Source organism: Esox lucius, chromosome 13, assembly GCF_011004845.1.
Source record: "Esox lucius isolate fEsoLuc1 chromosome 13, fEsoLuc1.pri, whole genome shotgun sequence".
In the NCBI taxonomy this organism is placed as follows: Eukaryota; Metazoa; Chordata; class Actinopteri; order Esociformes; family Esocidae; genus Esox; species Esox lucius.
Genome location: NC_047581.1, coordinates 29,929,506 through 30,063,023, shown reverse-complemented (window position 1 = coordinate 30,063,023; position 133,518 = coordinate 29,929,506). Strand labels below are relative to the sequence as shown.

General features: G+C 44.3%; 4 protein-coding genes across 9 annotated transcripts; 3 read left to right on the top strand and 1 right to left on the bottom strand.

The window, feature by feature from the left end:
• Positions 1-64,438: 64,438 nt before the first annotated feature.
• sub1b (SUB1 regulator of transcription b) lies at positions 64,439-69,467 on the bottom strand. Its single transcript, NM_001303686.1, is given in 5 exon segments — positions 64,439-65,103; positions 66,801-66,909; positions 67,282-67,413; positions 67,772-67,841; positions 69,417-69,467. Coding segments are annotated over 4 exon segments (390 nt in total). The 5' UTR covers position 67,841; positions 69,417-69,467; the 3' UTR covers positions 64,439-65,023.
• Positions 69,468-72,092: 2,625 nt separating this feature from the next.
• zfr (zinc finger RNA binding protein) lies at positions 72,093-99,450 on the top strand. 6 transcript variants are annotated; one of them, XM_029124548.2, is made up of 21 exons: positions 72,093-72,183; positions 72,417-72,498; positions 80,972-81,254; positions 82,016-82,199; positions 82,666-82,971; positions 83,278-83,435; positions 83,546-83,632; positions 83,817-84,020; positions 84,719-84,998; positions 85,700-85,884; positions 86,556-86,675; positions 87,310-87,470; positions 89,702-89,876; positions 90,032-90,276; positions 90,410-90,560; positions 90,666-90,825; positions 93,740-93,837; positions 94,791-94,886; positions 95,221-95,332; positions 95,445-95,542; positions 97,785-99,450. In XM_029124548.2, the coding sequence occupies exons 1-21, from the start codon at positions 72,114-72,116 to the stop codon at positions 97,968-97,970; spliced, it is 3,441 nt and encodes a 1,146-aa protein (XP_028980381.2). In that variant the 5' UTR covers positions 72,093-72,113; the 3' UTR covers positions 97,971-99,450. The 6 variants fall into 6 exon arrangements, with proteins under 6 accessions (XP_028980381.2, XP_028980384.2, XP_028980383.2 ...); XM_029124551.2 differs by having other exon boundaries at positions 82,654-82,872; positions 87,310-87,455; XM_029124550.2 differs by having other exon boundaries at positions 82,654-82,872.
• Positions 99,451-101,571: 2,121 nt separating this feature from the next.
• On the top strand, positions 101,572-117,568 carry mtmr12 (myotubularin related protein 12). Its single transcript, XM_010876959.5, has 17 exons — positions 101,572-101,693; positions 105,684-105,741; positions 105,839-105,978; positions 106,639-106,711; positions 106,867-107,003; positions 107,104-107,194; positions 108,140-108,263; positions 109,106-109,181; positions 109,429-109,526; positions 109,890-110,014; positions 110,174-110,252; positions 110,353-110,423; positions 111,533-111,705; positions 111,850-112,026; positions 113,946-114,104; positions 114,316-114,575; positions 114,881-117,568. Exons 1-17 carry the CDS (start codon positions 101,622-101,624, stop codon positions 115,236-115,238), a joined length of 2,271 nt encoding a protein of 756 aa, XP_010875261.4. The 5' UTR covers positions 101,572-101,621; the 3' UTR covers positions 115,239-117,568.
• Positions 117,569-118,859: 1,291 nt separating this feature from the next.
• On the top strand, positions 118,860-132,404 carry golph3 (golgi phosphoprotein 3). Its single transcript, XM_010876961.5, has 4 exons — positions 118,860-119,394; positions 125,834-125,965; positions 127,061-127,175; positions 129,794-132,404. The coding sequence occupies exons 1-4, from the start codon at positions 119,182-119,184 to the stop codon at positions 130,216-130,218; spliced, it is 885 nt and encodes a 294-aa protein (XP_010875263.1). The 5' UTR covers positions 118,860-119,181; the 3' UTR covers positions 130,219-132,404.
• The last annotated feature ends 1,114 nt before the right edge of the window (positions 132,405-133,518 follow it).

Below are 133,518 nucleotides of genomic sequence, written 5' to 3'. Positions count from 1 at the left end.
TGGACTCAGTGAGTAAACAGTGAGTAAACAGGCCAGCACAGAGAGGTTGCTTTGATTGAGTGAGTGTGTGCGTGTGTGACTTCGCATGTGTTTGTGAGATACATAATTATGGGCCCCAGATGTCCCCACCAAGATATAAAAAACAGATGAATACGTCCCCAAAATGTTATTTGGCAGGTCCCCACTTGGAAAAATGTGATTCCAGCTTAGGAGCTGAGAGAAAAATTTACACTTTGGCATAGTGTTGGAGTTGGGTTTACCTTCAGGTTTAGGCATTGTCAGGGTTAGGTCTCAGGTCCCCACACGGTTAGAAAAATGTGAATGTGTGTGAATGTGTGTGTGTGTGTGTGTGTGTGTGGGTAAACATGCTGAGACAGAGAGGTTATCGTGTGAGCATCCTGCCAAACTGACACTGACTCACCCGGGCTGGACCCTACAAGGCCGTAAGGCCAAGGATGGAAACACGGCTTAACTGTCACTCATGAGTAGAAGTAACAACAACATGAGACAGTTATGTGACAGTCCCCCAGCAAAATACACTAGCAAAGACCTACCTGGGGACGGCATCCAGCCTGGTGGTTAGAGCCAGAGGGTTGCTATTGTGAATACTTAGCCGGCAAGGTGAAGGCAGTTGACCTTAACTGCTCCCAATGTCGTTGCTGTAAATCAGCATTTGTTTACTTAACTGGTCAAATAAAACAAGATGTCTACTGTTGTCAGGTTTTGAACAGGAGTTATGGGTAAATGTAAATGCTATACATTTAAATTCCTTTCAAGCAAACCAAACCACACAATTCTATTTCTTTCATTTACTGACAGACTAGAGCAATAAAAGCTCAGACATCCTGCCAAATTTTACCATGAAGCTATTGGTAATGCAGCCGAATGAGAGGACCTGGGCATAAAAACACATTAAAATGATAAGTGCATGAAGTGGAGTATTTTATGATCAGAAAATAAAATTCTTTCGTTTTTTTCTTAGAAACATGCTGTTATTTTTTCTCCTAGAAATGAAAAGAAAAAATAATTGACATGCCAGACAATATGCAACTGTGCAGTTAGGGCAACCATTTAGATGTTTACATCAACTGGAGTTATGATCAACCAGGAAGAAGAATCAACTGCAATTTCCCACACATTTAAACTCAACACGTTTGTCTCACTTGTCTCAAGAGTGTTGGGCGCCCAAGACTTACCAGTGCACGAGGGGAAAGACGGCTGTCCCGTCTGGTCAGAACTGAGAGGTCTACTGTGGTACAAGTCACCGAAAATGTGGATGGTTACAGGAGGAATGTGTCACAACAGTGTTGCACGCTGCTATGTATGGGGCTGTGTAGCCGTAGACCAGTCAGAGTGCCCATGATGACCCCTGTACCTGCAATTGGCACGCGAGGTCGGAACTGGACCTTGGAGCAGTGAAAGAATGTGATGAGTCCAGTTTTAATTGACATCATGTGGATGGGCATGTACGTGGAAGGCTGTGTTTGTGCACATCATTTACCTGGGGAAGGGATGGTACCAGGATACAGTGTGGGAAGATGACAAGCTGTTGGAGGGAGTGTGATGCTCTGGGCAATGTTCTCCTGTTAAACCCTGGGTCTGGGCATTCAGGTGGACGTCAATTTGACACCTGCCACCTACCTAAACAGACCAGGTACACCCCTTCATGGCAACAGTATTCCCTGATGGCAGTGGCCTCTTTCAGCAGGATAATGCACACTGCCACACCAGACACATTGTTCGGGAATGGTTTGAAGAACTTGATGAGGAGTTCAAGGTGTTGCCCTGGCTTCAAAGTTTTCCCAGATCTCAATCTGATTAAGCATCTGTGGGATGTGCTGGGCCAACAAGTCTGATCCGGCGGCTCCACCTCACAACTTACAGGACTTGATGGATCTGCTGCTAATGTCTTGGTGCCAGATACCACAGGACACCTTCAGGGGTTTTGGCAGCACCTGGAAGACTAACAGCAATTCAGGCAGGTGGTCATAAAGTTTTGGCTCAAAAGTGTATGTTACTTATTGTACAGGAAAATCTGTTGCAAAATAACATTTCTGATGTACATAATGTGAAGGGCCAGAGAACAGTCATCTATATTTAACATCTGTTGGAATGTTCCCACCTCCACAGCATACATGAAACATTGCAGAGGACTTTAGGGGCTCAATTGCAAAGTAAGAAAATAAGCTGAAAATTAACTGTGCTTCTATCTACATAAAGAACCACAAGTCTTGTTTTCAGTCACAACAATTCGGCAAATTCTTATCATTGTGTCTTTTCTTCAAATGCTGCCTGTGGCCTCGCACACCAATATGAGTATTAAATACTCCCTGTGACTTCAAACAGCAATATGAGTACTCAAAACTCACTGTTACTTCAGACAACTATGTGAGTATTAAAAACATACTAAGACTTCAGACAGCAATATGATTATTAAAAACTCACTAAGACTTCAGACAGCAATATGAGTATTAAATACTCACTGTGACTTCAGACAACAACATGAGTATAAATACTCACTGTGACTTCAGACAGCAATATGATTATTAAAAACTCACTAAGACTTCAGACAGCAATATGAGTATTAAATACTCACTGTGACTTCAGACAACAACATGAGTATGAATACTCACTGTGACTTCAGACAGAAATATGAGTACTAAAAACTCACTGTTACTTCAGACAGCAATATGAGTATTAAATACTCACTGTGACTTCAGACAACAACATGAGTATAAATACTCACTGTGACTTCAGACAGCAATATGATTATTAAAAACTCACTAAGACTTCAGACAGCAATATGAGTATTAAATACTCACTGTTACTTCAGACAACAACATGAGTATTAAAAACTCACTGTTACTTCAGACAGCAACATGAGTATTAAAAACTCACTGAGACTTTGCAAACACATTTGAGTAATAAATACTCAGTGTGACTTCAGACAACAGTATCAAATCAAACGTTATTTATATAGCACATTTCTTACAAAATGCACTTGTGCTTTAACGGTTAAAGTTCAGAATAAAAAATAGTTATTAAATAATGCTTTAATAAAATGTCTGAATTACAGTAAAGATATAAATGAAATAAAATGAAAAAATTGACAACATAAAATGTATATTAAGACAAGTTGAAGGTAAAAACACACCGCAGCCATCAGAGAATGGAGCTGATTGTTTCTGCATGTAATTATAACTGTTCTGAAAATTAGAGCGTAAGTGTTAGCTGTTTTCCTGCCCTTACTTACCAACATTTTGCAATACTTTCCATTAAGTTCCTACATTTTTTAACAATTGCCTTTTTATAGCATGGAGTGAGATAACTTCTTCAGGGAGTACACCCCACTGTATTTAGTAAACCCACTAAACTCAGGTACTATGTAGTTACTGAAGTTCTATGCTACAACACTGACAGTATTTCTTTTCAGGTTTAATAGCTTACTTCATATAGACAGTTACTGTGATAATTCGATTGGATTCACAACTTACACCAGATGTGCATGTTTTAAATTACAGTAACATATCTGCTCTGTGTTTATTTACAGTAAACCATATTAAAGACATCCAGTTCCTATTGTTTCATCTACCTTTACTGTTCACTGAATCAAACCTGGACAGGATGACAATCCAACGAGACACTTAGAAATGACTGTGTTCTCTCCATAAATCTCTATGTTTTTTCCTGTAATTAGGGACTTTGTTACTTTATTATATGTAGTTGGGGCAGACATTGGAGGAGGGAGTCTTAACGTTTCAGTCCCCTAGGGGCCCCTCTGTTCTGAAGCACCAAAAATGTTTTACAAGAACATTTTGCATCATGGAAAATGTAGAAGATTACTGTTGAATTACCAGGCTGCTCTTTGCATAATTACATTTTAAGGAACGTATTTGTTATTCTCTTTTATTGGTTGAAGAGTGTGAAGGCAAATACGCGTGTTTTAAAAATACACAGTGTCATTCCCAAATTACAGTGGCACGCGGACGTAGCTTTATGTTAATATTAAATTCCAAATTAAACAGAAAATCTAGATTTTTTTATTGTTTTTGGCATTTTACTGTGTTTTTGCATATTGCTCAAGTCTAGGGACTGTGGTAAGCACATCAATTTAGGAATAAACAGCAGTATAAGAGACAACAGGTGTGAACCAAACCACACACCAACACAGTAGAATGTACACTCATCTCTAATGCATTTATGATGTGTTATTGGACAGAGTCAACAAAATGTTTAACCTCAATTATGAGAAGTGTTTGGCTGAACCAGATTTCCATAGCTAACAGTCCATTTACATCTGTTGTGACCCAGCCAGCAGGTGAACAAATAAGTATCTAAAATAAAAAATACAGATTAAACACAAAACAAGGATACCAAGTCATGTTACCAAGTGGAAAACTACCAAAAGCACGCACTACATGTTTTCTGAATAATCCACAGGATCAAATCTATTGTCATTGTTCCAAACCAGTCATTATTCCATAATATAGCAGGTTAGTCGTGGCTTGGGTGATACAGCCTTTGGTGTATCAAGCCTGGGTTGTGCGACATCCTGCAACCTTCTACATCAGACAATCATATTCCTGGGACATCAGCCAAACTTATCTTCTGTGGATCTCTCTTATCTGAAGAGTTCATGGAAACATCCCTAGACACTCATTGGGGCTAGATCTTACCCCCCAAGAGCTTTCCTGATACCCTTCGGAAAATAAACGCAGGGCTGAAATTGCTGGGCATGCAGGACATGTTAGTTAAACAAACGGAGGCCCACCGAGGGCTAAAACAACCCACACCACAGTGTGGTTGTCTCTCAGGAATCCATCAAAATCACATCAGCCCATCAGCTCAGACACAACTGGTGTTGCGGTTCAGGACTCTGTTATGTTATTCAACGTAACATTCTTTCTTAGTTGACTGTTCAGGACTATTCTGACAGCCATTGACTGTTTAGACAATTAAGCCAGCCGACAATTCTGTCCAGGGATATTTATGCCAGTGGATCCCAATCTGGAGACGCCTCAGAGTCCTTTTTAAACCCACAGAGGTCGATATTCTCCCCCAAGAGACATAGGATTTTTTATGTTTCCATCATGGCTGTTGTGAATCCACTTCTTATGTCATTCATGTATTATACTGAGTTGGGTTTTTGGAATGCAGTGTCTCTTCCGAGAAAATATTTCTGCAAAAGACCACTGTCACACAAATGTCTTTAGTACACCGAGCATACATAGTCTAGTTAACACACTCATCAGATTTTGGCTTTCACATCCATTAAGGGCTTGATCCAAATCAGTTCATGAACTCATTTAGTACATCAAAAGCCAAAGCCAGGACCAAACTCTCAGATTTCAGAAATGCACTTTAAAACTAACTTTCTAATGATTTATTATATGACTTTCGGTTTCTACGTCCTGTAACACAGCAGTAAGCAAAAATGTCACTGTCATTTATTTCCTTTTTTGCCTCTCTGTCTCTCTGCCTCTGTCCCTCTCTGTTTGTCTGTCTCTCTGCCTCTGTCCCTCTCTATTTGTCTGTCTCTCTGCCTCTGTCCCTCTCTATTTGTCTGTCTCTCTGCCTCTGTCCCTCTCTATTTGTCTGTCTCTCTGCCTCTGTCCCTCTCTATTTGTCTGTCTCTCTGCCTCTGTCCCTTTCTTTGTCTGTCTCTCTGCCTTTGTCCCTCTCTGTCTGTCTGGCTGCCTCTCTGCATTCCTGTCTCTGCCTCCTTTCCTTACAGGGCCAGTTCTGCATGGGTATATGTGAGAGACCCCCTCCCTGCTCTTGCTGGAGCTCCAGAGGACTGAGTATTTACTGTCACCATGTACTGAATGGATTGGAAAGAGTTTTTTTCTATTCAGGCTCATTACTAATGACAGAACGAATGGTGTGCCTGGTCCTAGCTACCTGTTTAACTACATGTCAAGTGGCATTTGTCGTCCTACAGGTGACTGCAACACACTCCAAACGTTCGGAGAACTCAGTAGGCTCTTCAGATCCACGGTTCGTCCGGCATTCTGCAGCTCAATGGGATTTCCTTCCGAAGCCTGTAAAACCCAGAGCCGATTTAAAGTCACCCCTTTTCATTTCACATCTGGCAATGGTAACCAACCTTGGTGGAAAAATTCCTCGGATTCTTTTTAATCAAAGGATTGCAAACTATGAGGCTGAACTTGTTAGCTGTGTTCAGCCTCCAATCGGCTACGCTTCAGGGCCAAAGGGAGCAGTGCACGCTGGCCTGGCCGAATGGTGACCTGCACATTATGACAGTATGACTTCCTCAGCCCCCAAACCACAGAGTGCGTCTTTAATGTGGACATTCCTGACCTTGTGGTGTACTGTTTTACGACGTTTAGACTGAGTGAAGGCATCTAGAGAAAACACCATTTTAAAGAATCTACAGTGGTTGGGTGGATTCATGGAACACAATGTAAGCCAATCACAACGCCTTGTTGGTTCATGTTGTGAACAGTACATGCTTTAATCCACCTGGGAAAAGGAAGCAGTGTGATTCTTTGTCCATTCATTGTGATTATATTCCATTTTAGTCTGACCTCCCTTGAACGCACACAGAAATTCCACACGCTCTCCCATGCTTTTTTTGTTATTAAAACAGTGAAGAGCATAGTGAGGTGGTGTTAACGCTCCATGTGAGGAAATAGACCTTCATCTGATTGCGTTGTGTCACCACGGGACAGCTCACTCGCCGAAAATTCCATCTTGTGTGTTGCTAATCGTTATCTTTGTGTTGCATTCCCCCGAAAGCTAACAATGGGGTATGTTTCTTCGTTCCTTTGTCCGTCTCTGAAAAATAAATAGCGGAGAAGGAATTTCAAGCAGAATGTTGCTCTGGTATTCCTGCAGCACTGTACTGATGACAAACAGTAACTTTAAATGTTCTAATGTACCTGCTAGAAAGATATCCCTTAGTCCAATATTCCTCAGTGAACCATTTTCTGAGCATTCATTTTATGGAGAACACACGATCTACAACCTTGCAAACAACTAAAGGGAACCTAAGTCGTTCAGCACATTGTAATTCTGCTGTTGATATTGGAAGAGAATAGCTTTTTCCCCGCTATTGAGAAGGCGAGAGGGATTCAACAAATGTTTACACCACTGACTGGAAAGGGTCTGGCGACTGACTACAACCCTACATCACCACGTCCTCACTGGTAGATCCGTGTGGGCTACAATATCCTAATGCACTGACAGTCACTCTGCAGATATCCTAATACAGACTGTGTGCTTTTTTCAGTCTCTAGACGGACAGAGATATGGAAACGGTCACAGAGAGATTCCTGATGGACTTCTTTACTGTCTTTCCGATCCAGTAATGGGAGCACCTCGCAGCCGCCGCAGGTGGGTGTGTGGTGCTGGAGGAGTCAGGACCGCGGAGAGCGCGTCGGGAGCTGAACGGAATGTGTCCAGACCGTGGAGCCAGGGGCAGTCAGCGGAGGTGGGATGCAGAACCTTCAGGAGGCAGCCTGGTGGGGGAGCGCCACCTGCATACCGGCGCCACCTGCATACCGGCGCCACCTGCATACCGGCGCCACCTGCATACCGGCGCCACCTGCATACCGGCGCCACCTGCCCGCTTGAGGGGTGGTTCGGGTGGCCACATATAAAGCCGCCCAAGAAGGAATGATCCGTTTCTTTTGATGTTCATTTTTTCTGTTGAGGACTGGGGGCCTCTACTGGGGGGCTCTACCAATTCGTCCTCGTGGGGCATGAACTGGGAGATTTCGTTAAGCCCCCAGAAGTCTTGGGAGCCATCCTGCATCTTCACCACCTCCTCCTGAACTGTTTGGCTAGGGGCTTCCGGGATCTGGGCCAAAGTGGTAATATTCACCTTTTTTTTTTTTCTTGTGGTGACAATAAAAATCTTTCCAGAGCCATAGTGTGACCTCTATTGCCCCAAGCAAACTTACTGAGATAAGAATTTTGTGAAGCACCTGGGAGTGCTCACATCTGCAGAGCAGAGTTGTTTATATCATTTGTCAACTGGGCAATGAAAAAAACACACTTTAGAACTAGTTAGTTCGGATTCACATGTTGCAAGTGACAGATCCGTCCTTTCAGATTTAGTATTACACGCCAAGCAAGGCCCTGAGATTGTTCCTCTGCCAAATATGACACTGGTTATGGCCTAAGTGGATTTTCTAGGAAATCTATCTCCATGCATGTGATTTATGCATGACTGGGTTTTACCGTGTAGTGTGTCATATTTAAACAAGAATTATTAGGTGTTATACTGCTCTTTGGAAGCAAAGCGCTGGTTGGAATAGTAAAGGCGAACATTGCTCAAAAACACAAAAGCAACTGCTTTAAACTGTATAGCAGAACACCTGGATAATGAATCATAATAAATACTAAATCCCATGAAAACAAAGCATACAAATAGTGAAGGAGTGAGTGTGATGTGGTCCACATACTCCTCGCTTGGATTCCATATAATTATCTGGGGAGTTATCACTCTCACCCATGAAGCATTATCTGGAGAGTTATCACCCTCACCCATGAAGCATTATCTGGGGAGTTATCGCCCTCACCCATGAAGCATTATCTGGGGAGTTATCGCCCTCACCCATAAAGCACTAAAGGTACACCTGCTATCTGTTTCTCATTCTCCAAACAGACCTTAAACTACTGAAAAATGTAGGGAAATTCTTTCCAAATCTCCAGACAAACCCCTAAGCCCCAGCTGTCCAATGCAGGGTTACTGTAGGTCAGGTTTGTTGGGCCGTATCTGAAATGGACCCCATCCCTGAGGTGCACTTTATAAGGGAGTGTAACAATTGAATGCCTTAGACATCCAGCTAATGCTGTCAAAGGCCAGAGGCATGCCCGGAATTTACACACACCTGCAACCAGTTTATCTAGCAGCTGCATTTACATACACCTGGTACTTGTCTCACTGGCATGAATTTCCATATACTTGGTACCCGTCTCCCAGGTAAATTAAATTACATGAACATGTTACCTGTCTCACTGGTAAATGAATTACATTCACCAGGTACCTGTCTCACTGGCAGCTAGTCACAGTTTTACATGTAGTGTTACTGTGTCCTTCATCAAGGCTGATAGCCTGATGTGGTTCTAATCTCCCCTAGCTGATGGTTACTCATCACAGGTTTCAAAGCATTTCTCAGCGCCAATCTGGGCTCATTCCAGACAGCACCCAATTCTCTATCTAGGGCATTTCTTTTAAATCAGCCCTTTTGGTCAAAGGAAGTGCATAAGGATCAGCATGCTGGAGGGCTGTAGAGGGTCTTTGATGGTGAAGGTATGAGCGGTATTTGAGAGCCCAGTGACAGCTGATGGTCAGTCAGGATATGCTGAAGGCGATGTAGGTGTGTCCTGTAGAGGTGAGTGAGAATGTAGAATGCCCCCCAGGCCAGATTAGAGGCAACACATCAATTCTTCCCACAGAGCAGCCGGACATGTTACAAAGGCCTGTTCTGTTTCAAATATGTTTCATCGCAAGCAACAGAACAAGTAAACAACCACAAAAATGGGCCTGACGGCACACTATTTGATATGAGCAATGTAAATGGCCGTGGTCCCAAATTACTCCCTATTCCCTTGTTTTGGTCCAAACTAAATGGGCCCTGGTGAGAAGTAGCACACTAGGTAGGGAATGGAGTGCCATTTGAAACAAAGACATTAACTTGGTTCAAATAAAAATTTCATAAGGATCAGCAGTGTGGTTGTGTCTTTATGCTATTCAGTGGTGTGGCTAGGAAGACCAGAGAGGAACTCAGAACGATGTTATGCAATTGCATGTGATGTGTGGTAAACAGTGCTGTCCAAGCGGGGAAGTTGTTTTGAGTGATGTCTACTTTCAGTGTGCTCTGAGGTCTGATTGGCATCAGTGTTTCTTCCAAACATTGTAGGAACGCAGCGCAAATCAGCATTAGTCTCAACAAAGGTCCACAGACATTTTGGCCATTTCCCCAGGACAGCACTGTCTTAGGTTGGCCATTTCCCCAGGACAGCACTGTCTTAGGTTGGCCATTTACCCAGGACAGCACTGTCTTAGGTTGGCCATTTACCCAGGACAGCACGGTCTTTTGTTGGCCATTTACCCAGGACAGCACAGTCTTAGGTTGGCCATTTACCCAGGACAGCACGGTCTTTTGTTGGCCATTTACCCAGGACAGCACTGTAGTAGCTTAGTCATTAACTCAAGACAGCACTGTCTTAGTTTAGCCATTTACCCAGGACACCAATGTCTTAGTTTAGCCATTTTTCCAGGACAGTGCTGTCTTATTTTAGCCATTTACACAGGACAGCAATGTCTTAGTTTAGCCATTTACCCAGGACAGCACTGTCTTAGTTTAGCCATTTACCCAGGACAGTGCTCTCTCAGTTTAGCCATTTACCCAGGACAGCACTCTCTTAGTTTAGCCATTAACCCAGGACAGCACTGTCTTAGTTTAGCTATTTACCCAGGACAGTGCTGTCTTAGTTTAGCCATTTTTCCTGGACAGCACTGCCTTAGTTTAGCCATTTTTCCAGGACAGTGCTGTCGACTGATAAGCAACCTGTGTGGCCTTGGTCGATCATCTCTATGACGTCAGAGATCCCTTATCATTTATTGTTGTTCCCCATACCCTCTCCCTGCCTCCCTTACACTCCTCACGCCTCACACCTTTTCCGTCCTCCCTCCCTCCCTTTCTGTCTCTATCTCCTTCTGTCTCCCTCCCTCTCAAAACCATCAGGGAGCCTATTGATCTAGGATTTCAATACAAAAAATGCTAAAATACAGATGCATTTAAAATGGTACAATCAGATTCCAAACACAGCGACTTGCAACGCGTCAACTCTCTTACTTGGGTAGGGGGCATTGATAGTTTTTTCACACACTGTTAATTCTTGGAGACACATTTATTTTCTTGTGTGGTTGTTTCTGCGCTCTTTCAAGCTTGACAGTGTGTCAGTATCAACACGGAGCAGTAGATTCGGTTGCCCAGCGAGCTTCTGTCATTGATTGCACCCGCTGATGGTGGTGCCAGCAGGCCTTCTACCGAATAGCACTGACTGGGACGCACCTATGTCACCGTCAAAACAATGCACGTGAAACAGCGGGGAGACATTTGCTTCTGGCAGAGATCGATCCACACAAGCCAACAGGTCCACTTAAAGCATGGCTATTATTCCATTCCTGTTAGAGCCTCAGCCAAATGAACACACGTTTCAGCAAAAAAATATATCCGGTGTGATTTACCAACTTGCCTCAAGTGGTGGAGTTTAAGTATCTAGGGGTCTTGTTCACGGGTGAGGGACAAGATCCCGGATACAGGCGGCCAAAATAAGCTTTCTCCGCAGGGTGGCTGGGCGATCCCTTAGAGATAGGGTGAGAAGCTCGGTCACCCGGGAGGAGCTCAGAGTAGAGCCGCTGCTCCTCCACATCGAGAGGGGTCAGCTGAGGTGGCTTGGGCATCTGTTCCGGATGCCTCCTGAACACCTTCCCGGGAAGGTGTTCCGGGCCCGTCCCACCAGGAGGAGACCCCGGGGAAGACCTAGGACTATGTCTCCCGGCTGGCTTGGGAACGCCTCGGTGTCCCCCCGGAAGAGCTGGAGGAAGTGTCTAGGGAGAGGGAAGTCTGGGCATCTCTGCTTAGACTGCTGCCCCTGCGACCCTGCCCCAGATAAGCGGAAGAAGATGGATGGATGGATTTACCAACAGTGTCATTTACCCAGTGCCATTTACCCAGTGTCATTTACCCAGTATAATTTATCAAGTACCATTTACCCAGTGTCATTTATCAAGTCCCATTTACCCAGTATAATTTACCAAGTACCATTTACCCAGTGTCATTTATCAAGTGTCATTTTATTATATTGTGCTGCCTCGGAGCAGCACCATATATATAGCTAAGTGAAGTTTCGACACAGAATATATAAATATATCAATATTACTTTTTACACCACTTGGACAGACACATTCTCACGTCGGAACCCAACTCGGCTGAATATGAAAAATGTAAAAAGTGGCCTTGGGTCGACTACCAAAAGAAACAGTTGTACTTAAATCTGGCCGTGAGCCAGTGGGACTGAGAGGATCTGGACGGCGGTCAAACCACAGAGGTTCTCAGCTGTGTTTCCCATTCCCTCTAGGTACTCCTGGACGGACTAACCAGAGAGGCTTTGAGAAATACAGGCCACTCGAGACACTTCTGTAGTTTTAAGAATTAGCCTTCTGAAGCTGGTGGGGAAGGGAAAGCAGAGCTGTTGGACCACAAGATATCTTGACTGCTGCAGTCTTCCTATGGTGCCATGTGCAACACAACACGACTAGTAACCGATGTAGCTGAGATTTAAAAAGGAGATTTTCTCTACAGGTTAACTTAGGGCAATAAAAGGAATTAAGTTTAAACTCTGTCTCAATTTTGGAAACGGACTGCAGGCGTGCCTCTTGTGGTTTGTGGATGACGGTGATGACACTCGCCTGATACTGTTATGGTCTCCAGAGGGTTACTCTGGCTCCGATGTCAAGCCCTCCTTCAGTGTTTCACAGAATAATCTATTGGACGGAAGCTGCAGAAATGGTACATCTGTTAAATACCTTATGAATTACTGCTTTTTCACAAGCATTAAATGATGATAGGATGGAATACTGATGAGTTGTCATTTATCATTATATAGATTAGATTAAACTTTATTGTCATTGAACAGTATGAGTGCAGTACAGTGAAATGAAGTTAGCATCTAACCAGAAGTGCAAATAGAAGAGGGCAAGTATTAGGTAGTGTGTGTTACAAGTGGAATGTATCGATGTGCAATGAGGGCAAATACAGTACAAATGGCAATTATAAATGAGCAATGAAGGCAAATACGGGAGGCCAGAAAATTTACCAGTTTTGATTATATATATATATACAAGCAGGAAATGAATGGTGGTGCGGTGAGACAAATGCAAGTACCAATGGCAATTCTGACTGTGCAAAGAAAATTCAAGTACAATGGTAATTCTAAATGCAGTGCAGGCAAATTGTAGGTGTAAGGTAGCATGTGCAACTGAAATGCGGGGATTGCAGCAATGAGGTTCCCGAGGTAGACATGAATAATGAATAATGTCCTCACCAGACTTTGTAAAGCAGTGTCAGAGTCCAGTAGTAGAATGGAGTAGTGCAACAAGGTCCCTGAGATGCAGTACTAAGTGGTGGACAGGTGGGTATGGTTACTGATGGGTCAGGTGGGTCAGTGGTTGGCAGGTGGGTATGGTTGGTGATGGGTCAGGCGGGTCAGTGGTGGGCAGGTGGGTGTGGTTAGTGATGGGTCAGGTGGATCAGTGGTGGACAGGTGGGTATGGTTACTGATGGGTCAGGCGTGTCAGCGGTGGGCAGGTGGTTGTGGTTAGTGATGGGTCAGGCGGGTCAGTGGTGGGCAGGTGGGTGTGGTTAGTGATGGGTCAGGTGGATCAGTGGTGGGCAGGTGGTTGTGGTTAGTGATGGGTCAGGCGGGTCAGTGGTGGGCAGGTGGGTGTGGTTAGTAATGGGTCAGGTGGGTCAGGGGTGGGCAGGTGGGTGTGGTTAGTAATGGGTCAGGTGGGTCAGGGGTGGGCAGGTGGGTAAGGTTAGTGATGGGTCACAGTGTTCAGTAGGGTTACAGTAGCCGGGAAGAGACTGTTCCGAGGCCTGCTGGTGCGAGAATGAAGAGACCTGTTGAGCTGGGCGCCAGTGATGCGCTGGGCCTTCCGGTCAGCCACGGAGCATCCGCCAAACCACACTGTGGCACAGTTAGTCAGGAAGCTCTCAGTTGTGCAGCAGTGGAAGTTCACAAGGATCTGGGAAGACAGGCGGGCCTCCTCAAGAATTACAGGCGCTGCTGGGCCTTCTTGTCCAGGGATGAGGTGTTGAGGGTCCAGGAGAGCTCCTCAGAGATGTGGACACCCAGGAATTTGAAGCTGGACACACGCTCCAACTCAGCGCCATCGATGAGACCTGGGGCGAAACTGCAGCCTTTAGACTTCCTGTAATCCACGATGAGCTCCTTTCTTCACACTGAGGGCCAGGATGTTGTCAGCGCACCACACCACCGTGATGCTCCACCTCCTCCTTTAGGCTGGCTCATCATCGTCACTGATCAGGCCTACCACCGTGGTGTTGTCATTCATTATCAATATTGTTTAAAAAATGTTTTTTTACCAATGCCTGTCATTAAGTGAAAACAACAACAATGCACAGAGAAGGACCGGTGGTTAATATCTGTTGATCTAAGTGATCATAACTCTCGCACATAAATGGTTTAAAGATGTTGTTTTACCCTGATGGATGATGTCTTTACCAACAGATCAAGCAGACCAAGTTCTTCAGATTGACAATCTCAATAACATTTCAATGCTGCGTGGCAATGACTTCCAGCTTAAGAATCATCCAGATACTTAGAGGTTGGATCCCCTCTAACTCTGCAAAATGGACAGTACCTCCATACAGTCCAGTCCAAATGCTTAAAAACTCACCAAAACATTATAAAATGCATCTTAACTTGTACATTAAACAGTTTCATAGGTCCGTCTTGCTAGTTTCCACAAAAGATACTAAGAATAACAGACCGAAAAAAAAGGATTTTTTTTTTACTCTGCTACAATAACTATCATATGCAATTAATTTGCAGATAGCATCACTATTTTGATTTCATATATGTAACGTGGTCACAGTAATTGTTTGTTTTACCCAAAGAGATGAAAATATTAAAGCATTATATTCATCCTAATCTGATTTGATTTGTGCACGAAGGTTCAGAGCAAAGGAGAGACATGCAATTCGTGTCTGAGTGCTCTCAACTGTGGCTGCTTTTGAACTTTGAAATATTCCCTTAAAATATGATCTTCATTCTGTAGTCTCTGGCTAGTCATGCCATCAGACATCTCCTGGGTACAGCTACGCCCATGTCAAACTCTATTCCTCTCAGATCTTTTGAAGCCGAAAGTTTTTTTGTTCGAGGAGAGGGCTAAAGGAGTGCTTGCCCGAGGGGGAATAGACCTCATTTTAACATCTAAAGCAAATAACGTGTGACTTTAAAACCGTGCTACGGGACGTAAATCTACAAAAGCACTCAGGCTGTAAGAATGTGTCTGATCCGCCCTGTTATATTACATGGTAGTTCTGGACAGATTGGACCAGTGAAGGGGAGAACTGACTGAAAAGGTTCACCTGGTGAATTCTGTTCAGGACTTCGTCAGGTCATTATTTAACTACATGGGACAGACAGAGAGCACCAGACACGTTTCAATTCAACCACCCCACCCCTCTTTGTTCAATTATGAATATTTATAGGAGGATAGCATGTTAGCACAGCGTTGGCTTGCTCCTGATCGCCTGCTAACCCAGCAGAACGCCCTTCAGGGCTTTTCAGTGGCTCCCCGTTTCAGTTCCACTCACGAGTCCTTGATTTATTTCTTTTCAGATCAGCTAATACACATTCATTTTGGTTTACAGTCTCACTTATTCTGCCTATACTCATATCCTTTAGAACTCATTTTCCTCTCCTAGTCCTCTCCCTCATTATATCCAGTTTGAAATACGTCTTGGCCCTTGTTAAGATAAAATACGACCTCATAGTTTCTTTCTTCCTGAAAATGAATTCTCTGTCCTGTTATTCCTTCCAGTGACATGAGGTTTAGTTATGACTGTCATTAACTTTAATCATCAGGTTTTATTTTGTCTCAGCTCTCTATCTTTGTGATGACTATGTAATGAATAGTTATATTTCATTTACAATATATTATGTTATGAGTAAAGTTTCATGTTATTTACAATAAAAAATAAGAAAGCTATGAATACAGCTGTACTGCATATCATTTTCGAAGCCAACTCATGTTGCAAACAGTCACAGCAATGGAACTAAACAGTCTCTAATCACTGGATTAGTTCATCCTATATCTCTACAAAGAATGAACATTTAATTTAGTAAGATATAGCCAGAGGAAGACCCCTGAGGCAAAATCTATTCTACCATATATATATGACACAAAAAGCTGAAGCCTCAAGTAGCCAAAGGGTCATGCACATGTAACAGGTCACAGGTAAGCTAACCTGGTTTGTTTGGTTTAATGTTGGATCAGTTTCTAGGTGACCTTTAGAAGTAAATGTATTGATAGCGACAGAAGCAGTGGGTTCTCTGTAAAACACTATGTAAAATGCATCCAGTCAGGGGACATTCTTCAGCACAATGAGAACAGAGGGCACTGTATCTCCACTGTTAGCGATGGCTGGAAGCCTATGACTCTGTTTCTAGCCCCCTGGACAATTTGCATTGCCATAACGACAGATCAAGAATGTCAGAAGTCAGTAGATAAAGATAGCAAAAGAAAACAAAAGACTGGTATACTGATGGACAATAACAGTCAAAAGAATTTACCAGTAAACAAATACAAAACAGTGTGTGTGGGTGTGTGTGTGTGTGTCTGCTCACTGTCCATTTTGTCCCATGAAATGTTTCATTATTTAAAAGGAATGTAGGGTTTGAACGTTGATGTACTCTACAAATCTTTTAAATCAAAAATGTATTTGCTCTCTGGAATTGTGGACATTTTGGAGGTGTTAACCATGATGGAGAGGCCCGTAAGTGGAGAGGCATTCCCCAATTGGAAGAGCACCTCTGTCTTGTTGAGGTTGAGCTTGAGGTGGTGGGCCGACATCCAAGCAGGCAATGTCTGCTAGGCACACAGATATGAATGTCACCACCTGTGCAGTGAGGATTGAGCAGACAACTACTTTAATGTGTTTTCTGTACAGCAATGACAGGAGAGGTTCTATTAAGATTTGACGGAGCAAAGCTACTTGGTGTATAGAAATACCAGGTGTCGGGCTCAAACTGAGACCTAGAGAACACCAGTAGTGAAAGAGACAGCGGGACAAAAACTGATCCTCTCCAGATCACCTGGCAGGAGCAGCCTGCCAACATTCAAGTGAAAACCACTGCCAGGTACACAGAGCCAGCCCTAGGAGGGGGTAGAGAATGGTTTGATGGTTTGCAGTGTCGATAGGTTTAGGAGGATAAGAACAGAGGAAAGAGAGTAATCTTGGGCAGTGCAAAGAACTTCTGTGACAGGGAAGACAGGGGTCTCAAATGATTGATCAGCCTTAAGCCTTAGAGAGATGACAGGAGATTCAATCAGAGAACAACAAAAGACAGAAAGGATACCTGGTTGCAAGATTTCCTCTGGAGAGAGCCGGGAAAAAGAGGTTCATGTGTGTATGAATTCCGAGCGTGACCGACCATTGGACCAACACTCTTCCAAAACATTCTTCATGATGAAGGGGCTGGAGGGAGGGATTGAGGAGAGAGAAGGTGGAAATTGCTTCCTGGTGTCAGAAGATGGTGCTTGAGATGTGATAGCAAGTGTTTTTAGTAGCAGATTGAGCAAACTTATTGAGGAGGAAGTGAGAGGACGATATGTCATCTGGAAGTTTACCTTTTCCTCCATTTTAGCAAAGCCGGCCGCAACCCAGCTCTATGAATAGGCAGTGGGTCACAGTCAGTGCACCAGTCACCTATTAGCAGAGCAACAGTCCTCCAGATTCAGATTTTCTCTGGGTTGTGCCACCAGGTTGCGATCACTGTGAACTCGTGACCTAGCCTTTGGACTTCGCCAAGGCATATTAGTAAACAATGTGATGAATGGAGGTGGATGATGTGGTAGCATGTTGTAGACAAACCTTACGATTCAAAGTATGTTTTTTCAAGACTCTACAGCCCTTTACTGGGATCGGTATGGAAGTAATTTCCCTCCTACAATAATCCCGGCTCACACAATAGCAAAGATCTGAGTCACTGACAGCAATGGCTGTCGGTCAAAATAATATTTGGTAGGATAGTTATTTTCCATAAGCATCAGAATACCCTGTCTGTGTTGTACACTTAGATACCAGACAGAGATCCCTGTGGGATATTAAATAATTCATTCAGGTGGTTCCAATAACATTGTACCCAATATTAAATGTTCTCAGCCCAACGTGGAATGTTGATGGGGCGATGTGCAATGTGAACAAGTTGCAGAATTATTCATTGCATTACAATTTCAAAATTGTAACGGGGGGAACAATGGAACTATAAAGCCTAAAACATATGGCCATCAGTGTTTTTTAAACTCACGGAGGGTACGACATTCTCATCCACATAAATCGCAAGGAACTCATCCTTGATTACTATGCATTTAGAAATGGCAAGATTAGACGTTTTGTTGCTTTAGAATGAGGAACAAATTATAAAGCTTAGTTTGTCTGTTTGTCTGTTTCCTGTATAAAGGACTTTGTTATAGTTGTCAGAACTTATTTTTAGAGAAGGTACAGTGTAATTTACAATTTGCACGATAACGTCATGAATAGACTTCATATTTATTTGTAATTTTGTGTCTTGTTGAAAATGTGTTGTCATGAAGCTTACTAATCTCAGTAAATAATTTCTTAAACCAAAATTATCTCATTTACGTTTACAGCCCAACGACATATAGTTGTTGTAGCATGACAAGTCGACTATATTTGATTACTGACCCTCAACCTCAAGCGATGCTGGCCAATTACACCACCCTCCATGGGACACATGATTCTAGATGTCAAGGAGCTATGCAGGTCTAGCATGAACTGGCATGATACAGCAAATCTACTGTTTCTGACAGGTAGAGGACAGAGATGGATATACCAGATCTACTGTTCTTGACCTGTAGAGAGAGTTTGCTGGTCTTTCCTGTCCACTTTCTACAATGATTACTTGTGCTGCCTATCACAAACAGCTGGCAGTTCTGGTTTTGCCGCTTGATGTTTTTACCTGGGCACTTGAAGCACAAGATGATTGTTCAGTGAAAAAACAATTGTGTGTCATCTCTGTTTATCCTTGAGAACACTGTGTAAAGTCTTTGAAGGACTATCATTTACATTTGGATGTTTTAGACTTGATTTAATTTTGAACGGATCAGCCCCTATTTATTCCAATCCAGATAATAACTCACTTCTCCTTTTCGACTTTCCTGCTGTGGGAAACGGGCTCAAATTAGGATTCAGTGCCCTGAGGGAGCAGCAACCTGTACTGTTACACTCCCACATTTAGCACGTGACTCACATCAGGCTTAACTGTGACCAGCAACCGGCTAGAAGGAAGAAAAACAACGAAACAAACTGGAAGGTAAACAGGACACCAATGTTTATCTCCTCACCCAAGTGGGGACATCCTGCGGGGGTGAAGTGGATACGTAGCTGTGGAAATGGTGAACCCTGTCTGTTGATTGGTTCTGTTTTACAGTTTCTGGGACAGGTAGAGTTTTCCTCAGCTACAGAAATGAATGACTGGACCGTTTTCCAATCATTCCTTACAACCTTTCAACAACCTGATGTCTCAGAGCTTTTTAAACCAAACACATTCTCCGACATCCCTTCAGTCAAGCGTTTGTCATTGGCGGCCAGAAAGCGCTTGTAGCAATGTGTCACTGGACAGTTTTCAGTAATTGTATGCCAAAGGGAGGTTCCCCTGTCGTGAGACCCCAGCCCTTTGCTGAGAGCCAGAATGGTTTGTGATCTGATCTGAGCTTTAGCAGGTGCTAGCTAACTGCACGACAGGTTACACAACTGAAGTCTTTTAAGTTTAGGGGCCCATAATGTGAATGTTCAGTGTGTGTGTGTGTGTGTGTGTGTGAGAGAGAGAGGTATTCTGTGTAGCCAATGTGGTTTTAATTCCAACACTGGACTGCTACACAGAGTGGAATAGAGACATAGATTTCACGGTGAGGGAGAGAGAAAGAGAGATAGAGAGGGGGAGTAAGATATTTAGATATAAAGGGTGAAAACTCAAACAAATCAACATTATCCGAAATGCCCACACCAGTTATTGGAAACATTCAGTTGTACTGAATCACAAATGTGAATGCCACTAAATTCTGAATAGAAAGTGAGACAATAGAGGATAGCAAAAACTAGGCATGCTATGGAGAGAACGCCAGAAAACACATAACCACACAGACGACTTTGCAAAACAATGTAAACAATGTGAGTCCGGTGAAGTTGAAAATGTATATTTCACACTACACTGCTCTAAAAAAGTACATAAACAGTGCCTTTGGAAAGTATAACTTTCTTCAGACTTTGTTATACAGTATCTCACAAAAGTGAGTACACCCCTCACATTTTTGTAAATATTTGAGTATAACTTTGAAGAAATGACACTTTGCTACAATGTAAAGTAGTGAGTGTACAGCTTGTATGACAGTGTACATTTTCATGTCCCCTCAAAATAACACAACGCACAGCCTTAATGTCTAAACCGCTGACAACAAAAGTGAGTACACCCCTAAGTGAAAATGTCCAAATTGGGCCCAAAGTGTCAATATTTTGTGTGGCCTCCAGTATTTTCCAGCACTGCCTTAACCCTCTTGGGCATGGAGTTCACCAGAGCTTCACAGGTTGCCACTGGAGTCCTCTTCCACTCCTCCATGACAACATCACAGAGCTGGTGGATGTTAGAGACCTTGCGCTCCTCCACGTTCCGTTTGAGGATGCCCCACAGATGATCAATAGGGTTTAGGTCTGGAGACATGCTTGGCCAGTCCATCACCTTTACCCGCAGCTTCTTTAGCAAGGCAGTGGTTGTCTTGGAGGTGTGTTTGGGGTCGTTATCATGTTGGAATACTGCCCTGTGGCCCAGTCTCCGAAGGGAGGGGATCATGCTCTGCTTCAGTATGTCACTATACATGTTGGCATTCATGGTTCCCAGAATGAACTGTAAGCTCCCCAGTGCCGGCAGCACTCATGCAGCCCCAGACCATGACACTCCCACCACCATGCTTGACTGTAGGCAAGACACACTTGTCTTTGTACTCCTCAACTGGTTGCCGCCACACACGCTTGACACCATCTGAACCAAATAAGTTTATCTTGGTCTCATCAGACCACAGGACATGGTTCCAGTAATCCATTTCCTGAGTCTGCTTGTCTTCAGCAAACTGTTTGCAGGCTTCCTTGTGCATCGTCTTTAGAAGAGGCTTCCTTCTGGGAGACGACAGCCATGCAGACCAATTTGATGCAGTGTGCGGCATATGGTCTGAGCACTGACAGGCTGACCCCCCCACCCCTTCAACCTCTGCAGCAATGCTGGCAGCACTCATACATCTTTTTCCCAAGGACAACCTGTGGATATGACGCTGAGCACGTGCACTCAACTTCTTTGGTTGACCATGGCGAGAACTATTCTGAGTGGAACCTGTCCTGTTAAACCGCTGTGTGGTCTTGGCCAGTGGCCACTGTGCTGCAGCTCAGTTTCAGGGTTTTGGCAATCTTCTTTTAGCCTAGGCCATTTTTATATAGAGCAACAACAATTTTTCTCAGATCCTCAGAAGGTTCTTTGCCATGAGGTGCCATGTTGAACATCCAGTGACCAGTATGAGGGAGTTTGGGAGAGATAACACCAAATTTAACACACCCATTCACACCTGAGACCTTGTTACACAAACGAGTCAAATGACACCAAGGAGGGAAAATGGCTAATTGGGCCCAATTTGGACATTTTCACTTAGGGATGTACTCACTTTTGTTTTTAGTGGTTTAGACATTAATGGCTGTGTGTTGAGTTATTTTGAGGGGACAGAACATTTACACTGTTAGACAAGCTGTACACTCACTACTTTACATTGTAGCAAAGTGTCATTTTTCAGTGCTGTCACATGAAAAGATATAATCAAAATGTGAGGGGTGTACTCACTTTTGTGAGATACTGTATATACTTCATGCACACAATACCTGGTAATCACGATTTGAAAACCTGTTTAAAGAAATATGCATCAATTTATTGAAAATGAAAAAGTTTAATATCTTATTTACAGAAGAATTTGGAGCCTTTATTCATTACTTTATAATTTGAACTTTTGTAAGAACGTGTTTTCGATTAGCATTTTTGGTTATTGGTTATTATGTGTAGATTGGCAAAACATATAGTTATAATGAATTATACAGTATAGACATGTATAGATAAATACGGACACAAATGTGTACATACAGATACATGTAGAAAGGTGTAGATATAGACCAGTATATACCGATAGACATTAATGCAGTGAAGGGATGTTTTCTTTTGAAATGTAACACAACTATCAACCCCAGATTCTGAAAACCGGTAATGAAGAGATTTTCCCATGGCTTGTCAGCATTACAGCTTAAACTACACAGTTCAGGTTGTTGCTTAGCACCTTTCCCAGGCCTTCACTGGTGAGGCAAGCGGGCTAAATAAACAACACGTGGCTTTTAACAGTCAGGAAGTTGGCTTCATCTACAGTAGTGGCAGTACACAAACACACTCACAAAAACATACACACACTATTTCACACACACAAACACCTACAGACACAGTCAAACTCTCAAACAGCAGTAGCAGTAGATAATTCACTGAAACAAGAAAGCTCTACTACTAGTTGAAGCAGTATACTGAAGACAGTGTTAAAGATCTCTTCATGAACTCAAAGGTATTAGTTTCTGTGAAAGGAGAATTCATTGATATTGCTAATTAATATTTGTAAACAAACTGCAAAGGATGTTGCACAAGAACGTTTTTTAACATTCCGCTCTAACCAACAGAGGGAACCTATTTTAAGGGTTTGTTCTAGGCGGGATCAAACATTCACCTGTATATGCAGAACAGCGTTCCTCACCAAAGAAAACATTTTGCTAATTTAATTCACCTCTAAATGCAAATGATCTCATCCATAATGCCAAAAATTCAACTGACATCTATTTTACCCACACCAGCGTTTTCACGTCCTGTTTGCTCATTCAGTTGCCCAAACACTCCAGGAGTCGGGCAGATTACGTTTTTAGAGTGTGTGGGGAGTTGAGGCAATGCATCCTTCATTAGCATTGCCCCAACTCCCCCAAACAAAGCAGGCTTCTTCTGGAACCTTTTGGAAGCATCCAGCAGGGCCGGTCACGCCCCGACTCAGCTGCCTCCTACTGTGATCATGTCAAGGGAGACATTTTAGGAGGTGGCTCTCTCGAGCCAAAAAGGACCCTGAAAATGGTTTATTATGTCATGTATGTGTCGTTTTTTTACAAGGAAAATAGGGTCCACACACTTATATGCCGCACCACATTAAAAATGAGCGGACAACAGTTCTGGGATCTTGGTCAGATTTTTGCATACCATGTCTTCAATACCATTAGTTTCCAAACTGGGAATTTCATGGCTTACTGAGTTTTGATAGCGATTCTAAGCTATATGATGCACACATTACAGATCACATATTACACATCCGGCCCAAAATGGACGGTTACATTTTTTTTTGTCAATCGCAAAAAGTCCAAGACTGCATCTTAAAGCTTTATATTGCTTCTGTATAGTTAATGTGTGAACTTCAACTCACCGTTCTACTGCTGCTTGTTGTGAGTTGACCCAACATGTATAAATGCCCTGGGCAATTAAAGTGAATTCATTTCAGGTACTGAGGAATGCTTTGTGAGTGAGGATGGAAGAGAGCAGGTGCATTGCTCTGTTGGTCATCTCAGTTCCACTCTGATGTGTGCTCCAGATGTTTCCTGTCTGTTCATTATGATATGCACGCAACACTCAAATCCCCCGTCGTATCAACTGGGATCTCAGAATTTGGGGGGCCACTTGGTCGACCAGTCGGCCAGCAAACACCATACCGCCCAACTGCCTCGGTCGACCAGTCGGCCTGCAAACACCATACCGCCCAACTGCCTCGGTCGACCAGTCAGCCGGCAAACACCATACCGCCCAGCTGCCTCGGTGAACTAGTCGGCCAGCAAACACCATACCGCCCAACTGCCTCTGTGAACCAGTCGGCCAGCAAACACCATACCACCCAGTTGCCTCAGTCGACCAGTCGGCCAGCAAACGACCAGTCAACCAGCAAGCACCATACCACCTAACTGCTTCTGTCGACCTGTCGACCAGCAGATACCTTATAACCCAACTGCCTCGGTCAACCAGTCGGCCAGCAGACATTAGTTGGCACACCTCCCTTGCCTGTAAGTACCACTCCTGCCCCCTTTGGCACGTGTCTGGGCTTGCAGGGTCGGGACCTGCACATGGCCCGCGGATCTGCTGGCCTGGGGCCTAGTCTGCTTTCAAGAATTATGTGGGGAAAATCCTCCTCCTGTTTCCAATACAGAAACAATAGGGTTTGTTACTTGTAGTATTGTGTTCACAAGGGGAGGTCGGTATGAATTCCTATGGAGATATTTCCAAGGTACACACAATAGTCCGTTCTGGGCCAGTTGTATTTCTTAGTCTGTTTCATGTTAATGGTATAAGAAAGACCAAAAGAGACAAAGAGAGAGGAAGAGAAAGAGAGACAGACAGAAATATAAAAAAAATTAAAAAGGGGATGAAGATTGGAAAAATAATGGTGGTTTGAGTAGGTGAGAAAGAGAGCATTCTGTTGTGTTTGTGATGGTCAGATTTGTTAAGATTCAGAAACTATGGCTGCTGAAGGATTTATCTCAGTGTGTTCTGGAGTTTAACACTCCTTTCAGGACTGATGTCGACACCTGAGAAAGAGTCAGGGCATTAGGTCATGGTGGCTAAGGTGAGGTTTCTGTGGCATTCCTCCTCCAGTCCACACAGGTGTGGATTCAACTTTCCAAACCCAGAAAACATAGACACATGACTGACAGGTTCATGAATGCCAAACAAAAGGTGCCTAACCGGCAGCTATTCCGTTTCACGATTATGGAATGGAAATATCTTCAGATGAATAACAAAAAACCAAAATATACATTATTTGTGGCTTTTCCTACAGCTACCGTATTAATGACTGACAGTAAAACTTGCCGGCTGTGTTAAACCCACTCTTAAACCGCTCTTAATCCACTCTTAAACCGCTCTTAAAACCCGACCACTACACCGACTTATTGCCCAGTTACTACCGTCACTTTGGTGGATGCTTCAAAGCTCTCACTTTGGCAAAGAGTCCGAAACAAGGTTAATCATTTTCTTGCTGGATATTGACATGAGAGAGAGGGTAGCATCTTGAAAGGATCAGACTGCCCTTTCTCCTGTGTGGTCCGAAGGAAACCTGCCCCCCAGAAAATGCAAAACAGGAATATTGTATTCAGTACATACCAAACTAGTAGCTGGGTTGACCAAATTCATAGCTGTTGGGTTGTATTAAGACAATGTCACCACTCATCAGTGAAGCCGTTCAAGCGTTTGACCCCACGTGCCACAACACCCAGTGACTACACAGTATGGCAGCGTTGAGAGGAGTTATATCATTGGCGGGCGCAAAGTCAAAGTCTCACCTTCGCTGGGAAATAAATAAAACGTGATTGCAGGAGTAGAAATTAGCAGTGAAATTCCGCTAGACGAGATGGAGGGTCTTTTTACACGGAAACGCTTTGTGTACCCCTCGTCTGCCCTCGACCACAAATTGCGCAAATGGATCCGCATATCTTCTGCACCACACTGACCTCCTTCCAGCAGTGAGGTATTTACCCAGACCGGGCAGAACTCACACATCGAATGGGAAACTGTGACAAACCACCTCCTCTGCAGGCTCCCGTGGGCCTCCCGTCTTATGGAATACCTCTATACTGATAGAAAGAAGGAAAGAAAGAAAGACAGAGAGAAAGATCGATTCGAAATTGGCTCGACTCTCATTGGAACCCACGTTCATCACGTTTGGGTTTTCCTTCCTCGTCCTTCTATTTTAACTTCAATTTCAATTTCTACTTCAACTCTCGTCATATTTTAGGCGGCCAGTCTCTTTCCCCGACTGTGCTGGTGAGGCATCTCCCTCTGTGGTTGTGTCTGTTTGCTGATGAAGGGGACATTGTGTCTGTTTTGGGGAAACATTCTCCAGTGTGGGTGCACTGTCCTTAGTGGTGGTGCATGTGTGAAAGGAGGACAATTTTCAATACAGGATGTTACTGGCACTTTTAAAACCACTGAGTGTATTGTTATAATATTACTATGAGTTCTTCTCTAAGGAATGGTTTTAGAAAATAATGTAATACACACTAATTAGTTAAAAATTGAAACTTAATCTTAATGTGTTGTTTTAAAAGTTGACTTCTGATTGTGGTATTTTCCTCCTGGTCCTCAATGCTAAATAAAAAATCTGAACTTTGTCACTGGAGTTCTACAGTATAATCAGATTAACCATTAAAGGAAATGTTTCTTTCCAAAATAATAATCTCAGTAAATGTTGCTTTCCCAGTCTTTGCCTGATGTGACTGACATTGTATTCACGAAGGCAGCTAATTTTAAGTAAAGACTTCCAACTAGTTTAAATCCATGACAAATGATTGGCAGTTTCAACCAGCACCACATGGGCTTCTAAATTGATTGAGGAAGTATTGGAACAGAATCTCATTGGCCGCACTCTGAAAGGAATGCAAATATCTGCAGTGAACAATTAGAGCAGACATTTCTCCCCACTTGCAGTTACGTTACACCTACTCAATGGTCTGTTAGCACAAATGCTGTTACACAATGGACAGTACAAATGCCTGCAATAAGCTCCTATATTTATCGCAGTGGTTACAGTGTTTTTGTGAATAAGGGCTGCTGTTGTGTTTTAAGTGCCGTTATTGTCTTATGGTGTATTATTGTTTTATTGTGTCATTGTGTGTTGTCTTGTTGGGTTTTGTGATATTATGTGATGTCATATAATGTGTTGTGTTATTGTGTTTTGTCGTATTGTGTGTTGTGATATAAAGTGTTTTTCGGTTTGTGATGGTGTTCGTTGAAAATTTTTATGTTGTGTGCTGTCATTTTGTGTTGTGATATTAATGTGTTTTAATATTGTGTGTTGTAATATTGTGTGTTTTGGGTTGTGATGCTGAGTTATATTTTGTGTTGTGATAAGGTTGGGGGTTAGGGTTAGGAGTTAGGATTAGGATAAGGTTAGGGTTATGGGGTTAGTAGGGTAAGGGTAGGGTTAGTGGTTAGGTTTAGGGGTTAGTGATTAGGGGTTAGTGGTTAGGGTAAGGGTAGGGTTAGTGGTTAGTGGTTAGTGGTTAGGTTTAGGGGTTAGTGATTAGGGGTTAGTGGTTAGGGTTAGGGTAAGATTAGGGATTAGTGGTTAGGGTTGGGATAAGTTTAGGGGTTAGTGGTAAGGGTTAGGGTAAATACACAGCCAGTAAAATCCACGACTCCAGGCTTGCTTTCCATGGTTTGGGTGTGTATGTGGGTGTGTATGTGAGTTTGTATACAGGTGTGTATGTGAGTTTGTATACAGGTGTGTATATGGGTGTGTGTGTGTGTATGTGGGTGTGTTTACGGGTGTGTGTGTGAGTGTGGGTGTGTATACAGGTGTGTGTGGGTGTGTATGGGGGTGTGTATGTGGGTGTGAATGTGAGTGTGTGTATGGGTCTGTATGTGGGTGTGTATATGGGCGTGTATGTGGGTGTGTATGTGGGTGTGAATGTGGGTGTGTGTATGGGTCTGTATGTGGGTGTGTATATGGGCGTGTATGTGGGTGTGTATGTGGGTGTGTATGGGTGTGTATATGGGCGTGTATGTGGGTGTGTATGGGTGTGTGTGTGGGTGTGTATGTGGGTGTGTATACGCGTGTGTATGTGGGTGTGTATATAGGTCTGTGTGTGGGTGTGTATGTGGGTGTGTATGTGAGTGCGTACGTGAGTCTGTACGTGGGTGTGTATGTGGTTCTGTATGTGAGTGTGTATGTGGGTGTGTATGTGTATGTGGGTGTGTATGTGAGTCTGTATGTGGGTGTGTATATAGGTCTGTGTGTGGGTGTGTATGTGAGTCTGTATGTGGGTGTGTATATAGGTCTGTGTGTGGGTGTGTATGTGGGTCTGTATGTGAGTGTGGGTGTGTATGTGGGTGTGTATGTGTATGTGGGTGTGTATGTGGGTGTGTATGTGGGTGTGTATGTGAGTCTGTATGTGGGTGTGTATGTGTATGTGGGTGTGTATGTGGGTGTGTATGTAGTTGTGTGTGTTTGTGGGTGTGTATGTGGGTGTGTATGTGAGTGTGAGTGTGTAGGTGTATGTGGGTGTGTATGTGGGTGTGTATGTGGGTCTGTATGTGAGTGTGAGTGTGTAGGTGTATGTGGGTGTGTATGTGGGTCTGTATGTGGGTGTGTATGTGTTTGTGTATATGGGTGTGTATGTGTATATGGGTGTGTATCTAAAATGCCACAGTAACTACAGTGTTGGAAAACTTGTCATGTGATTTTATTGAGAATCATTAATCAATGGGAAATATAGGGAATCTGACAAAAGAATCATGTAACAAAAAGAGCAAGGAGGACTAAGTCAGTTTTCGTGAAATTAAAATACAATCTGTAATTAGTGACATCATGTAATTTGTATGTTTTCTGTCCTTGTCCACTCTGAACATCTGAGGCATTTAATTTCATCAATCACCTCCCCATCAACGTTTCCTTGTTTTTCAGCTCGTAAAGCCGCGAGTGAAACGTCATGGAAACATCAGCTGAGTACACTGTGGACATTAGCCGTTTATAGGTGCCTTGTCCCCTTGTTGACGTCAAACGATCCGGGTCAGCGCCGGGAGGGAGATCAGATGTGAAAACGAATGGGGAGTGGTTGGACACTCGGTCGGGCTCCTTTGAAAAGCACTTGGATGCACCTGCGTTGGCCAGACACATTTCCGGCCCCAGACGTGACGTTTGCACAGATGTGGAGGGAGGCCGCGTACAGGGACAGAGATGTAAGAAGACGCATGGAATTCCTGCCCTTTTTATGCCATACAACAATGGGGCAGGTTCCCAAACGCACGCCCAATTCCTGGAGTAGTGCACTACATTTGACCGGTGTCCACAGGCGAAAGAGTGGTATTAAAGGGAATAGGGCACCATTTGCGCTAGTAGCAATCTGTCGGCTTTGCCTTGGCCAGACACTGACATGAAAGGATGTTTCCATGAGGACCGGCAGGGACGATGGAATGTGTATTCCTCTATGTACCATCATTTCTTCGTGGTTTGTTTTCACGTCTACCACAGCAGCATCACCCGATGACATAGAAGACGTCACAGGAATATCTGTCTCTCACGCAACAGTCCCGTCCGGCTGTGATGCACACTCGATTGCACATAAATGTTGGTTGAATTTAGCCTAGTCTGTTCCTTTTTTGTGGGTTATGTCATTAATGATGTCCATTTACGTGACATAATAGACAACAATTCTGGGTATGTGTAAATGCACACAGCAAATATTGGCAATTCTTGTTTGAATGTTAAAATCTTTCTTCTTATTGAAATGCATCAGTAATCCACACAGGATAGTTAAGCGCTATGGTATTAGATACGCTTGAGTCCAGCATTTCATAACATGTTTCTGCTGTCTGAAATTAGTGTTTCTTTGTCGCTTTAGTCTGTTTCATGCCTCCCATCATATCTCTGTAATCAGCAGTCTCTGCAGTCTGCAACATTGCCTCACATTTTTTGGGCCTCTCACAATATTTTTTGCATTTTTCCAAAACAGCTGAAAGTTTTTTCCCAAAATCATCCTCAGGGCTACTTTTCTCAGAAATCGCAGGAACATTGGTTATGAGCTAACTTCCAGGTCAGATGGCGGATTATTTTTAGTCCATTGGGTTCTTTAGGTTTTGGAGTGGACTGGAAAAAGCAATAAGGCCCACTCTGGGGATAGTCCACGGGGCTTGTCTCAAGACACTATCACACCATTTAATCAGAGCGACTGACATCAAAATCAATCAATAACCTTGAATACAGGCAGCCCACTAATTTAACCAAGGCTTTAACCAAGGCCGACCCTGTCTATTCACCAATCAGAAGCATTTAACACAGCCTGACCCCTGGTTCCTACTCAGCTTCTGGCCCAGACAACCCTTACTCCTCTGTCTGTGTGTCTCTTTTATCCGCTGCCAAAAAATCAAGTGAAGCATTTGACAATTAGCATCTGGATTCCCCCAGGACACAGATTGTAATGGAGCTTACATTTCCACCCTATCGCAGCTCCGACCGCCGCTCTGCAGCCTTGAAGGATAAACCATCTTGTAAAGATTAGGTTTTATAATCATGTAACATGATAAGACCAGGACGGCGCTTGACAAATCTGAATCCTCCGTCTTTAAAGATTTCTCTCTTTTAACTTAGTTCCAGAGAAATGTTAATGTCTTGTTTTTATCTTTGTCTTGTTGTTAATTGGAGGAATGTTGTGTTTTGAATATAACTGTTTATCTGACTGTGTAAGAATAGGGGAAAACCATTATATCTATTATACAACTTTTATGAAAGTGTACTCAGGACTCTTTATCATATTGTTTGCACACAATTTAGTTACTTTTTTTCTTAATAATATTTTGTCCCGGGTCAGCAGAATTCTACTCCAAAATGTGTAAAGTGTTACTATAATATTGCCAGAAGAGTTGTTAATCAGGACAATTCTGGACAATTCTGCAACTATTACCTAAAAAAATGGCATTGTTAACACAGCCGTACTTTGGCATGCTGTCAGATGGTGTGATGATGGGCTTTCCTTGCGTTGATGGACGGCCACAGAGTTTCCAGTGCTAGTCTTCAAGTCAACAGGGCTGAAAGGGACACAGAGAGAGTTCCCACATGTTCTGTTAGGTATCCTCAGCATCATAATGTCAACAGGGGCCAAGAGCAGCTCATTTCCCTGCACTTAACATGTCAACGAGCGGGAGGGGGTGGAGGCAGGAACTACTGCCACTTTCCCAGCCTCATCAGAGATTGCTTCCTGATTGGACCAGGCAGTAAACAAACACACGTCTGTTAGCCAATCGGACGAGTGCTAGGGGTGGTTACTGTTGTTACGGAAAGAACACGACCGAGTGACTCGTTGGAAACTTCATCTTCAACCTGCCACTCGTTTCCTTTCATCAGTCATCCGTCCATCAGTTCTGCTTCCTCCTGACTTCCTGGACCAACATCTGTCATTAAGTGTGTTGTTCTTATTATCCCTGGCCATGTCACCGGCCCTGTTGCTAAGACAACCTTCCTGTAAGGGATAAATCTTTGAAAAGTGAGAATTTCAGAGACGTTTTACAATTGTGACCACTGGGGTCAATAAAAGGAGGTATGGTGCACCAAGCCAAAATCTCACCATTACACCAAAATGAACCATCTCAGCATTAGACCAAGACACAACATCTCACCATTAGACCATGACAAGCCATCTCACCATTAGACCTAGACAAACCATCTCACCATTAGACCTTAATGTAAACCTTTATCAAAATGATATGAAGGCATAAGTTTGGATAAAGAAAGGAGCAGGAGATGACCCACCCTGGGTGATGTGGCATGGTGGAGGTAATGATGACCCACCCTGGATGATGTGGCATGGTGGAGGTAATGATGACCCACCCTGGATGATGTGGCATGGTGGAGGTAATGATGACCCACCCTGGGTGATGTGGCATGGTGGCGGTAATGATGACCCACCCTGGGTCATGTGGCATGGTGGAGGTAATGATGACCCACCCTGGGTGATGTGGCATGGTGGAGGTAATGATGACCCACCCTGGGTCATGTGGCATGGTGGAGGTAATGATGACCCACCCTGGGTGATGTGGCATGGTGGAGGTAATGATGACCCACCCTGGGTCATGTGGCATGGTGGAGGTAATGATGACCCACCCTGGGTGATGTGGCATGGTGGAGGTAATGATGACCCACCCTGAGTCATGTGGCATGGTGGAGGTAATGATGACCCACCCTGGGTCATGTGGCATGGTGGAGGTAATGATGACCCACCCTGGGTTATGTGGCATGGTGGAGGTAATGATGACCCACCCTGGGTGATGTGGCATGGTGGAGGTAATGATGACCCACCCTGGGATATGTGGCATGGTGGAGGTAATGTCCATCCTGTGTAAATAGTCACACTGCAGACATTAGGCTTTATATGATGTTTGGTAAAAACATCTTCTGCATCATATTGAGTTTCACTGAAAGACATTGAGATACTGAGTTATTTCTACCTAGAGAGAGAGACTGAGAGACATCCAAACAAAGACAGAGAATGAATGATATCTTCCCAACAGGGGCCAGACTGAGTCATATCTAACCAAAGAGAGACACTGAGTGATATCTAACCAAAGACATAGACTGAATGATGTCTACATGAAGAGGGACAAACTGAGTGATATCTAACCATAGACAGAGACTGAATGATGACTACATAAAGAGGGACAGACTGAGTGATATCTAACCAAAGAGAGAGAGTGAATGATTTCTATATAAAGAAGGACAGACTGAGTGATAACTAACCAAAGAGAGACACTGAGTGATACCTAACCAAAGACAGAGACTGAATGATGTCTGCATAAAGAGGGACAGACTGAGTCATATCTAACCAAAGAGAGACACGGAGTGATACCTAACCAAAGACAGAGACTGAATGATGTCTATATAAAGAGGGACAGACTGAGTGATAACTAACCAAAGAGAGAGAGTGTGGTATCTACCCAGAGAGAGAGAGAGAGAGACTGTGTGGTATTTAACCAGGTAGAAAGAGAGACTGGGTGACATCTACCTAGAAAAAGAGAGAGACTGAGTGATATCTACCCAGAGAGTGAGAGGCTGAGTGATATCTATCCAGAGAGAGGGTGATATCTGCACATAGAAACTGAGGGATATCTACGCAGAGAGACTGAGTGATATCTACCCAGAGAGAGAATTAATGATATCTACCCATAGCGAGACTGAGTGATATCTACCCAGAGAGAGTGTGTGATATCTACACAAAGAGAGTAAGTGGTTTCACTATACAGAGAGAGAATTAATGATATCTACCCATAGAGAGACTGAGTGATATCTACCCAGAGAGAGAGTGTGACATCTACACAGAGAAAGTAAGTGGTATCACTATACAGGGCTCATAGGGCTTCAACATTTCTCCCACTACTCACACTGTGTTTGGAGCCCGTTCTACAGGATGTTCACTGGGTATTTTTAAGGTCGGCAAGTCATACTTTATGTGAACCTTATTAGGTTTTACACTGAACGTGTGAGGAAAGACATTCTGACTTTTACTTTACATTTTGAGTTAATAAAAAAGATAGAAAATAGTAGCACACACAATATTTTAATAGTCATATGAATGATACCAAGAAATACATTGTCCTCCACAATTATTAGCATCGTAGTTTGCCAAAAACAATACAATGAAAAGTTGTTTAAGTTGTTTATCAGCTTTATCTCACAGTGACAGAAAATAGAAATATATCCTTTGATTAAGGCAGCTGGTTCAAATGAACAAAAAACAAATGAAGACATTTAAAAATATTCTCAAAAACATGTGGTCACAAATATTGGTCCGCCTGGAAATTCCTAGGTACCAAATATGTTGGAAGTATCTTCATAAGTTTGCACTCCTGTGAGTTGCAGACCTGAGGTACTGGCACCGAACCTCATCCATGCCCGGTGGCATTACATAACAGCACCAATGTCTGTTAGTACCCAATCATCCAAAGTATAAACCTCAGGCGTGAGATTAGGCAATGCCAAAACCTAGGACCCTGTGGATCATCGTCAGCCGAGGCCCGGTTGCACTGAGGTGGGGGGGGGGGCTGCTGGTCTCTCATGGAATAACAAGTTAAGCGTTGAAACAGGAGCAATCCTGACGGAGCTTTGACTGCGTCGCACGCACAGTCGTGCTCATGTTTCATTTACAACTGTAGCCATTTAGGTTTTTTCTCTCCCTCTCTCTTTCTTTCCCTATCGCTCTCCTTTTTTCCCTCTCTCCCTCTCTCCGTCTCTCTCTCTCCGTCTCTCTCTCACTCTCCCTCTGTCGAGCTCCAAGAGCTGCTCTTTCGTTCCAGGAAAAAGGTAGAGGTGGTGAATGAAACTGTATCCTCTTAAATCTTGCTGTGTTATTTACAAAGCCTCAGAGCCTACTAAATCTCAGCAATCACTAATGTTTTTATAGATATAAAAGATGACAGACTTATTGCCCAGTTGAAAAAATCTGGACCGACTTTTCCTAGGGATAAGAAATACCACAGCCCCTCAGGAGCTCCTTCAGGGTGTATTGAGAATCCATGCTAATGAATTGTTCAACATACTTTAAATGAGCCATCCCCTAACCAAAGGTCCAACAGTCTACCCATTAATTCATTCAGCCATAGATGTCTCTTTGCGAAGAAGAGGGAATAAAAACATTTACTTAACCCAAATTACATTCAAGTGAAAAACGTGTATGAAGGGTACTGATCAAAGGGATATTGTTCACAGTATTTTAATATGATTATAATTGAAGCCAGGCACATTAAATCTCAATAAGGCAGACAACATTTTGGCACATGGTTTCCCAGCTGCATCATTTACCAGTCACATATTTCTTGGCAATAAATGCTAGGTAAGACATGTCTTACCACTCTACATAAGGATACAGAGGATTTGTAACTTCCATTAAGAGGGGTTAGTACCCAGGATGACTACATGTTGCCCGAAGTATTGTAGGAAAATTACAGGATGCTCTGCCGATAAAGAATCATGTTCAATTGAAACAAGGCGTGGGTTACTATGAGTAACCTGGCTGGAGGCTTGAAGACTGGGCTGTGGAAGCTAATGCCTAGGCTTTAGCTCACCAACATTATACAGCATCCCCAATCGCACAATTACAAACCATCGTGATTGTGGTTTGTGTGCGACACATTCAGGGAACCAGTGCAGTTAATTAATTTGTACCTCTTAACTTGTTATTCCACCTGAAGCATCATTTCCAGTCCCCACACGCCTTCATATCAGAAACCATCCAAGGTTAAGGTCCCAATCATAATAGACCTCATAAAGTCTGGCAGGTGTTGTACTTGGCCGCTACTTTAGCCATGATGTTGTATATGATGGATTGCATTTTTAGCGTTTTTGGACAACCAGAGGTGTTATTCTCCCATGTAAACACTGCGGAGAATTCCCAAAATTTCTGACTCATTGCAGCCAACATCCCATGTTCACAGAGCCACACTATAATCCTTATTTCAAAGTTCACGGATGAGGAACAGAACAGAAATCGCTAGTTCACCGGGGCGAGGTAGCAGCGGCCCACAGGAAATGGGTCCCGTTAAGGGTTCTCATCAGGGAATAGTCCTCATTAGTTCCAGGTAGAATATTTTGGTTCCAGTTTAGACCTTTTGGTTCCTAGGCAAAACCTTGGAACCCAAAACAACTACTTGGTTTAGTGTTGGACTGTGTCCCAAATTGCACCTGTTTCTCTATGTAGTACACTAGTTTACAGTACTGTACAGGCTGCTGGATACAAGCACCGTTGTGTCAGTATGCAAGTAAATGAGCACCTTTGGATTACTGCCTCTCTGCCAGTCAACCATTGTCAGCACTCCAGTATGGTGACATACCGACGGCGTGTTGACTTGTTAGTTACTAAGACAACATGGCTAACACTCCATCGTCGGCTAAGCAGTACAGAAGTTAAGAGGGTGAGAACTAGTGTTCATTCCTTCAGGCTGTTCACCTCCAATAAACGAACGGAGAGGCCGCCGACGCCGTGAGTGAAAACACCGGTAGTAAATCAAAACACGTCCTTGAAACGGAACTGTCTTTCCCTACAATGTCTCTCAGTGCCTCAAGCCCGTCGGTGTCTACACGGCTACATATAGACTCCATTGTAAACACTTCAGGTGCCATTTGAGCCTGCTGACTCTGTGGAAGTGTCCATCTTTAACAGAAAACTAGCCTGGTTCTTTACAGAGACAACCCAGGGGAGAGTGGGGAAGGAGAATACCGTTGGATGCGCTCAAATGTGTCCTTCCCTCTCGCCTCTGCCTCCCCGAAGAGTTGCCGGAAAAGAGCCTTGAAGGTCATGGGTTCAAAACGTATTTTTTTTCTCACCTCTTGACCTGTCCCTCTCAGATTCTTAACAGTGTGGCTGTAAAGCATCTTATGTGTCCCCGAATTCCAGTGTCATTGAAAAAAATACAGTTTAAGTGTCAGCTTTGACCTCTGTGGGGGAGGAGGGTGACCTGTGGTGGGGTCTCTGGTTACTCTTTATCACTTAACAACACAAATGTCTGTTCTGCTGTCCCGTGTTTGGCGCTGTGTCTGATTCTCCCATGTACACTTAACCAGAGGACACACACACATATGATAATGCAGCGTCCTAAACTTGAACACGTGTTTGAGTGCGTGTGTGTGTGTGTGTGTGTGTGCCTTCATTTGGTAAACCTTTCCCCATGAAACCACAGGGGGGACTCGCCTTAGAGAACTGCTGAGTTCTACACAGCAAGATGAGTGGGGTCTGTCAAGAGGGGAAAAAAACAGAGACCTCAACCCCCTGCTCTGAGTCTGTGTGACTTCAGTTGGATGTGACGTTGCTGATGTTCCTCTGTCGGAGGCCTGGTTCTGGTTCCTGGACCCGGTTAGTTTGTCAGAAGACAGGTGGATACAGGATGCCTCAGAACAGGAGGACTGACTCACCGGCAGTGGCTGATCTGTTCCAGCAGCATTTCAAATGGGCTCCAGACTCTGTCTTTATCATCTGATTACCTCCACGTGGGAGAAATTTGTACCTACAATGATTAGTTAGAAACAATGGCTGGTAGTCAAGGGCTAATGTCCTGTCGAGTCATTGGGCTGGGTTGCTATGACGATGGGCTAGTTTATGGAGCGATCTCTGTTGAACCTTCAATGAAGCTTTCAAAACATTTCTCAGACGATCAATATAATTCTGGCTCTGGCAAAATCGTGATTTGACAAGAATCCCAGAACAAATTCCTTTGTAACTTCTTTCTTTTCAGTGGTCTTGTTGTTTTGTTTGAAAAGGCATGATGAACCCCACACACATTTACTCAGTCCATCCCATAATAGGTGTCCTTCAAGACACAACACCAAGGTCCACAGAGGGTGCTGGACAGCCTTTTGGTGTGAAATGTGGGGATGCTTTCCTCATTGCCAGTTTTGTTTGTTCTGCAGCAATGGGCATTTCACTGCAATTGTGATTCTCAAAGTTTCACATTAGCTCCGTAGCCAGACACGCCAGAGGCTGGCCCACAACAGCCTTTCTTTACCCCACCCCTTGAGGTCAAAGATGTGTGAGAAACGCCGCTCTTGGTTTTTTCTTCTTGAACTTCCCCTTTCGAACCATCGTGGACCATCGGTTGCAGCTATAACGACATGTTGTAATCCCCAGTGTTGTTTATAGTGGAAACAGGCTAAGAAACCCAACAGGCACTCAGCACACCTCCACCCACTCTCCCCTATCACCACTATTAAAAGCTGTTTACACACTTGCCTGCTCTGTATTAACTTCACATCTGGTAGTACCTTCAAGACATCCTCCGCAGAGAAAGAGATGAAGGAGGCACAAGACGGCTGTGGACGATCATTGTAAGAGACAGGGAGTGGTTATCTGGTCGAATACCCGGCCCTGCCTAACGTATGCAAACACAAGGAATTCTTTCTGCCGTCCCATGAGGGCAGCAGGGGGGTGGTTGCTGGTGGTTGGGGCAGGGAATTATGTTTCTAGGTGGAGTGGTGAAGTGGAGCTCCGACTGTACTGTCTGGTATGGCACTGGAGCGATATGCAGCAACAACACAGGTGCAGAATGGCATCAAAAAAGAGCAACGACTCTGCGGGAAAAAACGCAATAGAAAACAAACAGGGCCCCGTGGATGAGAGTAAGCGGGATGTGCCCATTCTTCTGAATTCTCTTGAGAGGCTCTATGCGAAAGGGAAAAAAAATAACAAAAACCATAAACAGCATGAGATGTTCCCTGCCCTGTCAACTGAATTTTGGTCCAATGAAATGTAGTGATGTTTGGGATAGATGTTGCCGAGACTTGTGGCTGTATATTTCTGATTCAGGTTAGTTGGATTTTGTAGCTGTTGTTCAAAGTCATGGAGCCAACCGGTGGTGTGGTCCTGTGGTGTTGATTGGGGCCTATTTATATGGGTCCAGGCAGGTCTTCTCTCACGGGACCCCTACAGCTCCGACCCACTTGATAACCTTCCTTTCCCAGAAGCCTTCCCACTGCTTCTCCTGAATGCACTAATTGCATTTTAAAAGCGGAGGGGATTGTTCTCTCTAGTTAACAACATTAATGGAATCCATGAAGAGGAACATTAAAATCCTGGAGCGCCTGCAGCTGCTTTGTCCTGGGGCCGTGTTGGACTGGACGGGGGGACAGTTTAATGAATGCCGGGGAGCTGCTGGATCCAGGTCTGGGCACACACAGCCCAGCCAACTGAGCACTCCTCTGATTATTAGAGGTTTTAAGAGATGCAACATCCTCTTAACCGGCATCCCACTGGGACTCAGAGTTAGAATATTAGTCCTAACTCAAGTGGGGAATTTCAGGAATGAAGTGGAGGCACCCAACAGGGAGTAAAATCTCCAAATGACAAAGGGAAGCATCTCCCCGGAGGATCTTACATTTTTATGGATGTTGAGAAAGGTGCACACCAATGTGGAGGACAGGCAATGGTTGACAGAATGGCTGACATTGTCAACAATGAAGAACGAAATGGTGATCACAAAAAGATAACTGGTTAAAAGTTTACTACCCCCTTGTAAACAGGGGTAAATTGTCATGGAAAGCACATTTTGATTAATAAGGAAAAAACACTAATAGGGTATGTTATTATGTAACAGTGGCCCCCAAGTGACATTTCACTGGTGTCTTTTAAGTGTTGCTGACATTGGCCGTGTGTCTGATTCGCTTCGATGGAATCTGCCTTTACTATAGAAACTCCTGCTACTCATCCCTCAACATGTCCTGACTCTTCTCCTCCCGGCACCATGAAGGGGGTTGCTAGCTAAATGTTAGAGCCGCGATAAACACCTCGCCTATCAGCTCCAACCGGCTCTCCCTCTCCAGCCCCCCGCACCCCCCCCCCTTTTCCACCGTCCCTCCTCAGCCACTCACAGACCTTCAGCAGAAAGGCAATGTCCATTAGCCCGAGCAAAAACATTTCTGAATGTTCCCTGAACAATGAGAGCTGCCCGGGATGTTCACATGTTCCCATTAACCCAGCTTAATGTTGTTTGAGTAAATGTTTAGGAATATTGAAAACACTAGTTTAGGAAAGTAAATGTTTAGGAATATAGAATACATTAGCGGAGGAAAAACATCATTAGCTGTTCTGAAGAAATGCTCTGCTGTTGTGTTGATTCCACCCTGATCTGGGGAGGGATAATTTCATGATGCCATCCCAAATTGAGATTGCGTTAAGATGTAATGTCTCTTTTTTTCATACTTCCAGTTTAATCGCATTTCAAAACCCGATCAGAATAATTACCACACGCTATCTTAGTTCCTCCATCCAGAGGTTTTTTGTCTGTCTGTTTACTAGCAACAAAGCATTTAATAATCATTATAAAGGAGCCACGGGGTTAACTCTAGCATTGCGAGTCATCGCTGTTTGATGCTAAGCACGGTAAGTAACAGCACTTGGCCGCGTCACAGGAATCATGCCACAACTTGAAAATATTTGCAACCTTCCTGGACGCCAATCTAAGCAGAGCTGTGAACACAAACACGACACAGCTGCAGCCGAGCCACAAAATAACATATTTCATGACCCAAGGACAACTTGGCTCGATCACGCCGCGTTTCAATTTAGCCAGCTCCTAATTTCTGACATTAAAGTGGCAGAGTAAACCCGCGTGAAGAGCGGCCAGCCGGTCAAAGGGAACGGTTTGTAAAACATATTTACTATGCAGCGTGTGGCTACCCAGGTTTGGCCCAGGCACAACAGAAGCACCAGAGGCCACATTCTAATAAGCAGCACTTGTATGACTGTGAAACTCAGATGGTTTGATGGATGTGTGACAAAAAATTCAACTAGATTCCTGGATTCATAACCTCAAGTACTTGACATGCAACTGAGCAGCATTTGGTGATGGACAAGGCGTCTGCAGCCCTCCCAGGAGTCAGGACCATAGAGATGGACAAGGCTTCTGAATCCCTCCCAGGAGTCAGGACCATAGAGATGGACAAGGCTTCTGCATCCCTCCCAGGAGTCAGGACCATAGAGATGGATAAGGCTTCTGAATCCCTCCCAGGAGTCAGGACCATAGAGATGGACAAGGCTTCTGAATCCCTCCCAGGAGTCAGGACCATAGAGATGGACAAGGCTTCTGCATCCCTCCCAGGAGTCAGGACCATAGAGATGGACAAGGCTTCTGCATCCCACCCATGAGTCAGGACCATTAAGATGGACAGACAGCTCCAGTACACAGCGTCATTGAGGATATTCACTGTTTTGGAACGTGTCACAGGGTGGGACTTCTTCTGTATGTTAAGTGGGTTTCCCGTAATTCCATCTGGGTCATCAAGAGGAATCTATTACACTTCTGAGCCAGCATGTCAGAACCATCAGTAAAATGTTCAATGGTCCAAACAGCACAATCAGTGTGGTATTATGTAGAATGCCATTCCAGTTCAAGACACAGGTGTTGGGCCTGCTGCTACAATTGGATTCCAATAACCTCCAATCTCCCCTCGTTCTCCAGGAGGAGTGCACGCACAAAGAATCTCCCATGTTCACACACCTGTCCAGGTGATAAACTCTCTTCTATTGGATCTCCAAATACACACTGTGTTGATCGGAATCCTTTGACGGCCATTTGGATTGTTATCATTAGCCAATAAGCAACTATTATTAGCCAATAAGCAACAATTATTAGCTAATAGGCAACTATTATAAGCCAAAAGAGGAGTTGTACATAAATAATAATGCACATTAATGATTTGCAAAAATGAGCACAACTTTCTCACTAGGAAATGTAGGATTGAACCTGCTCTCCGTCACCCCAACTACCCAGAGGAGTGAACACATGAACAGCAACCGCATTTTTCCCCTTTTCTCAACTTTCTCTCCAGTCCAAACGTGGAAAGGGATTATTGGAACCGCTCTGATGATCTAATCGCGAGTACATACAAGTATCAACTGACAAACAGTTACAATTATGGATACAAGGATGACGAGTCGGGCACACATTAAGAATAGCCCTTTATCAATCTCTATTTTCAGGAACCACTTTAAAAATCCCAATTCATCTGTTTCCATGAAATGTCATCCTCTCCGTCACCCCTTGAATCAGGGCTTTGACATGCAGCCCTAACTCTAAGTGGTGATGCTGTCCAAGCTGGTGTTTGTTTAATGTTTCCCTCTACAATCTCCTAGCAACTCTTTTATTCACATCAACTGTCCACAGGGAACCACTTCTTCAACAGTTGGGAGACCTAATCTGAAGATGTTTGCACTCAAAGGTTCTCCAAAGAAAATATTGACAATTGCAGTATCTTGAGAGAAGGCTGAATCAACAGAGGTCCATCCATCCACGGCCTTAATCGTTTTCCACCTCCATTTAAAACAGACGCTGGCCAGCTCATCATTCGCCTTCTCACCAGATAATGTCTGCCTGGATCTGAAAGGGGAAGCCACAGTGGTAGTTGCGTAAAATATCTTGTATGTGTATATTCTGCTGTGTGCCTGTCAGAGAACTGGTTCCTATTAGCAGCGGCTCGGAAATAAAGGGCCCACTCATGTCACGGCACAAAGGCTGCGGGACGTTGATGAGAGAAACCATAAAAGTACATCTTTGGAAAAATTATTTTCATTGCTTAACTGTCTTGAATACAGTGAGACACGAAATGAACAGACACAAGTCCGACACAGGAAACTGCTTGAACCAAGATGAAAGGAATTAGCACAGCGACAAATGGACAAAGCCCCTGAAATGTCAATCTGACTTCAGCTGAAAGCCAAATAGTAAGCAAGGTGGATTTCCAACAAGCGGTACTCAAATTACCTGAACTGCCATCTGAGAAATACCTTCCAGGTTTTCTGCGGCTCTCCTTTCCATAAATCGTTCCCAGTATGGGTTCTTCAAGGTGGATGGAAGGCCCTTGTATTTGTCCTTACCTATTATTCATTCAAAAAATTTAGTAGTGTCGGGTCAGGGGTCCAGTCTAGTGTCGGGTCAGGGGTCCAGTCTAGTGTCGGGTCAGGGGTCCAATCTAGTGTCGGGTCAGGGGTCCAATCTAGTGTCGGGTCAGGGGTCCAGTCTAGTGTCGGGTCAGGGGTCCAGTCTAGTCTCGGGTCAGGGGTCCAATCTAGAATCGGGTCAGGGGTCCAGTCTAGTGTCAGGTCAGGGGTCCAGTCTAGTGTCGGATCAGGGGTCCAGTCTAGTGTCAGGTCAGGGGTCCAGTCTAGTGTCGGATCAGGGGTCCAGTCTAGTGTCGGGTCAGGGGTCCAGTCTAGTGTCGGGTCAGGGGTCCAGTCTAGTGTCGGGTCAGGGGTCCAGTCTAGGGGCACATGTAGAGGACACAGTGACATGGCTTTCATGGGGTCTTTGCTTGATGGTATGAATTCACTGTGAGGACATTTGAGTTAGAGTTGCTTGTGGTACAATCTTCATTTTTCAGGAAGCCATTTTCCTAATCTTAACCAAATTCTCCTAACCTGCTGCATGAGTTGTCCTGAACAGTTATTTTACTGCTGTACATCTACTCAAAGCCATTCAATGGTCAGTAAGACTGTTTTGTGGTCAGTGTTTGGTCAAGACAATATTCAAACTTCTAAAGACCAAACCTGGTTTGGTCATCCGATGTTGGCACCAGCTGGGTCCCAAATGGCACCCTACACTCGATAGAGTTCCGGGCCAATGTCGCGAGCGGGAGCGCTATTTGGAACACACCCCGAGTACACAGGCGGAACAGAGGGCAGCCTGGGAAAAGTCAACAAAACAATATAATGTCCAACGAGCTCCAGAGGTCCCGGCTTTACAAACAGTGACCGTCACAGGTGCCGGTCTCCCCCCGGGAACCATTGTGTATTCTCACGAACAGCGTGAACTTTGCTCAGTGCCACACTGCTGACGGGACTGAAGGCATCTGTGCAACGCAGAGGAGGACTGTGTTAGCACTGAAAGGTTACAGCTTTCAACAAACAGTCGTTAGCCAAACCGGCCTTGAGAGTCGGTACGCAGAGTCAATCGTAAAGACATGTCGATGGCCGAAACTCCCTAGTAAGATGCATTAGCAGTTACGGGAAGTGGTGTGGTGTAATGTTAACTACCTGGAAACCAGACAGTGCTGGCACAGTGACCTCTCACTGCTACGACTGAAACCTGCTCAGCATAGCTCCGTGCCAAGACCTTGTTTAAGACTTTGTTCTTAATTGGATTGCCGGGTTAGATGGAGGTTAAATTAAACTCACTGAAGCAGCACTGCCTGAAGGAAATGGAAGAGAGGTTCGGTATGATGCCAAGTTACAACAAGGCCAAGAGCGTGTTTGGCTGGACCCTCGCCCTGCAGCTAATCTGCTGCCACCCTCTTCTCAGATCGAAAGGATACAATAATGAGACAACAGCCTATCGGGTGACATCGCATGTGAAACAGGGATTGTTTTGTGATTGGTTGGTTAACTGCGGTGGGGATGAAGATGTTTCTCTTGAGGCTGGTAGGATCGCTTTCACATGAGGGCCAAGTAAACAGTAGGCTGTGTTGGTGTTTTCCATCCCGTTGCCATAACAACACTTCGACATGGTTGCTTTCCACAGACCCCCGTAATGGCTTACCGCATCGTTTGAAGTAACCGAATGCACCTTTTCACACCCATGCACTCTCCGTGCCTTCAAGCGTCTCATCAGCACACTTAAACCTTCACTAAAAGCCATAATCTGGGATTCTTTTGTTGGCAAATCCGCAGCCTGTCATATTGCCCTACAGCTCACCTACAGCTGGGGAAATGCAGCCGTTTTCAAATTCATTCCCTGTCTCCCTCTCTCCCTCTCTCCCTCTCTCTTTCTCATTCTTACTACAAAGGATCTGGTTAGTGAGATCTGGAAGCACATTTTACAGCCATTACAGCTGTGAATCCAATCCTTTTGAAGTAATATTTTAAATACTCATTGCACATATTTTAGGGGTTAATCAAGTGTGTCCATTATTTTATTACAGCTTATTCATATTTTACTGCTCAAGCTCTGTACATTTATTTTGATATGCTGGTAATACATGTAGTACATGTAATACAAAAGATACATGTAGCTTGTAAGTTAAATGCCAGTTAAGTTTTTAATGAGAAAATGAAATGAAATGAAAAATTAACCTGACTCATTTTTATGAAACCCTAATCTGCCTCAATATCATGAAAACCTAACGTGCCTCAGTCCTATGAAAACCTGATCTGCCTCATTATAATGAAAACCTAACCTGCCTCAGTCTTATGAAAACCTAATCTGCCTCAATATCATGAAAACCTAACCTGCCTCAGTCTTATGAAATGTAACCACTGGATAAAGTTTTATTTTCCTGTGAGACAATTCCCCAAATGTCAGAGCCAAAGAGACCAGAAAGTCTTTTAGATATTTTCCTGTCTCAAACATAATCAGTTCAATTGTTTAGTTCAATTTAGACAAATATTCAAAATAAAACACTTCTGAATGCACTTCTTCAACTGCTCAGCTGCTTGGATTTCCAGGCAGTGTATCATCAGGCACAATACAGTAAATACAAAATGACAAATGAGTGAAAGAAGCGATGTCCCCTTAAGGTCCCAGACCGTGCAGTTGACCTCGTCAGGTTGACATGGCACAGACCCTCCAGACAGTAGAATTGACGGCCTCCGACCAACCCGGGGCTGTTCAAACCACCCATCACCAGTCTGTCAGACCAGAAATAAAGCTCAAGGCCCTCCTGGCCTTCCGCCCCCGATTTGATTACCGTGGTTGCGTCCTGTGTGTCACCCTATTCCTTGTCAAGTGCGCTACTTTCAACTGTTGCACAAAGGACTCCTGTCAAACCTAGCGACCTATGTAGGAGGGGGGATGAAGTTTAGGATGCGATTAAGTGAATCAAAGGATGACGCGGCCGCTGTCCTTGATGCTGCCTGTAATGTTGTAATGTAACAGGGGTCGTCCTTGACAACATCAGATCTGTGACTGTTTCGAAACTGGCACGCAGCAAACAGGCGGGTCAGAGCAGCGCCCGGGGCCCACTGGTTACAAATCATCTGTGCAACTTTGTATATTTGATTGCAATTTTGTGTTGCTGGTTTTGCCGTTGTTGAATTGGTTGGAATGTTCAAAAACACAGTGTCTGGGAAAATGCTAAGCAATGGCAATTGGGTGAATAATATATAATGGGATAATGATCCGATACAAGTGTAGGTGAAATGAGCATTCTTTTCCTCTGAGTGTGAGTTCATTAACTTTGTGTTTTTTCTCGTCGGAATGTGACGTCTCGTGCGTCAGTCGGGAAAACAAAGTTGTGAGATGGGATGTCATAACATCCCCCGAGGGACTGACTTCCTTCCCAGTTCCAACGATCATTCTCAGATCCGCATCCTCGTTTTTTAATAAAGGAGTCATAAAGAGGAAGTGTCAGGGCATTGATGCTAACTCCTCTCCCAACACTTTAGTGACCAATCTCCACACAAATCAAGACTGAAATCAAGACCCAACTCGGCCCGGATCAGATAAGAGCTGTTTCTCTAGTTGTCTTCATCTCTCACACGCTAGCCACAAAGTCAGCCTCCCAAATAACACCCAATTCCCTGTAGCACAATACATCTGCCCCAGGTCCATGGGGACCCCATTTGGTACCTATCTCTATTTCCTGTTTTATGGTCTGGCGGGTCACTGAGGCCAGTTCAAAGGAGTGTGAGAACACAGTCCCACCTGGGCAGAGAGCCACAGGCCTTTCCACCATGAGGCCAGCTTTGATAAATGTTCATAACAAATGAGGAAAACAGTTTACTTCTCCTTTTCCTGTTTGAACAATGAACTCAAGCGCAGTGGCATAGCACTATATTTCTACACTTCTGAAAGTCATATTTCAGACAAACAGGTGTATTTCAATATGTTGAAACATCTGGAAATTCTTTGACTTTAAGAGAAGAGGCACCAAATGGGCCAGCCAATGACTGTTAAAGCAGATAATCTGCCGCTAATCCACCAATCAGTTGGCTGTGTGTTCTCTACATGAGCGCCATGTATATCCCACTTCAGACATGCTAAGATGTCTTACTTCTGACGCTGACCTTAAGCGGTGGCTGCGTTGGACCTGCCAGGAGAATAAATATGTACAGCGGTAAGCCTGAGATCTGCCATTACAAGCCAACAGCCACCCAGTCACCTGCAGTGAGCCTACAACCTTTCGCTGAAACCCTGAGACCCAGACAATCCCTAAACACATTTATTTTCCAGGTTTCTCGGGTAGGTCTCACCCAGATGAGGATAACCTCACTAACATGAGGACCTTTTAAGGCCCTTCCACCATTCTTATTTCAACTGCCGAATCAGTATTTCTTATTAAAGGTTGTGGACCAGGTCTGTGACTCTTATGACCTTGTTTTGTTTGGCTCTCCCCTGTCTCTGCTCTGTAGCCTAGTGGAGTCCTGGTAACTAGTCGTTGCAGTGCAGATGTCCAGCCTGGGCCTACGCTCCAACACGCTATATTGTCTCATAAACAGGGTGGCCGGAACCCAAGCAGCGTCCGGCCAAACCCTATGTCACCAGACTCCATATATCACTTGGCGTTCACAGCTCCCCACCCTGCTGTGACGGAAATGCAAGCATCCAACTAACTGCCTGGGTGCCGTGGAAACAAACGGAAAAATGTTTAACAGGGAGTAAGGTTTCGTGTTTGGAGAATGTTTTAACACTTAGTGTGAGCTGAGGAGTGCCTGTCTTTTGCCCCGTGGCCTTTGAAGGAGGAAGGATAGGACGAGAGGAGAGGATGGGAAAAGTCGAGGGCAAGGTGGGGTGAGGGGTACATTGTACACCCCCTTGTGTGATGTCTCTCCCCCTTCTCTATTACCTTCTCCTCTTCCACCTCCTGCTCCTCGTCCACCTTGTGCTCAGTGACCCAGCGATCCCTGCGGTTTCTCCGTAGGCAGCCGGTGGCAGCGACTGCTGATTGGGCGAGGAGCATTCTTCTAGCCTGTTTAAGGACGCCATGGTAGCAGCATGGAAACATAAAACTCAGCAACGGCTTAACGGGACCCCAAGTCCATGCTGAAGAGTTGAGAGGAGGGCCGGGGCGGCACGAGGGGTGGTGCAGGTACGAGAGGAGGGGGTGGGTTGAAAGCATGCCTAAGGCCCATGGAGTTAAGGTAACTCACACATAAACAAAAAAAGCCTTGATGAGCCAGCTAAAGGGGAGTTATCGCGCCTACATTAACAGTCAATGCAAGACAAGGGGTTAACCTTGGGTGTGAGAGGATAATCGTGGATGGGCAAATTAAACCGTTCCACAGTTCACCCCTACACCAAATAAAACAAGAGAATTCAACGCCATAACAAAAGTAATGATTTTCGGAACAAAATAATAATACGGGAAACCACAACATTATTACTCCAAATTGTTTTGCAGACATTCCGCTAAACTCCCCCCTAACCTCTTATACTGCAGACACACTTTCTGCTACACTCCCTGGGGACACATTAAACCCCCTCCACGTCATTAGGGGGGTCATCTCGGTCCAAAATATTCACTTTATTAACAGGTTCTAAAAGAAATGGAAATGTGAACTGCAGAAATACATTGTTAATGTGGCTTGTGACTTAATTAGCAAAGTCATAGTTGCCTGCGGCAACCCAACTCACTGAGAAAGCGCAGTGGTTTTTTTTCCATTCCTTCCACTGGCCCTGGAAGACAATGGAGAAGACTGAATAAACTGGCCTTGGAAGACCCTGGAGAAGACTGAATAAACTGGCCTTGGAAGACCTTGGAGAAGACTGAATAAACTGGCCTTGGAAGACCCTGGAGAAGACTGAATAAACTGGCCTTGGAAGACCCTGGAGAAGACTGAATAAACTGGCCTTGGAAGACACAGGAGAAGACTGAATAAACTGGCCCTGGGAGACACAGGAGAAGACTGAATAAACTGGCCCTGGTAGACACAGGAGAAGACTGAATAAACTGGCCCTGGAAGACCCTGGAGAAGACTGAATAAACTGGCCCTGGAAGACAAAGGAGAGGACTGAATAAACTGGCCCTGGGAGACCCTGGAAAAGACTGAATAAACTGGCCCTGGGAGGCCCTGGAGAAGACTGGATAAACTGGCCCTGGAAGACCATTGAGAAGACTGGATAAACTGGCCCTGGAAGACCATTGAGAAGACTGGATAAACTGGCCCTGGAAGACCATTGAGAAGACTGGATAAACTGGCCCTGGAAGACCATCAAGAAGACTGGACAAACTGGGCTTAGAAGACTGTGATAGACTGGATAAACTGGCCCTGGAAGGCCATCGAGAAGACTGGATAAATTGGCCCTGGAAGACCATTGAGAAGACTGGATAAACTGGCCCTGGAAGTCTTTGGTAGACTGGATAAAACTGGCACTGGAAGACTAAGTTATTGGTGCTTCCATTAAATGTGATGTGCTGGTTTCTTGAGGCTCTTTGGGCTCTTTCTGTTTGTGAACAGAGCCCCAAAACCAGCTGGCATGGGAGTACCATTTAGATGCTTTAGTATCATGTAAATGAGTCTGACCGAAATCTGACACATCCTTCCCAACATCACAGGACAGTTAGGGGTCTTAAACAGAAACCTCACAGAGACAGTTAGGATCTGTGTGCAGTGGCTGAAGACAGAGATGGTGAGAGATGGAAAGGTTGAGTCTGGTTGGGCAGTGAGTAAAGGAGAGACGTTAGCAGATAATGTATTGCCTTAACACTAGCAGATAAGGTGTTACCTTAACACAACCAGATAATGTGTTGCCTTAACACTAGCAGATAAGGTGTTACCTTAACACAACCAGATAATGTGTTGCCTTAACACTAGCAGATAAGGTGTTACCTTAACACAACCAGATAATGTGTTGCCTTAACACTAGCAGATAATGTTGACGTCTTAACAATAGCGGATAATGTGCCATCTTAACACTAACAGATAATGTGCTGTGTTGAAACAAGTACATAATGTGCTGTTGCGAAGGGGAAGGTTAGAGAGGGAGGAGAAAGAGGCAGAAACATACGTTGACAATAGGAGAAAGAACGAGTGTAAAGATAAAAGCAGAGATGTGCAGCCATCAGGTCCCGGCAGTTTAAACATCCTCCACAGTAGTTCTGCTGGGAGACACATAGGGATTTGTTGACTTAGTGTGTGTGGCAGATCCTCGCACGTCAGAGAGCCGCTTCCTGTCTATGGCTTATTTTAGGCCGCAAAATGTCTGTTTATTTGTTCGAGTGTTAGGTATATCACTGGCTCTCATTGTCAGGGTCCGTGTGCATTCCTGTCTGTGGAGTCGCTAGTGACAGTTGGTCAAAATTGAAAGGAGAGGACATGGTGGAAATGAGAACATTGGTTTCTTAGCAAACAGACTGCCGGTGGCATTCTACTATCTCTGGTTAAAAAGATGATATCAAGAACACCTCGAGACATACCCACTTGGACTTGTGACGAAGGTTGGTCAGTAAAATGTTCCAAGACTCAGAAAGACTTATATACCAATCATTCATAGAAATGAAGCAACATCAAAATGAATCACAGAAGGTGACAAATGTGTATTTACCTGCAAAAAAATTATACAGCATTCCCTAAACAAATTAAATCCATCACACCAGACAGCTGGAGAAACAATGTGGTAACAGTCACATTAAACAGCTAGACAGACAGATAGGCAACATGGTAACAACTGAAGTAGTCCCATTAGACCGACAAACAGCAGACAGCTTGGTAAAAACTGAGCCAGTCATACCAGACAGGACAGCTTGGTATCAACTGAGCCAGTCAGATCAGACAGACAGCCTTGGTTACAACTGAGCAAGTCAGATCAGACAGACAGCTTCGGTAATAACTGAGCCAGTCAGATCTTACAGACAGCTGGTAACAACTGAGCCAGTCAGATCAGACAGACAGCTTGGTAACAACTGAGCCAGTCAGATCTTACAGACAGCTTGGTAACAACTGAGCCAGTCAGATCAGACAGACAGCTTGGTTACAACTCAGACAGTCAGATCAGACAGACAGCTTGCGTAATAACTGAGGGCAGTCAGATCAGACAGACAGCTTGGTAATAACTGAGCCAGTCAGATCAGACAGACAGCTTGGTAACAACAGAGCCAGTTAGATCTTACAGACAGCTTGGTAACAACTGAGCAGTCAGATCAGACAGACAGCTTGGTTACAACTAAGCCAGTCAGATCAGGACAGACAGCTTGGTAACAACTGAGCCAGTCAGATCAGACAGACAGCTTGGTAATAACTGAGCCAGTCAGATCAGACAGACAGATTGGTTGCAACTCAGACAGTCAGACCAGGACAGACAGCTTGGTTACAACTGAGCCAGTCAGATCAGACAGGACAGCTTGGTAATAGCTGAGCAAGTCAGATCAGACAGACAACTTGTTTGCAACTGAGCCAGTCAGATCAGACAGACAGCTTGGTAATAACTGAGCAAGTCAGATTAGACAGACAGCTTGGTAACCACTGAGCAAGTCAGACCAGACAGACAGCTTGGTTACAACTGAGCCAGTCAGATCAGACAGACAGCTTGGTAATCACTGAGCCAGTCATACCAGACAGACAGCTTGGTAACAACTGAGCAAGTCAGATCAGACAGACAGCTTGGGTACAACTGAGCAGTCAGATCAGACAGACAGCTTGGTAATAACTGAGCCAGTCAGATCAAACAGACAGCTTGGTAATCACTGAGCAAGTCAGATCTTACAGACAGCTTGGTAATAAATGAGCCAGTCAGATCAGACAGACAGCTTGGTAACAACTGAGCCAGTCAGATCAGACAGACAGCTTGGTAACAACTGAGCCAGTCAGATCAGACAGACAACTTGGTAACAACTGAGCCAGTCAGATCAGACAGACAGCTTGGTTACAACTCAGACAGTCAGATCAGACAGACAGCTTGGTAATAACTGAGCCAGTCAGATCTTACAGACAGCTTGGTTACAACTGAGCCAGTCAGATCAGACAGACAGCTTGGTACAACTGAGCAAGTCAGATAGACAGACAGCTTGGTACAACTCAGACAGTCAGATCAGACAGACAGCTTGGTTACAACTGAGCCAGTCATCAGACAGACAGCTTGGTAACAACTGAGCAGTCAGATCAGACAGACAGCTTGGGTACAACTGAGCTAGTCAGATCAGACAGACAGCTTGGTAATAACTGAGCCAGTCAGATCAGACAGAGAGCTTGGTAACAACTGAGCCAGTCAGATCAGACAGACAGCTTGGTAATCACTGAGCCAGTCAGATCAGACAGACAGCTTGGTAACAACTGAGCCAGTCAGATCAGACAGACAGCTTGTTTGCAACTGAGCCAGTCAGATCAGACAGACAGCTTGGTAATAACTGAGCCAGTCAGATCTTACAGACAGCTTGGTTACAACTGAGCCAGTCAGATCAGACAGACAGCTTGGTAATAACTGAGCCAGTCAGATTAGACAGACAGCTTGGTTACAACTCAGACAGTCAGATCAGACAGACAGCTTGGTTACAACTGAGCCAGTCATACCAGACAGACAGCTTGGTAACAACTGAGCAAGTCAGATCAGACAGACAGCTTGGTACAACTGAGCAAGTCAGATCAGACAGACAGCTTGGTAATAACTGAGCCAGTCAGATCAGACAGACAGCTTGGTAACAACTGAGCCAGTCAGATCAGACAGACAGCTTGGTAACAACTGAGCCAGTCAGATCAGACAGACAGCTTGGAACAACTGAGCCAGTCAGATCAGACAGACAGCTTGTTGCAACTGAGCCAGTCAGATCAGACAGACAGCTTGGTAATCACTGAGCCAGTCAGATCAGACAGACAGTTGGTAACAACTGAGCCAGTCAGATCTTACAGACAGCTTGGTACAACTGAGCCAGTCAGATCGACAGTCAGATCAGACAGACAGCTTGGTACAACTGAGCCAGTCAGATCAGACAGACAGCTTGGTAGCAACTGAGCCAGTCAGATCAGACAGACAGCGTGGTTACAACTGAGCCAGTCAGATCAGACAGAGCTTGGTAACAACTGAGCCAGTCAGATCAGACAGGCAGCTTGGTTACAACTGAGCAAGTCAGATCAGACAGACATCTTGGTTACAACTGAGCCAGTCAGATCAGACAGACAGCTTGGTAATCACTGAGCAAGTCAGATCAGACAGGCAGCTTGGTAATAACTCTAAGCCTAGGGACAGTCAACCATTAACTCCATGCAGTTATAATGGCTGGTCTTCTTCTTTTCCCTAGCACCATCTTTTTCCACTAATCATGGGGTACTGTGTTTCTCCAGGAGGGATAACGGCATGAGGGCTCAACGCTGTAGGAATGTCCTCTCCTTTCCACATCCCAGGCCAGTTCTGGCCGACCATTAAATGACAGATCTCAAATCTTATGAGGTGCTGCTGAGTTCGACTGATGCTGCGTTCAATGGCGGTACATGTTTGGCAATGTTCTTATGAATGTTTTGATGAATATGTATTCGTTATTACATGTGACCTGCTACTTGGAACGCGTTATGATGATGAAGACCAGACAAAACATGATTTTACACTGAAGCAATGTTACAGACACACATTTGGGTCACGGTGACACTGTCAAACCGTAACAATAAAGGATAAATTCATTGGTATGTGAATTCTCGGCCAACAGCAGTGAGATCATGACTTGTCCCTCCCCTCAGTCACTTATTGCCCTCAGGCCTTCCTTCCTCTCCAACTTGGACGGTCCACGTTGGAGGGAAATTACACTCATTTACAGGCACTGAGTGTTTTAACAGTGACCCGGGGCAGTGGATTCAGTGTGGAATCACAATGTAGGCAGCCGGGTGGCACAGTGGCCTATTTGGAAGCCAATGAGAAATGCGTTCTTATTGCATAACGAGTCTAACAACGTACATGATCCGTCAGCCAATTGATGAATAGTGCACATTGCCTGCGTACAAGCAGAGCAGCTAGGCAGAGATCCTGACTGGTCTAGAATATAATTTAGAATCCATTTACAATGGCCCTACAATACAATCTCTACGGATACATTTACAATGTCCTGCAGTACAATCTCTATTGATCCATTTACAATGTCCTGAGGTACAATCTCTATTGATCCATTTACAATGGCCTGCAATACAATCTCTACTGATCCATTTACAATGGCCCTACAATACAATCTCGACGGATCCATTTACAATGGTCCTACAATACAATCTCTACTGATCCATCTACAATGTCTGGCAGTATAATCTCTATTGATCCATTTACAATGTCCTGCAGTACAATCTCTATTGATCCATTTACAATGGCCTGCAATACAATCTCTACTGATCCATTTACAATGGCCCTACAATACAGTCTCTTTACTGATCCATTTACAATGTCCTGCAGTACAATCTCTATTGATCCTTTTACAATGGATTCCTATCAGACATGGGACTCGAACCAGCGACAATCCGTTTGCCGTCCCGCCTGTCTAACCTCGAGGCCACCCCTCCTACTACTGTATAGCGAGTTGAGCCAAAGTGAGTTGTTAACTGATAAAGCCCAAGCCCCGAAGCAGAATAACACGTTCCTGGATGCCTGAATGCTGACTGTGGATTAGGAAATCAATGGTCCTCTCGAGAGACGCGGAGTGGGGGGGTGGGGGGGGGTTTGACTCTCTCCTGGCAATAGCTGTTCATACAAGGCCGGTTTGGCAGAGTACTTTATATACAGGCCTCTGCGGACCATGTTGGTGTGTGTGAGTGTGTGTGTATATATGTGTCTGTATGTTTTTGTCCGTGTGAGTGAGTGAATGCATGCATGCGTGCGCTTGCTTGTGTGTGTTTGTGGCACCTCAGCTATAGGGCAATGGAGTCCAAAGCCAGGACCCCCATGGGGGTACAAGAGGGGGGATGAGCTTTGGGGTGTGTATGGGAGGAAGGGGGAGTAGTGAGGGTGTGGAGGGGAGGAGGGGGGAGTGGTGTGGGTGTGAAGGGGAGGAGGGGGGAGTGGTGAGGGTGTGGAGGGGAGGAGGGGGAGTGGTGAGGGTGTGGAGGGGAGGAGGGGGGAGTGGTGTGGGTGTGAAGGGGAGGAGGGGGGAGTGGTGTGGGTGTGGAGGGGAGGAGGGGGGAGTGGTGAGGGTGTGGAGGGGAGGAGGGCCAAGGCGATCAACAACCCCTTTACATTCCAATCCATGCAGTCGTGCCCTGGGCCAAAATCAACAGCTTGGAGCGAAGTAGAGGTAGAGAGTGCGAGATGGACAGAGAGAGAGAGAGAGATGGAGAGAGAGAGAGATGGAGAGAGAGAGAGAGATGGAGAGTTGGAGAGAGAGATCGACAGAGAGAGAGAGATGGGGAGATGGAGAGTTAGAGAGAGAGATGGAGAGAGAGATGGTGAGTTGGAGAGAGAAAGAGAGAGAGATAGAAAGAGAGAGAGAGAGAGATAATGGAGTGGGATGGAGAGAGATGGTTGGATGTTTGGACACGCTACCCAGCAGGACTCTGGGTCCGATGCCCAGCATTGGTCCTCTTGCTTGAGTATGAGGCTTAGGCAGCATGGCATCGGACCCAGGGCTCCCCAAAACCGCCACTTGGAAAACTGGATGAACAGGGCAGGACAACCCAAACCAACACAGGCTAATCCCAGAAAACCCAGGCCAGCCCCGCACAACCCAACAACTGCATGACCTCTTGTGTGTGGTCAGTCACGCTTGTGCTCTGTGCTGTAAAGTGTGTGTCTGTATGTGTATGTGAATGTGTGTGTGTGTATCAGCTCCTACAGTATTAGCTGGTCCCCACTAGGAAAAAGGTTCCACCTAAGGGGTTAGGTTTAGGGACAAATGTATGGTAATTGAGTTATTGAGGTGAGGGTTAAAACATGTTCTTTAATGGTACAACATTGCTGGTCCTCACTTTGATAGTGTGTGTGTGTCCACAAAGATCGTAAAAGCATACAAATCAGTCCCCACTTGGCATTAGGGCTAGCAAGGTTTAGGCATAACGTTTAGATTGTTGAGGATAAGGTTAGGGTTAGGTTAAGGTTAGGGTTAGAATTAAAGTTAGGGCTAGGAAATAGGGCTGAAGTCCCCATAAAGATAATAAAACCTGTAAAATAGGTCCCCACATGATTTTTGGCAGGTCCTCTCCAGGGAAAATGTGATTTCTAGCTTGCCGGTAAGGTTTAGGGAAAAACAGACCATTAGGCATACAGCACCTCCAGAACATATTCAGACCCATTTGCTTTCTCCTCATTTGTTTGTTTAATTTACTTAATGTAAATGTATATACTGCTCCGGAAAAAATTAAGAGACCTCTGCACCTTTTTCTATCCTTTCCAAAAAAGTCAAAAAGGAAGGTTTTGAGTGAGGAACAGAAAGGTTCAAATTAAGAGACCACTGCAAATTGAATTAGATTTGGTTCAGGTAATCACCAAACAGAACTTCTACATGTATGGCAGCCATTCCATTCCAGTGTCTGTTAAATTCCAACACAGGCACACCTCATTTTACTTAATGAGATACTGATTAGGTGATTACCTGAACCAAATCTAATTTAACAAGGACATGTGTGAGGTAAGAGTTTAGCTTTCTTTATATTAGACCATGAAAGAAGGAGCACCACACAGTAAATGTACAGATAAACTAATCTGTGAGGCACGCAGTGAAACAGAGACAACATAATTAGTGATGGGGAGCAGGTGTGTCCATGGGATGTGTTTCTGCCATCACACTCCTGCCAGTGGTAAGTACCCCTGCGAGGTGGATTGCCGGAGATGGAGAGGTCACACAGAATCACGCTGGCTGTCCGCACAGCGCCACGCCCAGGCGAACCCAAGGGTGAAGAGCCAGCCGATCCGGGCAGCGGGCATGGTACTCCCAGAGCACCTCCAGGGCGTGAAGCACCTCTCCCAGAGCACCTCCAGGGCGTGAAGCACCTCTCCCAGAGCACCTCCAGGGTCCAAACGATGCCTGGGTGTCCGGTGTCAGGTGTCGTGCGCATCCAGATCACCAGCCTTCTCCGCACTTACCGGGACACGTGGGTCTTGTCTGGGGGGCACGTCGCTGGTGCAGGATCCTGTCTCCCTGCCCGTTGGATTTCAGCATCAATGTCCCAGGAGACAGGACTCACGATCCAGGACGCCAGCGGTATGGATAGTCTTTAGGCAGTCCACCCCCCAGTTGTGCATGTGGGGAGAGTGCATCTGCCCTGACATTATTTGTCCCCGGGCATAGGTCAGGGTGAACCATCTGCGCTTGAAGACAGACTCCACCGGGCCTGGCGTGGGGTTGAGGCGCCGTGCAGCCCTGATATATTCCACATTCCGGTGATCGGTCAGGACTGTGAACGGCTCCCGGGCACCCTCGAGCCGGTGTCTTCACTCTTCCAACACCAACTTCACTGCCAGCAGTTCCCGGTCACCCACATCGTAGTTCCTGCAGCAGACAGCTTCCTTGAATAGTAGGCACAGGGGTGTAGCCTAGGGGGGATTCCATGCTGCTGGGAGAGGACAACCCCCACCCCAACCAGGTGACGTAGGAGGGGAGCTGTGGTGAACGGCCTTTCAGGTTGAGGAACACCTTCGATGGGTACAGACGGTAAAAGCTGGCGAATCCGATGAAGCTCTGGAGGTCCTTGATGGTATTTGGGGCTGGCCACAACCTCACGGCCTCCACCTTGATCTCCTCCATCTTCACTCCCTCCAGAGCAATGCAGTATCCTAGGAAGGAGACGGTGGACTGTGCATTTTCCCGCTTCATGTAGAGCTGATGCTGGTGGAGACGTCTGAGGGAAAGCATGATCGTGGGCCACTTGTTCCGGGTAAGTCAGGGAGTACACCAGAATGTCATCAGTGTAGACCACCACGTACCTCTCCAACATGTCCCGGAACACCTAGTTCAACAAGGACTGGAATACGGCCGGTGCGCTGGTCAGCCCGTAGGGCATGACAAGGTATTCATAGTGGCCTGACACCATGCTGAAGGCAGTCTTCCACTCGTCTCCTTCCCGGATCTGCACATGGTTGTATGCGCTCCGGAGGTCCAGCTCTGTGAAGAAGCACGCCCCTCTCAGCTGCTCTATGGCCGAGGGACGAGGGGCATTGGGTCCCTGAACTTGATGGTAAGGTCGTTCATGCCCTGGTAGTCGATGAATTTTTCTCTTGATGAAAAATAAGCTTGCTGAAACAGGGGCGGTGGAGTGGCGGATGTGCCCCTGCTCCAGCATTTCCACGGATGTAAGTTTCTGTGGTATCTTTCTCAGCCACAGAGAGTGGGTAGATCATGCTCCTGGGGGGCACGGCTTCAGTCAGGAGATCAATGGCGCAGACCCAGGAACGGTGGGGAGGGAGACACTTGGTCTTCTCGCTGGAGAACACCGTACCCAGGTCCGCATTCTCCGGCGGGATGTTGGGAGGGCACCCTCTGGACTCTCCACCAGCATTGCTCCACACGTCGCAGTCAGACAGATCTTCCAGCACTTTGGTGACCATCCCAGGATCTCCCACTTGCTCCAGGCTCATGTTGGGATCATGCCATTGGAGCCAGGGAAGTCCCAGGATGACTGCATATATGGAGGATGACATCAACAAGTAGTTCCAGTCTCTCTCGATGACAGCCATTTATGGTATGAGTGAGGGGGCGGGTCACATGGGTGATCAAGCCAGACCCCAATTTGACTACCGCCCAGAGCCTGGATGGGCATCGAGGACCTCAAACGGCCACTGGACGGCGCCTTCTTCCGGAACGAGAGGACATACTCTGAGGCTGTGCTCGTTCCCTGCCTAAGCCACTTCCCCCCATGCCCCTAACCCCTCTGCAGGATGGTCGAACACAGCTCTGAACTGAGCGATGAACCTGGGAAACGACCTCAGTTCCTCAGATCCACCCTCCCACAGCGCAGCTGCCCATATGAGGGCGCGCCCAGTAAGAAGAGTGATTATCGTGGTCACCTTCTCAGAATACAGGAAATGGTTGGTCCCCGAAGTACAGCTCGCACTGTAGAAGTAAACCATGAGAACCCTCCAGATTGCAGTCATACTTTTCCGGTAAGCCTCTCCAGAGTTCCCCCACCAGGACGCAACTAGGCTCTACACGATCAGCTACGGGAGCAGCCATTGCACCGACTGACTCAGGCGAGCTTTCCCTACTTGACTGTGCTGCCATGTGAGACATCATGTCGCCAAACGCTGTAATCAACACTGTGATCTGTCCCTCCATGGCTCAGAGCCTTTTCTCTAGCACCGGAGCTCGACCGGGGAGCCCAGACCCCTCCTCGCACCCACCCGTACTCATCTCGGGAGGGACATGAAGGGAAAAATAAAAAAGCGAAACGAAAAACTCGACACCAAAACAATAAATAAAAAGAAAGTGCCTCTGTGAGACAGATTATTGTGTGAAGAGCAAGGTTAGCGAGTGCGTATAAAAAGGAAACAAAAACCAAAAAAAAATGACAACAAATAGGTCAGGGTTTAGTTTTCATTATATCAGGGCACAAAAGAAACAGCACCACACGGTAAAACGTACAGACACAATAATCCGTGAGCTGCGCAGTGAAACAGAGACAAATTATAATCAACCTAACTGGTGATGGGGAACAGGCGTGTTCGTGGGATTTGTTACTGCCATCACACGCCTGCCGGGGTTAGTACGCCTACGGGGCAGAGACCCCCGAGCGGGAGAGTTACGAGTCTATAACAGAAGAGCACGGGAAGAAAGTGAAGGGGTCTGAATTTAGAATTGGGTTTGCCTTTAGGTTTATGCATTAACAGTTCGTTTCAGGGTTAGCCATTAGGGTTATCAGTCCCACGACAGCGAGGACATGTTCATTCACTCATTATTCACTGTGACATAATCTCCAATTGCGCTGATGATAGCCCTAACGATTGTGATCTATTCCTATCCATTTGCTGGGTTTGTTTGTTCATTCGTTAGCAGTGAGTGGACACAGCTGGGGCTTCATTTCGCTTTACATGTTCTAACATTGTCATGATAAAATCACCAATTGCGCTGAAAATCGTGGAGATTATAGTCATAGTAATTGTGATAACGTAGATCGTTGTGCTTTATTCCTACCGATTGCTAGACTTCTTCAAGCAGTGAGTGCCAAATTCTCCATTCATTATCACTGTATATGGACGCAGCTGGAATTGATTTTTACAATTGTTCTGTGATAAATTAATTGCCCACCAATCACTGCTTGATAGACATACTAGATGAAAGATCAATTTGAAAGGTTTATTTCAAGAAGTTTATTTGTGGCGGTAGGTTTGAACATGTCTGTGATCATGTGGTGTATATGTGGCTGTAGGTCCAGACATGTTTGTTATAATGTAGTTCATATGTGGCTGTAGTTCCAGACATAACTGCTATCATGTAGTTCATATGTGGCTGGAGGTCCAGATGTACACTCACCTAAAGGATTATTAGTAACACCATACTAAAACTGTGTTTGACCCCCTTTCGCCTTCAGAACTGCCTTAATTCTACGTGGCATTGATTCAACAAGGTGCTGAAAGCATTCTTTAGAAATATTGGCCCATATTGATAGGATAGCATCTTGCAGTTGATGGAGATTTGTGGGATGCACATCCAGGGCACGAAGCTCCCGTTCCACCACATCCCAAAGATGCTCTATTGGGTTGAGATCTGGTGACTGTGGGGGCCATTTCAGTACAGTGAACTCATTGTCATGTTCAAGAAACCAATTTGAAATGATTCGAGCTTTGTGACATGGTGCATTATCCTGCTGGAAGTAGCCATCAGAGGATGGGTACATGGTGGTCATAAAGGGATGGACATGGTCAGAAACAATGCTCAGGTAGGCCGTGGCATTTAACAATGCCCAACTGGCACTAAAGGGCCTAAAGTGTGCCAAGAAAACATCCCCCACACCATTACACCACCACCACCAGCCTGCACAGTGGTAACAAGGCATGATGGATCCATGTTCTCATTCTGTTTATGCCAAATTCTGACTCTACCATCTGAATGTCTCAACAGAAAGCCCATCCGCCTCAAGGTTGTGCGTGTTGTGGCTTCACAAATGCTTTGCTGCATACCTCGGTTGTAACGAGTGGTTATTTCAGTCAAAGTTGCTCTTCTATCCGCTTGAATCAGTCGGCCCATTCTCCTCTGACCTCTAGCATCAACAAGGCATTTTCGCCCACAGGACTGCCGCATACTGGATGTTTTTCCCTTTTCACACCATTCTTTGTAAACCCTAGAAATGGTTGTGAAAATCCCAGTAACTGATCAGATTGTGAAATACTCAGACCGGCCCGTTGGGCACCAACAACCATGCCACACTCAAAAATGCTTAAATCACCTTTCTTTCCCATTCTGACATTCAGTTTGGAGTTCAGGAGATTGTCTTGACCAGGACCACACCCCTAAATGCATTGAAGCAACTGCCATGTGATTGGTTGATTAGATAATTGCATTAATGAGAAATTGAACAGGTGTTCCTAATAATCCTTTAGGTGAGTGTGTATGTTATGTAGCTGCAGATACAGACATGTTTGTTATCGTGTCGTTTATATGTGGCTGCTATCACGTAGTCAATATGTGATTGATTGTACAAGGCCAGTATGATGTCTGTATTCACCTTGTTTAATCCATGTAACATTGAGAGTAGTGTGGGTAAAGCTAGCTGCCACACACACACACACACACACATAAACACACAGGGGAATTTTGACAGGGGAATTTAACACTACCCTGCAACACTGAGACAAACTTGGAGCTTCCTGTCACAGTGAATTCCACACAGGTTCACATTAAACACTCACAACACATCTCCAGTCAAACCAAGACTAACCTACATGAAGGCAGGAGATGTATGGCAGAATGAACTGAATGCCCCCAAAAGGAAGGCCTGAATTTGAATCACTCCAGGATCACCTACAGATTCTTTGTAATGAATGCTGAAATAAGACTGAGCAAACCTCATTCTGTTTCCATGTGATGTATTGATTGCCTGGTTACCTAGACTTCCTGGTTTTCCCGAAGTGGCAGCACAGTAATTCTGTGCATGTCGTCAGGCTAAAGTACTGACAACTTTTTGACCACTCAGGTCTTCTTCAACTCGTCAATCTCTGAATCTATCTCAGGCTTTACACAAAAGTTAGTTTCATATGCCTATCAATGCATAGAAATGTTACTAAAAACATATTACTGATATGCTTTGTAACTGGAGAGTGAGGCTTTAAAGGATGTGATTTAAGAGAGTCTTCCACCTGTGGATCCAGTTTAATGTCTGTGAATTCACCTGGCTGAACCAGTATGCAGCTGATCATTAGACTAACTCAAACAGCATCCGGAGCAGAGCAGGCCCTCAGATGAGAGCCACAACCCTCAGTAATAGTGAAAGGAAGTTGGTTTATCTTGATCCGTTGCCCAATGCTGTACAGTACACTGTTAGCAGTTACACTCAACTGACCTCTCTCTCTTTCGCTCTCTCCCTCATCTCTCTCACCCTCTCCCCTCCTCTTTCCCTCATCTCCCATTCTCCCCTCTCCCCTTCTCTGCCTCCACCTCTCTCTCCCCACTTTATTTCACTCTCTCTCCTTCACTTTCTTTCCATCATTTCTCTGCCCCTTCTCTCTTTTCCATTGTACCTCCCTCTCCCATGCCCTTCATCTCCATCTCCCCCCTCTTTCTCTCTCCCCTTTCTCTTACTCCAAACCTGGAAGACAAGTTGCAGACAAGTAGCTAGTTGAATAATCATTGTTTAAATGCCTAAAGGTATTTAATTCAAAGAGACATGGTGTCTGATGTATTGAGCCCCATCATGCTGCAGCAGAAATCTCCCAAAGATAAAATATTGAATTTCTCTTTCTTTCTCTCTCTCTCCCCATCTGTCCTCTCTATCTCTCCACCAGGGCCACCCCTAGGCATAAGTGACAGAAGTGGCCGCTTAGGGCCCCCGACCCCCAGGAGACCGCGGACTGCCAGTGAACCCCAGACCACTAGGGTCGGCACTGCTCTCCACCCCCAGCCCGTCCTCTCTGTCAGGCCCTTTTTGCCCTATAACGTCAGTTTAAGGTAAAACCATGGACAAGAGCGTTCCCATGCCCTTAGCAGGTTCCCATCAGATGTCTGAAAGAGGGGGGGTGGGGCAAATGTAGGTTTAAAGTTGTGTGTCTAGTGATGGAACACCAGTCATGGATGGAATCCTGGGGTCTCGAGTGACAGGAGCTTCTGTGATCCAACAACCACAAGGACGTCTGTGGACGTTTCTGGGAGCGACGCAAAGTCAGACCTCCTTATTTCAGTGCCCTGAAATGGAAGCAGATGTCGGTCAGGGAACTTCACAGTTTCAGAGGCACCAGTGACCCGCGCTATTGGAGAACACACCCTCTCCTGTCTCTCACTCCACTGTTTTTTGCCTCAATATACTTTGCATGCCTCGATCCATCATAAAACCATCAGCGTTCTACAGTTCTTTAGAGTTAGTTTTCTGAGAGCCCACCTTTTCCTGGCGGGACCTGTGCAGCTCCCAGGTGCTGGCTCTCCGGTTGGTTCCAAACATCTAGAAGGGATTACCCCTCCAGAAGATGGATTTAAAGGAACGCACGTTGCGTGTGAACCCGAAAACATCTCCTTTCCATTAGCACACAACTCCTACTCGCATTCAACACTTTTCATAAAAACTCTTTTTCACTGCTGGAGTCAACCACATGATACAAACAATGTTATATTCATCACAGGATGTGTGCTGTTATCACAGTGGTTTCTGAAACGATTGATTGTTAAATGCATTGTGTCTAAATTCAGTTTATTTCTACAATATTCACCAGGACATCACTCTAGGATCACCTAATTTTCCTGAGAGACCCTTCAGACATACAACAAATTCTTAGAGTATCACACCTCGAAATGACTGACAAGCTCACTCCATATTGCATAGTGCTGCGACATTAGTCATACCAATTGAAAGCCCCGGTAAAACCCTTATAAGGCCTTCTTTAAATCAGCAGTTGTCACTAAGTGCTCATATGACTGACCAGCCAACACTCCAGAGCTAGCAATTTAATCAGTATTGTGTTTGGCAGTGCCTGTGAGATCAATAGTGTCCCTGAACTTTGGCGATTAACTCTTCAGCAAATGAACATTTTCCAAAGCCTTGTGACAATAATGACTTAGGATGACAACGTTAAAACAATACATCCAAGTCAGCTTCATCCAAAGCGAACTAACGTGCCAAATGAGTTAGACAGGGCGGAGGAGGCCTATATTTGTATTTGTTTTTCACATTATCTTACCAGGTGAGCTAAGTACACTAAAAACACATTCCTATATGCACCAACGACCTGGGAGTCATTACGCTCCAGTCTTGCTCAAGGAGAGAACGACAGGGTTGTTCACCTTGTCCGCTCAAGGATTTGAACCAGCAACCTTTTGTTCACTGGCCCAATACTCATGACCACTAGGCCTCCCTGCAGAAAGCTCTGACCTTGTGGCTTCACTTGCTTCAGTGTACCTGAACGGGGCTTGCAGTCTCACAAAAAGCACAATTAGCCTGACTCAATTAGCACAATTAGCCTGACTCAATTAGCACAATTAGCCTGACTCTGTACCATGAAATTCATTAAATACCTTACATTCAAGTGATTTTGTACTAATTTCAATATAACTATATTCAAGCCGGCAGAAAGCAATGATGGGCAACTGGCGCCACCTACTGATTCGACAGTGTTCATAGGTGTAAAACGGTATGAACATTTAACTGATTTATCTTGGTTTTGTTTCAAACAAACATGCATATTGTCCAGATTCTTCAGTGGTTCTCAAACCGCTCCTGGGGCCCGCAGCCGGTCCACGTATTAGATGCATTCTGAAGTTAGCACACCTAAATCAGCTGGTGAGCTAAGCCCTTATCTCAGGGTGGCCAAACCCTGTCCTAAATCAGCTGGTGAGCTAAGCCCTTATCTCAGGGCTGTCAAACGCTGTCCTAAATCAGCTGGTGAGCTAAGCCCTTATCTCAGGGCTGCCAAAACCCTGTCCTAAATCAGCTGGTGAGCAGGTGTGTTAAATTAGTTGGAGAAAAGAAATCTCCAGCACATGGTTGGGCAGCTCTGCCCATTCAGGTGAGCTAGTTCAGGAATACAACCACAATGAGATGGCTGAGGATCTCCAGGAGTGTTTCTAGATAAAGGCTGTTTAGTGTTGTACATTAAAGTATTTGGACAAGACCATAGTCAGTCAGCAGGCACTAGGATATTGACTGGCATTCTTGGCGCTGCTATTATTAACTCAGTTACAGTAGATGCAGGTGGGAAAAAAATGTAATCAAGTTAATCAGCCAGTAAGCTTGGTGGTGTGTTATGCTAGCACGCTAGCTTTGAAATGCGTCGTCTGCTTTATTAACATCGGGTTCAACAGCTCCACCATATATCCAGGTCTGTCCAGGCGACGCAAAACTGAGGCATGAAGGTCTGTGCTCTGGTGTGGGGAGACAGTAGGTCTGCCCTGTATCTACACAGACGACCGGCTGCGTTTAAGCTATAGCGTCACCTGTTGAGGATGCTTATCTGGCATCTTAATAGTTTTGGCGTGTTAAAACATTCAAGCCAGGCACATTAGACCATTTATATTTAAACTACAAAAAAAAAGATCACAAAATCATCTTTAAAAATCACTTGTATTAAGTGTGATTAATAACTCCCCAGGTAAAAAAAAACAACATGAGAAATATTTAAAAAAAAGCACCATTGTCTGCCAGCAACATTAGAAAATGATATTTTCGCTTGGTAACAATGATGAAAGCAAGAACATACTATGGTCGGAAAAAGATAAATGAAAACTTTACATTGATTTTATTATCATAATTAACACCAAGTATAATAATTTTAATACCAAGAATATGAAGTCTTCATTCAAGCATACTAACCAAATATACACACTCATATCTTTCATATGGTCAAACGACATTAACAACTTATAATTTTTTGTAATGAGAAAATTAGACATGCAAAATGAAGACTAATTCAATAGAACATTTGAAAAGCACAAGTTGAGTTATAAAATACTAAAAAATAAATCCACACTTCTGCCAAATCTAACACCAATTCTTGGGTGGAGACCGACAGCTAAGACACATACTCGGTACCCAAAAACAAGCCCTGGGATAGCTGTAGGGTACCTACCATTTCCCTAGTCCCCCCAAACCATAGCTACACCCAACCACAGTCTCAACTCAGGTCATGTTCATCATATTCTCTTTATTGCATCATCAATATCTGAAATTTGGTCCTTCAGCTGGTTCCACTGCTCCGGGTTTAAGGAGATACCTGGATTTAGACATGGATAAACAGGAACAAAAACATAAATACCTGGAAACAAACTGGATTAAACTGCTACAATGAAGACATTCCTGGATTCAATGCAGATGATACCAGAAGATTTAATGGTGTAGTTACTGTCCACTGTCTGAGGGACACAGAGATTTATCTATCTTTTTCTTTATCCCAAACCTCATCACTGTACCGTACACACACTTTAAAACAGTAAAAATGCAAACAGAGGGAAAAAGCCGAGACATTCGAAAAACAAACAAAACGAAAACAGGAAGACCCAAATTTTCCTCAGGATGTCTGAGAAGATTCCAAAGATTCCAGACCAGCAAAGACACAGGGCAAAGCAGTGTGCCTTCTGCATGGTGACATGTCAAACAGCAGAGGATTCAGGGAAGATACCATATCATTTAGTTTTGAATAGTGTGATCTAGGTATATGCTCAAATTGTGCGAGACGACATCAGGACTTGATTTGAGGAGTTATTGACTCCAAGCTGTCCTTACAGTCTTCTATGGACACTTGAATACTTCATTCTTGGTCTGGGGTTCTGTTACATGTCTCTAAACGTCATCCGTATTCTAACCCTGTATTGCTACCTGAGACCTGGTCTGAATGAGTGGTTTGATGGCTACAGCAAAACACAGTGGCAAAATTTAACATTCTTCTTTTAAATTGGGTTGAACGGCTGGTTGGTAGGTACTGTAGCGCAGGGCTTCCTATATTGAAGTTGGCCAAGTGGCCAACCAAATGGTATTTGTCTGCTGTCTTCTGCCCTGATGAACGAAGTGTGTTCAGGAGAAAAAGGCACGACCCAACAACCATCCGGAACCAACACAACCTGGAGCAGGTGTAGCAACCCACTCATCCAGCGCAGGTGGAGCAACCGACATCCATGCCTTGGCAGCATTGGATAGAGCTCAGATCTAACACAGGTAGCTCTAAAGGAGGTCACTCAGTTTCTAATAAAATTCACAGGGTTAGCCATTTGTACCAGGGGCTGGTCACACAGCTGGATGTAAAAACGTTGGTCTTAAATAGGTCAGGCGTAGCTACGTCCGATGTTGTGATCGGAATTTACACCTGTAGCACCAAATAACAGTAAGACTAGTCGTAGCTAAGTGGGGAGCTTGGGTGGAGGACAGTGGAAGAGGTACAAAGGAAATGGAAAGACCTAATGGCAAGAGCCAGAAAAGCACAGGTGCTTTGAAAAACTACTGAAGGTGGTCCTGTTCCTAACATTTCACTTTACGATCACATAATACTTGATAAATTTGGTGCAGATTCCCCTACATTTACAGGACTGGAAGGTGAGAACAGTACAGCATTCATTCATCACACTTCGTTTGTCCACCTAGTGTCATGACAGAACTGGTATTGATGAAAGCTCAGCATCAACATCCAATAAAAGCAGTCTAGGAGAGATTAATAATGAACGTAAAAACTGTAACCATGTATTCTCTGCAGGTGTTGCCTCAAGGCCAACATGCAGGATATTTAAAGACACCATTTCCTGCCCGCAACGAGTTAACCTTAATTATGAATGAGCCTAAACCTATTGGCCTTGTTATCATTATTTCAATGTTTGTAGTAATTCAGACACATATATAGAGATGGATATGGAGACCCAGGTAGGTCCGGCTGGTGCAACAGGTTAAAACAGGTTGGGAATGGCAGTTCTCCGGGTGGCTCACCTTTTTTGCCTGGTTTCATGTCGCCATCCTGGTTCATCCAGTACTCTCTGATGTCGATTAAACACTTCCCTTTAAATTCTCTCACACTCACATATCGCATTCTCCCAATCTGGGAAAACAAACGACACGTATGCGGTAACGGAACAGGGCTTTACAGTACATCTGCGGTAACGGAACAGGGCTTTACAGTACATCTGCGGTAACGGAACAGGGCTTTACAGTACATCTGCGGTAACGGAACAGGGCTTTACAGTACATCTGCGGTAACGGAACAGGGCTTTACAGTACATCTGCGGTAACGGAACAGGGCTTTACAGTACATCTGCGGTAACAGCCTAGCCGCAGGAATAAGGGTTGCTGGAGTACCCTCGGTAGTAGCCTCAGCTCCCCCCCAGCCACCAACAAATGGATGTGATCAGATCTTCCCACGACTATGCGCAACAGTCAATATAACATACATATTTCCATGTAGCTGACTAACCTGGAACATTCCGTCTTCTGTCTTGCTGTTGGCAGCCTTGGAGGAACCTCCTGGTCTGGAGCTCTCGCCACTGGTCTTCTGCTTCTTGGCCGCTGGCTTCTCAGGAGGAGAACTGGGCTTTTTCTTCTTAGGCTGAAACACGTTCAGTTAAAGAAGGGGCTTTAAAGTCCACAAAGAACACAAATGTCTCTTGGCTGCGTTTACACGTTTAATATTTTAGTCATGATATTATTAGCTATACCGACTTTAATGTACTACCTGTAGTCCTTTACGATTATTACTTTTTTGTTGTTACGGGGAAGGAGAGGGAACGAATGAGTCAATTGGAAGTTGAGAATGATTAGGTGGCCATGATGAAATGACGGCCAGATTGGAAATTCTTTAGAGACTATAGAGAGTCTGGACACCTGTGACAGACAGGGAGACAGGAGAGAGACACAGACAGGGAGACAGGAGAGAGACACAGACAGGGAGACAGGCGGCAGCATACCTTGGTCTCCACTTCACTATCAGAGTCGCTACCAGATGTGGACGACAGAATTTCCTTTGATTTCGGCATTCTGCAGGGAAAATAAAATGTCAACGTTAGGGCAACGTTCATATGAAGTACAACACTGCCACCAAGTGGCCAGACAATGTACACCAATTTCCTGGACAACCAAACCGCACCGGACACACTGGACAACCGCTGCAGGTTTTATAGAAATATATTGGGTTCTGGCAACCAATCAGTAGATTCACCCACACAGTGACCATGTGGGTTTCAGATCCCTAAGGCATTCTCACCCGTATCCTACTAGGCAGTTGAAACTCAGTTCTCTATCAGTAGGGTTGAGTGTGACCAGAAACCCGGAAAAATTAAATAAAGAGAACCACCTGCACTAATTAAATACAGAGATAATGTATACCGTTTATGGAGATCGCACCACCTTAACAAGGGGAGTCATTGTCCTAGAGAAATGCATCTGACCAAGCCCATAGAAAAGACATTAGGCTTTTGCCAGACAAGTTAACCCTCTCTAATGTGATTGACTGCGACCAAAACACGCTGTGTTTATTAATGTTCTCAAATAAAAGGTGTAGTCAGAAGATGTTTTTTAAAACAAAACAAAACAAGAGAGGTAGAATTCTGTCAAAAATATTTTCTATTGGACAGTTTTGATTCTGTTTGGAGAAACATTTTGCAAATAAAAGTTTTGTTTTACAGAATAAATGTAACCATAGGTAGTATTTATTCCACAAAACAAAACATTCTTGAAAAGGTCCACTCCAGTCACACGAAAAGCATCCATCTGAAAACTCCTTGAAAACAGAAAGAGTGATTCAAGCCAAAAAGAGCAGTGCAACACGTTCCACAAACAGCCTGCAGTACACGTTTTGACTAGGACTGGTGGTGGCATGTCTGAACCAGGCTAAGATCACATCTTTAATACATGGTGTGTTTGAATGAGCTTGGCATTTTCAATGGGTGATGTGACCCAAGTGTAACTTTGGGTTTCAAAACTTGTCAGTGTTACCACTGGACATACTCTAGCATGTCCCTCTGGGTTTCATTATTTTCTATAAGATGGTACACATTCTTCATGTCACTGCTTCAATGCCACAGACTGCGTTCAAACCCAGGTCCAACTGAACACTGCAACATTGTGTTAGCTCCTAAAGTTGATGCCTAGGACTGACCTCTGCGGCCAAGGCCCATTAAGTCTTAAGCTTTCCTGTAATTGTGCTATGTGTTGTAGATTAATACAGCCATCTGGTTAGAGATATAACTCTTGATACAGCATTTCTTCATGTAGGGAACATTACTCATCCTTCAAACGATGGTTCGTAGAAGTTACACTAGCTAACAAGCTACATCACAGAAAGTGCATCAATAATGAGACAAAACTCAACACTTGCATTATAATATAAGCCAGGTTTACTAGTTAGCCAACAATAACTAGGGTTGCCGTTAGCTAGCTTAGCATAACATTAGCAAAGCTTTCACAATTGGATATATTAAAGTTGGTTAATAAGTTAGCTAGCAAACTAGCCAGCCGAAGTCGCTAGCTACGGCGTTACGTTTGTTCCCTTTATAAAATTAGGCCGATGGGACAATTAATTGAATTTATCTTCCCAGAACTCACAATACTTACATGGTTTGATGTAGGAGCAGTTTCAGTTGATTCAGTAAGCGGGAAGTTCCAAGAGACGCAGATGTTAGGTATGATATCGAGGGCCGGTACGTTTGGTTTGTAGCGCTAAAGCCTAGGGAATTGTGGGAAATGTCGTTATTTTATTTTCTGTTCAGCGGTACGGTAAATGGTATTCATTGATCTTTGACTATACGTCTGCGTATTAATAAACTGATATTTTAACCAATATCTTTTAATTTAACTGTTTAAAAGTTGAAATGTTAACAGCTTATGCGTAATTCAATGTTGTATAAAGATAACGGCTGATTGGGGATATAGCATATTGTCAACTTAGACCAGATATTCCACTTCTGCTTTTCCTAATATGCTATCACATTTTGAGAGACAGAGGGACAGTTGGCAGGTGCAGCAGCTGGATGGTGAGCAAATCCATCACCAGATATGGTAAGAGAAGGGCATGTGTTCCTGCTGTGAAACTGATTGTGGCCAACAGGTCCTTAGCTATATTCCAGCACATCAGCAGGAGACCAGCTGCTGGTTTGGTGTCCCTTTTCTTGTCTCAATACTTTCTGGTTTCAAACCCAGGTTTCCCGCACACCCCAATATCACTGTATGTTTGAGATGCAGTCTGGGATTAAGCAAACAACAAACGTAAAGCTCCCATTTTGGGCTTGGTGTATAATATGTTGACTACAGGTTAATAATCTCTCCTCTAAGTCCCAGGTCTCTCTGAACCCTGTAATACCACAAAAAAGCATGTATAAAAATGGAAAAACAATTACAATATAGCTTTTGTACCACAGTGACACGAATCCTGCATAATTCTGCCTGCAATATGCAATATGCAGACTGCACACAGAAGATTTGTCATTGTGACAAATGGGGTTTTGAACCCAGTTGTGATATCCTAAACAAATGTTATATTCAAACAAATGTTAGCCTACTGAGCTAAAGCTGTCGTCAGCCCTAAAGGCAAAGTTACTCATCATGCTCTTTTTGATGACTCCACATCACCTATGACAAGTTTCTGCTCTATGGACTATTGAATTTGCTTCATAAGTGTCAGAAATGGGATGGTGGCAGTGGTCAAGAAGAATGTGTACCAGTGTGATGGACATGGAATTGAGAAGTGTGCTGATAGTTGCTGGACCAAAGTGTAGTGAAATGGCTTTTAGCTGTGGTACATTGGCCATATACACTCACCTAAAGGAACACCATACTAATACTGTGTTTGACCCCCTTTCGCCTTCAGAACTGCCTTAATTCTACATGGCATTGATTCAACAAGGTGCTGAAAGCATTCTTTAGAAATGTTGGCCCATATTGATAGGATAGCATCTTGCAGTTGATGGAGATTTGTGGGATGCACATCCAGGGCACGAATCTCCCGTTCCACCACATCCCAAAGATGCTCTATTGGGTTGAGATCTGGTGACTGTGGGGGCCATTTCAGTACAGTGAACTCATTGTCATGTTCAAGAAACCAATTTGAAATGATTCAAGCTTTGTGACATGGTGCATTATCCTGATGGAAGTAGCCATCAGAGGATGGGTATATGGTGGTCATAAAGGGATGGACATGGTCAGAAACAATGCTCAGGTAGGCTGTGGCATTTAAACGATGCCCAATTGGCACTAAGGGGCCTAAAGTGTGCCAAGAAATAATCCCCCACACCATTACACCACCACCACCACCAGCCTGCACAGTGGTAACAAGGCATGATGGATCCATGTTCTCATTCTGTTTATGCCAAATTCTGACTCTACCATCTGAATGTCTCAACAGAAGTCGAGACTCATCAGACCAGGCAACATTCTTCAAGTCTTCAACTGTCCAATTTTGGTGAGCTTGTGCAAATTGTAGCCTCTTTTTCCTATTTGTAGTGGAGATGAGTGGTGGGGTCTTCTGCTGTTGTAGCCCATCCGCCTCAAGGTTGTGCGTGTTGTGGCTTCACAAATGCTTTGCTACATACCTCGGTTGTAACGAGTGGTTATGTCAGTCAAAGTTGCTCTTTTATCAGCTTGAATCAGTCGGCCCATTCTCCTCTGACCTCTAGCATCAACAAGGCATTTTCGCCCACAGGACTGCCGCATACTGGATGTTTTTCCCTTTTCACACCATTCTTTGTAAACCCTAGAAATGGTTGTGCGTGAAAATCCCAGTAAATTAGCAGATTGTGAAATACTCAGACCGGCCCGTTGGGCACCAACAACCATGCCACGCTCAAAATAGCTTAAATCACCTTTCTTTCCCATCCTGACATTCACTTTGGAGCACCCCTAAATGCATTGAAGCAACTGCCATGTGATTGGTTGATTAGATAATCGCATTAATGAGAAATTTAACAGGTGTTCCTAATAATCCTTTAGGTGAGTGTATAATATATCCCAAAGGTGGATAATTGCTTTTATCAGCCCAGTACCAATGTAATTAGAGCGGTAAAAAATGAAGTGATGACATATCCATGGTATATGTCCTCTTATAAACCATGTGGTCGAGCCAAAGAACAGCCGTGGTATAATTGCCATACACCACATTTCGTGCTTATTGCCTGTTGTGTGCCAGAATGTCGACCTTGAGAAGGCGGGGAATCATAAGGCCTGGCAGAACTACAATTCCCGTGTATGTCTGCGTGTATGGCGCATGCGCATTCGGTCCCTTCATAGTCCGACCTTCTCATATAAATACGCAGGGTTATGAGTCAGAGTTCGTCAGAGAATACGAACCCAATGATTCCCATATGTCCCGTGGTCTCCTTCACCTATGGTGAGTAGATGTTAATAAAAACAATCAAATGGATGAGAACATTATCAGTTAATAATGTATATCATTTACGGAGAATGCCGTGTTTCATCGGTGCGTCCTTGAGGTGTTCTTTCTGCCTGTTTTAAGCCTCTGCATTATGCGGGGGTCTTGGTGCTAACACAGTAGCTGGCTAATGTTCGCTAATCAGCGCTAGCCTACCATTCACCCTCGTTTTATCTGTCCCTTCTCTGCAGTGCCCAGCCGGCTTGGTGAAGATGCCAAAATGGCTACCGGCAACTACTTTGGATTTACCCACGGTGCTGCTGCGCAGTACAGGTATGATGCGACTCGTTCGACCCGGGCTTGTCAAATATGCGATCCATCACCGGTCGATACCATTTTAATGTTGTGCAGCGGTTCTGAGTGATACGCCGTACAGTAACTAGGTTGCTATTGTTTCTGATTGGGGGAGGGGTGGTAGGGATGGTAACACTAGCAAGTAGCGAGGAGGTATTCTGCGGAGTAGGAATCTGCCATCGGCTTGCTCGCAACTTGCTAACGATAAGTGGACTTGGCTAACTGTAGCAAATGGCCGGATAGTCAAGTAAAATATATTTGCTTTACACTATTAAGCCTTTATTTAAGATTGTTATTAATCAAATCTTGGCAACATGTTTTGTAAACAATTTCGGTTTAAAATGTTTGAATAGATTTACTCTTCGATATTTGTTTATAGTTGGTAACACGTAGCTTAACGAATTTATCGTTCTGTCACCTACAGTATCACACAAACCTGGAAGCGCGTCTGAATTGAGGCTGGGCGATACAGACAAAAAAATTGTATCACGATATTTACAGTTGGTCGGTAACGGTATGACGCAGTATATCATGTTCCTTTAATTGCCATAACAAAAATATATTCACAGTAAAATACTCTAGAATGGTAACTACTGTATTTCTAGGAGCCAAGTATATCTACTGTGCTTTTCCTTAGTTATGCGCTATACGTATAGGCAGAGTTGGGGAGTAACTTTTGGATTACTTCAATTGAAAAAGAGTGGGTGCTCAAAATAATTATGACAGGATGCATGAATGTTTTTTTAATTTTAATAACATGTTTTAAAAACATAGTTATTTAAGCCAAAATTACGATTGTGGGCCTCAGTTGTGTGTGATCATCGTGCGAAAACGTGGACGCGCATAAGCAGTTTAGTGACTGATGAAGCGCTAGCTTAATTGGTAAAAACAGTATCTATATTAGCAGACTCATTTTAAGGTGATTTAGTTAAACTTGACGCATCTTTCTCAGAATAATGATAGGCGATAGGCCTACCTCGATCGTGTTATATATTAGTTGAAGTATTATATAGTTAAATTTTCAAGGTTTATTTGTCAAATGCACTGAACAACACTGCCAACCGGAAATATTTTTGAAGATTAGGCATCTATTTGTTAGATTGCTGTAACATGGGCAGCCGTCAAGATAAAACATTGTTATGAATCACTATATTTAAGGAGAAAAGGTGTGTTGGCACTCTGTAGCAGGATGATGATATGCATTTGAGCAACCGTCCATACAGGAAGACCATGTGATTCTGCTTGCTTTGCATCTCAGAATATTGCATCCATTGGTTATCATTGGCTGCTGACAACATTGACTAAGAGTGCATATGTCTAATCACAGTTTTTCTATCATTTGCGTTTTGAGAATCAATTGCTGGTGGCCCTAATAATGTTACATTCCCGCGACTAAAACTTATTTGTGTGCGGGTGTTCACGATTGAAAACGTGCGTTCGGTGCCTGGGGTTTCTGCAACGTTTTGACAATGTTGATGTTTGTTGAGCATAACATCGGATTACTTTATTAATGTATGCGTGAAAAGCTACGGATATCTTTTTTATATACTACCATGTCAATACCCTTTCTGCATTAAAAAGAAACCTACCCAACCCTGTGTATAGGTCAAATTCCACTAACTAAACTTCAGAACTATAGAACTAACAATTTCTCCAGATGACAGTTTGAGATTACTTAGTGTCCAAGTATTCCAGCGTTTACTCCAGTAACTCCTACCACATAGAACAATACAATTCAGTATTAATCTTGTAGTAATATGATAATGCCCATATGAGAGAGAGGGGCCCCCTTTCTAACTGATACTTGATTGTCTTTGGTGGAACAGAGGGCAGTCTTGCTCCCTTTTTCGTTTTCCTCTTATTTTTGGCCAACAGAAATCTGGCATTTATATTGAAACAGAAACATGCATATTCATTAGCAGAATTGGTGTCTCATTGCAATAGTATTTAGTCGAAAATGTTGCCACAACCTATCTCCATACATCAGTGCCAGTATCCACGCTCTAGCCTATCGTGGCACATTTCTGCCACGATACTGTCTTTACCTGCCACCCCTGTTTTGAATAGCTAATACATGGAGTCCAGCACTGTTGATTTCCGTGACACTATCTGGTCTTGGCTTGGGAAGACTCTCCCTGGGTTGATATTTACGCCATTGTGGAAAACTACTTCCTGTTATCACTTTGTGGTCAGATCTTCATCCCAACCATTTGTATTAAAGGGAACCCGAGTCAAAATATTATTGTGTATATTAATTTAAGGAACAAAGTAACCCCCTCCCCCCTGACCGCATAACCCTCAGTTTGTTTCAGTAAATGCAACCAACCGACTCCTTTATTTGTTTTGTCTTGTGTTGAAAGTCTATGCCCTTCTTAAATGTCCACTGAATGAAATAGAACATGACACTAGAGACATTTTACTATTGTATTAGGAGCCAGAGATGAGACCGACCATCACTTGGCCGTTACACACACACATACACACAGCCTGTGATTACCTTGCCTAGACGGCAAACTATTTAAATAACTCAAGATGTCTTAGACCTTGATTTTCCACCCTGACGTAAATCATGTTAAGCAGGAAATATTATCAAATATCACTTGACTTCTCTGGAGTGCAAAATGAGCGTGATCGTGCAGCCTACCAGTGTGCGGAGTGAGGACCGAATGGAAATGATCTGTTCTCTCATGACCAAGAGCAGCGCTCATTGCTAACTGGGTGAACCTCTTACTCTAGAATGTCATAAAATATTGGCCAGAATGTGGTAAAGATGTTTTCTGCGGAGAGTCTATTTCGTACAGATAGTGACATACCCGCAGCTTCTGCAATGGAAGTCCATCGGTGCAGGTTAATATCAGAGATTTATTATTTTCACTGCCCTGACAATGCCCATTTTGACCAAGAGTCTAATGATAGTGGACGGCATGGACTCTGTGTCCCATCTAAAGTACATTTGTTATGGATTCTTCTTTCACTGTGGGACCCAGGTGCATGTCAGCCTAATTTCAGACCCACAACTTGATGTCCTTTAGAATTTGCTGCTGATCCATAATGGTTCCTTCAATGGTTCCTTCAAAGTTTTCCATGTCGCATGGCATTTTTTCCTTCTAAAATGTTTTTATTTAAATTCAAGCATTTAACGTCTATCATGTTTCATGATTTGTAATGATTTTGAAACCTTTGTATGGCTTTAAAGTGTTCTCACGAGGCTAGGTAGGAAAGTGCTTGTGCGTAAGAACATTGAGTAATGAGTTGACAGCTGATCATTTGTGATGAGCATAACCTGCTGAATTTGCAAATTCAATGTTAATTTGGGCAAAAATAATGTGGCTAACGTATGCCAATTGATTAGTTTCAGCATTGTCTCAATGAAAAGTTTCTCAAGTGTATATCTTAAGCATTTTGTGACTAATTAAAATGTTAAATGAAGCATTTGGTCAAGTCTGCAGTGTTTTTTAATAAACGGTAGTGGAATCCTTTTTTGCAATCCTACAACTGGCTTCATGTTCCATGTTAATTCTATGGAGTTATACATTTAGCCTGTGGAGCTATTATGCAGAACATGGAAGGGTTTATACTTTGAGATTGTTGAATGGCTCCTTAGATGGTTTAGGTGTATGTATAATAATTGTTTTCTTTGTTGTACCACAGTGGGGAGGGGGACAAGTTGAAACCGAGTCGGAATGCTGTAATTAAGAACGTTGCGCTATGTTTTGTGACACTGCCAGAGGCTTATTTGTATTACCTTGAGACTTCCCGCAGTCTACATGTCTGTCGTCATTCTGTGTTGTGTGTGGATCTTCCAATGGGTTACACACCCAATGCATATGGCCGGCAGATGTCTAGAAAATGGAAAATACTGCCGGTCTAATGTCCAGGATCTCTGTGTCGTTGGTCGCAAAGACGCTCTCTTGGGTCATAGTGCGAGGATTGACCCTAGCAAGGGTTTCGCACTTCTCAGTTGTCCATTGTGATCGCGGGCTCGGCCGAGCCTTGTCTGGTTGTCAGCTGATTGGAGCGGATCCCGGTTTGGTTCTCTGGTACAGTAGCCCGGGTGCTGAGTTATGAGCTGCTGCTCTGTCAAACACTGTACCACTATTCTCCCTTTTGTGAACTGCCAGTTGTGATTAAAAAAAAAATTGCCATCCTCCTTTGACCTCTGTCATCAAGGAGCTGTTTTTGCCCTAGAGGCCAGTCGCTGGCTGGGTGTGTTTTTGTTGGTTACACTGTTCTGTTGACCAAGTGGGTGACCCATTCCTGGGACACTGGAACCCTGGCGTACTATGGGCAAACTCATTTTCGACACTTGTTTCCACCATTCAATGTTTCATCAAATGTGGGCGTAACAAAATATTTTGACTTCTGCCTGTTTTATCAACCTTTTTTATTTACTGTGAAATTATCTGAGACATGTCTTTCAGAGCTGAGCCCTGTATTATTAGAGAATACAGGCAAAGACTGTTTCAATCCACAATCGTTCTCGCTCTGAACTCGCCTGAGAAATGCAGATGCATTTAATGTGCACAGACACAACATTGTTTGTTTAGGTGAAGGGACTGTCCTTCACTTAGAGTGCAACACATCTTCCTATCAGTCCTCTCCGTTTATTATGCCCTGTCCATTCCGCATCCTCGTGTCCCTTTAAGAACTAAAAAGGCTTGGCTTTATTTAGTGATTGTATAGTTCTCATCTGTGTTGTGTTGAGTCTAATACATCTGGTTGGAATCCAGCAGTGCAAATTATTCAAAAGCAGATTTACCCAATTCTGAATAGGCTTACGGTCTTAATATAGCAAGCTGCAGGCGCATGATTCACTGTCAGTAGGAGTGATCCATTAGCCAAGCGCGTTCCTCGTTAGCCCCTGGTACAGTTAGCAAAGGGCTTCAGAGACTCAGGGGCTGTGGTCTAGGAACTCTGTTTTAAATTGATGAAATGAAACCCAGAATCCAAATCTGATTAGAATGAATGACTGATGCCTAGGCGACGCATCTAATCTTTTTACTTATAAAAGGCAACTGATATCACACTGTCCTACAATAACTGCCTATTATTGTCATACATGTATGTGTATGTATGGTGTACAGGTTATATTCAGGAGTTTGGTATAAATAACCCCAACATACATAGACATGTCTGTTTAGTTGGATCCCTTTTATGGTACAATGTCTGGACTTGTTGTTTTTATAAATTGTCCTTTTAAACTGATTTCAGACGGTGTATGGCTTTCTGTGGTTTTGGTCCTAGAACCCCATTCCGTTATCCAGTATTTGTATCCAAAACAGCTATAGTTCCCAACCACAAGCTGTATGTTAGTGTTGTGCCAGGATGATTTCACTGTAAAAACCATAAACACTACAGTATATACACAACAGTTTTAGGCCTGAATCAAGGTGGTACTTGTAATGACAAACTTGTGTAGCGTTTGGTGTTATACCCAAAACCTGCAATACTTTTCCAGGATACTTTCTTGGTTGTATGGTAAGGATGTAATGGTTCGCAAAAGTCACGGTTCGGTACAGTGGAAAAAAGAGACAAAACATTACATGTAATTTATTAAGACCTGAAGGATACAGGAGGGTGCTCAATGTCTGGCTTATCGTTTGTGTTAACTATATTTATTTAGAAGGCTGCATAACGTGCTGAAACTCAAATCGCATACTATATGGTAGGCCAGATTAGCATGCTAGAGATGTCCAAAACCAACACTAAAAATACTATGCCAAAAGTTCCTGGATGGTGTAGTATTTATGGTGAACTTTCAAAGTATGCATCCGTTCATGATTTTTCGTTTTTTTTTTTCGTTTTTTTTTTAGATTAGAGTTCACTTTATTGTTATTGAACAAGTACAGTACAATGAAATGCAGTTAGCATCTAACCAGGAGTGCAAATAAAAGAGGGCAGGAAATGTACAAGTATTTGGTGCATGTTACAAGTGGAATGTATGGATGTGAAATTAATGCAAATGCAGTACAAATGGCAATTCTAAATGTGCAGTGAAGGCTAGCAGAGGGCAGAACAATGTATTAGGTAATATAGACCACAACCCCTTAACAATAAAAGAGGGGTTTCCACAATCCTCTTGTCTTTTTCACTTGATGAAAGTCCGTTAAAGTCACCAATGTTGATGTCATTCACACATGAAGAAAAAAACAAATGTTACTGTGCCATGAAATGGCTTTGTCAGTGCCAAGTTCATCTTTAGTCTCCCTAGCAAGTGCTCAATGACTATTCCAAGTAGTAAGATGTTAGTATGACTGGCTTGTAAGCTGTGAAAAACAGCCAGTGGCCAAAGCCACACAGTTCATAGATTGCTATTTGTGGTTGAAGTGAACTCGATAAGAAACGTTAGTGAGTTTAACACAATGCTTAATGATGTCTAGCTAAATATTCAAACTATGTGTGACATTAATGCGCGACAATTATCAAACGTTCAGATGCAGTTTTATGATAAGGTTGTACGTCCCTCTCGGTCCCAATACTGGCATACTAGCTTACTATATACACGAAACAGCACATACTTGTAGTACGTATTATGGTATTTGCTATTCAGCGCTTGGCAACGTCAGTTGCTAAGTTACCGCTCCGAATTAGTCTCTGGCCTGAGTTTAGTTCCGCACACAAGTAACGCGCATAGTTAAAGTGAGTTTGTATTCATCCGGATCACAGCGAGTACCGAGCCGAGCGGTACAGATAAGTGTATGGTTAAACCCCTAGTGTGCAGTAACTTGTGTGTTTTGAAATGCATGTAAGGCACGATTGCCACAGCAACAGCTGACAAGCTTGCCAAAAGTTTGACTTTGGCCGAGCTTAGCTCTTACTGGCATCACCAGGCAGAGCTTGTTGCCCCTCTGAGCCCAGTCTGTGAGCAGTCCTTTGGGGTGAGATACTCACTACCAAAATGACAGTCTCGGCAGGGCAGTCCATGATCACATTTTGTGTTCCGTGTCATTGCTTTGGAGAATGGCCCTGCAACTCTGATTTGAGATGTAGCTCAGAGCTTGTGCGTGAACATCCTGAGATGATGCTGGTGTCCGATGTCCTGTGGTGTGGGCCGTATCTGTTTTGTCAGACCGGAAGCATGGCAAAATGTTTAGCCGGAAACCTTCATTTTGTTGCCTGATATTGCTGCTGCTTCACCGGTGGTACTGTGACTGTCAAGTTCATTGGGGAGGCACTTGGTTTGTGTGTTTAACATGACCGTTTCCCTTGGATGGAGTCGCTCATTAAAGTTTGTGTACATAAATATATTGCCCCATGCCCCCTGATCATGAAGGGCCGGTCGTTTGGTGAACTTGACAGGATGTTGATCAGTGGTGTCAAGGCAGCGATAGGATGATGTCTTACCAGGACCACATCAGCCATTTTAAATTATTCTTATTAAGACTGACACAAGATGGAGGCCTTTATTCTGCTGCACCCGACTGAAATGTGTGGCGTGCGAGCCGGTAGACGTGTTGGCCATTATTTCTCCTAGGAATATTTTTTGGAAATCTGTCCCTTGAATGGGCCCGGGGTGTCTGTCCCTCGAATGGGACAAATGGGGTTTTATGTAGTAATCTCACTGGACAGCAACTCTATTCAAACCAATGTCTTGTTTTGTTTTCATTTTTTTGTGAATGGACCAACAGACTTTTTTCAAACTTGGCGTTCAGAATTTTGTGGCAGTTCTTTTTGAAGAGAAAGAGGTAGAGCGTTGAGTGCTCACTTAACTGGAGGCGCCGGAGGTGTTCAGAGTGTATGCTTTGATAAACAGGCCAGTGGCGAGACACCGCTGCTCAACACACAACCTCTTTTGGTCTGCTGTTCATCAGGGAAAACAATTATTTCTTGAATGTCTCCTCTTTCTCAATCCTCTGCCTTTCTGGCTCTGCAGTTAGATAACACCTCTGTGGGACAATTGCTGCCACAAAGATTCAAGGTGTTCCTTCAGATGAATGAATTCTGAATTGCTGTCATTGTTTCATGTTACCCACTCATATTCAAACAGTAGTTGATGCATGATTGCTAGGCTACATGATTATGAGAATCTGGTTTGATTTATATTTTGGTCCCAAGAGGAAATTGGGATTTTGTGTGTCTGGTTCCTGGTTCTCATTTGACAACCCGACATGGGCTTGTTTACATTAAGAGACACTGAAACGATAGATGTCTTTTGTTTGTATAATTGTTTACAAAGGGTTTGAATTTACACCGACACTTCCAAATGCTATGTAGGATAGTTGCTGTCAATTGGCAGTCGCAACGGGTGATGAACTTACAAAAAATGCTTGACTCTCTGCCCCTCCCCTTCTCTCTGCCCCTCCCCTTCTCTCTGCCCCTCCCCTTCTCTCTGCCCCTCCCCTTCTCTCTGCCCCTCCCCTTCTCTCTGCCCCTCCCCTTCTCTCTGCCCCTCCCCTTCTCTCTGCCCCTCCCCTTCTCTCTGCCCCTCCCCTTCTCTCTGCCCCTCCTGCAGTCAGCAGCCGGCCGCGGGGGTGGCCTACACCCACCCAACCACCGTGGCCAGCTACACTGTACACCAGGCACCCGTGGCGGCCCACACCGTGGCGGCAGCCTACGCCCCTGCCGGTGCCACTGTTGCCGTAGCCAGGCCTGCCCCTGTTGCCGTGGCGGCAGCTGCCACCGCGGCGGCCTATGGGGGGTACCAGCCGGCACATGCTGCTGCTGACTATGGCTACGCGCAACGGCAGCCGGATGTCCCGCCTCCACCTCCGCCTGTCACATCTCAGAACTACCAGGTAACTAAGGCTGGGGGGGGGGGGGGTGGGGGGTGGTGTGAGGTGAGCTGGTTGCCAGGAGTAACTCTTTCTCCTTGGGAGTATGTGGCTCCTGGCTGGAGGTCAGGGTTCAATAGCCCCCCTGAAAACCATTAAAAAGCTAATCAACCAAGTTGAAGAAATGTCTTCGTCAACTACAGGCAAGGTTTTTCAAAAAATATATATAATTTTTTTTTTTTAAAGCAGTGTGGCTGGACCTATTTTTGTTATTTTGGAAAATGTCTATTTAATAAAAAAAATTGATCTAGTCGAAATTGATTTGTTGTTTTTCATGAGAATCCTCAGCACAGATGGAATAAAGGTGTTTGACCTCAGGTTCTCTTTACTCATTCTTTGAATGTCTCAGACCTTCTGGTGCCCAGATGCTGTTTTTATCACCAAATGGCTAAAAGATTGAGGTATTTTAGATACTTTAAACAGCAGCTTATGATTTTTTTCCTACCCCATAAACTACATGAGTTTTGAGTCTGTTATCCTGTTTACAATAATTGGTTGGCCAATCGGTTGGAATTGTTAGGAGTGTAATCTCAACGGATCAACTTTATTGGGCATCTTTCCAGATTTATCTGAAGCATGGCATATCATTAGTTAGAAATGAGTAGTTTACCTTCCAGACGATTTTATTTAAAGGAGATGGCAGAAAAGCATTGCATTTACGATTCAGCAAGCTAGTCATACACAAAGGCCATCTAGAGAACCTGATAAAATGCCTCTTTGTGCAGGACTCCTACTCTTACGTTCGGTCAACGGCCCCGGCGGTAGCCTATGACCCCAAGCAGTACTACCAGCAGCCCGTGGCCAGTGCTGCTGTGGCGGCCGCTCAGCCCCAGCCCACCGCAGAGTCTTACTACCAGACAGCCTCCCTGAACGCTCCCTGGGACTCCGCCTGGAAGAAGACCCTGCAAGGTGATGAGGACCACGCCATCTCGTTTCCCAGTTCGTTCGTATGTATATCGTATTCGGGCCCCTTATTAAAACCCCCGAAGAAGCAAGCGAGGAAAGTGAACCACACTCCATTTATGGCTGGAAGCAGTTTTTTTTTTCTGGCGTGTTTACGCAGTGCAACGCCTTTGGTTTGTGCTGTGTGGCCAGTAGACTGCTGTCTGAGGACGGCGATTCATCGTGGTGTATCAGCCACGTGCCACACCCCCTATGGCCTGAATTGCATTACCGTGTCCGTTTGTTGAAATATATCTTGTTCTTGATTGGTTTACCATTTTACCTGTTGATCAAACCTCTTGCGGTGTTCAAAACGGGCTAGTCGTTTCTCGCATCCCCCCCGCTCCCCATGTTGAAATCAGTCTTTTTAAATTATTTTTAATCTCGGTTAAATTTAATGTCTCTGCCTCTTCCTCTGCAGCCCCGAAAACAGGCTACAGCCAGGCCGCCCTGACCCCTTACACCCAAACGCAGCAGTCCCGTCAGGTCACGGCCATCAAGCCCGCCACGCCCTCCCCCGCCACCTCCACCTTCTCCATTTACCCCGTCTCCTCCACAGTGCAGCCGGTCGCCGCTGCCTCCGTCGTGCCGTCCTACTCGCAGAGCCCCACCTACTCCACCAGCGCCGTCACCTACTCCGGTAAGCACGACGCTGTAGCCAGTATGCACTACCTGCCGACCACCTACTCCACCAACGCCGTCACCTACTCCCAGAGCCCCACCTATAGCACCTACCCTGGTAAGCATTAAAAAAAAAATGGGGGGGTTCCGGACGTCTCGGTAACCGGATGGCTCCTGGTGTACGGGTTTCCGTGGTGTTGTCCCCCATCACCGGGAGTCCTCCGGTGATCTCCCGAGGTGTCCGGAAAACCTTGTGTAAATTTCGTCATTGCCGGTGTAGTTTTGTGACCGTGCCGCTCGCAGCCCCCCCCTCCCACCGAGCTGCGTGCCCCACCGGCCTGTGCCAAGTCTGGTGTCCCTCTTCTGAACCCCCTCCCCTCTTCAACTCCCCCCCCCCCCCCCCCCCCCCCCCCCCCCACACAAGGCACCTCGTACTCGGGCTACGAAGCGGCTGTGTACTCCGCTGCCTCCACCTACTACCAACAGCAGCAGCAACAGCAGCAGCAGAAGCAGGCGGTGGCCGCGGTGGCAGCGTCGGCGGCCTGGACCGGGAGCACCTTCACCAAGAAGCCTCCCTTCCAGGTCAGATTGCTGTTCCCAGCTCACCTGTGCGTTTAGTCTTGTCCGCTGTCGTTGGTGACCTGTAATGAACTCAAGTGACCCCCTTCTCTCCCGCCCCCCCCACATTCCAGAACAAGCAGCTGAAACCCAAGCAGCCGCCTAAACCCCCACAGATCCACTACTGTGACGTCTGTAAGATCAGCTGCGCCGGACCTCAGGTGACCTTTCGTGCCTCACCTGTCTGTGGGCTAAGCAGCCCCTTGTTCCGTTTCAGTTCTTCTGTTCCTCTCACCCGGTCTCTGAATGTCCCTTGAAGTGTTGCCACTGGTCAAGTTCATGACTGTGAAGTCTCCGTTCCTGTGAGTTGTGCCATTTTGTAACCTCTCCTCCTCCCCCAAATAGACCTACAAGGAGCACCTGGAGGGGCAGAAGCACAAGAAAAAGGAGGCGGCCCTGAAGGTGTCTCAGAGCAGCACCAGTGGCGGGGGTGGAGGTGGGGGCTCGGCCCGCGGGACCCAGAACCAGCTACGCTGTGAGCTCTGTGACGTCTCCTGCACCGGCGCCGACGCGTACGCTGCCCACATCCGAGGCGCCAAGCACCAGAAGGTACAGATGCCCTTCTACATCGGCGGTTGTCATGGCAACTACCCGACATATATACCGTGAACAAGCTCATTGACGCTTTGGTTTCATCTTTGCAATCCTCTGAGCGGGGACAGATTTAGGCCTGGGACACCAGGTGGGTGACATTAAAGATGAGGTAGATCAGAACCGGCAGGCTCTGGACCCTGGAGGGTGAGAGTTGACTAGATGGTACATTAAAATGGCACCCCATATTCCATAGGAAAAAGATCTATTGCCCACCCTGTCACTGCTGCAGAGTTGGTTTGATTAAAATGCCATTTGCAGCCTTCTTCTCTGGCCTGTGGTCGCTATTCCTGGTAACAAAAGTTGTCTTTCTGTCCTGTCAGAGAAAATCAGTTTGTATTTTTGGAATCACTGATCAACCTGGGTGTTCAAGTAAACTCTATTAAGAAAATGTATATTTTAATGAGTACCAATGCTCAGTTTATGGAGGCCATATCGGCCTCCAACAAGAAGTGCAGTCAGTTGCTGTACGCCTGGATAATTTGAACGCCATAATATTGAATGTGATTGGTCGAACAGTGCTATATACATAAACTTGCATGCTGTATTAAATCATGGTTTGGTCCTGCTGGATGTGGAATCCCTCTGTCTGGTTAGGTTAGTGTTAATGTCCCTGCAGTATGGTGCCTGTAATATCCTGGTTTTGGTGTTGTCAGGTGGTGAAGCTACACACCAAGCTGGGGAAGCCCATCCCCTCCACAGAGCCCAGTGTGGTGACCCAGACCCCCACTGCAACCACGGCAGCCCCCTCCAAGATCCCGGCCCCCACCACCACCACCACACCCTCCTCCAGCTCTTACCTGAAGTCTGTAAACATCGTCAACCAGGGCAGTGTGGGGTCCGGGCTTGGGAAGGGTCAAGCCCAGAGTGGTCTGTCTGCAGCCAATGCCACCGCAGCTGTGAAGAAGAACAACACCCCGAAGATTAACTTTGTTGGTAAGAAGAGGCTGCTTTTTATTGGGCTTCTGAGGGGGAGGGGGTTGTTAGCTTTATAGTACATACATTCACCTAAAGGATTATTAGGAACACCTGTTCAATTTCTCATTAATGCAATTATCTAATCAACCAATCACATGGCAGTTGCTTCAATGCATTTAGGGGTGTGGTCCTGGTCAAGACAATCTCCTGAACTCCAAACTGAATGTCAGAATGGGAAAGAAAGGTGATTTAAGCAGTTTACAAAGAAAGGTGTGAAAAGGGAGGGAGGGGGTTGTGCAGGTCCAATGGAGAGATCCTGAACCCCTGCTGGCGTCTGAGATGACTGCCTGGGCCAACGTGAGGCCCGGCGCGCTGTAGGGCTTGCTTTCAGACAGCCCAGTTTGACCAGTAAATTATTTATTTTTTAAATCACAAGAATGTCTTCTGTGTTTGAGCCGATGCTGGCCGTTTAGCGGATGCTGTGGTATGGCATGTTCCTGTATAATCACATTATCTGACTCGACAAGTTCCTTTTATGTCCCCAACTTCAGACTGGAAACGAAAACAATTTATGATCTAGTTTCTTGATAAGTAATGCCGGCTTTCATCTTCCACTGGCTAGACTCTTTGACATCTGGTCCCTGTAAATCTGCCTTCTGTGAATGTTCTGGAATTCTATAGAACCTCATCAGGTCTGATTTTGGAATTCTTGTGCCCAGGTGGAAACAAACTACAGACTACTGGGAAGGTGACCGAGGAAGTGAAGGTGGAGGCAGCCAAGCCTCCACCACCCTCATTGGTTCCCCAACCTCAGGAGATGAAGAATGAGTCCTCTGATTCGCTGTCCACCCTAGCAGCCCTGCAGAATGATGTGCAGCCTGTTGGGCATGACTATGTGGAAGAGGTATGTTTGAGAACAAAGGTTTGAATGGCCTGTGCGTGTGCGTGCGTGCGTGGATATATATTAACATTTTATTTCTATTAGTGCAGCCAACTGATCAAAATAATGATTTGTGATTAATCCAATATACTTTAATTGCAATGTTCAGGATGCGTTCAAAAACAACCTTTTCACTTTAAAAAGCAGTGCCTTAAGTTAAAGGCCTACTATGTGTTATTGTAAACTATGGACAGTGCTTGAGTTCAGATTAAATAAATGCACTAGATGTTTTTTCCATTTTAGTGTGTAATGGCACTTAAATTTCAACCCCTCAAATTACCACAGTAACTTGTCTCTCATAGCATTGTGTTCTTAGTCAGTGCACCAAGACATCAACAACTTGTGTTAAGCTACTGTATAAAACAAGGCATTTGAGCCTGAGTCGCTCCTAAGCTTTTCAAGGTATTGTCCTTTTCCTGGTGAGTTTCAGTCTGGTCAACTGTTCAGCTGTATATTCAGTGCCCTCTGAAGGTGGTTCAGGCCCCTTTACTTTGTCCGCGTTTCTTATAGACTTAAAATGTTATTGAAAGAGTAGATTTTGTTTGCCATCCATCTACACACTATCACAAACATGACTATCTTGTAAAATGAAATACTATACCAGGGATGAACCCAACAATGTTTGTTTTCTGTAGGTGCGTAATGACGAAGGCAAGGTGATCCGCTTCCACTGTAAGTTGTGTGAATGTAGCTTCAACGACCCCAACGCCAAAGAGATGCACCTGAAAGGCCGAAGGCACCGTCTGCAGTACAAAGTAAGTGGGACTGCACACAGACCCTTAGGTCCATCATGCTCCGGTGTTGAAAGTGGTCCTTTCTGGACCGTGTTTCTGTCCGGTTCGCAGTGGCATGTTTTCATGGAAGTAAAAGAGTAAGCCAGTCACCCTTGAGCTGAGTTCAGCTGTTGTGCAAGAAAACAGCCTAAAATGAAGTCAGGTTTTGATCTGGCAAAGACAGAAATACAACTCCAGAGTAATATGTTGTTCTGCAAGGTGACTAGCTAGCTAAAAGTTGCCGAATTCTCTTTGGAAGCCAGTAATTTAATGATCCTGTTGTGCCCTGGTACGGCGATGTTGTTCAAGCTCTACTCCGCTAAATTTGATTGGACCGAATTCATCTTAAGTTGTCAATGCTGTATGTTAGAAGAACCGATTTATAATGCAGGAATAGTGGATGCAGATTTTTTGCTTTCTTTCCTACTTAGGATTTGTGATTCAAATGTGGAGAAATGTATTCTACCAGTGTGGGATTGATTTCTTTGTCTCCACTGTACAATAGTGTATGTATAGGTTATGAATAACCGCATGTATTGGTAGGAATTTCTAACGTTTAATTTTCTTTCCCAGACTTTGCGTTCCCCAGTTTTTTGATTTGATTTGTTTCCTGTAGAAAAAGGTGAACCCGGAGCTGCAGGTGGAAGTAAAGCCGTCTATCCGGGCCAGGAAGATCCAGGAGGAGAAGATGAGGAAGCAGCTACAGAAGGAGGAGTACTGGAGGAGAAGGGAGGAGGAGGAGAGGTGGAGGATGGAGATGAGGTACGAAGACATGGGGTGGGTCTCACGCACGCGCCAGCACATCTCCTCTTGCACATCCTTCACTGACACCTGAACTCCCTAAACCACGTTTTATGCCTCACATTTACTACATCACACCTGGTGTTAAAATGTGCCCTCTGTCACTTCACTTCCAGTTTAGGCAGGACAGTTTGGTTGCGATTCGAGTTTACAAGATGTGACGCTTAAGCATGTTGTTCTTTGTTGGGGGTGTGACGCTTAAGTTATGTTGGGGTCAAATTGACCTGTTTTAAGACTTTGATTGATCTGAAATACCATTTAGGTTATTTTGATCTGCATGAAACTTGATATCCTCAATATTGGGTTTATGAACATATAAAACGAAAGGTAACCAGATTTTAACGGTTTCAAGAGCCTCTAAAATATATAGTTGGTTTCATAATGTTAGGGTCAAAATGATCCAGGGGTGCAGGATAGATGAAAATGCTTATTGAAAGTCGAAACTACACCTTACTACAAGTCTCCTACGCACGCACATATATATATATTACTGCACAAAAAAACCATGCCTGCCATGGTCGGTGTTTGTTGCAGTGCTTCTACCAGGTCATATGAGGTGAATTGTCACATGTTCGAGACACCAATCAACCATAACATTATGACCCTCTGCCTTATATTGTATAGGTCCCACTTTTGGCTCCCCCATCCACATGAATGGCAGGACCCAAGGTTTCCCAGCAGAACATTGCCCAAAGCATCACACTGCCTCTGCCGGCTTGCCTTTTTCACCATAGTGTGTCTTGGTGCCATGTATTCTCCAAGTAAACAACGTGCACACACACCCGGCCATCCATGTGATTCTTTAGGCCATGCCACCTTCCATTGCTCCGTGGTCCAGTTATAATGCTCACGTGCCCATTTTAGGCACTTTTCTCCTGACTGATCTGCGGCTACGCAGCCCCATACGCAACAAACTGCGATGCACTGTGTTCTGACACCTTTCTATCAGTACCAGTATTCCTGAAATTTGAGCTACAGTAGCTCGTCTGTTGGATCAGACCAACAGACGAGCTATGGTCCAGCCTTCAATCCCCACGTGCATCAATGAGCCTTGGCTGCCCATGACCCTGTCGCCAGTTCACTGCTTTTCCTTCCTTGGACCACTTGATCGGTACTGACCACTGCAGGCCACGAACACTTCACCCGTCTGTGGCCATAATTTTATGGCTGATCTGTGTATTTCACCCACTAACACCTTTTTTTTAATGTCTAACATCACACACACAATGTTAAATCACCCCTCACCTTTCACAAACGATATTATTGACTTTGTTATTATTGGAACTGAACTTTTCTCGCAGGAAAAACTGTGTAGTATCTGGGAGGACCTATATATTTCATACAGTATATTCTCTAAAGTAGTCCAGTTTGATAACCGTCACACAAGACCAGCATGTGGTGTGTGCCTTCCCAGAAACCTATCCTCTGTGAAAATCATCATTGCTTGTTGTGCAGAGATGACCAGCCCTGCTCCATCTGATTCCCTAACTTTCCATTTGTGTGTATCATGTGTTGACCCAAATCATTGATGTTGTCATTATGGTCATAATATGTAGACATTATTAAGCAGAACATTGTCTAGAAAATTTAAATGTATTGGTCAATTTTGCCCATCATAGCAAATAGACATTTCTGTTTATGGGGTACAAAATGAGTGTAAATGTGGTCTAAATGGACTATATCATAAAATAAAACAAATTATTATTGGAGTTGGTTAGGGATGTCAAACATTTGTTTGCAGCTAAAATATCAATGGTGAGTACTGGGTAGTGATTAAACACCTCAGGTCAATTTGACCCACTAACATTGAGTGTAACCAAAATGTTAACATAACATAACCTAAGGGTTAATTAAGCAATGATGTTCATTGATGGGGATGTGTAGAAGTACAGTCAAACGCTGACACCACATGGTGATTGACGTGTTCGAACTTTCGGGTGAAACAGTGAGGAGCCTGGCCCGGGTGTAGCCCGGAACACTGCAGATTTGTCTGCCTCCTGGTGGGGGAAGAAAATCTGCTTACATTCTGATCACTGTGTGTTGGACCTGTCCTTAATATGAATCTGTTATGAGAATACCAATCTTTCTATAACATGTAAATGTGGTCTAACTCAAACTAGCAATACACAACTGCCCTGTCTTCCCTCAACCTAAAGCCAGATGTGTAAAGCCTTCCCGGCTGAAATAAACCTGCGCTGTCTGTCTAGGCGCTACGAGGAGGACATGTACTGGCGTCGGATGGAGGAAGAACACCACTGGGACGACCGGCGCGGGGGCCCCAGGATGCCCGGGGAGGGACCCTACCCACAGGGCCCCCCGGGGCCCCCAGGACTGCTGGGAGTCCGGCCTGGCATGCCCATCCCCCAGCCACAGGGCCCCGTGGTAAGAGACCACTCATTGATTTCACTCATTATGTTCCCATTAAACCTATACCCTGTGCAGTGGGTTCTTCAGGGTTTTCCTTCACCTCCCTACGTATGGGACCGCTGTACTGTAGCCTGCTCTGTAGTGGCACGAAACTCTGCTTCTCTTGACAGCCGCCGCGGCGGCCCGACTCTTCGGACGACCGCTACGTGATGACGAAGCACGCGGCCATCTACCCCTCGGAGGAGGAGCTGCAGGCCATCCAGAAGATCGTGTCCATCACGGAGAGGGCCCTGAAGCTGGTCTCCGACATCATCATTGACCAGGATAAGGCCAAGGACACCACTGCGGAGGAGAAGGAGAAAGAGAAAGAGGAGAAGGAGGCGAAAAAAGAGGTCCCCAAGATTCCCCAAGACAGGTGAGGGGAGCGGGGTGGAGGTGGTGGTGCGGGGACGACGTTGTTACATTTTCAGGAATTCACCCCAGAATGTGTGAGTTCCAAATGGCTCTGAACAGGGTCCCCTAATGAATGCCTCCCTTGTGTCCTGTAGAGCTCTGAAGGGGGTGATGCGGGTCGGGGTTTTGGCCAAAGGACTGCTGCTCCGTGGCGACAAGAACGTCAACTTGGTTCTGCTCTGTTCAGAGAAACCCACCAAGACCTTGCTGAGCCGCATAGTGGAGCATCTTCCCAAACAGCTTACAGTACGTACGCACACCGCCACGCAGCCTGCCGTACGCACGTACTGCCACGCAGACTGCCGTAACACGCACTAACAACGACCAAAACTTCTGTTACCTCTCTGCCAGTTGGTGACCCCTGAGAAGTACGAGGTGAAAGGTTCCGTTGAGGACTGTTCCATCATCCTAATGTCTGGGGGCGAACCCAAAATGACGGTCACCATCACCCTCACCTCTCCCACCATCCGAGAGGAGGGGACACCTACCACGCCCACACCGCGGGATGGAGGTTGGAAAGACGAGGCCCTTTCCTCTGTTCCCTCTACCCCCCCCCCCCCACCCCACTCCTTCCTGCTGTCGCTCTTTGCCACCTAGCTGTGGGTGCATTCATTTAGTCTGTCTGGGCCGGTGTTGGGTGGTGTTTACACACTTTGGACTGTTCCGGTAGTTCTAAAGTGAGCGGTCCGCTCACTGGTCCTACTTGAGGAGCTGAAATGAATGCACCCCGCAAGATCAATTTATACCTGTTGATTGATTTGTGGTCCTGGAGAGTCTACTCTGTTGGCACTTTAATGGGGGATGTATAGGTTGTTCTGAGAGAGCCACATGACTGTTCTTTAGGCTGTTCTGATGTTTACCTCTTGGGCAGTCGGTGCTCTGTTTTCTAGATGCTAGTTTTTTCCCAACTTGAACCCATGAAGTGGTTGAGCTCTGACGTGACACTTGTAGCTCTGTCATTCTTTATTTTAATTTTTTTACTGCTCTTTCTTAGTTTTCCGTCAAAAGCGTTAAAGGAAATTCTCACTCTTAACGTCATATCATAGTCAGTACTTTTTACTTTGATTAGGGAAGTGCCAAATGACCAATATGTAGGTAGTCGCAGATATCATGAGTCGGCAGCAAATTTTGTTTGGGGAATCATTTAAATTGTCCAAAACCTCTGTATTGAAGGCAGATAAGCCGACTGATTTTCCTTTATGCGTTATTCCATGCATCTGTGCCTTGTCCTGAGAATAACCTTATGAAGGTTAGTCAACTTTGTTTCTCGCATTTCTAGAGTCATTGCTTTTGAATCACAGTCGGAGCCCACCACTTCTGGTGACGTGACCGTTCCTCTCGTGCCAGCAGAGTAGCTCTTCAGGTCTTAGTTACACTCTGTAACGCTCCTTCAGTGCCTCTTGAAAAGCTGTGCCTTACAAACAAAGCATGATCAGTGTTTGCATTGTGTCGGTATAGTTATCTTCCCCAGGTAAGATTCATTTTTGTTTCCTGTGTTCCAGGGGGTTTGTTTCACTGTCGCACCACTTCAATAACCCTTCCCCGACCAGGTCAATCATTAGCACTCAGAACTACAGACCAGAGAAGTGTGATTTACAGACACACACAAAAATGAAATGAAACACTAATGGGGAGGGTGGGGTTGGAATCCTAAGTTAAGAAATGTGCGCACAACTCAGAGCTCTGCGCAAATCACCCATGGATTGGAATCACCAAGAGATTGGCAGCAGAAGTTTGAGTAGCACGCATGTTTGTCAAGTTAGGATTGAAAAGAAATGGCTTACAGAACACATACAAAGTACTAGAGCACTGAGAAACAGGAAATGGGAACCAGGTTCACATGTTCCCACAGGAAACAAAACTTACTTTTGTCTGGTGACGAGGTGCTCCGTTCAAAGTACTCCCAAGCAAACTGGTGTCCCCCTCGACACCAAAGAGCTCAGATCTGCACAGAGATCAGGTCATTTTCTTCGTAGGTAATAATTCAGATGACATCTGCTGTCTTCCGCGTTCGTTGGCCGAGGAGGTCTGAGTGTTGCCAGGCTGCGGTGGGATGTTTAGGGTACATCAGTGTTGTCATGGGGACGCTCTTTGTTCCCTCTAGCATCCCTTTGGTGACGTTCACACCCTGTTCCAAAAGTGTGCCCCTACCCACTCTGCCAGTGGGTTTGACCGCATAGGTGTAGGTCAGAAATTAAATCCGTTGTCAAAGTGAGCAGGTGCACACTAGGTGGGGGGAGCGCTGCAGGGAACGCCGCAAGGCCCGCGTGTCGCTTCAGTAGCCCAGGGGCAAAGGCTTTGACAGCGCTGTGGTTGGACCGGAGTGCGTCGGAATGGTTTAAAGTTAGTGCGACTGTCTATCTGATGGAGTTAATGCCAAACCACTGACTGACTCCAGCCAGGTATGCATGCTGTGACGTCCAACCTAACCCTTCTTTTTGCTGCTGGGAGCTTCCATGTTCCTAGTTTATTCTTTCCAACACGCACCGCTGCTAGCGCCTACTCTGTAGCTTTCTACCAGTCCAGCCCAAAGCCATCTTTTTACTTTTTTTTTTTTATTTGAGTGGGGAAATACATCTCCAGAATCCATGAGAAGGTTTGAATCCCAACCAACTCCTCCGGAAGGATTTTTGACCAAGGTTTACTCTCACACCACCCAAACACTTTGCCACACCTACCATTGCCTCTGTCAACAGCAGCTCTTCTCATGCTCCACTCCCAGGTCGTTATGCAACACCACTGGACATGTCAGGACCTCGTCGGTTGCAGTTGAGTTAGTGTTCCTACTAATCGTAGAGATCCATTGGAATCCCCCTTAGAGTTCCAGTTGAGGATCTGTACATTCTTACACATTTGAACCAATGTGATAAAGGATTGGTGTAACCTAGCTTTTGAGATGTGAAGGTCTTACATTTCAACACAAGTTCAGAAAAGACCTACTTGCAGATCAGTTATTTTATTTTATGATCAATTACTTTGATCGATTTAATTGTTTGCACAGACCTGAAGTTAGGCAGTTATCAGGCAGTTGAAAATGCATGATTTTTCCATTAATCATCCTTCTGATGTTCTCAAGGCTTGGTTCACATTTTACTCCAGTCTCATGATTCACATTTCCCCAACACCTCACGCCAATGTGACCCTGACGTTACGTCCGTGACGCGCTACATCTCCAAACTAGTGATTTCAATGTGAGATCAGGCTGCTGGTCATTTCATTGACTCATTTTAAAATGCTAATCAGATCAGACGACACTAGTTCACTAACTGGTTCCTTCCTGAAACCTTGTCTTGGTATGTGTGGCAATGTGTTTGTTTGTCTGTATCTTCTCGCCAATGAGTCTCTCTCTACCTGGTCAAACACCCGTTCCTCAGCACCTCAACCAGTCGACCACCATTTTGACAATTCGACTCATCCATTTTTAGATGTAACCTGGGGCTTGGTGCGAGACCCAGCGGACGTCTTGGACAGGCTAAAATGCCTTGACGCTCTAGCGGCTCTGCGGCACGCTAAGTGGTTCCAGGTTCGGACACATCATTTTACTTTCTTGTTGTAGCCTTATGAGATGAATTTATTTTTTTATTCCTTGTTTGAATTTTATTTTAATGGAGGAATTGATCGTGAATTTTAAACCTGAGAGAAACTAGTTTTTTTTTTTTAAAGAAAAATATTCAAGGATGCCGTACACTTGTAATGATAAGATTTTGACCAGATTGAATATTTTATATTCATGATATCTATTCAGTTAAACTTTAGAATGGTAATGATTTAGAATTTTCTGGTCTTTGAAAGAAAAAACTGGCATCCTTGTATTCCCCTTTTTTACTTGGTTACATACCAGACTGTATTCTTGGTGTTAAAACATAATTCCATAAGGCTGCAGAGATAACTTTGCATAAGTGTCATCCGATAAGAGCTTCATGTTGAGCGTTTGTATATTGTGATTTTCTTGTTTTTTTTCTAAATGTATTTTAGTAGAAGAATAGGGATTGAGAGAACCGGGACATCTGATTTGTTTACTGTGTCGATGCTATGTTCGAATAGCAAACGCACAGGACAGTAAAGCAGATTCCCTAACCTCTCGCAGTCCCTAGGCTCAAACTCCTTTACCAACTCTGTACCTTAAGTACCCGACTGTCTGTGGAAACACTTGGACATCCAGAGGTCAGGGTTTATAAGATGACAAGGAAACTAAGGCTGAACTTCTCTTGTTTCATCTTGCAAACTGTGACCTCTCTCCACTTTTACTAACGTTATGAGGTGAACTACTCCTGCAAATGGCGGCTGATTCCAACCAATTGCGGCACAGCCTTGGTACAAACTCACAACAAGGCGTCAGTCGACCAAATCCAAAGCTCCCATTGTGTATGGTGGTATTCAGGCCTCCATGACAGACCCTGTTGTGGTGTGTGACCAGAACGCCCCCCCCTCCCCCCCGTGTCTGTTACTAAACTGAGTGTGTCGTTGCACCGCAAGGCTAGGGCCAATGGATTGCAGTCCTGTGTGATCGTCATCCGGATTCTGCGGGACCTTTGCCAGAGGGTCCCCACGTGGTCGGCCTTCCCCAGCTGGGTGAGTTCCTTGGGCTGTGTTTAGGCATCGAGTTTGTCCTATGAAAATGTATTGCCCTTCTACGTTGGCGGGGGGGGGGGCTGGCTAATTTGGTGTCTGGCTAACAGCCCCTGTGTGATTATACGGGGAAAGTTGCATTATTTGAAGTTGAACTACACGTGTTGTTCTGGGGCTAAATGCACTGGTCAGTAGTTCTGAAGTGGCTTCCTTCGCTGAAGAAAGCGAACAAGGAAAAAATACTTGGATTCACTCAGTTACTAATAGAGAAGTATAGGACTTTAACTTCACTGTGTAAACCCCCCCCCCCCCCCCCCCCCCTACTCCTGGTTCCCAGGCCATGGAGCTGCTGGTAGAGAAGGCCATTAGCAGTGCCTCTGGCCCTCTGAGCCCCGGGGACGCTCTCAGACGAGTCTTTGAATGTATCTCCTCCGGGATCCTGCTCCCTGGTAGGTCGTTTTTACGTTATTTGTTTTACCGTGGTGACGGTTTGTCACTGTGACGACCGTCTACTTTTTATTAAATTTTTTGCAGAAAGCTGAGTGTTTATTTGTGCACTAGGTGGTCCGGGATTGGCTGACCCGTGTGAGAAGAACCCGACCGACACCCTGACAGCCATGGTGGAGCAACAGCGAGAGGACATTACCTCAAGTGCCCAGGTACGCAATGTACACGTATGGGATTTGATGGAACGGGTGTGTTGAGGTCAAGGATATTATAGTTTTGCATTTTTTATTAGTTTTTATTTTAATTTCGTTTTTACTTTGTTTTCAAATTCAGTTTAGTTTTAGTTTTTAAAGTGGGTTTGCTAGTTTAGTTTTTATTTTTTGAAAATTTGGTTTTTATTAGTTTTGGTGTGACTTTTTGTAATATGGGCTGTTTGTCAGGGGCAAGATTAAAAAAGGACAGAAAAAGTATTGTGTTGTAATAACTCAACAAAAACGATGTTGTTTAGGGGCAAAGTGTTATGATATGTATAGCACTAGTTTTGTTATGACCTTTGCCAAGAGCATAAATAGATAGAACTCAAAATGCAGATGAAGTTTTTAGCCATCTGATCTCTATTTAGTAGATTTGCTATAATGTTTTGAAAAAAGTATCTGAAAGGGATAGTTAAAATAATTCCTTCGTTAATAATGTTACACAGAACTTTATTATATTAAATATGGTTCACGCCTTCACAAAATATACACATTTAACACCCTAGAGGCCTACCAAATTCACACCCCATGGAAATTCCTTTAACGTTACCTTTTCCAAAATCCACACGCCATACCAAAAATCTAACGTTACACATCTTCTAAACAGAATTCACACTCTATACAAATACCACAGCTGTACAGTTTTCACACCCTATTCTAAATGTTCTATTTACAATAGCCTTCTGCCTACTCATCTGGATTGAAGCAGCAAACATTCAGTGTAAAAGTAAAAATGACATAACATTATGTGATCAGGCTAGAGTGGTCCCTGAAGCATACGATCACACTGGTGTGATTAGAACGTCATGTTTAGAACGCACCATTAGCATGCCTAGCTACAAGTAACGTAAAAATGGCTGGTAAAACCGCGCTATTATTTACTCACATTTAGCTCAAACAGTGTTTATAACTTTATTTCCTGATTGTAATTGTTTCAAGACCATACAATGATATTAACCAGGTAGAAAGCATTCAAATCGGGACAAGAAGTGTTACGTACCAACAGACAGCCAACACTAATACACAAAAACGAATTATATTAGCGACTACTACCGATCAAAACCATTGCAAAACATTCTAGAAGTTGTATGCATTTTATATAGTTTATTCATTTTCACTGCACTGAATTACTGGTCACTATTTGTTAGCTAGCGGGTTGCTGACGTTTGCTAGCGGTTAGCTGACGTTTTCTAGCTAGCTACAGTTAAAAATCAACCAACTTTTGCAGCTCTTAGAATTCGAGTCAACGAGAGAAGCTTGCAATGCAATGCATGTAGTGTTCCTTACCTAGCCAGGTGACTGTTCAAATGCTGGCGTGAGTTCAAATGCTGGAGAGACTACTGAAGTCACGCGCAAAAAACGCTGGGGGGGTCGGTAAGGAATATTTGAAACTCAAGCGTGAAAAAGTTAATATTTGAATCACAGCTTGTAGTGTTTTGACATCGAAACTCAAGAGCATTTTACCTCAAACTTGCGACTAGTTAACTTTCTAAAGAAGGCGCAATCGCTTCTCGGGTACACTAACACACTGACGAAATTATATTCAGAATTAAAAATATTTTTATACCACTTTTTTTAATGTGCGATTGTGTAAATGTGTTCACGAGATACCAACCTTTCGCGAACTTGCTTCAACGTCGTTCTCATGGAGACGCGGTGTGCACTGAGGGGAGGGGTGTGAGTGACACAGACGAAGGGAGAGCAGGGAAAGGAAACACAGCTGAGCGAATACTCTGCGTGTTTTAAATAGCGTTAATAAAGGAAAGACATTGACAAAGACAAACTAAGAACATTTACTCTATAATTTTATTTTAGTTAGTTTGGTCAACCACACATTAAAGTTTTAGTTATTGTTTTTTTTGTAATGCCTCGTTTTTATTTTTATTTCAGTTAACGACTGTTTTTTCCCACCTAGTTTTCGTTTTTTTGTTCGTTTTCGTTAACGATTATAACCTTGGTTGAGGTACGGAGTGTACACGCGTATGGGATATGATGAAACGGCCTGGGAACGGGTGTGTTGAGGTACTTCCGTGATGTAAGTTAGTTGCTGTAGAAATGTCGTAATTGGGGGCTCTAGGCTGGAAGTTCTTTTAAATAAACAGGTTTGAAAGAAAGGGAAATTGTATTTACATTAAATTATGAATTTTTCATTCTGGGGCCATTGTATTGAACACTATTGATGGACTTTGTGTTTGTGTAGTTTGCTCTGCGGCTGCTGGCATTCCGTCAGATCCACAAGGTGCTGGGAATGGACCCGTTGCCACAGATGAACCCCCGATTCAACGTCCGCAACAACCGGAAGCGTCGCCGCGACAACAGTGACGGAACGGACGGATTCGAGGGCGAAGGGAAAAAGGACAAGAAGGATTTTGACAGTAGTTACTAGAACATGCCCCCCTCCCCCCCCCCCCATTCTCACCCCTTATTAATGTAAACTAGTCTGTGGCCTTGTTCCAGGCTGATTACATTGCACAGTCACTTGTCGGGTTTCAATGCCTGGACACGTGTTTTAAGACGACTGCGTCCTTTCTCATACAACCATCTGCTAGATCTGTCAGTCAACAACGTGTCGTATGCCCGTTGTGGTGTGCCTGCAGTGTAGTCCGCCCAGAACGCGTCGCCTGTTCCTCCGTCACTGACATTAACGGGTGGATGTGTGTGGGTGGTCAAGACAACATTGGATATGGGCCTGGTCCTGTGAGCCGTGACTGTAACAGGGTTGTATTCGTTAGGCCACCTAACCGGGGGAATGGATGCTTTTAAATATTTTGCAATATAGGGGGATGGGAGTGTTTCCCACTGACCACTCAGCGTATTGTCAGTCGGTTATCTTACATTTGTGGTGCCTAATAAATACGACCCGGTCTTCTTCATTTGCTGCTCGGCTGTACTAAGAAGGCTTGCTGCAGTACCCAGTTTGTCCACAATGTTCTGTTTTGACTCAGACTTGCCCTGGCGTTGGGGCCTAGGCTCCCCCGGCTGAATTTTACCCGCTATTTTATTTTTTACAGCTGTAGACGTTACCATGACAACGGGGCCACTTTAGCCCCACACTTACTACTCCACAGACTTTTCATTTATAGGTGAAGACTTCTGTCTGTCAGGTTATGGAAATATTAACGTTTGTTACAGTTATTAATAGACAAGGATACTGGTAAATCTCAATGCCTAACATGCATGTTATTTCTAGTTGCATACATTCAGAGCGTTGGCTGTCTAGCAAGTTAGCAGGTTACTCAATGTGAAGCACATTTCAATCAGTCGCCAGTAATGTTTTATTTCCCAATAAGCTGTAATTTTTGAATATAGTTTCTTTTTAAAGTGGCATATAACGCCTGTTTAAAGTGGTTAATAAAAAGCTATGGTCTCGTCCCGCTTAAGGCCAAGACACCAGTGTGAGCTAATGTTTAACACAGGAATGTTAGATGTGGAGTGGTTATACTACATTTTTCAAAACACTGATTTTTAATTTTGTGTTAGTAGTGCAGTTATTCCTGAACGTAGCTCTCTAATATATACATATGAAAATATACCTATAAACTTGCAGTAGATCAAAGTGGTTGGTTTATTGAATGCATGGCTGTGTTTTCAGATTTCTGTTATTGTATTATGGCTTTTAACTTTTTTGATTTTACAGATTCATTATATTGGGACATTTAATGGCTTGCCCCTAATCTTGGTTTAATGCTATGTGCATATAGTTAATTTGAATAATCTATAGAAAATGAAAACCAGTTGGTGTTAAAAAGACAAGTGTAGTGTTGTTTGTTGTAATTGCTGTTTAAATGTAGATCCATTCTTTCATGCTTGACTGTCAGCCTCTATTGCTTCTAAACCATGGGCAGAATAAAGACTTTTCCTCATTGTTTTGTCTCTAGTCCCTATTTCCTGTTTTATACATCAACTGGCACTGAATTAACATTTAAAATGCAAAATGTTTGTATTATTGGCTGACAAGGAAATATCACATATTGCACAAAACAAGGAAAAGATATGATGGCACCTTGGATACATGTGCTGATTTGTTGAGTTTGATGGTGTATCCATCTTCCCATGTGGTGGTGCTGTAGAGCCACAGGTATTTCACTGAGCCTACAGTGTAGAACTGTCTGCTCTGAAAATTATGAATCCAACAACATCAGACCTGTAGTTCCTAAGCTGAAGGACAGCCAATCACAAGCCAGATATGCAAATGACAGTGAAATTAGTGTCAAAGCCTCTGGCCTTTTCCCCCATGTGCCCTCATTTGGGCTAGGAACATCCAAATCACACCATTGAAATCATGGAACACAATTGTCCACACAGTTCTGTAAAATGCTCTCCACAAATGTTTATATACCTGTTAGTGAGCATTTCTCAAGGCAATCCATCCCCCAGACAGTCTGCATTACCATTCTGCTGTAAATGTCTGTGTGAAGGAACTGTTTTTACTGTTCATAGTTCCTCTTTCAGGAAACAGTTTGGTAACATGCATGTAAAGTGAATTTGTCATTCATCACCATGGGGAAAGGCAAGGAACTCTAATGTTTAGCCTTCCTAAATCAGGGAGAATCAAAACCTGTGGGACAGCGGTAAACCTACATGGAAGAGGAAAGGTTGCAGGAAAATGCTTCTGAGGGCAACCAACAAATGTGTCTGGAGTTAAATGGCTTTGGGATGGGGAACCAGGTGCTAGGAAATGAAATAGAGTTATTTGGTAACACATGAGTGGTGGCTTTGGTGTCGAAAGAAGGATGCATATGCAGAACAGAACCCTGTACCTGCTGTAACATTGATTGGCTCTCATTATGGAGCCAATCAATGGGAAAACTGCCAAACCGTCAGGCCTGAGGTAAGACTTATGGTGCTGTACTTAGCATACGAGTGTGAATGTAGCCTGTAACATTAATGCATGGTGATAATTCTATTAAAATTTCTGGTAAATGCATCATTAGAAAATTCTGTCTTGGTTGATTTCTACGAATCGTTAATGAAGTACAGTTTATTTAGCATGAACTTGCATTCCAGTTAATTACAATGTATTACTTGTATTTACACAGCTTTTTTGTAGGTCATCTTAATCAGAGGAGCCAGCATTTTGGAGGTGACTGCGTTATGTACGGGCATTCCACCTGGAAAGGTGATCATCTGGAGAAAAAATATGGAACAAGATTTAAACATATAGAAATATTTATCTCTGTGCAACATTCAGGTTACTGAACATGTCCCAACAGGATGTGAATGTTAATCAACACAGGAAGACGTCGCACAATAGGACGGTTAAAACCGGCTTCCTCTACTGACAGCGGCCTACTGTCCCCTGAAGACATGTTTTTCCCTGAAGACCATTATTGCAAAGATGTATTTTATCATTTTTAAATAAAAATAAATGAATAAATTACAATAAATGACAAGCAAAGTTTTTGCTAAAATGTTTCACGATCTAGATGGGACCATGTATTTCACTACAGAAAGTTATATTTCATTAATGTAAGTGGGTCACATGATGTTAACCTGCATGATTTGTGCGATTTTGTAACTAGGCCTAATAATTGATCAATGTTTCTGACTCAATATAATCTTGCATTCGATTATCAGGGAACATATATACCTCCCTTTCTGACTGACGATGATTCAAACATTAATATAAAGGTACTATGGAAGTGATTGTAAATAATATTGTTATTATTATTATAAAATTAATGTGCGATTTATTTCAAATTTAATCGGGGGCTCAAATGATTTATATCTCAGTTTAGGGCTTGTAAATTGGCAACGACGCTTATTTCTCTTAGCCCACTTCAATTCAAGAAGCGGACGGTTCCATTTTAAGAACCTTTAGAATCTACCCTAAGTGAGGAAGGGCGGAGTATAAACACAAGAGCGACCCACGTAATATCCAGTAGAATCACAGGACTTTATTTCGCTTCCTGGATTAAATAAAAAATCAGCCAATGAATCCTCGATGGGCGCGGTTAGTTGTCAAAGCAAGTTAATCCTGTATTTTGCCCGGATTTCCACCTGACTGTGAAAGAAATACTAGTTAGAAGTTACAGAAATGTTGAGTAGTTTGGGGAGCGGAGGTGGGAAAACTGCCAAACCGTCGTTTGTTTCTTACGTGACGCCCGAGGTAAGACTTCTGGTGACATGGTACTGTAATTAGCACACGAGTGTGAATGTAGCCTGTAACATTACCGACAACAAATGTCTTTCTTTTGGACACCCTACTTGACACGGACTAGCATTAATGCTAACTAGTTAGCCAATATGATTTGGACTACCCTGTAATGAGCGAAAAGGCTAGATTCGGACAGGGCGAGGTCCGAAATAATTTACATTATGTCCGAAATATAATGTAAATAAAAAAAAAAAAAAACAGAAATGGTTATATGTTTGCGGCAGAGAGTAATGGGTTGTTAGATGGTGTACGTTATCCTGTTTTAAATTAGTTTGAACAGACTTTACCCCTAGCCCTAGACAATATTTCGACAGCAGAAAACAACACAACTGATTGTTCAGGATAAATTGCAACAACACATTGTAACTCCTGCCTCTTCTCAGCGACTGCTTTACACATAATTTGTCTGACATTTTATCTGTGATCAAGGAATATAATTGTCATGTTAGAGAATATAGTTATAGCAAACATAACGGATGGTGCTATTTCTCTTTCTAAACACCATCAGAAATCATATTAGGATAGCTGTATTGTCCGGTTTGGAAATCCGTAATCCCAATGGGAATTGTACCATTATAATGTAACATCAGATCCGTGGAAGCGTGGGAACAAACTTCCACGGGAAGCCTCTGCAGGAAGTGAGATTGGCTATATAGACTATCTTATAATGAACGAACATCAGGCTACCGAACTGCAGCCATTCAATAATTCAGATTCCCAGGAAAATAAATAATATAAATGTTCGTCAGTACATCCACACATAACCTTGCGTTTACTTGGTATTATGGTGCGGCTGTTGGTAGACAACAAATAGGGACTGAATGCATGAAATATACGTAAAGTTGACGAAAATGTATAAGTACAGCGGGTGGTGACTATATGAAACGATGGGATATGAGTGGCAAGAGTGTATCCTATATAAGAGAGCATACACTCATAGAGTTTTGGGAGCAGTTAAGTGCAGATGTTTAACCCAGGGTGTTGTCAATTCCCTCACTAAATTGCTTGATATATTTCTTTTGGAATAACAAAATCACAATTGGGGAACCATCATTGATTGTTGAGCGAGGGTTTTGCATTCTTAGACAGTTTTACCAATTTAATTCTTAAACCTAGACACATTTTTAGTATACTCTGTTGACAGGGTTTGTTTTAAATCATGATTCACCTGTATTGACTGCCTGCCCCTCTGCGAGCTGGTGAATAATATTTTATAATAATATACAGTAGGTAACAAGGATGGGATGGGTGGCCAACAATCTTGCCCACACAGAGCTGCACACTTGTGTTGCAGTTTACTTCTGCTGTTGGCTGATGCAGACCAGACAGTGATGTGTTAGAATAATGTGCAGAATAGGGTCAAGATATACTGTAGACTGATATAGACCTGTGTCAGCATCGACTGGAAGATTAATAAGTAGACCAAGGTCAGGATAGACTGTAGACTGATGTGTAGTCCAGGGTCAGGGTGGACTGGGATATTGATGTAGACCTGGCTCAGGATAGACTGTAGACTGATGTGTAGACCAGGGTCAGGATAGACTGTAGACTGATGTTGTAGACTAGGGTCAGGATGGACTGGTAAACTGATGAGTAGACCAGGGTCAGGATAGACTGTGAGACTGATGTTGTAGACCAGAGTCGGGATAGATGTTACCAGGTTATTTGTGTTCAGCATCAGGATTATACCAAGATATCACCAGGTTATCACCAGGTTATCACCAGGTTATCACCAGGATATTACCAGGTTATTTTCACTGCACCAGGCAAAAAAAAAGTTTTGTAATGTGTTGAGTTAAATTCTCTAGTTGATCAGACAGGACTCCTGTTTTTGTGGAACTGGAACAACGACTGAGGATTTGAAACGGGCAGGAACAGTGCATTGCTTTAGAGACATTCAATATGTCAGTGATCACAGGGAATGGCTGGTCAGCACAACGTGGACGTTTGGCCGGACAGCCTTTCTGCAGCCTTCTTGCATCTCTGTTAATGTGTGTCAGTTCTGCAGTAAAAGTTGAGTTTGTTCAGCAGTGCCGTTTTCACAGGAACAGCAAGGGACTTAGGTTTCTAGTTGGCCATCTGATGCCTTTCCTACAGAAGAGTGGAAGTTTCTGGAGGATTGCTTTTCTAGCCTTGCTCCAAACATGTGTTTTTTTCCCCCAGACACAACTCAGGCACGACTGTTGCAGTCACATGTTGTTTATTAACAACATGACTGCAGTCGTTGTGACTTTGACATGTACTTGTTTTTAATGCAGACAACCAGACTGTCCTGCACGGAGCTGGTACTTGTGTTGTTGTATTGTTTTTTATCTGATTTGTATTTCTTGCCAGCACTATTGAGCGTGAATCTGCAAGTATGAATTTGGTTCAGTAGTTGGCCTTGTCAACTCCTACAATCATTGTCCTGCCAGACATTTGGCAAAACCGTACAAACAGATCAGGCGTCAGGCTACGACCTAAAGCTAGCTTGGTTCCCACCATCACTTACTGACTATGCTCAATAATATAGAAATATTCTTTCGGGAGTGTGTGGCTAGGAGAGCAGCTGGGCACTGGGGTCTTTTGACACCTTGTGTGTTCTTTGTCCATGGCATTTTAGCTTCCTGGAAGTATGCCTGGCAGTGGCCAACTTCCCCTGTCGGCGACAATATATTTTACAATTAGAGAGGAGGTGCTACATCATTAGGCCAGGGAGGATTTATGGACAGCTTCCAGAGAGTCAAGACGTCGACGATGATAATGATGATGAGGGTAACAATGAGGAAGATGACTGTTCCTTAGTGTTCAGAGAATTGGCATCATTGAGTTCAAACACACTCACACCCCACACAACAGTTACAGTAAGTTACTCTGGGTAGAAGTGCTAAATGACTGAAATCTAAGTAAGTATGTGGTTACATTTCACTATCGCTCGCAGCTGTTCACACCGCAGCTTTGGGTATAAATAGAAGGGTTGCAGTTTAGTTAACACTGATGCTGAAATGGTGGACTTCCTCTGTGAGAGCGGATGTGTCAGGGAAAATGTAGTCAATAGTAGATCAGCCTATTCTGCCAGGTCCCAGACACCAGGATGGACATTGTGTAGCTGAGTTCTTTAGTGATTACATGTGTGGGTGGAACTCTAATTGATGCCAAAGAAGGGTAATTCACTTTCTTATATAGCAAATAAAAATAAAAAACACAGACAGAGGATTGAAGCAAATCTTGATTCAGTTAGTTGGCTGACATTCTTCTTGCCTGAGAAATGTTTCAATGCCTTGACAGTTCCTAAGGGAAGGGGAACATTCCTGCACTGATTTAAAGGATGCGATTGATCGTCTTTGACCAGCAGCCTTAAAATGTGTACACTAGCACTATTAACAAGCTTGAGAACATAACAGGAGACAAGAACCAAACTAAGACAATACAAGGTTATAAACAGGTTATTAAGAGGTTAGAGTAAATTTTAACAGGACTAGATCATAAAAATCATGTTGCATCATCAGATTTCATGTATTTTTCTCCTTGTTAATGTTTTACATTACATGAGCTGAGCCTGATTGGGGTCATTTAAATTGTAGTCTCTTTAGGAAGTACACAAAATTCCTTCTAGTTAAGAACATTTTGAATTTGAATTGAACTTTGGTTATTTGGTTTTTGTCATTGACTGAAATGGAAAAATGGAGCCCAGTGTTGGAACTGAGGTTTATGATGTGGATTTTTGATTTGTTTTGTGGCTATCATAGAGAGTTAATACATGGGAATAAAATAATTTTAATCCCTACCCCACAGTAAGAAGCTTCTCTAACATGAATCCATGCCCGAGTGGAATCAACTAATACTGCCCCAGAAAAATAAACTGATATTAATCCCAGCCCCACAGAAGGCATTTTGCCTGTTGCCATGCCGTCTTTGTAAATTAAGATCTGTTCTTAACTGACCTCCTCACTCTTCACACAGGAAATCAAGTCGGAGAAGGAACCTTACAAAAAGGAGAACCAACCAGACTTGTTACCAGGTACATGTGCTATTTGGGTTTGTTGTCGCCTGAATGATTTGACAAACTGGCATCAAGCAGATTTACTGAACTGTTTGTGTGTGTCTGTCCTGTCCAGGAGAGGTGGTGTTTTGTAGTGCCTGCCCAGTGCTTAAATACAGCCAGGATGACATGTCACAGCGAGGCGTCTTCGGAACACTGCTCTGCACGAACTTCCGAGTGTCTTTTGTCAGCGACGAGGTGCAGGTGGAGGAGACGGTGAGTGCCGGGCAACGCTGTGAACGCCGTCAGGTTCATAGGTCACCTGGTCCCAGGCCAAACACAGAGGGTCTGAACACACAGAGGGTCTGAACACACAGAGGGTCTGAACACACAGAGGGTTCTGAACACACTGAGGGTACTGAACACACTGAGGGTACTGAACACACTGAGGGTACTGAACACACTGAGGTACTGAACACACTTAGGGTCTGCTTGTGTTTTGCTGCTGCTAGTTAAGAAATACAAGATTGACCTCTTGGAGGTTGGAAGTGGCAGCCACCACCCCAGCCTCCACCAGTTAATGTTAAGGGGCAGTCATAAGTATCTCCTCGGCCTCTGTGTGCCCCTGTCCTCCAACTGGTCTGGTGCAAGGTTGAGGGACATGAAACTGCTTTTTTCTGTGGGCATTACATTCCCACTCTGCTGTAGGCAGTTCTTAAAGAGCTCTTTCCACTCCTGGCCTTTGAGGAGAAAATACCCTCTCTGAACGAAAGTTTACTGAGTCACACACACAGGCACAGTTATTACCGAAGCAATTTGAGGAACTGACTGTTTAGGACAGTATCTCTGGTTATATTTAACCTCAGGGAGACCTTGCTGTTTGTCATGATTCTAACTGCAGCTAAATGTATTGTGATATGGTTTTCCTTTACGCAGTGTAAGCTCTTCAAGAATAAACTCTACGGTGAAAACGACATCCCACTTGCGTGCGTGGATAACATCTATGGGGGTATTAGTTTTACTTGATAGTTTTTTGAAGTTTAATTGCAGCATTTCATGACTTTCTAATTCATAGTCTAACTCTGCCTACGTTCCTCTACTGATGTCTTGAGACGAAGCTTGGGAAGAATATCACTGGTGACTCAGTCATTCACATGTCCACAGGTTATGAAGACAAGAAGAAACTGATAACAGGAGGGCTGCTGAAGAACAAGTACCCATCCAAAATCATCGTCCACTGCAAAGACCTGCGAGTGTTTCAGTTCTCTCTGACGTACTCTAAAGAGGAAGACGCAAAAAAGGTCTGCACACTGCCTGGCTTCAGCACCCCTCTGATTCTGGTCGGAGGGGAACCCATGAATCTGAAAGGCTTCATTGTCGTTGTTTTTTTTGTCTCTACAGATTTTTCAGGGAATCGTGCACCACTGCCTGGAACCAAAGTCTCTGAGGTGTGTCTACGCCTTCTCCTACTGCGAAAACACCACCTCTCCAGGTGCGTTAATCACTTTTGGAACATGGCAATATTTTGGGCCTGACCACACAGGGCCTGTTGATAGAGAAAACAAAATTATGATTTCCCTAAGAGGAGAAAGATCATTCAGACTCCCTGGTCTGGAGAAATGATCTCCTAGTGCAGCTTCCTGTGACAGGGTTTGACGTTACCCTGGTTACCCACCAGCCTCAATATGTCACCTATAACATGTTGGACAACCATCAGGGAGCTGTTTCTGTGTGAATGGGCCCCTGTAGGGGGACTCAAAGGGGCCTTTGTCTGTCTGGAGGGCACGGTGTTGAGGCCATGCCCCAGGGACCCCTTCTGCAACTCATCACAGACTGGTTATTAGAACAGACGGCCGGACGGACAAACAGATGACCTGTATTGACAGGGGGACAGAAAGGCAGACAGACAGTATTGACAGGGGGACAGGGAGTATTGACAGGGGACAGACAGACAGATGGTATTGACAGGGGGACAGGGAGTATTGACAGGGGGACAGACAGACAGACAGATGGTATTGACAGGGGGACAGACAGACAGACAGATGGTATTGACAGGGGGACAGGGAGTATTGACGGGGACAGACAGATGGTATTGACAAACAGACAGACAGACAGATGGTATTGACAGGGAGTATTGACAGGGGGACAGACAGACATACAGTATTGACAGGGGGACAGACAGACAGACAAACAGATGGTATTGACAAACAGACAGACAGATGGTATTGACGGGGGGACAGACGGTATTGATAGGGGGACAGACAGACAGACAGACAGATGGTATTGACGGGGACAGAAGTTGAGGTTGGCTCTTTCCTCTCACTACCTTCTTGTCACTAGAAGCTGTGTTTTACAGGTGTCCTGGACCACAACAACGTTGTCATGAAGACCTACCTAAGGTCCTCATCTATTGACAACAATGCTGTGTGTTTTGTAGAGATGCAGAGGAAAGAGCGGACAATGTTGTTTGACTGCTTGGAGGACTGGACACAGGACATGAAGAGAACTAAGGGAAACTGCCGACTGGTCACCGAGAATAGCAGCTTTGAGCTCTCCCAAAAGTACGATGATTTTACAACAATGCCATGCAGAATATAAATGCAAAATGATGCTTGATGTGGGATGAAAAACAAATTGTTCAGAAAATGTAACATAATTACCATATTCTCCCCATTTGATACAATTTTGAAACTTTAAACTCTTTTTAATATGTTTTCCTTGTACTAGTGTTTTAAAATTAGCATATTGAGTGGAGTTTCTTAGAAAAGCTGAAAAGTGTAAATAAATTAAAAGAGAGACATAAAGTTCAAAAGAATATTGAAAACCATTAGATTTTAAAAAATTTTACCATAATAAGCATTAGTGAGAGGGAACGGGTAAACTGTTTTGTTGCTTTGTTAGCCGTCATCCAGGTGATTTCATGTCTATTCTTGCCCATTTTTAACCACAAAAAGAAAGGGTTCCCAGCCTGAGGGCACTTAAGTACGGTAGAGACAGAGATTGACTTTAACGAAAATGAGTGAATTTTATTATCCCTACCCTACTCCGCAGTCTGGACGCATTTCCCTGGGGTCCTCGAGTCCCCAGGATGCCATTCACTCACACTGTTTTCATCAGACAGGGATGATTTGCTGGGTATACAGTATATTAACAGTGTGTTATGAGCATCGAGTTGTTGGTTGAAGTCTTCCGTCTGTTTTAATGTTGTGGTCTGCGACTTTTGTGATTTAAAAAAAAAATGTTTTTTAAACCTTCTATTTTGGGCTTGATGTGTAATATATTGTGCCACTTTTACAACCAGTGGCAAAACATTCACAGACTTTCATTGGGATGATATGAGTGAACAAAATATTCTCATAATTTTTGTAAAAGTTGCCCCAATATTCTCATTATTTCCATACAGGTTGCCCCAATTTTTTATTGTCCCATTAAACGTGACTGATGAGGATTTGGTCAAATTCCAGGGGAACGGATTACCGGTAGGCCTGACATTTCTAGTGAACTTCCCATTTTGACTGCCATTTACTTGTGTCAATAAAAGCAATAACCTTTTTACTCGGTTCATGGCAGTACGCACATTTTTGGTTACATGATATGTTAGTAAACACATACTATAATATAAATGTATCATTATGTTACATTATTACTATAGACATCATTAGTTGTGTTGTTTTTATTACTATATTATATGATGCTGTTATTCAAGCTGTCCTATTGTTTCTGCAGATGTGGTGCTGGTCTCATCACAGTGGCTGTGCCCTGTTTAAAACGGCTTCCCTGCCTCTGTCCCAGGAGGACAACGTCCCCCAGACATACATGGAGAAGTAAGACGCAGAAAACACGTTCCACGTCCTCCCCCAGACGACGTGTTGAGGATCGCCAAGTTGCGCTGTGTATAGGGCTGTCACCGCGCGATTATCGTGGCCGATAACGATGTTATCACGATGTGTATAGAAAATCTGAAGAAGATTTTAATTTTTTTTATATCACGGTCATCGTCAATCCCAGTATATCGCGACACCCCTAGCTGTGTTTACCAGTTATGTTAGGAATAAGCAATGAATGTGGACCAGCTTATGGATTAGAACTCTGTTCTGAATTCCATGTTGTACCAGCCTTAAAATAAGGCAGAGACACTTCTGTGTGGTACTTTGACCTTCCGTGGGAATCTGTGATCTTTGCTACAGGATGTTGACAGCGGTGGCCCACAACCACCTGTACTCTGTGAAGACAGAAGATCTCTCCGACACCTTGCCCACAATTCAGGACATCCAGCTGTCTTACAACAAGTTCAAACAGTTCTTCCTCATTGGTGAGTCCTGATGACCCCCCCCCCCCTCCCCCCCCCACCCTGTCATGGACAACGCTGTAGGCCAATCACACCTCAAATTATATTATCATGATGGTTGTAGATGATTTCACATGATTGTGTGTGTAATTATAATACGTGTCTTGTTTTACTCCTCTGTAGACAATACGACAGAGTTCTGGATGTCCGATATGAAGTGGTTCTCCTCACTGGAAAACTGTGGATGGCTGGACATGATCCGGTGAGATCTGATCTTGGTTCCAGTGAAAAAGGATTTGTGTTATGAGTAGCATGAACTGCGTTGCCTAAGTGTTGTTTTAGCGTGTCGTTGTGTGTTTCAGACAGTGTCTCCTGAAGGCTGTGGAAGTTGTAGAGTGTCTGGAGAAGGAAAACACCAATGTTCTCATCATGGGTAAGGATGTGGGGTTTGTTCATTCCCTCGAAAACAAAACATTTTAGTCACGGAGCGCTTCAAGTTCAAAGTTGAGTGTAATATATCTATGTTTGGTACATGCGAATATTCTAATGCCCATTAAAGTACCTGAAAGGACATCAGAGCATATGGAATGTTCATGTGTGGTCAGTATGATCATGAATCAGTGTTGCTGGTCGAGGAGCCTTATGGCCTGAGGGAAAAAACTGTTTGTGAATCTGGAAGTGTGTGCCCGGATGCTCTGAGAGCGTCTACTAGCAGTGTTAACAGACCATAGCCTGGGTGGCTGTGATCTTTGATGTTCGTCAACTGCCTACCATTTTAGTCAAACACAACAAGGGATGGGCAGTTTGGAAGAATAAAAACAACACTTGTTTGATGAAGGTTGTATTTTGTTTGTCGAGGGTTGCCTCAGATCCTCTGATATTTAATAAATATTTGTATTGAGCAACGTCTGCTCTAGAAGGATGCATGGACTTACTGGAGATCATTGGAAATGCTGGATGAAGATTAGTTCAGTGTTTCAGGTGGCCTTTCATGTGTTTCCACAGTTGTCATGAATGGCAATAATGTTTATGTTTTGTAGGAGTCATGCTCGCTCTGGAGTACATGTGCGGACCGATAATGAAATCGGTTAGTAATAGTGAAGTAAAACAAGGTTGGAAAATGATTTCCAGCTTAGGGGTCAGGTGTATTATGTTAAAAGTTACAAATAGGTTTTAGATTAGGTTTTGGGGTTTTTGGTTGGGGGTGTGTTAGAGTTGCTACATTGTGGCTACATTGAGTTGAGATCTCCGAGAAGGGTTGTCCAGTCAGACCAGTTCAGTGCTGCGCGTGTGTGTGTGTGTCCAATGGGTTGGGAATAACATCAATCCTCTGGTTCAGTTTAGGTTGAACCAACCAGATGTTCTGTCTTGTGTGACAGTTTAGGATGAACCAATCACATGTTCTGTCCTATGTGACAGTTTAGGATGAACCAATCAGAGCCCCTGTCCTGTGTGACAGTTTAGGAGGAATACATCCTCTGTCCTGCTTTTTGTTTGAGATATTTTCTCCTACTGATCGGGTCCTGTGTTGTCCTGCTGCAGAGGAGAGCGGGTCAGACCTGTGTTGTGTCATATCCAGCCTGGTCCAGTTGATGTTGGACCCACACTACAGAACCCTGCTGGGCTTCCAGAGCCTAGTACAGAAGGAGTGGGTGGCAGGAGGACACGCGTTCCTCGACCGCTCCAACCAGCTGCACCTCAAGGAGAAGGTGGAGGTAGGATCCTGTTCAAACCTGGTTTTCTGTCAGGTATACTGATGACATTAATGTAAATGCCCCTGGACCTACTGCCTTGGAAGATGAGAGGAAATACAATTGAGAACCCCCCTTCTCTCCCTCTTCCTCTTCCCCTCCTCTCAGAGCCAGTCCCCTGTGTTTCTTCTCTTCCTGGAGTGTGTGTGGCAGCTTCACCAGCAGCACGGCCCGGCGTTCCAGTTCTCGGAGACGTACCTGACTGTTCTGTCTGACAGCGTCCACGTTCCGGTCTTTGCCACCTTCCTCTTCAACAACGATAGCCACAGGGCTAATGTTCTCAGGGTAATGGACACGCCGGATACAGTTCTGGGTGAACAGTTGTTATAATGAATCTCTGATCTCCTGGCTGTGAACCCAGTCTCTGTTGTTATAATGAATCTCTGATCTCCTGACTGTGACCCCAGTCTCCGTTGTTATAATGAATCTCTGATCTCCTGGCTGTGAACCCAGTCTCCGTTGTTATAATGAATCTCTGATCTCCTGGCTGTGACCCCAGTCTCCGTTGTTATAATGAATCTCTGATCTCCTGGCTGTGAACCCAGTCTCCGTTGTTATAATGAATCTCTGATCTCCTGGCTGTGAACCCAGTCTCCGTTGTTATAATGAATCTCTGATCTCCTGGCTGTGACCCCAGTCTCCGTTGTTATAATGAATCTCTGATCTCCTGGCTGTGACCCCAGTCTCCGTTGTTATAATGAATCTCTGATCTCCTGGCTGTGACCCCGTCTCTCTTGTTATAATGAATCTCTGATCTCCTGGCTGTGACCCCAGTCTCTGTTGTTATAATGAATCTCTGATCTCCTGGCTGTGAACCCAGTCTCCGTTGTTATAATGAATCTCTGATCTCCTGGCTGTGACCCCAGTCTCCGTTGTTATAATGAATCTCTGATCTCCTGGCTGTGACCCCAGTCTCTGTTGTTATAATGAATCTCTGATCTCCTGGCTGTGAACCCAGTCTCCGTTGTTATAATGAATCTCTGATCTCCTGGCTGTGACCCCGTCTCTCTTGTTATAATGAATCTCTGATCTCCTGGCTGTGACCCCAGTCTCTGTTGTTATAATGAATCTCTGATCTCCTGGCTGTGACCCCAGTCTCCGTTGTTATAATGAATCTCTGATCTCCTGGCTGTGACCCCAGTCTCCGTTGTTATAATGAATCTCTGATCTCCTGGCTGTGACCCCAGTCTCTGTTGTTATAATGAATCTCTGATCTCCTGGCTGTGAACCCAGTCTCCGTTGTTATAATGAATCTCTGATCTCCTGGCTGTGACCCCAGTCTCCGTTGTTATAATGAATCTCTGATCTCCTGGCTGTGACCCCAATCTCCGGAGTGCCACAGGGAGACTGGGATATGCATCAAAACTCACTATTATATTCACACATGCATTTAAATAGGATGTATTTATTATTATTATTAGAACATGTACTATACTTTCCATTGTCACATTTGGGGCTTTAACCTAGATTTGGTTGCATGTCTGACTCCAAATGTAACTTTTTTTTAAAGCATCAATATTTAACGTGGCTGCTACATGAACATTTTACTTTTACATTTTAGAAGTTTAGCTGACGCTGTCATGCAGACTTACTTACCCCTTAAAGTACAGTACTATGGTTCATTTACACAAGGGGGAGTGCAGCATTTGAATGAGCCCATCGGAAGGGATTATTAGGTGGCCGTGATGATATGAGGGTCTGGGGGCATTGGGATCTTCAGACCAGAGGGAAGAGTGTCTCATACTGGCCCTCCAGTACCCCGTCCACCAGCATCTGGTCTCCCATCCAGAGAGCGAACAGCACCTACACTGTGTCCTCAGAGGACAGGCAACCGTGGGACGGGGGAAGACGGCCAGGTGACCGTCACATACAGATATGTGCTACAGTTGAGGGACAGAACACACCGGCGGACTGAATGTCCCTGGTGTAAACTAACTAACGTACCGTGGAAGTCTGGCGTCAGGTCCGGTGACCGGCTCAGTGTGATGGCCGGAGGGGGACGAGTCGGTAACAAACGGCCGCTGTAATTCAGGCTGACCTTTTAACGCTGCCACTGATTGGATTTGAGAGGAGCTGTGACAGACATTTCACGAGTTACGGTTCCATTCAGGCCCTTACAGTGAGCTGATAGCAGAGTGTGTGTAGGTTGTTTACCAGTTTGCGACACACACAACCAGCCAGACTGTGCTTGCTTGTCTTGGTAGGCGGAGTCACCCAGCTCACAGAGAGGCCCGTTGAACTGCCCCAGCGTGTGGGACTGGTCAGTACAGTTTGACTGCAGGGCTCAGGATCTCTTCACTAACCCTTTGTATGCCCAGAAGACCAAACAGGATCGGTCTCAGCGGAAATCACACAGGCCTAAGGTAAAAGAAAAATCTGTCTCGGTGTTCATCTGTAATATGTCTGATTGAATTAATGCATTGTTATTCTCGTAATTTTTTTCACTTTCTCTGTCAGCTCAACAGACTAACTGAGAACAGCTCAATTAATTGATGTTACTATATTTATTTTGTCCAAGCCGCATGCTGACCAAACCAGGTCATAGCCATGTCTCTCCTGTCTTCCCGTCGCCAGCATCAGCGTCAGCTGTCCCTCCCCAGCTCGGCCTTCAAGACCCCCACTAAGAAGGGCTTCTTCAAGGACGAGGCGGACAGCCTGAAGAAGATCCTGGGGGTGAAGCGTATCAGCCGCTGGATGCTGTCTCCCTCCTCCGACTTCCCACCGATGTCCTCCATCAAGGAGTTCTACGAGACCTGGCAGGCCAAACCCCTGGACTACCACGGCATGTTGCTGCCGTGCCTGGACGGGCCTTCCATTCGAGTCTGGATGCAGAGGTACCCAATGACTCTTGCTTCCTGTCACTCATGGACCTTCAATAAATGTTATGCTGTTTTGGCTTGCAGCTGTTAGAACTCATGCAATCAGGCCACTAACAACCAAACCTGTAGTAGTTGAGACAGTTTAGAGATTCAAATGTGAAACATACAAAAAAAGACTAGATATGAAACAGAAACATCCACAAGGTAATCGTTTTATTTACAGTATATTCTTATATTTGATCAGTACAATGTCTCGATACCGGCCATTTTAGTAATGTTGTGGGAATGTGAGTTGACCGTCCCAGTTGTTTCCGTGAAAGGTATCTGCGTTGGATCCATGATGTCCAGATCCTGGGAGGGGGTCCGGTGGCTGTGCTCAGCAAAGTATCGGAACTGCTGGCGGAGGTCCAGGAGCTGCGGAGTGAGCTGGATAGGCATGCCCGCACTGTGACATCCAACCACCGGGGGGCGATTAGGACAAGGGCCAAGACTGCACCGGAGAACTTGGCCAGGTCTTCCGTGAGGCTGTCGTCATCCTTCCCTTTCGTGACGTCGAGGAACTGGTCGTTCAAGCCGGCGATACCGACCAGCATGTTGCAGAGCCTCATGATGAGTGAGGTGGCCGGAGACCTGGCCAGCAGGGAGGATGATGGCAGTGAACCAGAGACTGTGGTCTGAGGGGAACCGGGGGTGTTTCTGCATGGGTGTGCATGTCAGTTTGTTCCAGGTCTCATGTGGTCCACTGTACACTGCCGTCTGAGGTGTTTGAACTGGGGAGTTGTGGAGTGCCAATGTAGCACTGATGACCATCAGCACCCTGCCGAACAAGAAAACAGGCAAAAACTATCTTCCCTACTGTTCTCTTTAGAACAACTGCGATTTAATATTTCCTGTCGCAAAGACAAAACACAAACTGTACCGGTAGAATTCTAAACTCGTCTGTGCAGGAAATGCAATTCAACGTTTAAGTGATGCAAACTGGTCCTGTTAGTGTCTTCAGGTTAAAGCTGTGAGATAATCCAGGTCAATAGGCTTCAGCCAAGCTTTTTTGAAGTTATAGCTTTGGCAAGTCGCTTTACATTAGTGTTAAGGCTTATTATGGAGGACACAAAAGAGCCCACTGTGTTGACTAATAGCTATTATCATTAACAGATACTTCCCTTAGTGGACCACAGGGACACACTTTTTTCACACTGTGCAATTCAGTAAATAGTCTGCCTTTTAAGGAAAAGATGAGTGGAACACCTGAGGTTGTTTAATGGGTTAGTAGCCAACCTCTCTCATGCTGCTTTGCAGTCATGAACCATCTACGAAGCAAAGTGAAATGGAACCAAAATATATGTTAATGAGAAGCCTTGAGTTCGTCTTGTGTGTTTTTATACTGCAGAAAGGGAGCTTCTTTTTTTACCTTTCACTTTCTATGCTTTTTTTTTTATTCTAAACTCTGGACGGGAATTTAAAGCCAATATCCTGGACTTCAGGTATGACCCCGGAGACCAACAGGTCTTTCCAGAGACCTAACATGTCAGGTTACCGTCCATTTGTTTAATCCATTTAGGCTGCCAGTCTCTCATTCACATACCATTAATTCACTTACAACCCTGTTGAACATATTGAATCATTTACTACTTATTATTCTCCTGCCATATTATATGAGTTGTGTAGATAGTGTTAAATCTTTGTTGATACATTCCCCGTATTTACTTTTTTTCATTATGTAGAATGTTACTGTGTGAATACATAAATTAAAAACAGGCTCTTTGTATGATCCTGTATTTGAAGACTGGATTGCTTAAGCTAGTTAGGATAGCTAGGATTTCCTCGTCAGGAAAGTGTTTGGTTATTATTGTAATGTGGAGCCCTCTGATGGTGACATGAAGTAGTTGTGCTTTCATTTGTCAGGAGGAAGCCGTTAGACAAGCCCACACAGACGAAGGAATAACGTTGTGGGAATGTTGGGAAGTCCTACTATTTACATCAACCCAATTAAGTTGAAGTGTAAAACAGTTAAGGTTATGGTAGGATTACATAACGTAGTCTGCTTTCAAAGACGTGCCTGATGCTTGATCCCCAAACTGCTGGTTTTGATGACATGTACATGTATTTTCCAAACTTAGTAGAGATCTTCTGCACGGTTTAAGCAGTTAATTAGAAATGGAGGGGTTAAGATAGATTTTCACCTTATTAACCTCAAAGGTTGTCTCTCTTCATTTCCCCTAAGAGAACATGGGATGGTGGGTTGGTGTTAGGTGTATGGTTGAATTTATTTGCAGAATATGGATCTCCAAAGGATCACACTTAGCATCTAGCCACTGAGCTTGAGTGAAATCAGCCCAGGAAAACAAGTTGCTGCGAACTGCGTGAAGTGACCGTTTATGTTCATGGCAAACTTCTGTTAATTAATTTTTTTGGGGAAATTATAATTTAATCCAAATTTGATTATTGGTCCCTGGTTTAACAGTTTTGTTTCAACCCAATTGATGGTGTTTAAATTATTTTGAAGCTGATATCCAAAAATGTATTTAAATGTCCATATTGAATGCATGTATTTTGCCATCGAATACATTTAATGTGTGTAACATATTGCATGGAAGCGGTTGGACATGACCTGCGCACACAGTTCATTTACACATAGTTATGAAGCTATTAAGACAGGACATATTATCTTACAGATAATAGAACTGAACTGCTACCTACTTGAATTCATTTGCCTTAAAAATCAGAGAACACTGAATACTGAAAACAAAATGCAACTGATCGTATTTGCTACTAATTGTCACTTTGTATTTTCTTAACGTATTTTTCTTGTTTTTCCTTGTTGCACTATTGATGTCAGAAACCGAAGTTGTCACACCTAATGGGACACTGTAATCCAGACATACACTTTAAAAATATGTCCTTTATCAGGTGACCCGTGTATCTTATCTATACACTGATAAACCCAATCATAATTTGGTTATACTGTTGTTGATTTTGTAATTAAAGATTGCTTTATGAATTGAACAATGCTCTTGTCTTGTCTGTCTTGTTAAATTCATTGTTTTGTATTTTGTAATCTGAAACTGGACGGCTGCTATTGAACTGCTGCTGCTTCTGCTGTTCTTTGTTGTTGTTCTAGATACAAATATTTTAGAATATCAACATAATCATGGTACATTTTCTGGAATAAGGCACAAAAAGGAAACCTTTGACAGAGATGCATCTGCTGAGCTTAGAAAATGAATGTGTGGCGTAAGACAGGAAGGGTAATCTAATCAGGATTAGTCCTGCATGGCTTCTCAAGATTAGTAGAACTGCAGTGCTACATGGCAGACTAGCTGGACCGATACAGGGGTAAACTATCCTTCAGTTTTTTTTATTCAGTTTTCCTCACGTTCTCTTAAGATCACAGCCTGTATCCTGGAGCAGAGACAGGAAAGCTCAAGGTGATATTATTAAATGGTGATGCATCTGAATAACAATTTAATTTAGACAGGGAAATCAAACTGACCTAAACAAAAACAAAAAAGATATATACATATAAAAATGCACATATTTAGGAGGGGAAAAAAGAACAACAAAGCGGGTAATTAATTAAACATTCAAAATGCCTTTTTGGCACCAGAGCATCAAGTTTAAGGCTAGTTTGCAAAGCATTCGTTCGAACGAGCCCGCAGTTAATAAAAACAATGTGCTGTGTCTGTGGGCCTACTGCAGGAGATTTCTCGCACACTATTACAGGAAAGTTAGCAAGGGTTTCAGAGTAAAATGTTTAGACGTTTTGGAAAATACGTGAAAGGACTGTTAAAGACTTCTTTCAGGAGCATATGCAGTCGCATCATGTCTATTGTCCTTATGGCGTTACCACGTGGGACCATATTTGTGAGGTTTAGAAAGGTCTATCAATTAAGATATTTTTTCACAACGAGTGCTATTTTCAACCAATAACAAGGTTCAACCAAAAAAATATTCTGATTTGATCTGTCTGTTTCCACTCACATGTATCAAGGAACATTCCCATTGAAACTCATATAGTTTCCTTTCCAAAAAAGTCGAAAAAGAAGGTTTTGAGTGAGGAATATAAGTGTTAAAATGTAGAGACCGCGGCAAATTGAACGATTCTGTTCCTCGCTCAAAACTTTCCTCCTCAACTTTTTTGGAAAGGAAAGAAAAAGGTGCAGTGGTCTCAATTTTTTCCGGAGCTGTATGTTGCCCTAGGGGGACATACCTGTATGTTTGTTGCTGCCGGGAAGCACATTGTCTTACAGAAAAGCTTTCACATTTGATGACTGCCGTCGGCCAAATCGGAACCTGTCCTGGTCTTGACACCTACATCTCTACTTTCTCCTCCCCTTGCTTTACCTGTGGGACGCTGGTGCTGAGCTCAACTCAAATGCCACATCCACGTCATCGCTTGCCGCCATATTGGGTAAACTACTAGTGGACGAGGCGGAGGAAAACGCAGAAATATTGCTTCTGTGTTCGATTAGCGACATTTGTTGTTGTGTAGTTGACAACACCAGTACTAAAACATCCGCTGGAGTCCGTAGCTGTATGTGTCGGGCACATTAGAGGGGGTAAAAACTCGGGCAGTGAGAGTCCGAGGCGAGGGGTTTAGTCTTTCGTGTTTGGACTTGTAGACATGACTTCCCTGACACAACGAAGCTCGGGCCTAGTGCAGAGGCGGACCGAGGCCTCTCGTAGCGCCGCCGCCGACAAGGACAGAGGGTCTGGGGATGAGGACTTCGAGCCCCGCCGCGGGGAAGAGGAAGAGGAAAAGGACAAGGGAGACTCCAAAGAAACTCGTCTCACTTTGATGGAAGAAGTGCTACTCTTGGGATTGAAGGACCGCGAGGTAGCCATACATTTTTTTTATAATATTTGTATCTAAAATCATAGCTATCTTGCTAGCCATTGTACTATTAGTTATCATCACAGTACTGTAGCTTTTTAGGTAACGTTTGTTACATTTCAAAGATGTCAAATGAACTAGCTATTAGTAGTCGTTAAGAGTTCTGCACCTAGCTACTTACCATTTTAAACATCGATTTGAATGTAACCTAGCTACAGTACAATTGCTAGTTAGGTACTCGGTTGTGTTTATTTACTAGCTACTACTGTACTGAACTGTAACTACCTAGTTACAGCAGTAGGTTGACAGTGTTTATCGAACTGTAACTAGATAGACTAGTTGGCTAACTGTTTAGTGCCTGTGTTGGAAATATAAGCTGTATTGTTTATTGTTCCTTAGTATTAACCAGCTAGCTTGCTCGTTGTGTCAACAAAAAGAACTAAATTTAGCTAGCTAGCTAGTGTTGATGTAACACTTTAGTGTGCGGTATTGCTTGGTAGCGGTTTGTTACAGCAATATGTATGTAACATCTACTTTGTCAGCTGTGTTTCAAATTCAGTGGGGGATATGCCCTCTGTTATATTCGACAGAGTCACGAATAACACGAATACGATACGATTGTTATTCAACCTGTTAACGAAACATTTTGCTTGAATGTAACGACCAGTCAGAATGTATCGACCAAATGTTTTCTTCCACATAATAGATTGACGCGTCAATAGTGGTCTTGTATGATATCTTTTATGACGTTGCTATAGATTTAAATACCATACCTTCAGACCCAGTATTTCAGATTAATAGGCATAGGAATATAGTGAAAACAACACTATACGAGTCCCCATTCAAGCCACTGTCCATTCTGTTGATTTTATTTCTGTTCGAACTGCAACTGTCAACTATTTTAATAATCGATTCATCCGTTATATAAAAACTGTCACTAAATGGCACTCTTCATCCTTCTTATTCTTGTTAGATTAACTTGCTGTTGGTGTTGTTTCTGGAAAAAATAGTCAACCTTGCTGCTGGTGTGTTTGCTCTTCTTTAAGGCTTTCTAGTTAAGATAACTACTAGGATGCCAACAAATAATTAGTTATTGCGTTTTCTTCAATAATTTTATTTTTCACACATTAACATTATGGCACGTTTGAAAATTCAGGTTGACACCATTAAGCATTAAACGTTTCTTATGAAATTTACTTCCACCACAAGTAACATCTATGAATTCCATGGTTTTTGCTACTGGCTGTTTTAATAACTTACAAGATGGTAATATTAAAATCTTACTACTTGGAATAGTCAGGAATTGAGCCCATGCTAGCAGCGAGACTGAAGACGGACTTTACTCTGCCAAAGCTACTTCATTTCGTGGCACAACAATGTTTGGTTTTCTTTCATATATGAATGACATTGATGCAATAACTATCTTTATAGGTAACGCTAACTTTTTTTGTCAAGGGGAAAGACGAGAGAATTGTAGAAACCTCACCTCTTTTACTGTGCAAGGGGTTGTGGTCTATATTACCCCAAAAAGCATGCAACGATGCATACTTTGAAAATCCACCAGAAAGAGTCGACCACTGGTGAACTTTTGCCTACTCTTTTCAGCGTACTATAGTTTGGGACATGCTAATATTCTCACATACTAATCTGGCATACTACATAGTAGGCAAGTATGCTTTTTGAGATTCAGCCTCTGTGTGATTTCTGTGTGTGCGCATGGCCCTGCAGTCTAATGCCTTTTTATGGGGATTGGTGTGGGGAATACCTATGCTAATTAGGAACAATTGGCACACACTTTCAATTGACAAATACAATGGGATTAATCATTATAACATAGGTGCAGACAATTCTGGGGTTTAAGAACATGTCATGAATTTGACGTAGATTTTTCTTAGGACCTTTCTCAAGAACACATTTAAGAAGAAACTTAAGGACTTATTGGTGAATGAGGCCCATTGATTCCAGTTGTGCTTAAACACGTTATGTGGTATCCCTGTGACTGGACTTTGACTTTTATTCTGTTCCCATGGATAGTTTTATAGAAGGTGTGATTTGCATTTTCCTGCAGGAACCATTTATTATATCTGTTTGTGACATTTAGTGTCACCGTTATGACTCGCTGAGGTGTGTCAATTCAATGAAACAATGGTGCCTTTTTCTTATTAGAATTGTAGGCAGTGCTGCCTGTTCTTGTGTTTACAGACAGGAACAATATATTTAATTCACAGGGCCTCTTTACACTGATAAAGAGACAATATATATATTGTTCTTGTGAATATTTGGCGGACAATATCTTGTTTTAGGTATGCCAGGTTCCCGACTTGGCTACAGCTTTATCTTGTTTTAGGTATGCCAGGTTCCCGACTTGGCTACAGCTTTATCTTGTTTTAGGTATGCCAGGTTCCCGACTTGGCTACAGCTTTATCTTGTTTTAGGTATGCCAGGTTCCCGACTTGGCTACAGCTTTATCTTGTTTTAGGTATGCCAGGTTCCCGACTTGGCTACAGCTTTATCTTGTTTTAGGTATGCCAGGTTCCCGACTTGGCTACAGCTTTATCTTGTTTTAGGTATGCCAGGTTCCCGACTTGGCTACAGCTTTATCTTGTTTTAGGTATGCCAGGTTCCCGACTTGGCTACAGCTTTATCTTGTTTTAGGTATGCCAGGTTCCCGACTTGGCTACAGCTTTATCTTGTTTTGGGTATGCCATATTCCCGACGTGGCTACAGCTTTATCTTGTTTTAGGTATGCCCGGTTCCTGACATGGCTGTAGCTTTATCTTGTTTTAGAGCCTGCCCAGTTCCTGACGTGGCTACAGCCGGCTTTATCTTGTTTTAGGCATGCCCGGTTCCCGATGTGGCTATAGCTTTATCGGGTTTTAGGTATGCCGGTTCCTGACATGGCTACAGCTTTATCTTGTTTTAGGTATGCCGGTTCACGACACGGCTACAGCTTTATCTTGTTTTAGGTGTGCCGGTTCCCGACACGGCTACAGCTTTATCTTGTTTTAGGTGTGCCGGTTCCCAACGACGCTACAGGTTTATCTTGTTTCAAGTGCAGTGTTGAAAACTCCTGCTGTTGTTACATAAATATAATTTAAGGGGTACATGTCACAAGATACGTTTTTTGTTTCATTTTTCTTGAACAAAAAAGCCTGTCTGATTAGGCCTTGCTTTACTTCACCTTCTGGCAGAAACAAAAATGAATTTGAACTTTTAAAATGCAGAAAAAAGCTGTCTTAAAGGGTTACATCACCACCACTCAGTTGATCTATATTTGTTCATCAATATGATGTTAACTTGTCATGTGTGCTATCGAAATTGTGAATTTTCTTACGTGACCCCAAAAACGGGTGTCTACATTGGGCTGGTAGATATGGACAATCTACATTTCCTGGTTGTTATCAAACCACAATGTCTAGAATTCATAGCAATTTCAGGCTCTTCTTGTAAAGAGGGTTATCTTGTAATTGGAAGCAGCCAATGTTTCACATTCTCGGAGACGAGCTGGCCTGCAAGCTTAGAGTATCTGTAAAAACCAGTACTGGCACCATTTAAGGATGGGAACACTATCAGACAAGGAAGGAGGGCTCCTGTCAGGCTTACGTCTTTACAAAGCCAAAATGAGTCAGCCTGGCTGTCCTGCAATGTCTTGGGCGTTAGGACCATGGAGACAGGTCCAATGGCTGTGTGGAACAAGGACAACCATATCTACCAGCGCCTAGTGTGATCAAGCAATCAGCCAATCACAAAGGCAACAATATTCATTGCCATACGGACACATTTCCAAGTGCCTTGAAGCACATATCTGTTTGAATTTGAAATAATGCACCCATTTATGGTTGTTGAATGCCCAGACACAACATCGGACCAGCTTGTGAAGATTTAATTTTTCAGCTATCCGGTGTCCCTCATTGCCCCGTTAACCGCCTTTAATTAAACTGGATTCCATCAGCTACAGTTTCATCTGTTCACGTGATCAGGGTCTGGAATGGCCAGAATCCAAAAAGAATCCTCTTTTTGAGTCCTCTGGGACGGCCAATGTAAATGCTTTTGTCATTTCAGTGGGACCTCTGCAGCTGTCATGAATCTGCCTTCTCTGACGGGTACCCTGTCAGGTCTGCTGTAGGGCACGTAAAGGTAATCTGCCGCCAGCTTCTTCAGAGCCAGTGTCATCGGACCAGTGCTCAGTAGACCGTCTGTCTGGCTGCTTTAGAAGACTGATTACATCCGGCTGTTTGGTCAATCGCTTTCTCCCAGTCAGACTCGTCGTTCCTATTTTACTGTGACTAAAGATCCTTCCTTTGCAAACATCTAGCTTTAGTCTGCGTGAACTGGAATCAGAGCGCGGAGGTGATCTGATTATGAAAGTCGATCACATTTTTCTTCATTAGTATTGAATCATGCTAGCTGTGTACATCACTTGACTGTAGACAGTGCTAGACTTCAGGTGAAACCATCAGTGGCTGTCTCCCTCTCCCTGGGTCTGTGTACGTCCTGGGCCTGCATACGTCCTGGCAGTCTGTAGCTGCCTCCCCGTTGTCCTGGGCCGGCATACGTCCAGGCGGTCTGTAGCTGCCTCCCCGTTGTCCTGGGCCTGCGTACGTCCAGGCTGTCTGTAGCTGTCTCCCTGTTGTCCTGGGCCTGCGTACGTCCAGGCTGTCTAGCTAGCAGCCTGGACCCACAGGAGCCCCCTGCCTCTGCTCAGTCTGTCCTTTGCCTCCTGGAAGGGGGGGACACCCTGGTCCCTAGGTATCATTTGGAGGGTGTTCCTCTCTTCTGGCTTTGCTGGACCATTGAATGTCACCAGTGGCTTAGTGAAGGCTGTAACTGGTGTGCACCTGGTAAGTGTTTTCCCCTGGTATAATTTCCGTCTGTAATGTCACTCGCTGTGAGATCTAGAAGTCGTTGCAATAGTCTTTTGTGGGTAACTGTTCTCAACTGGGGGTTTCACAGTAAAGGCCTAGCTGACCCCTGGGGGTTTCACAGTAAAGGCCTAGCTGACCCCTGGGGGTTTCACAGTAAAGGCCTAGCTGACCCCTGGGGGTTTCACAGTAAAGGCCTAGCTAACCCCTGGGGGTTTCACAGTAAAGGCCTCCCCTCCCTCCTGTACGAAACAGGAGGATAATAACAGTGTTCAACCCAAGCTGCCAGCCCTATGATTCTGCGTTGAGACACTCTCATAATGTCCTCACCTCAGGTTATGAAAGACTCACAGTTCACACAGGAGGAGGAGTTTAGACCTTTACAGTTGTCCTTTTACATTCTGGATTTACATTTTAAGAACTTAACAGACACTTTTAAACAGAGCTCCTTAGTTAGCAATCCTTTAACAGTAGATCTGCTTTGCACAGGTTTCCATAATCTTATTTTTTTTATTTTCCTCATTCATTGCTGTCTGTTGATTGATCAGATCAGAAACTGTGATTCAACAATGTTACTTTTGTTGGGTTTACATTACTGACAACCACTCATGTAAAGCATTTTTTTCCCTGCATGTTTTGGTTCCCCACATAGTAATTTCCTCCATCTAGAAAGTTACTCTTAATGGGCTTTTTCATTTAATCTGTATACATTCCTTTGTGTTTTGTATTGTTTGTTTTGCCGTCTAAGCGTTCCCAAACACTCAAAGCCTTAATGGATGCATTTAAAGGTTCAGCAGGGTGCTTAGCAGAAAGGACGGCTTGTTGCTCTGCTCTGGTCTGACCGGTCAGCTGATCTGCAGGATAGTGCTCTATTTAACTTGGGTACGACCTTCGCCGTACTCAACACCATTGCTCTGGTCTATGCGGTGGCCATTATTTTAACTAGATATATTTTGGACTGACCGAAGCTTGCCATTTTATTTCTCTCTCTAGTCGCCCTGATGACCATATACTCAGTACAGTTAAACAACTGTGCCTTGTATTGAATCAAGGGGATCACCCAACGAATCCTCTCAGCTCCATAGCAACGTGGTGATATTGCGTCTTCGTTCCCGGTGGGCTGACTGGATGCCCGACCCTCTTGTGGCCTGTTTCCTGACAGAGCCAGCAGGGACATCAGGCCGCTTTGCAGTGGCGTCGGTGTGTCCCACCTGGTCTGCGTAATGACAGAGGAGCGTTTCAAGGTGATGACCACACTGTTGGCTTTTCCCGGGCGTTCCACCTCAAGCTGCGGGCCAGTGCTCGGGGACTGGAACCATGTGCCTTTTGGGACAGAGAGGGCAGGCCTAGAATCTAATCTGCCGTGACGGGCATTGGATGTGAAGCCAGTTGAACTGGTTTGATGGAGCCAAAGTACTTTACTGAGAAGGTAGCTGATATGGCTGTAAATAACAATAAGGCTGTCTTGTCTTACCTGCTTTCTGGAAGGCACGCACGCGCGCACACCTCCGGCCACACCCAGACTGAGCCGTACGGTTACACGTGTTCTCACACTGTTCTTGTGTCCTGTTGTGTCTCAGGGCTACACGTCTTTCTGGAATGACTGCATCTCGTCGGGACTGCGCGGCTGCATGCTGATAGAGCTGGCCATACGAGGGCGGCTGCAGCTGGAGGCCTGCGGCATGAGGAGGAAAAGCCTGCTCGCCCGGAAGGTAAGAAACCACGCAGAACGGAGCAGCGGTGCGCATGCTGTCGGAAAGGTGGGGCAATTGAAATTCAGTTCCTGAGCGGTGTGAATAAATACGCTACACTCTGTCCTTATTTACGTTTGTATTCTGCAGATTTGTTGATATTTACAGATTTATTTTGATAAGCGGCCATTGTTTTCACGCTTGTGAGTTGACGTTTTGCATTAGCATCTTGCCAACTTCTCGAATGTGGCTGTGATGTTTTATTCACTTCGAACCTGCTTGATTCTGAGTCAATGGTTTGTCGCTTTTGCACCATATATGGAAGATACTTGGGGCTTTAATCTGTTTAGATATTGAATGGGCCCGTCCCTATAGGCTGTGAATTAGGTTTTACGGATTATTGCATTTTTTTAATTATTATTTCAGGAAGCAAACAAACCTGTTGACACTGAAGCAGCATCAAAAGGACCAGAAGTTGTGACTCCACAATGCTATTGAAGTATCTTGCTAGCTAGAATGCACCAATACTGTTGACTGGTTATTAATTGGGTGTCTATCAAGATTCCCAATCTATTTTGATGTAATAAATTAAGACAGTGCTGCATTGATTAGATTTAGCCAATAGTAATAAGCGTCACCTTGTCCTATAGATATTTACCGTTATCACAATGCTGAGGTGGCTTAAGCCTACTTGAAACACTTGTATTATTTGAAGTGGATCCTTCCATTGGGGATTGTTAGAATGAATGGTGTAAGAATGCACAGGGACGTTTTATGGGCATTGTGACTCACTATTTCAGTCAATAATTTATCTCTACAGGCTGGTAGCTGAGATTTTAGGGGAAGCAGACGCACAACTAGGGTGTTGCCTGCCAGTAAGATTACATTAGATAAGTAATACAGTGTTTAGAGAGAGACCATGAGGAGGTTGTGGTCGTGGGAGTATTATTCTATTGATTCTGCTGTAGTAGCCTAAAGACAGGTCTTGTGTTGACTGTGAGTGGTTGAGTAACAATGTTTTTTCCCCCCCACTTTGTTCTGTCCACTGCTGCAGTGTGATTCCCTGAGTTTCTGAACCGCTTTGTTTTTCTGACGGGGTCGTTCTCACGTCTCCAGGTAATATGCAAGTCAGACGCTCCAACGGGGGACGTGCTCCTGGACGAGGCTCTGAAACACGTGAAGGAGACCCAGCCTCCGGAGACGGTGCAGAGCTGGATCGAGCTGCTCAGCGGTGAGTGTGTCAGCGCTAGAGGTTTGCCCTCCGCTCCGGCACGCCAGGGCGGGCCTCAGCCTCGTCCAGTCACCGCTACTCGGGTGAACGAAGGTGTAGGCTGTGAACAGCTTTGTGGTTAATATCGGTCATGGTACGGTCTCCTGTCACTCGGCTCTCCTACTTCCTGAATCATTTACATTGTCTTAACTGTGGGTGGCCAGATTACCCATTTAGTAGTTGTGATCTAATGACTAGATCTAGCCAGTCATCTAGCCGACTAACTGGTGGAGCTAGTTTGGAAGCTCTGTAGGATATGAAGATTTAGCTGGAGGCGGGTGTTACAATGGGTACATGTGACTTGTTTCAGCCCAGCGGACCAGTCTGGGGGGACAGTGCTGGGAGAGGTCTGGGTTTACATGTTTCAACCACCTGTCCAAACATTGTCCCTAGATGAGAGAGTTGGATTTTTTATGCCAGGAAGGAGTGTAGGTGCTCTGCGCATGGTAAGGCACATTGACAGGAATTAAGCGAAGTTTCATCAACGCACATGAGAGAACCTGCTAAACGTTATGAATATAAAAGAATACAATACCTGTATGAAACCCATTTGAAACAGATCATTAAATAGGACTCATGTTGAACCTGCTAAACATTATAAATATAAAATAATACAGATCATTAAATAGGATTCAGGCCTTGTAATATCCACAATGAATGGCAGGACCCAAGGTTTCCCAGCAGAACATTGCCCAAAGCATCACACTGCCTCGGCTGGCTTGCCTCCTTCCCATTGTGCATCCTGGTGCCATGTGTTCTCCAGGTAAGCAACGTGCACGCACCCAGCCATCATCGTGATGTAAAAGATAACGTGATTCATCAGATGAGGCCACCTTCTTCCATTGCTCCATGGTCCAGGTCTGATGCTCACGTGCCCTTTGTAGGTGCTTTCGGCAGTGGACAGGGGTCAGCTTGGGCACCCTGACTGGTCTGCGGCTTCGCAGCCATATATGCAACAAACTGCGATTCACTGTGCATTCTGACACCTTTCAATCAGTACCAGCTCTAACTTTTTCAGCAATTTGAGCTACTGTGGTTCTGTTGGATCGGACCACACGGGCCAGCCTTCGCTCCCCACGTTCATCAGTGAGTCTTGGCTGCCCATGTCCCTGTCACCGGTTCGCTGTTTTTCCTTCCTTGGACCACTTTTGATAGGTACTGACAACTGCAGACCGGGAACAACCCACAAAGCCATCACAATTTGGCCCTTGTTAAAGTTGCTCAGATCCTTATGCTTGCCCATTTTCCGGCTTCTAACACATCAACTCTGAGGACTGAATGTTCACTTGCTGCCTAATATATCCCACCCACTGACAGGTGCCATGATTACAAGATTATCATTGCTATTCACTTCACCTGTCAGTGGTCATAATGTTATCGCTGATCGGTGTATAACGTGCAACAACACCCACTGTTTAAATAGCGTAGTGGTTAATGAAACAGTCAGTCTCATAGGACACCGTGTATCGAATCCAGCCAGGGCAACAGCATTCATGCCTTCTAATCGTGGGGCCGGCTGAACTAGGTTTGCCTGGTTTCTTGTAAACAATATTGCAATCTATTAAAGTTTATATTACCTGTCATTGTAACGTAAACTGAAACTGTATTTACTGAAGCCTGTGGTGCGTTTTTGGTTTAGTTCAGTCCCTGTGTGATAAGTATCTGGCAATTGTTTTGCAATTCTCTCTCATTATCAAAGTGAATGAGGTTAGTGAAGTGTATCTTACTTGCTGACTGTTAGCAACAGTATATCGTGTTTGTGCTTACACTGCGTTTCTAATCCAGGTTTGCTGTGATTTCCTACCGTTTGGGGAAAATGACACCGATATGGTGGACAGATAATGTTTAGTGTCAGCCCAGGGAAGGGTGCACTCTATTGGGGAGCATTTGAGGGCATATTCAAACCTCGGTTTTGAGGAGATTCAGATTGTCTGCACTGTAGAAGAGCACAGGAGGAAGTCTGCTCTCAAGTGGAGCACATCATGTTGAGCCGCCAGTGACATGGCTTCATTACCACAGACCGAGCCGTCTTCAAACTGGCCGTTAGTGAGGTCTTGGATATCTGAGGTCTTTCCAGGAAGACCGCGTTACTGGTTGGTTGTCCTTGATTTTGTTCAACCGTCTGCATCAGTCAACACTGCAAGTGTTTGGCAATCGTATTTTGTCTGAAGCTAGATGAAGACTAATGTTTGTGTCTGCCATTCTATTGCCAGATTGCCCCAGATGTTGTTGTTTAGACTCCTCTGAAAACAACCCGATCCATAGACAAGGCAAACATTCAGGGCCCTGATTGTGGTTTAGTCAGCTGTGGCCCAGCTACTGTCCATTTCTCAGACAAGTGGCCCAGAACCCAAAGTGTCAGTTGTCAGTCCTTTAAACCCCACCCCCCCACCCGCCCCCGTTAGCCTCACAAAGCGTCAAAGGCTTTAAAAGGAAAACGAAACACTTAATTAATTAAAACAATAATAAAACAACCTAACACCTCATTTATGAACAAGGAGAGAATTCACAGAAACCTTTCAAATAATTAGTGTGTCATTAATCCACTTCAAAATGTGTTCCTCTGTGTCCTGGTGCAGGTGAGACGTGGAACCCACTGAAGCTCCACTACCAGCTGAGGAACGTGAGGGAACGCCTGGCTAAGAACCTGGTGGAAAAGGGCGTGCTGACCACGGAGAAACAGAACTTCCTGCTCTTCGACATGACCACGCACCCTCTCACCAACAACAACATCAAACAGCGCCTGATCAAGAGGGTCCAGGAGGCCGTGCTGGAGAAGTGGGTCAACGACCCACACCGCATGGACAAACGCCTGCTGGCCCTCATCTTCCTGGCCCACTCCTCTGACGTCCTGGAGAACGCCTTCGCCCCCCTGCTGGACGACCAGTACGACCTGGCCATGAAGAGGGTACGGCAGCTCCTGGACCTGGAGCCAGAGGGCGAGAGCATGAAGCCCAACGCCAATGAGCTGCTGTGGGCTGTGGTGGCAGCGTTCACCAAGTGACTTGACTCTACTGCCAGCGGCCACCAGGGGGTAGTATAGTGTTGAGGTTGCTTGGTGGTTTTGGCAGTGGTGGTGGTAGGCGAGGCGGAGGGAGTGTGTTGAACAGTTTGGGGAGGGACAGAGAGGAGGCTGGTCGCAGGCCTCCCTAATGGAAGGATGTTACTCCCTCTGCCTACACTTCTGAACGTAAATGACTACTTCCCAACCTCCAGACCTGTCCTACACTTTGTAGTACCCCCTGTAGAGATCTCTCCTGTCTCTGCTTCCTCCATCAACTTTCTTTCTGGGAGGGGTCATTACATCACTCACTTTTACAAAAGCATTTTACTCCCTCTAATCAGTCGAAGAGCAATGTTTTGAATACCAGACTGAGTGAAATTATGAAGAATTAACCATCAAACCTCTCGGTCTTCCTCCCCAGTCAAATCTTTATTTTTCTTTCTAATACGTCAGTATGTATAGGCTATGTTACACTCTCACAGTATCTAGATCAAATTATTTCTAAAAAAAACCCAATGTAATCCAATGTTCTTTGGTGATATACATGCAAATTGGATCCATCCTCTCAAACCAACGTGATGACATGATCCTCTAATTGAATGGTTCTCATCGACATGTCTGGATTATTTGTGAGAACACTCCTGCATCAGAAGTGTACCCTATTCCTGAACCAGGGCCCTGAAGTCATTCGCTATTCAAGGAATAGGGTGCAGCCTTTCCTGGTGGTTTTCAAGTGAAGGAACCCTTCCGGTAGGCCAGTTTCTGCAGGTTAAAAGCAGGGTGTAGTAGGTCTCGGTCTGACCCCAGAGAAATATAGAAATGTAATGATAGTCTAGATCTCCACAGTGTGTTTTGGTAGATCTGTCTATTCTGGAAAGTATGTCTGGCGGGGGGGGGGGGGTGATCTGTCGAAGCAGAGAAGGTGACGTCCTCTCCCTGGATCTGTCTCAGTTTCGCTATGATTCCGGACTTGTTACCATAACAATAAAGATGACCCCGATGTCCCTCCCCCTGTCTGAATGACAGGCCCTTCCATCCTGCGTCGGTTCAGCTGTCTGTCATGTTCCTTGAAATCAATAATCAGTTTATTTTTGTAGCCTTCTCATGACAGAAATTCCAGCTAGCAAATGTGCTTGTTGTGTATGCACACCAAGGTCTGAAATGAATAAACCAATCAAAAGGATAGACACATTCCACTTTGTTTTTTTTTTAATGTAGAGGTAACGTTATGTACCCATCCCTCAGCCTCTTTAGCCTAGCTTGGTCTCCGAAGGCAACTTGCCTCTATTTAAATAGACGCTTTTCTAAACCACAGATGTTCTAGTCTATGCCCGGATCTGTTTGTGCTCTCTCTCACGCTGAGGTTCCCTGTGGTCAGTGTTACCCCATGGCAGTTGGGTTGGATAGCACAAGGCAGATCCGGGACCAGGCAACAACACTGTGGCGGTTGGCCTGGTAGTTCTGGTAAATCTGTTTTTGCCGAGGCCTGCGCCGTCACCGCCGGGGTGCTAGGCTGGGCATGTGCTACCGGCTGGAACGTGGCAAACGTAGCACGTTGTCGTGGCTTTACGTTCCTGTAAAGGCGTGTCAAAAAAGTCTGACCAATCACCACACCATGCTCTTAATTTTATGTTGCGTTCTTTTTTCTTTTTAAATTTCATTTAATTTAATCAGTGATGATTTCTACTCACTTTTTTTAATGAAAACATTTTTAGTTATTTTTTTTTTATCATTGGCTTTTTCTGTTTTGTTTCCTGCACACATTATGGATAATGACATTGTGATACGTGTTTGATTTGATCATGGCAGTTTTGCCAATACATATTGTGTTGATAATGTTGTTGCTTTTCAGTCAATCAGTGGATGATGATGATTTGGAGACGTGTCGTAATACTGAGGTTTACAGGGGACTGACCAGTCGCTGGTCTTCACTTTAACTATGTGCATCCCAAATGACACTGTTTCCTATATGGCGGACAGGTCCGTAATAACGCTAACCGAAAGCCTATTAGGAATAGGCGAACATTCGGGATCCACCATGATTAGTTTTTTACTGGAGAATATTCCAGTGGGTTAAGAGGATAGTTTGTATGCATTATAACAAAGGGATCGTTTATCTGTATACCTTTACTTCGACCATGAAATAAACTATGATTACAGAAGTGCCTAACTGCATTTCATCTGTCCTTTTTGTTTTTGCATGATGTCTTCATTTTCCTTTTCACCACATTCATGCTCTTGGTGGGTTTGTCGTTATTGCTAATTCTGTGTTGTGTTGCTGTTTTCTGTGTGATTAATTGAGCTAGGCGAAAGGAGACATGGATGTCATGGTGAATGTATGTGGATAAAGCCAGGTTCGTTCTCACACAATAGCCGACGGAACATGAACTAATGTAGTCCATGTCTGTACTCCATGTCTGAACAATAGTGTTCCCCTTGAACTATCCCCTGTGTTGTCTAGAGCAAATGAATGAAAATGGTCCCAACCGAAAGGCCAACACAAAATGTATTCTGTCAAGCTCATTTTAAAAGTTCCTTGCAAGCAAACTACAATTACATAGTATTTCCAGAGACTAGCCATCTTAAGATATCATCAGATGTCCTCTTTATTCCCTTGTGTAGTATAATCAGGTAGTAAGGCTTGAAGGGGGTGTGGTATATGGCCAATATCCCACGGCAAAGAGCTGTTCTTTGGCACGATGCAGGACGATGGGTGTAAGGGTTCATGGTGGATTGAGCACCAGAAATAATTAAGGCCAGATTAAAGGATCTCAGAGTAGCAGAAAGTTTGGTCCCGCAAAAGAATGCAAGCTGGGCAAGTGTGTGTGTGAGACACAATCCTATCGGGAGACAAGTTTGGAAGACGCCTACACAACCAATCAGACACTTCATTAGTCCAGTCTGCAACAGATAATCACTGAAATGTGAAAATGCAAAAACCATTGGGCAAGTATAAAGGAGAATATGTCCAAGTATTCCTTTGGTTATTCTCCCTTCTGAGCAGATATTCCTCTCTTCAACACTGAAGGAGGATCTCAAGTCATTGTCAGGGCTTTCTGTATGTTCTGTGTTTGTGTGTGTATGCATGCCAGTTGGTGTGTGGGCACGTGCACATCTGCCCACCAACACCTGGAGCTGACATAAATTAACCTAAGCAGAATCAGAAAACTACGGAATTTGGTTATTTTGGGCTCCAGACAGGTGTCGGACTAAGGTGTGCAAAAATCTGGTGACTTTACCAAGTTTGGAGGACTCCAGATTTCGAATTTCCGTGATTAAAATCAATGCATATTTTACTTG

Coding starts and splice junctions, on each gene's coding strand:
- golph3 (XM_010876961.5), top strand. CDS start 119,182: ATGACTTCCCTGACACAACGAAGCTCGGGCCTAGTGCAGAGGCGGACC. Junction 125,966..127,060: donor AAAGCCTGCTCGCCCGGAAG/GTAAGAAACCAC, acceptor TCACGTCTCCAG/GTAATATGCAAGTCAGACGC. Junction 127,176..129,793: donor CTGGATCGAGCTGCTCAGCG/GTGAGTGTGTCA, acceptor GTCCTGGTGCAG/GTGAGACGTGGAACCCACTG.
- mtmr12 (XM_010876959.5), top strand. CDS start 101,622: ATGTTGAGTAGTTTGGGGAGCGGAGGTGGGAAAACTGCCAAACCGTCG. Junction 108,264..109,105: donor AGCTTTGAGCTCTCCCAAAA/GTACGATGATTT, acceptor ATTTCCATACAG/GTTGCCCCAATTTTTTATTG. Junction 112,027..113,945: donor ACAGGGCTAATGTTCTCAGG/GTAATGGACACG, acceptor TTGTCTTGGTAG/GCGGAGTCACCCAGCTCACA.
- zfr (XM_029124547.2), top strand. CDS start 72,114: ATGAGTCAGAGTTCGTCAGAGAATACGAACCCAATGATTCCCATATGT. Junction 72,184..72,416: donor CGTGGTCTCCTTCACCTATG/GTGAGTAGATGT, acceptor CCTTCTCTGCAG/TGCCCAGCCGGCTTGGTGAA. Junction 95,333..95,444: donor CTCCGGGATCCTGCTCCCTG/GTAGGTCGTTTT, acceptor TTTGTGCACTAG/GTGGTCCGGGATTGGCTGAC.